Source organism: Quercus robur, chromosome 12 (genome assembly GCF_932294415.1).
Source record: "Quercus robur chromosome 12, dhQueRobu3.1, whole genome shotgun sequence".
Classification (NCBI taxonomy): Eukaryota; Viridiplantae; Streptophyta; class Magnoliopsida; order Fagales; family Fagaceae; genus Quercus; species Quercus robur.
Genome location: NC_065545.1, coordinates 11,375,223 through 11,516,998, shown reverse-complemented (window position 1 = coordinate 11,516,998; position 141,776 = coordinate 11,375,223). Strand labels below are relative to the sequence as shown.

General features: G+C 34.5%; 12 protein-coding genes across 20 annotated transcripts in view; 6 read left to right on the top strand and 6 right to left on the bottom strand.

Annotated features, from left to right (window-relative positions):
* The window catches only part of LOC126709508 (pleiotropic drug resistance protein 1-like), a 14,448-nt gene extending 8,697 nt beyond the window's left edge, over window positions 1-5,751 (bottom strand). Inside the window, exons 1-14 of the mRNA XM_050409770.1 lie at window positions 5,224-5,751; window positions 3,473-3,593; window positions 3,280-3,368; window positions 3,114-3,198; window positions 2,568-2,727; window positions 2,397-2,473; window positions 2,214-2,267; window positions 2,036-2,126; window positions 1,614-1,915; window positions 1,251-1,532; window positions 692-1,008; window positions 448-608; window positions 250-353; window positions 1-144 (exon numbers count right to left, since the gene is read on the bottom strand). The exon at window positions 1-144 is cut by the window's left edge and continues 13 nt beyond it. Coding sequence (XP_050265727.1) covers window positions 1-144; window positions 250-353; window positions 448-608; window positions 692-1,008; window positions 1,251-1,532; window positions 1,614-1,915; window positions 2,036-2,126; window positions 2,214-2,267; window positions 2,397-2,473; window positions 2,568-2,727; window positions 3,114-3,198; window positions 3,280-3,368; window positions 3,473-3,593; window positions 5,224-5,495 — 2,259 coding nt within the window. The 5' untranslated portion in view covers window positions 5,496-5,751. The remainder of the gene's footprint in view (window positions 145-249; window positions 354-447; window positions 609-691; window positions 1,009-1,250; window positions 1,533-1,613; window positions 1,916-2,035; window positions 2,127-2,213; window positions 2,268-2,396; window positions 2,474-2,567; window positions 2,728-3,113; window positions 3,199-3,279; window positions 3,369-3,472; window positions 3,594-5,223) is intronic.
* A 13,780-nt stretch (window positions 5,752-19,531) lies between these two features.
* On the bottom strand, window positions 19,532-28,426 carry LOC126709507 (pleiotropic drug resistance protein 1-like). The gene is made up of 24 exons (XM_050409769.1): window positions 27,774-28,426; window positions 27,433-27,553; window positions 27,252-27,340; window positions 27,083-27,167; window positions 26,830-26,989; window positions 26,663-26,739; window positions 26,485-26,538; window positions 26,299-26,389; window positions 25,900-26,201; window positions 25,508-25,789; window positions 24,990-25,306; window positions 24,737-24,897; window positions 24,536-24,639; window positions 24,263-24,419; window positions 24,093-24,185; window positions 23,829-23,992; window positions 23,108-23,440; window positions 22,292-22,582; window positions 22,116-22,199; window positions 21,898-22,031; window positions 21,486-21,713; window positions 21,194-21,365; window positions 20,266-20,520; window positions 19,532-20,181 (listed from the first exon to the last, which is right to left on the bottom strand). The coding sequence occupies exons 1-24, from the start codon at window positions 28,112-28,114 to the stop codon at window positions 19,924-19,926; spliced, it is 4,353 nt and encodes a 1,450-aa protein (XP_050265726.1). The 5' UTR covers window positions 28,115-28,426; the 3' UTR covers window positions 19,532-19,923.
* Window positions 28,427-49,196: 20,770 nt separating this feature from the next.
* LOC126707970 (uncharacterized) lies at window positions 49,197-55,737 on the top strand. The gene is made up of 3 exons (XM_050407745.1): window positions 49,197-49,507; window positions 54,438-54,560; window positions 55,213-55,737. The coding sequence occupies exons 1-3, from the start codon at window positions 49,354-49,356 to the stop codon at window positions 55,422-55,424; spliced, it is 489 nt and encodes a 162-aa protein (XP_050263702.1). The 5' UTR covers window positions 49,197-49,353; the 3' UTR covers window positions 55,425-55,737.
* On the bottom strand, window positions 51,743-61,435 carry LOC126707969 (uncharacterized). 4 transcript variants are annotated; one of them, XM_050407743.1, is made up of 7 exons: window positions 61,108-61,435; window positions 60,524-60,566; window positions 60,349-60,441; window positions 60,188-60,250; window positions 60,003-60,098; window positions 59,716-59,793; window positions 51,743-52,060 (listed from the first exon to the last, which is right to left on the bottom strand). In XM_050407743.1, exons 1-7 carry the CDS (start codon window positions 61,266-61,268, stop codon window positions 51,995-51,997), a joined length of 600 nt encoding a protein of 199 aa, XP_050263700.1. In that variant the 5' UTR covers window positions 61,269-61,435; the 3' UTR covers window positions 51,743-51,994. The 4 variants fall into 4 exon arrangements, with proteins under 4 accessions (XP_050263700.1, XP_050263698.1, XP_050263699.1 ...); XM_050407741.1 differs by lacking the exon at window positions 51,743-52,060 and adding an exon at window positions 57,483-57,890 and having other exon boundaries at window positions 61,108-61,432; XM_050407742.1 differs by lacking the exon at window positions 51,743-52,060 and adding an exon at window positions 57,483-57,886 and having other exon boundaries at window positions 61,108-61,430.
* Window positions 61,436-62,526: 1,091 nt separating this feature from the next.
* Window positions 62,527-74,122, top strand: LOC126710562 (carbon catabolite repressor protein 4 homolog 6). Of its 2 annotated transcripts, none has more exons than XM_050411087.1 (15): window positions 62,527-62,705; window positions 62,793-63,168; window positions 63,260-63,426; window positions 64,099-64,164; window positions 67,286-67,338; window positions 68,267-68,348; window positions 68,476-68,522; window positions 69,794-69,875; window positions 70,956-71,048; window positions 71,164-71,196; window positions 71,275-71,363; window positions 71,454-72,657; window positions 72,821-72,906; window positions 73,160-73,244; window positions 73,686-74,122. In XM_050411087.1, the coding sequence occupies exons 1-15, from the start codon at window positions 62,610-62,612 to the stop codon at window positions 73,767-73,769; spliced, it is 2,643 nt and encodes an 880-aa protein (XP_050267044.1). In that variant the 5' UTR covers window positions 62,527-62,609; the 3' UTR covers window positions 73,770-74,122. The 2 variants fall into 2 exon arrangements, with proteins under 2 accessions (XP_050267044.1, XP_050267043.1); XM_050411086.1 differs by having other exon boundaries at window positions 69,785-69,875.
* A 1,960-nt stretch (window positions 74,123-76,082) lies between these two features.
* LOC126710022 (probable WRKY transcription factor 43) lies at window positions 76,083-77,094 on the bottom strand. The gene is made up of 2 exons (XM_050410406.1): window positions 76,586-77,094; window positions 76,083-76,458 (listed from the first exon to the last, which is right to left on the bottom strand). The coding sequence occupies exons 1-2, from the start codon at window positions 76,960-76,962 to the stop codon at window positions 76,281-76,283; spliced, it is 555 nt and encodes a 184-aa protein (XP_050266363.1). The 5' UTR covers window positions 76,963-77,094; the 3' UTR covers window positions 76,083-76,280.
* Window positions 77,095-83,020: 5,926 nt separating this feature from the next.
* On the top strand, window positions 83,021-87,562 carry LOC126709721 (endoglucanase-like). Its single transcript, XM_050410051.1, has 8 exons — window positions 83,021-83,285; window positions 83,619-83,831; window positions 85,532-85,732; window positions 85,817-85,894; window positions 85,984-86,136; window positions 86,207-86,315; window positions 86,438-86,604; window positions 87,018-87,562. The coding sequence occupies exons 1-8, from the start codon at window positions 83,049-83,051 to the stop codon at window positions 87,396-87,398; spliced, it is 1,539 nt and encodes a 512-aa protein (XP_050266008.1). The 5' UTR covers window positions 83,021-83,048; the 3' UTR covers window positions 87,399-87,562.
* A 1,978-nt stretch (window positions 87,563-89,540) lies between these two features.
* LOC126709722 (probable WRKY transcription factor 29) lies at window positions 89,541-90,940 on the bottom strand. Of its 2 annotated transcripts, none has more exons than XM_050410052.1 (2): window positions 90,497-90,940; window positions 89,541-90,334 (listed from the first exon to the last, which is right to left on the bottom strand). In XM_050410052.1, the coding sequence occupies exons 1-2, from the start codon at window positions 90,814-90,816 to the stop codon at window positions 89,740-89,742; spliced, it is 915 nt and encodes a 304-aa protein (XP_050266009.1). In that variant the 5' UTR covers window positions 90,817-90,940; the 3' UTR covers window positions 89,541-89,739. The 2 variants fall into 2 exon arrangements, with proteins under 2 accessions (XP_050266009.1, XP_050266010.1); XM_050410053.1 differs by having other exon boundaries at window positions 89,541-90,331; window positions 90,497-90,935.
* Window positions 90,941-100,214: 9,274 nt separating this feature from the next.
* LOC126710203 (meiotic recombination protein SPO11-2) lies at window positions 100,215-105,042 on the top strand. 4 transcript variants are annotated; one of them, XR_007649596.1, is made up of 11 exons: window positions 100,215-100,428; window positions 100,512-100,595; window positions 101,415-101,544; window positions 101,974-102,111; window positions 102,192-102,280; window positions 103,452-103,580; window positions 103,672-103,766; window positions 103,956-104,018; window positions 104,108-104,176; window positions 104,272-104,399; window positions 104,544-104,774. XR_007649596.1 is itself a non-coding variant. In XM_050410584.1 (11 exons), exons 1-11 carry the CDS (start codon window positions 100,348-100,350, stop codon window positions 104,676-104,678), a joined length of 1,134 nt encoding a protein of 377 aa, XP_050266541.1. In that variant the 5' UTR covers window positions 100,216-100,347; the 3' UTR covers window positions 104,679-105,042. The 4 variants fall into 4 exon arrangements, 3 of the variants coding, with proteins under 3 accessions (XP_050266542.1, XP_050266541.1, XP_050266540.1); XM_050410584.1 differs by having other exon boundaries at window positions 100,216-100,428; window positions 103,687-103,766; window positions 104,100-104,176; window positions 104,544-105,042; XM_050410583.1 differs by having other exon boundaries at window positions 100,216-100,428; window positions 104,100-104,176; window positions 104,544-105,042.
* Window positions 105,043-105,515: 473 nt separating this feature from the next.
* On the bottom strand, window positions 105,516-112,954 carry LOC126710204 (G-patch domain-containing protein 1). Its single transcript, XM_050410586.1, has 11 exons — window positions 112,716-112,954; window positions 112,542-112,626; window positions 112,307-112,383; window positions 112,178-112,202; window positions 111,990-112,083; window positions 111,819-111,885; window positions 111,621-111,717; window positions 106,975-107,156; window positions 106,559-106,786; window positions 106,371-106,487; window positions 105,516-105,703 (listed from the first exon to the last, which is right to left on the bottom strand). The coding sequence occupies exons 1-11, from the start codon at window positions 112,791-112,793 to the stop codon at window positions 105,638-105,640; spliced, it is 1,116 nt and encodes a 371-aa protein (XP_050266543.1). The 5' UTR covers window positions 112,794-112,954; the 3' UTR covers window positions 105,516-105,637.
* Window positions 112,955-117,634: 4,680 nt separating this feature from the next.
* Window positions 117,635-122,358, top strand: LOC126710208 (DET1- and DDB1-associated protein 1). Its single transcript, XM_050410589.1, has 5 exons — window positions 117,635-117,711; window positions 117,810-118,008; window positions 121,640-121,700; window positions 121,826-121,890; window positions 122,049-122,358. Exons 2-5 carry the CDS (start codon window positions 117,925-117,927, stop codon window positions 122,130-122,132), a joined length of 294 nt encoding a protein of 97 aa, XP_050266546.1. The 5' UTR covers window positions 117,635-117,711; window positions 117,810-117,924; the 3' UTR covers window positions 122,133-122,358.
* Window positions 122,359-123,101: 743 nt separating this feature from the next.
* On the top strand, window positions 123,102-127,038 carry LOC126710205 (2-C-methyl-D-erythritol 2,4-cyclodiphosphate synthase, chloroplastic). The gene is made up of 3 exons (XM_050410587.1): window positions 123,102-123,530; window positions 125,036-125,166; window positions 126,491-127,038. The coding sequence occupies exons 1-3, from the start codon at window positions 123,179-123,181 to the stop codon at window positions 126,722-126,724; spliced, it is 717 nt and encodes a 238-aa protein (XP_050266544.1). The 5' UTR covers window positions 123,102-123,178; the 3' UTR covers window positions 126,725-127,038.
* The last annotated feature ends 14,738 nt before the right edge of the window (window positions 127,039-141,776 follow it).

Here is a 141,776-nt window from a genome sequence, read left to right as displayed (position 1 = left end):
TAGAGCCAAAGTGAAAAGGAAGTTGAACAGAAAAATATATCCAATCAAAGCTCCTACTCCAATCCAATACCAATCCGCTTGTGGAAAAATCCCACGAGACTTCAAGATCAAAACTCCTAATTGTTCTGAGGAATTAGGAGCCACCTATAATAAAAAAAACATTTCCACATAATTATTGATCAATCTTTTATCCAATTTTTTTCTTAAATTTTTTTTTTCTTTCATAAAAATTTATAAAAGGACGCTTACATGTCTCCAACTCTTTCCTAGAAATTCATTCACAGCTATAGCATTCTGTCCATACATCAGCGGGGAGATCCAATAACCCCACAACCACCATTTCGGCACATTATCTGATGCAAAATGAAAACAAAATTAGAATTTATATCCAATTGGCATCAAGAATAGAAAACTTATTACCAGGATCTGTTTATTTTATTACTTCACCTCGAGATATGATGAATCCTCCTAAAACCTGCACTACAAGGAGAGCGAATGACCCAACTGTGCTAGCAACAATCACATCCCTTCCTAATGCAGCCATTAATCGGAAAAGTCCAGATGCCATCAGGTTAATGCACAGGATTAAAAAGTACTGTTTGAAAAACCTGCCATTAGGAGCTTCGGTCAGAATCTGAAACCAAAATGTAAACTTAAATTTAAATTATGCTGCTTTCATTTTTTTTTCCACCTTCGAATGTCTGGATCAAAGCCTATAACATAATAAGTCATCACCACCCAAATGGCAGATTCTACAAGGTTTATTGGAATCTTGAGGATCCACGTGGGTATAGCGTAAGCCCACGAGGGATAGAAGAAAAGTTCTCTTTGCTTGTAAAAGACAGGAAGTTTCATGATGGCCATATTGAGCTCTGAAATTCCATTAAACATAGCTACAAGGGCCGTAAAAAAGAGAGCACCCAAATAGATACCACCATCTGTCACTGTATCTCGATGCATCTCAGTTCGTAGAAATAAGGTCATCATTATAAAAGCTATGAGAGTGAGCTGAAAATGCAAGAAAATAAAAGGAACAATGAGGAGTAATCACTTAAATGTCGAATGCTTAAATTGTATTTTGTACCATTATGGAGGAAGTTTCTACAAAATTTCAGTTTTTTTATGATAAGATGAGTATGAACTTCAAAAAAAAATTATATTTACAAGTTCATTCAAGTTTTGAGATATACTGAAACTTAATTCCTCCCAATTTTACTCAAAATTGAAAATTTAAATGATTAAATACTCACTTGGCTCATTTTGAAGATGTAGACAAATGAGTTCCTCCTCATAAGCAAGAATTCTCTACTAACACAAGCTCTCAATAACTCTTTCTTGCTAACACCATACTTCTTAGTGGTTAAAACAGCAGGGTGGACTTCGGACTTGTTAAATGGAGTAGCAAGCTTGTCACCAAGTTTGCAACCAATGTCAAATGAGTGAAATGCTTTGGCAAATTCGTCCACATTAACAAACCTGTAAGGCTCATCTTTATTTGCCCAGTACTGCTCTTGGTCTTTCCTTGATGTCACCTATTGCAGCCCCACAAAAAACAAAAAACGTTTTAAAAAATTTCCAATACTTTACAGCACATAAAAAAAAACTAGAAGTACCTCTTGTAAGAAGTCGGCAACTCCCTTCCTCTCGGGACATTTGAAACCCATATATTCAAAAAACTCCAGCACATTTTCACGGGGACCTTGATACACAATTTGGCCATCTGAGAGAAGAATTATATCATCGAATAGTTCATAAGTTTCTGGAGGTGGTTGGAGAAGAGAGATGACTGCAGTTCCATTGAGAATACGGAGGGATTGCTTGAGTGAATTTACAATCTGAAAAGTTGTTGAGCTGTCCAAGCCAGTGGATATCTCATCCATGAACAATGCCCTTGCTGGTCCAACCAGCATCTCCCCTATATCATATTTATATTGACCAGAAATTTCAAAGAATCAACTTAAAGTACATTTCACAATTTACGGGTTTCAATTTGAGTAGGCAACATGAGTGTGCAACGTTTTGTTTTATGTATTACCTGTTGTGAGTCGTTTTTTCTGTCCACCAGAAATACCTCTTAACATTTCATCCCCCACTATAGTATCAGCGCAGACTTCAAGCCCCAAAATCTACAATGTCATAAAAGCAGAAAGTTTAAAACTGTACAGATAATCACATTGTTGTGCATATCTCCTAGATGCATTTTAAGGTGGTACCTTTATTACATAATCGGTAACAATACTGGTCTCCAGTCCTTCAAGTGCTGCTGCCTGAAGAATTTAAGCTATCAAGTTTTTTAGTAATGGCTAATGAAGATTGTTCTGTTCACCCCTTTCCAATAATTACTGCAAATTTATGAACTGTCAACAATTAATTCAAGGACAATCTGTTTGTGTCACCTTCATGTAGATATCAATATCAGGATCTGGCTTAATATTTGCTGCCTTCTCTCTTCTTAACAATTCTGCCAATATCTCTGCAAAATTTTCAAAATTTGAAATTCTAAATTCAAAACCTCAGAACTCCTTGGCCAAACAGAATATCTTAAAATTGTGGGTGTTTAAACTGACCATAACGTTGTCCAACCCCTTGACATCTTGCTGCAAAAGTCAGTGTTTCTCTCACTGTCATTTCTCCTATGTGAAGATCATGTTGACTTATATAGGCTGATGTTCTCTGTGGAACAAACTCTTCCATTCCATGTCCATTGTACGTAACTCTTCCCGAAAACTGAAGTTCATTAATCACCATATCAGATCATAAGATAATTTTTAAAATCCGGTCCTCATTACTACTCTTGGTGTTCCAATTTATACTCCATAAACTACAGTTTCCATTTTAATTTTGGCTACTTTAGGGGTTCAAGTGATAGCTCAGTGGTTATAACATCATTTGGAGTGTCCAATGTGAGTGTGGTTTGAACCACACCTCCCCCCTCCCACTATCTACTTATCAAAAAAAAAATCATTATAAGAAGGAAAAAAAAAAAAAAAAGACTTGTGACAGGTTACGATTGATGGAACATAAAGTAGGACACTCAAAATGAGGCCGACAATTCTTATTCAGATAATTTTACCCAAAATAAAGTAAATTCATCTGACATTTAACTTCCTTACCTTTAAATCTTTACTGAGTTTTCCAGCCAAAGCCAATAGTAATGTGGTCTTTCCAGAGCTTGGGGGGCCTAAAAGCAATGTCATTCTGCGAGAATTGGATGAACAAGATGGAAGATGAGCCGTTTGGAAAGTGTAATCTAATATCATTGACACTATATATAATCACCTTTGAGGCTGGATGATGCCACTAACATCTCGAAGGATTGGTAAAGTTATCTTTCTACTTGGAAGAATGTGCAGATAATTTAAGAATCCCTTAGAGAAAGAGAATGGGAGAGAGATTTCAGAGTGAGTATATAACTATATATAGAGATGAAAGTCAGAGTTAGATGATACAACTATCTACAAACTTCATTTACCTCTAACATGTTGACAAAGAAGTTGAATATTGTAGGTAACGCTCTGCTTCCAATGTAAACTTCTGCCTCCACATTTAGGTGCTCAAACCGAACTTCAACAGTTGGAAGTTCAAGTCCAACTCTGAGTTTAAGTTAAAAAAACAAACAAAGAAACAAAACCAACATGAATACATTATAAAAGGGCTCCCAAAAATGACCAAGGAAAACAAAACAAAATGAAATGTACTTTCCATTCCCAAAATATGGTCCAAGTTGTTCTTTACATCTATTTACTATTTAGAGTTCAAATAATTGTATATGTGGTGGACATGTTGCTAATGTGGAATGTTAAAAAGTTTAGTTGGTTTGATATAAATTTAAGGGCATATAGATGAAAGGAAGAAACTGATACTCTTAAAATTTTGGGGAAAATATTATTTATGTTCCTAAATTTTGCTTGAAGTTCATTTTTTGTCTCTAAATTTTTATTTTTTATTTTGTCATTAAACTATTGAAAATGTTTTTACATTTAACTAATTTAGACAATTGCCTAAGGCCCCAAATAAAAGAAGACCCAATCATTTTTAGATAATAAAATACCATATTTGTATAGCAATCTAAAGTAAAAATATATCTCATAATCATTGACATTTTTATTTGGAAAAGTAGGGTAACTAAAAATTGAAGAAATCCATCTAGCCATTTTTTGCCCTCTTACATTTAAAAAAGTCTTTCATCTTTTAGCAATCACTTATTATCAAATTACTCTTTTTCTCTTTTCATCCTAAATCTATTTTCACCCATGATATTTAGAGTAAATAATTTTTTTTTTTTTAGTTTATTATACATTATGCTTTAATAAAATACTTAGTAGTCATTTTGAGTCTAAAAAATGAAAAGAATGTATTTAAAATAAAAATTATAATATAGAAAGTTAAAGATACATTCTTTAATTGATAGTTAAATATAAGAAAATTCATTTAAATTATCATCTTAAACCTCAAATTGTATCAAATTGACTATGGGTAAACAGCAGGTACAAAATTATTGGTCACACGCATTATACGAAAGATCTTTTCAAAGTTTGGATGAAAAAATAATTGTTTTCAAAAGTTTAGGAATAAAAAAAAATTATTTATTTATTTTAGTTTAAAGATAGAATGTGTAACGTTTTCAACAGTTTAAGGATGAAAAAAAAAAAATTTGAAGTGTAAGAACAAAAAATGAACTTAATGCAAACCTTAGGGATAAAAACAATAATTTTGCCAAAATAAAAATTATGAAAAAATTACAATTTTCAAATATCAAGGATGAAATTAAATTTAGATCAAATTTCTGGAATGAAACAATTATAACCGATTAGCAACCTAGTGTTTCCAAAGGAGACAGGGGAGTTCAAGTCCTCCTTTTTCCAACTATCAAATTATCCAAGAAGCCAAAATCTCTATCATAAAAAGTAGTAATAATAAAAAGCCAAAATATCTTTTACAAGATAAAGACTGAAACTTATTAATATTAATTCTACCCATGTTCTTAAAGCTAAAGCTAAAGAGACAGAGAGCATAAATGCATTAAAAATGATTCAAAGAACACAAATTTAGATGTCAGGAATGAAATCTCCCAAAAACAAGAAGAGGAAAACAATTTCAATCACTGTATTTGAAATTGCTGGAACACCAAAAAACCACAAGAATATATCAATTACGCACCGACATCATATCAGTTTAGAATTCAAAGATGTTAAATTAAAAATGTAGATTGATGGAACTCACCGATCAATGCGGTCCTTGAGCTTTAACAGGAACTTCTCATTATCTTCTTCTGCAATTTTCACCAGCCTATCTAACAAAGCTTTTCTCTCCAATATTCCAAGACTCTTTATGTCAATCTCTCTAGCTTGACCCTCTGCACTAGTGAGCATACCTTTCCTCATACGTGAATATGTAGGCAGTCTCTCTAAAGCAGCCCATTTGAGAGCTTCTTCATCGTCTTCTTCTTCTCTAAAAGACCTCGTGAAAACTTCCATATCGTTGTTCCTCAACATGTTAGGACTGCTTGTGTGAGAACTACTACTACCTCTGTATATGTCACTGCTCTAATTAGTAGCAAGTTTTTGATGACTAATTAAACAAAACGTGCAAAGTATTTTTGGTTTTTTAAATTCAAATGCAATAATGAAACTCAACTTTTATGCATATATATTATGCTGAACATGTGAAACAGCTCAGCATTATCTCACAGATGGTTTGGGATCAATAATTATCATAAAAGAGAAGAGAAGCTTTGGACGACAAGCTACTGTGACACGTCTAAACGGAAGATGTTAACAGAAAGTGAATTAACGGTGATTAATTCTATCACTGCATAAAAAACCACAACTATCATAAGAGGTAGATTGTAATTGACTGTTTATCACTCTTGCATAAACTCGTCATTTTTTTATCTATCATTCACACTTTGCCTTTGCCATTGCCACGTTACACTTATAGAAAGTTATGAAAAATTTTGCATCCTAAACTTTATTTAAAAATATATATAATTCTAAAAAGAAATGATTGATGGGGTTTGGTATACACCTGCTTCACGACTAGAAAAAAGTAATCAATTCCACATAAAAGAAAGCATCAAAAGGTGGGTCTAGTGTCCTATTCCAAAGGAACTGAATAATAATCAGTAACACAGTGTGGTAAAGTTCATGAAAAACCAAAAGAATGATAATCGATACGTTCGCGAATATCATTCACATGATGAAATTTTGAAATAGAAGAAAGAGTAAAAAATGAGGATGCCCTCCCATTAGAGGCATTAAAATGTGTGGTCTTGATTGATAAATGTAGCTATAGCATAGAATCTGATGCGACAGCCGACCAATGTTAATGGGTAATTGAGGATATAGAGCTTGTGGTGCAACTTTACGCAACCAGAAAGTGATATGGACGGACTGTTAGTAAACTGATAGCGTACATACGAGTGATATCTAGGTGAACTTTTTACCAAAAAAAAAAAAAAAAAAAAAATATCTAGGTGAACTTTGTCATGGGGTGGAGGTTAAACTTTTTCCACGTTTGATTCACCTCACCACTTTTGGTTGGTTGGTTGGTTAGTTGGCTGGTTTTTTTTTTTTTTTTTTTTGGTCAAATTGTATATATCAGCATCATCAAAGGCTTGCGTCATATTAAGATCCTCCAGATAGTATATGTTTATTGTTGGGCGGGTGTTAATAAATGACGGGAGGGCAAGGTAGGGATTTCACCCCCTACAAATGTTGGCTAGAATGGAGACTAGCACACGAGAAGAGAGCAATAGAGCATAAGTATAGATTACCAGTTATGAGGTCTTTCCGGCATGCCGTTCACTACCAGCGATCTAGACATGATTCTTAAGATGCTAAACAAGAAATCTGATCAATGAAGGTCAAATTAATTGCATATACAACTATCCACTCACTCAATATATGATGTGATGTGGTATGTCTCCATATCTCTTTAGTGGGAGTTCTATCTACTACCTAAAAGCACTTTTAGACCAGCAAAATAGATAATAACTAGTCACATTTGCAAAAAAGCTAATTGGGTATGCAATGATGGATTTTTTAAAGATTAGCATGTGCAAATTAAGGGTATAAACACCTCCCTCCAATAATGTTCAAGAGGTATGCAATTATGAACACACAAAAATCCACCCAATTTGACATTTTTTTCAAAACACTAACTTGAGCTTTTGAGTGCTCACAACCGCCCCTAATGGGGTGGTCGTGGGCACTCGAAAGAGAGACCTAGGGCAAGCCAGCTGAAACTATAGGCCATTTAGGCCACCGCCTAAGGACCCCTACTTGTAAGAGGCCCTCAAATAGTAATAATATATTATATAATATTACTTTCTCAGCTGATAAAAAAAAAAAAAAAAAAAAAAAAAAAAAAAAAAAAAAAAGCCTGTGAACTGACATGAAGGCTAATCCCAATTCCCATCATTTAAAGAAAAAAAAAAAAAAAAGAGGCCCGTGAATTGACATGAAGGCTAATCCCAATTCCTATCATATGAAGGGAAAAAAAAAATAGTCTGTTTCTCACACAGAAGAAAAGATTGCAAAAGGCAGAAATCTTTAGCTTAAAGGCAGAACCGTAGAAAGAAGAAACAAATAAGAAACGGCAAAAAAAAAAAAAAAAACACTCTCATCCTCTGACTCTTTCCATCTTGATTCTAAAAAAAAAACACTCTTTTTAGTAGACTTACTCATCAATTGGTGTTGGCAATAGAGTGTTCGTAGATCTTCATTTCAAGTTCTTTTTTGTTTTCCCTTCCTTTACCTCTTTCGTCTTCTTCAGCTGCTGGGTGTTTGAGTTTTTTTTTTTTTTTTTTTTTTTGAAGAGGAGCTGCTGGGTTTTTATACTTCTTTTTGGCTGAACTTTAGTTTAGTTGTACTCTTTACTCTTTTTTGTTTGTTCTTTTAAATTTAGATTTCTCTAGAAGGCTATCTGGCTATGGAATGGTTCGAATTGACCCCTTAAAGATTTAAAGTATGGATTCTAGACTTCTCTAGTCTTAAACGTTTTGTTTTTTTTTTTTTTTTTTTTTTTTTTTTTTTTTTTTTTTTAAAGAAATCAGATTTAGTGGGATGGAGCCATGGAGGGATAGTGGGCTCTAGACTGGTCTTAGTCTTAGTGTGAATTAAGTTGAGTCCTACACATTTTGCTAGTGGGTTGGTCTTAGTGGATCCAATCAAGTTGAGTCCTACACATTTTGCTAAAAAAAAAAGGTTTAATGCTACACAAAAAAAAAAAAAAAAAAAAAGAGTATTGATAACAAAATTATAAATTTAGAATAATTTACTTTGTATTAATATTAATTTTTTTTTTTTTTGTGCAGGTTTAAAGTGTAAAGTGATCATATTAAGTAAAGCTGCAATTGTGCATTTGATAAACCAGATTCTATTGTTTTATACATTAAATTTATATTATTCTAGTTATATTGTAATTTTTTTTTTTTATAGATTGTGTTTCATTTATTCATAAATATTTTTCAATTACAAATGTCTACTAGAAAATATCTATCTGGATATGAAAAACTAAAAAAAAAAAAAAAAAAAAAAAAAAAGAAGGACAGAGAAGAACTAATTGAATCTCAAAAAGGAGCTATGGACAAATTTATTACCAGTAAAAAACAAAATCTTGCAGAAAATTTGAGTGAAGGTTTCATAAATGAACAAGAAATTCATCAAAAAGAGTTGGAAGATAATGAAAATATACAACAAAATGATAATAACGAAGGTGGTCATGATAATGTTCAAACATGTAATGTCACCATTCTTGATAATGAAGCTCAAAATAATTTAGAGGAGAGTGAAAATATTAATGATCAACCTAATTATATTCCTACAAATATTTTTGATCCAAGTCAATGGAAAACTATTGATATAAAATTAAGAGATTTGTTAGTAGAAAATGGTCCAATAAGAGTTGATGATCTAAACTTTCCTATAGATAAGAACTCTAGACATTTTTCTACTACACATTATATTCGAAAATTACCAAATGGGGAGAAACATGATAGAAAATGGTTAGTGTATTCGAAAGACCTAGATAAAGTATTTTGTTTTTGTTGCAAGCTATTCAATTCAAAATCTAATACAAATCAACTAGCTAATGGAGGAACTAAGGATTGGAAAAATATTAGTTCTATTCTTAAAAATCACGAAACAACCAGTGAGCATATTACTAATATGAATACTTGGATTGGTTTAGAACTAAGATTATTGAAGAATAAAACAATTGATAAAAATGTCCAAGGACAAATTAAGAAAGAGAAAGATCATTGGAAAAAAGTGTTATTAAGAATAATAGCGGTGGTAAAAAATCTTGGTAAAAATAATTTGGCATTCTGAGGAAAAAACGAAAAGATCTATCAAGAAAATAACAGAAATTTTTTAAGTATAATTGAAATGATTGCAAAATTTGATCCAGTAATGCAAGAACACGTTCAATGTATTCAACATGGTGCAATCCATAATCATTATCTTGGACATTATATACAAAATGAAGTGATACAATTATTAGCAAATGAAATTAAAAGTAAAATTATAAAAAAGATTAAAGAAGCAAAATAATTTTCAATTATACTTTATTGTACCCCTGATGTAAGTCATCAAGAACAAATGACTCTCATACTAAGATGTGTGAATATTTCAATAAGTCCGATAAAAATAGATGAATATTTTGTGGAATTTTTAAAGGTAGATAATACTTCTGAAAAAGGTCTTTTCAATGAAATTATAAATGCAATAAAAAATATTGAACTTGATATTAATGATGTACGTGGACAAGAATATGATAATGAGTTTAATATGAAAGGGAAAAAACAAGGGGTACAAAAAAGAATTTTTGATATAAATCCTAAACCATTTTACACACCATGTGGTTGTCATAATCTCAACCTTGTCCTATGTGATATGGCTAATTCTTGTCCTAAAGCTATATCTTTTTTTGGAGTAGTACAACGTATATACACACTATTTTCTTCTTCCACAAAGCGATGGAAATTTTTACAAGATAATGTGACAGGTTTAACTCCTAAGCCATTCTCACAAACACGTTGGGAAAGTCGAATTGAAAGTGTGAAAGCAATAAAATTTCAAGTTCTAGAAATAAGAGATGCTTTGTTACAATTGGCAAAAACAAGTGAAGTTCCCAAAACAAAAAGTGAAGCTGATTGTTTAGCAACATATGAGATTGAAAATTTTGAGTTTTTGCTAGCTATAAATATTTGATATGACATATTATTTGCTGTTAACTCTGTTAGTAAAAATTTACAATCGAAAAACATGCATATTGATGTTGCTATAGATCAATTAAAAGGTCTCATGTCTTTTTTTAAAAAAATATAGAGAAGATGAATTTACATCTGCTATGAATTCATCTAAAGAAATTGTAACCAAAATGGAAATAGAGCTTATATTTCATGAAAAACGTATAATTCGTAGGAAGAAACAGTTTGATGAGAATGTTAATGATGAGACAACACAATCCGTTGAAGAATATTTTAGAATTAATTATTTTTTATATATAGTAGATCAAGCTATTTCTTCAATTGAAAGTAGGTTTGAACAATTTCAAATATATGAAAATATTTTTGGTTTTTTATTTAATTTTGAAAAACTAAAATCACTAGATAATGACAGTTTGAAAAAAAATTGTCTTAATCTTGAACGTTTTCTCACACATAAAACTTATTCAGATATTGATGTCTTAGATTTATTTTCAGAACTAAAAGTTTTAAAAGAAGTTTTGCAAATAAATGATAACTCTCCAATTAATGTACTAAATTATATAAATAGGCTAGAATATTTTCCAAATGCATGTATTGCTTTCAAGATATTACTAACTATACCTGTTACAGTTGCTTCCGCAGAAAGAAGTTTTTCAAAATTAAAATTAATAAAATCCTATTTAAGATCAACTATGTCACAAGAAAGATTAAGTGGATTAGCCATATTATCAATTGAAAATGAAATGTTAGCGGAACTTGAATGCAAAAATTTAATTAGCAATTTTGCCTCTCAAAAAGCAAGAAAAATAAATTTTAATTGAAAAATATATATGAATTTATAATTAAATATAATAAAAGGCTATTTAAAGCTTTTGCCTAGGGCCCCCAAATTCGTTGAGCCGGCCCTGGAGAGAACCCAACTAGCGTGTAGGAGCTTTCATCAAAAACCCTTCAGCATTTATTCATCTGGTTACAATTAGCGTTGTCTGTTAGGAGCCAAACAAAAAGAAGATAGTATCTAACCATACAACCTTGTCATGTCATATGTCATGGAGCCATTGTAGGAGCTTCACTCACCGGGTATAGGACAATACATTTGGGTAAAAGAGAATCAACACAAGGTCCCAAAAAGAGAGACCCCAACTTAACTTCTAAAGAGTTAGACAACCAAGGTTGTCAAAATCAGGATCTTACGTAGGATTATAGGAGGTAAGTGGGATCGTGGATTGTAGGATCGGATCATAGATTGTAAAATCTTACATATTTTCAAATTTAAAGCAAAAAACATATTAATAATGACTTTGCATGTTGAATAATTACGTTAAGTTATGAATTCATCCATAAAAAAACTAAGATTTGCATCATATGATGTAATTTGCATGTCATACATCACTACGTCTATACTAACGAAACATATATATTTAAGTTTTGACCTAATGTATCTAAAAAGTTCAATAAATATCTAATTAGCAATCAAATACCAAAATATTTATCAACACATATGGAAAATATTTTCCAAGTTTAAAATCCAAAATAAGTTAGAAAATGGAAACTAGCTACTACAATATGAAATCTAAAAGCAAGATGAATATTAAGATAAAATGAACATATAATTATTCTGATTTTAAGGCTCTTATAAGCACCATCCTAAATCATCTATGTAGATGTTGTATATTTGTATACTAGAACTGCAAAAAATATTAAGATACAACTTCACACTCAACTATTCAATATATACCACTCAAAAACAATTATAGAGCATGCTCAAAAAAATCAATCTATCAATATACAAATACAAGCATAACAGATAAAATTATATATGAAAAACATTTTAGTAATATTAGAACACAAATTAGTATTGTGGGGTACAGGAATTTAAATAAGGTAATTGCGCCACATGTCATACCCATAGCCGAGAGGGCCATTATCGTGCTAAGAAAGTCACACTCTCGGACAGTAAGGCCACATCAATGGCACATTACCAGAGGATGTCATACTGTAGAGAAAGAGTTTTAGAGAAGCGGTTAGCCCTGACATGACTGAAGGGATGATGACTGCCACCACATTTAATGCATCCCACCAAACCTCCTGGCTGCATTTATATGGAGAAGACCCATGAACAGTGCTGCCTTGGCTGTCACAACTTACAAGGAGTGGGAAGGTGTCTGATGGGACAAGCACTCAAGTGATGGCCTAGACAATCAACAAATGGAGGGCCAAGATCATCTAAAGGGAGCTATATAATGTAAAAGACCCTCTAGGGAGAGGGGATCGGAAAATTTGTAGAGAAAACACTGTAGCAACAAGAACTGAAATTGTATCCAAGTCTAAAAGAACTATATTCAAGAACCACTCTCCTCGGACTTCGCCGAGGAAGGATTTCTTTGCACAGAGTTTGTCTTTCTTTACTCTCTTATTATCTTTAATTCACTGTACGCGTTGATTGATCCATTGAAGCTTAGTTTTTAAGCCCACTCTCTACAAATTCATTGTGTTAGGCTCTTTGGGCCTGAATCCTTCCACCTTTTGGGCTCAGGAATCAAAACACTGCCCTTACAAGTATATTGATCAAAAAATAATATTATAGCTTAAAAGGCAGCAAAGCCAACATCAAATTCTTCATTTAGAAATGATGAAGCATTCCTTCATTTTGAATACAAGTGAACTAGAAGTTAGAAAACATTTGCTTATGTAACACCCCAAAATCATAAGCAATTAAACTCTATTCAATCTAAATAATCCATAAAAATATTAAATAAAAGCAATCAGCAACCTAAAATCTCATCACAAATGTCAGAGCTCTAATCTACCAAAGATAAAACATCCTCAAAATAATTCTTTAGTACAATGTTTAATACCATAAAAATAATAATAAAATCCTCAGTTCTACAAAATAATTTATAACTTTTGTCTTCCAAAAATCTCTACTCCAATGATCCCTCTAATGTATCTGTAAGGGGAAATAAAATGGGGGATGAGGGGTGAGATAACTCAATAAGTGGCATTCACTAACATTGGGGCGTGGGAACAATTCTTTCAAATAAATAATTCTTACAACAAATTCATAACTTGTAACTCATCAATATTTTATCATCAAATATTTCATATAAAAAATATCTTTATATTGTGAGTCATCATAATATATATATCAATACCATCATATAAACAATTTCCTAGGCTTTTCTCGTGGTTAACGTTTACGCCCCGTTGATAGGGTTGTGCTATTCCCTTTTAAGACTAGGACCTCATTTTCTTAAGGAAGGCTCCTTTGGAACCTAAAGGTGCACTCCCTTGCTAAGGAGCTTCCTTTTTGGATTCTCAATGGTATACTCCTTTGCTAAGGAGCTATCAAATGTGCACCGTCCCCTTTTTTGGGACCATCCCTTACTAAGGACTAGCTGCAGTATAATTGTCTCTTGCTAAGGACTAAATAAAATACTGAATTTTTAATCATGACTTGCCATAGGTTTTCAAAACATATTCAATATGCTCACAAAAATAATTCGTTCATAATTCTCAAAAATATAAAGATATATTCACGCATACAAATTTAAATAAATTCAAGTTGTCCCACAAGTTTTTCACAAAACGAATAGTCAATGTGCACATTAAACATTTATAAAATATCAATTTACATATAGAATATCAACATATTTCTTTGATATAAAATAGTTTAATAATCAACACTGTTTTGAGAAAACCCCCCAAAATTAGTAAACACCACTTATCTCTTATTTTCAAAAATATGAAACCAACCTCCCTTGAATCATAACAAATTAGTAGAATTAGAACCTAGCAACACCAAAGATAGGTCCATCAATACACAATTTCCCACTTAAAATCAGTTTTCACACTTAAATAGTTTAACCTATCATCATTAAGGCCTACAGAGGTGTCTAGTTTCTTTGAAATACATTTCAGCTTTGTTAGTGGGCTTGGCTATTGAATTCGTGGCCATCACTACTTGGGATTGCAGTTATTAAATTGATAAATGGGAGCATTGAAATGCCCTGTTTGATGCCTGAACTTGTCAATCAAGTTTCCAAAATTTTTACTACTATTCTAATTATAGTGTTCACCTATATCTGCCACCATAAATCCCTTGATGCCACAAAACGTAAGATATTGCTAGTCAATTTTCTAAACAATGGCAATGCGTGGATGGCAAATTGGTTAACCTAAATAATATATAATTTCTTATTCCTACGTTATAGGGGCTAACAAGATATTCTAGGCTTGAAAAGCATTGCTGCCTTCTACAATAATTAAGAGCTGAATACACGTCACTAGAAGGATGATAAGAAAATAAATATCAACCATAAAGCAACCTTTTCCCTTTCACATGGTGACAAACTTGAATCGATAAGGTCCAAGCCTATTACTCTATTAGGTACAATTTCAAAGCCTGTGGAGTACCCTTTCCTAACATACAACCATATTGACCATTCCTAATCTAATATAATAACAATTATAGGAACCTTTTTTCTATTAATATAATGATAGTCTAGGTTCATAACAATGGCTAGCTATTGAATATTCAAACTTCTTAAATTTAGAGCATGAGAAAATCATACCTACAGGTTTCAAAATACAACTGCATAGAAGAAAAGAAAACCTTACTAGTGTGTTGCAACTGAAACAAAAGGTATCTTCTTATGTATATACACGTGTAACTTAAGAGGTAAAAGGCTAGAGTTTTTAATTAAAAGCTTATCAAGGCCCATATATTTACTTATGTCACCTTACTTGGGTTTGATATACCTTAGTATTTATCTTATTTTTAATATCTTAGGCCCAAATCAATTAAATTCATTTAATTGTAGGCCTCCTTTTTAATTTACATATAAAAATTAAATTGGTATCAAAATTATGGGGTGTTACAGCTTAGGTTAACATAATTTTTTTTTTTTTTTTAAAGTCATACCATCACAACATGGAAAAATAAAAACCCTTAAAGATTCATCAAAACAAAAAATTTATCCCAAAAAAAATAATAAATAAAAACCAAAAATTTATGTTTTAGTAGGATTGGTAGGATCTCATACGATCTTACAATCCTACCATTTTTACGATCCTAGTGCGATCCTAAACGTTTTAGTGAGGTGAGATCATAAATTCATGCGATCCTACGATCCAGATTGCGATTTTGACAACCATGCAGACAACACACCAGTCACCTAACTCCCATACTAGCTAAATCCCTCACCCCTATCGAAAAAGAAAATCCTAAGGCCTTCCAGGCCATCCACACTATGTTCAAAAAGCCAATCTACATGATCCTACCACAAATCAGATAAATTGTACTATTTTTTGTTAAGTTACACGTGTGAGTAAAGTTCCACATTGAATAATGATGAGAAGAATGAGTAGTTAATATAACATAATTGAACATATACTCATTGGGCTTAGACCTTTTGGATTAAAGTATGTTTCTATATGTTATATTAATTAGTAGGGCGAGTCCTTTTCGCAGTTGGAGTGAAGACGGTATATTACACCAAGTAAACTCATAAAGCTCATACAAATGATCTTGGAAAAGGCCCAACAAAGGAGTATTATTGCCAATGGTGCTAAACAACAATGAGATGCGAGGTTCCCATGGAGAATAAAAGACGTGCAGGGTTAACACGTGGAGGCCCATGGGTTAGGTTAAGATAAATTGACCCCAATTAATTAATTGAATTACCTAAATTGATTTATTAGGTCAAATTATATGCAAATCGTAAAGGCACCAACAAATCACCAAATAACTAATATGCAACGGAAAATAAATTGACACTGTAATTTATTGACAAATGGGAAAAATCTCTCACCAGGAAAAAACCCCACCAAGTGAATTCGCTTTAATATCCAATTGAACTTGATATAATAGTAACCTTCTTTCCTGTGTTGCACAAATCTTCAATCTATGACTAACTCCTTTGCACAAATCTCAGCACGTGACTAACTCCAACAACTTGATTGACTGTTGTTAGTTGCAAAGTTCTTCACTTCATAAACAATAAAGATTAGGAAGCACTTGGTTACAAAATTCTAAGGCGTAGAAAAGAAACTCTAATCAAACAAATCATTATGGGCCGAATTTTAGATCTAGAAATTCTAAAATCGTAGATCTCGATAAATCAAGCTTGTGTCAAGCTTCTCCATTAATCCTCGATAGTAGCATCTGTTGAGCTTGTGCCGAGGCTTAATAAAAAAGCTCGTTTTCACTTGTTTCTTGGATCAATCTTTACGTTTTTAATGAAACCACTTGAAATGTTTGAACAACATACTTCTTGACACATTAAGCCCAACTTGGATCTACCCAATTACAGGTAAGGTGTGTTTTGTCAAAGGATTAGCCAATTACATAGAAAATATGACCCTAACACCATGGATGATGTGCTAGTGAAGGAAAAGGCTCATTATGCAAGGGGCTTGAAGCCCACAGAGAGACAGAGACTCACACGTGAATGGGAGATTGTTGGGTTACACATGTGAGTAAAGTCCCACATTGAATAATGATGAGAAGAATGAGTAGTTAATATAACATAATTGAGCACATACCCATTGGGCTTAGACCTTTTGGGTTAAAGTGTGTCTCTATATGTAATATTAATTATTTAAGGAAACTCCTCAAGGTATTTATCTCTCCAACAATACTATTGGGTCCCAAATAATATTATCAATATCAACAATATTATTAATCCCAAATTGCAATTGCATACAAGAACACAAATATTTACGTGGAAAAATCTTTCTCCTTGAAGGGAAAAACTATGGGACAAACTCCGAATCAATTTCACTATTTTCAAATTAATTACAATATTTATTGTGTATATCTCACGGTTAAAGAAAAATCTCTCTTATTCTTCTTTACTCTCACACACACTCTCTTTATGTCTTCTCAAAGGTGGCAATACCTTGCTCTCTCCTCCTTGGCTATCTCCTCGAATGTGGCAACCATTTACTCTCTCCTCCTTAACTATCTTCTTGAATACGGCAACCATTTACTCTTTCTTCCTTGGCTATCCTCTCGAAAGTGGCAACATTTTACTCTCTCCTCTTTCTTGCGTTCCTCCTAAGCGAAACTCCTTTTTCTTCTCTCTTGGTTTCATACTTTATTTTCCCTCTCCCCATAAGGAGGACCCTTAGGCCAAAGCCATCAAATTCTTTGTAGCATTGTCTATTTATAAAACTCTTTTCCTATTCCCTCTTGGATTAGAAATACATTACCTCTTTAACAAGGAATAGACTTTCTTTCCACACCAAGGAATAGTCTTTCCTTCCACAACAAGGAAACCCAAATTAATTTTTCCTTCTTAAACTAGGAAACCTAATTGATGTTTTAAGTCACAATTGGAATTTGAGGCAATTTCCCAACAATCTCTACCTTAACTCAAATTCCATCAATTGTCCACAACTATCTTCTTTCCTCTTGGATAGCTCCACCTTAATCAAGTAGTCCTATTTTCCTCTTGGAATAGCTCCACCTTAATCAAAGCAATCCCTTCTCTTCCATCTTAATTCACACAAAGAGTCATCCACTAAATCAACCTAGCTCTGATACCACTATTGGGTCCCAAATAGTATTATCAACAATATTATCAATCCCAAATATCAATCGCACACAAGAATACAAATATTTACGTGAAAAACCGTTTCTCCTTGAAGGGAAAATCAACGGGACAAACTCTGAATCAATTTCACTATTCTCAAATCAATCACAATATTTCTTGTGTATATATCACGACTAAATAAAAATCTCTCTTATTTTTTTTTTATTCTCACACATACTCTCTTTGTGTCTTCTTGAAGATGACAATACCTTGCTCTCTCCTCCTTGGCTATTTCCTTGAAGGTGGCAACCCTTTGCTCTCTCGTCCTTAGCTATCTTCTCAAAGGCGGCAACCATTTACTCTCTCCTCCTTGGCTATCTTCTTGAAGACAACAACACTTTACTCTCTCCTCCTTGACTATCTCCTCGAAGGCAACAACCCTTTACTCTCTCCTCCTTAACTATCTTCTCGAAGATGGTAACCCTTTACTCTCTCCTCCTTGGCTATCTTTTCGAATGTGGCAACACTTTGCTCTCTCCTCCTTGGCTATTTTCTCAAAGGCGGCAACACTTTACTCTCTCCTCCTTGACTATCCTCTCAAAGGCAAAAATCCTTTGCTCTCTCCTTCTTGCATTCCTCCTAAACGAAAATCATTTTTCTCTCTCTTGGTTTCATTCTCTATTATTCCTGTCCCTATAGGGAGAACCCTTGGGCCAAAGCCATCAAATGCTATGTAACATTGTCTATTTATAAGACTTTTTTCCTATTCCCTCTTAGACTAGAAATATATTACATCTTTAATAAAGAATAGACTTTCCTTCCACATCAAGGAAACCTAAATTAATTTTTCCTTCTTCAACTAAGAAACCTAATTAACTTTTTAAGTCATAATTGGAATTTGAGGCAATTTCCCAACATTTTTAGTTGCCCAAGATACAAGGGAACCCAACAGCAAGAGAATCGAAGTCGTATTGCTCCTTACCATAAGGAGAAGAGCCACCAAATAAAGCAATGCAGAGCTTTGAAGGGTCACCTCAAACAATTAGTTAAGATGGACATCCCTGGTAGTTCATGGAAGTACCACTAACCCACAGCAATCAACCACATAGAGCATCCAATCAACCCCAAATTGACCAAGCCCTAATAGGCATCATTAACATTATTCACACTCAGACCACCTTTCTCAAAGAACGGGGGGAATTAAGGAGAGTGTGTTACTGATTACTGAGTGCTATTAAGACAAAGTTGGCCAATTGGCAAATTACAAATGACACTAGATGTCAGCTCTATGGGGAAGCACTAAAAACCTTAGGCCACATCTAACTCTTGTTGGAAGTAAAGTCCAAAGAGTCAAGCACATTGGAATGGAGGTGCCTTTGTGATAAAGAATCGCTTAGGCTTGTCCATCACAAAAGGGTGTTTTTCACTTTTTTTTGTGGCATTCGTAGAGTAAGGAGCTACAAACCTCATGACAATTAGAGAGGCCATTTACTACACCTAGAGACAAGAATACAGAGAAGCCATAGTGTTGGTGGAAACAGTGGAACCAATACACTCCAACAAGACATCCTCCCCAGATAATGCAATCCTTTTAGGATACCTATAGGCACTCAAGGCAATGTTCAATAAGACATACTTCAAAGTGGGCGCCTACAACAACATTGAGGGAAATGCAGGACCTAGCAAGAGAAGCTACACAAAAATTTATCTAGCTAACCCAGAAGGGCTAATTTTCTTTTGACTAGTATAAAAAAAAGGTATTTTCTTTTCCTTTAGCAAATTAAACATGTGAAAGATGTATTCTTCTCTTTATTCATTTCTTTTTCACCCTACATCCATACACACATAGGGAGAAATATTTTGTCTTCCCTTTCATTTTCTATTCCCCTGCTCTTTTCCTTTCTCTTTCCTCCTCCAACTACAACCAAACATACTGTAAGTGACACAGGAAAAAGACTACACAAATTTGCATGTACCCCATATTATGTTAGGTTCAAATTCAACAAATATTAAGTTAGGTAGCCCAGAATATTGAGACAATTTTCGGACCTTGTATGGCATTGACCCTAAACAGGATATCAGTACATATCTCATACAGCTCTGAAGTCCGGAATTATAATAAGCAAAAATTGCTATAATGGGATCTTCTTTGTATTTACAATTATAACATTCTCATCTCTTTTGGAAGTTGAATGCCTTAATTGAATAGGCAAAGGTGAATGCAAAGAGAACTGAAATTCCAACAATCACAATTGCAACAATACCCACAAAGTCATTTCTATACCCAAAATAACTCCTCAAAAAATCTTCCACGGTTTCACCTGAATCGAATGTGTCCTTGATGTCTCCAAACTGTGAAGCAATCAAGCCATACAAGGTCCAAGAGACCGGGCAAGCCCAATAGTACCATCTCCACCAGATTGGCATCCTCTGTAACAAAGCAAAGTTGATCCTTGTAAGTTATGGTTTCATTTTGCATACTGAAAAACATGCATAGGGATTATTAAAACTTACTTTCCTGGGAACGATAAATCCTGAGAAAAGGTTCCATATTGCATAGAAGGCTGAGGAAATTATAGCAGCTATGTTGTGGTTTGGAGTAACGGCCACAGTCATCATACCATAGAAAGTGAAGTATAAAAAGGTGAAGTACATGAAGAAGATATACCAAAAGAATTTGCTGACTGTCCAATCAAACCCAATCATGGCGTACACTATAATGCCATATATGACAGTTTGAACGAAAATGTATGGAAGCTCAATGAAAACCTGCAAATTTGGAGAGGAAAAATGTTGATTAAATTAGCTAGACTTGAAAGTATCCATTTACTCCATCTCATTTACTAGCAAGTGAAAATGGGAAGTGCACATAATTCCACGTTCTAAACTTTTATTTTCCAAAAAATCATGAATGGTAGAAACAAACCCTTAAACAATATCCATTATACATTCCAATTGTTGAAGATATTAAGGTCCAATCCTCGTTAAGGTCCAAGTCTATTGTATAAATTTAATATAAGTTTGTTATATCTAATGCTACTTGAAGTGCAAGTGAAGTAATTCTAGTCTTATTTGGAGTACAAGTAAAATAATCATAATCCTACTTGAAATTGTTTGTCTAAAATTTAGCCTAATATATATACCCATCAATGGGTTGTAACACATATCTCAATATTAAGGATGCAGTTATCAATGGCTATCTCATGTCGATGTAAACCTCTAAAACCAAATCATGTTAGTTCCATTTGTTCTCTCTCTCATCTTTATTTTCTTCTTTATATTTTTCCATACCCTTTCTAACGTGGTATCAAAGCTATCTCTTCTAATATCAATCAATTCTAAAATCCCAAATTAAAAACTAATTACCACAAGAAAAGTAAAGATATGATGGGTTCTCCCCAGAAAAACAACTTTATTGAGCTTCATAGACCAGGTACCATACCTGTCCAAAGGCATATGGCAAAGCTGAATACATTCCAGCGGCTCTTTCTCTATAAAAGACTGTTCTCTCAATGGCTACAACTGGCTGCACTGATGAGGCGTTTTGAACGCCGATGAAGAGAACAGCAGCATATATGGAACCCATTGCATTGAAAAGATCTTGTCGGTTTCGCCTGCATTTCCAAGATAAAATATCAAAATTAGGGACTAGGAGATAAAAAATAAAAAAAATTGTAAAATTGTAAAATTTTGAGTTCCATTTTCACATATGCTTTAGTTTTTATCTTGTGTACCTTTTGGAGCCAAGATCCCAGAATATTGTCCCAAACATTAAAGCTATGAAAGTTGTAAATAACAGTCTGACTGCACTGTATGGTGGGTTTCGCCAATATGACAAATGTTGTTTCCATAGGCAAGCCATACATTGGGTGAAGAAAGACTGTGAGTATTGTGTAGGGAAGTACAAGTCTTTTGAGCCTGGTGGAGGTGTACATAATTCGTTGATCAAGGTCTTGTTTCTCCTGGATCAATCACCACGCACTATTAATTGCTATAAAACAGGAGTATGAATTAAACAAAGGAAACTTCTTAGAGACTTCAATAGTTTCCCCTTTGAACTCAAGGGCATTTCAAAGTCTTTAATTCTAATAATTCTCAGTATATCCACAACCACAAGGAAAGTTTCTTTCATCATTGTGATCTTACCTATAAAGTTCTGAGCTCTTGTATATTTCAGTGAAGTTCACCCCAAAAGCTGCTTCTTGTCCTGCTGAAGTAACCTCCAACATCCAAGTTGCAGGATTGTATTTATCCTTAATCTTAGGAACACCATGAATTCCCTTAATTGAAACAACTCACCTATGTCACTAATACAGTGGTAAACGAGGGAAATATTTATACTATCATGAATTAATTAGCCTAACCTCAAAGTAGTCGATCAAATGGGAAGAATGGCGGCCTAATGGACCCACATATATCTCTTCACCCCCCCGTTTCAAGAGAAATAACTTCAATGCAACACAAAAAATTGTCAGTTCTTGTATAAAATTTAGTAATTAACACAAACTAATGATTCTTTAACCATCAAAAAGTATCTCACCTCATCAAAAGCATCAAATATATCAATGCTGGGCTGATGGATGGTGCAGACCACAGTTCGCCCTGTGTCTACAGTGTTCCTCACTGTTCTCATTACTATTGCTGCTGCCCTGGCATCAAGACCAGAGGTTGGTTCATCCATGAATATAATAGATGGGTTGGCAACAAGCTCAACTGCAATCGTTAGCCTTTTGCGCTGCTCAGTTGATAGACCATTCACGCCTGGCAATCCTACAAGTGCTTCTCTTAAGGAGGTCAGCTCCACCAGTTCCATGACTTCCTCAATGAACATCTGCAACCCATCAATCAGATATGTAATCAGTAAACTGATAGTATTCAACGAACTAACACTTAACTAATATTTAATGATACTTTCACTTGTGAGCCCTGACTCACCCTCAATAAAATGGGATCCAACTCAGATTTTTTACTTTTTCATTGGGAATTTGGGAGGTAATAAAAAGTGGAGACGTGGTTTGAACTTTGAACTTTATACTACTGCTTTGATATCATGTTAGAGCACCAATCCAAAAGATTTTCTATGAGGTGGAATGGCATAAGTACATTATAAAAAAAAAAAAAAAAAAAATTTAAAAAGACTTAAATATCATGATAAAGTACACTTATCCAAAAAACTGGAGTATTAAGTTAATCACAAAACCATTATTTTAACAAGCCAGGAGAGAAACACATGAATCTTAATTATTGAAGTGTAATGTTTACCCTTTCAATTTTAATGAGCATTCCAGCTTTTGAGTTTATACTTTTCTCTGCACCATGCTGATGGAAATAAAAGTGAGTTTGACCAAAACTGTACCTTTCTGGTTGCAGAGTCAACCTCAGGTGGTAACCGAAGCCATGCGGAATAAACCAAAGACTCGTAGACTGTAACATGAGGAGAGTGGATATCAGTTTGCTCGCAGTATCCTGATATGCGGGCAAATGTTTCTTGCTTCTTTGGATGCCCAGATATAGTGATGCTTCCTTCAATATATCCACCAGTTTTCCTTCCCGCCAACACATCCAGTAGAGTAGTCTTCCCAGCACCACTCACACCCATTAAAGCTGTAAGGACTCCTGGCCTAAAAGCACCACTCACACCCTTCAAGAGTTCCAGCCGATCCTCAAGAACACCCTGAACTTTCATTTCCTGCAACCATGATAACAAATATTAGGATGCAGATACATTCAACACCAGGAATTAGCTGAAATATTCTAATCAGAGAAGAATAACGAAAAAAAAAAATGCACATCTACATGCAAGAACTAATTGAGACTCAGGAGCTTATGCACACACCAAAAAAAAAAATCACAGATTCATCAACAAACTGTATTATCTTTCTATATAATTTTATGTGTGATAGTTTTTTTTTTTAATTTCAAATAAAAAACAAATTTCTAACATAATAACTTTATTTTTACTTTTTTTCGAAATAAAAAAATATTCTTTAACAAACATGCTGCTTGTTACTCTTCAGCTTTTGTATCCTCCTGAAATCTTAATATAATATTGGCTCTTATATAAAGGTCAAAGATACCTGTGGCATGTCTACAGCATATCTGATATCATCAAATGTAATAGAAAGGGGTTCAAAGGGAAGAACCATCCCCCTGTTGCTTTTGTTGCTAGCATCTTTAATACTGCTCACTCTTGCAGACAATGTCCTGGATGATACACTTCTTCGACTTTCGTTCCCTCTTTCTGCATTGTTATCATTGTGAATATATTATAGCTAGAATCTAATAAGCAGAAACATAAGTGTAAATCTTAGAGCTTGAAGACCCAGCAGATGAACTCTTACCTCTTGATGGTAGCTCAATGGACTCTCCAGTTCTATTAGCATTTTTCTCAGCCAAGGCCTCTTTGGATATTACTGCCTGAGGCTTACCAAATGCTGCAGCAAAATAATCCAATCATCAGATCATTATGTCCAATAATAGAAACTCAAAATTATATGTGTTGAGTACTTACGGTCAAGGTATTCTAGGGCCAAAGTGAAAAAGAAATTGAAAACGAAAATATATCCAATTGAGGCTCCAACTCCAATCCAATACCAATAAGCTTCTGTGAATACCCCGCGAGACTTCAAGACTGAAACTCCTAATGGTTCTGTTGAATAAGGAGGAACCTATGACACAAATATTTGTACATACTTATTAGCTGATTCTGTTTGATATCTTTTTCCCTGATCTCTTATCTTCTAATGTGTTTTTTCTTGGCCAGAATTCAAGAAGTGATACTTACATGTCTCCAACTCTTCCCAAGAAATTCATTGACAGCTATAGCATTCTGTGCATACATCATTGGTGAGACCCAGTAGCCCCACAACCACCATTTCTGCACATTATCTAATGCAAAAGGACATTGTATTTTTCCATCAGTGTCTAAAAAATAACCTAGAGGTAATGAAAATTCTACATAGATTCAATTGCATCATTGATTCACCTCGTGATAAAACAAATCCACCCAGAACCAGAACAGCAAGTAAAGCAAAAGACCCAAATGTGTTTGCAACAATTACATTCCTTCCAAGTGCCGCCATCAATCGGAACAGTCCAGATGCCATCTGGTTAATAAAAAGGAGTAAAAGAAACTGTTTGAAAAACCTGCCATAAAGAACTTTAGTCAAATTCAGGAAACTCAAAATCTAGAATTTAAGTTCAATTTTTAACATTTATAATGTTCCTTTTTCTCTCACCGTCCAATGTTTGGATCAAAGCCGATGACATAATAAGTCATGACTACCCAAATGGCAACCTCCAGGAAGGTTATAGGGATCTTAAGGATCCATGTTGGTAGAGAATACGCCCAAGAAGGATAAAAGAGGAGGTCCCTTTGCTTGAAGAAGACAGGAAGTTTCATGATGGTCATAGCAAGCTCTGAGAACCCATTAAACATTATAATGATGATTATAAAGAACATAGCGCCCATATAAATTCCACCATCTATAACTGTATCCCGGTGCATCTCAGTCCGAAGAAATAATGTCATTGTTATAAAAGCCATCGATATTAGCTGAAATGAAAGCAAAAATGAAACAGTGAGTTAGCAAAAATGAAAAGCTCAATGTTTCAATTAAGTTATGTGCCATCTGCAGATAGTAATCCAAAATTTTCTGCCTGCACTTATGGAACCCAACAGATTTTGAAGATTTGCATTTGCATTTCCATTCCTATTCCTGTTAAAGACAAAGTTAAATACTTAAAATATACTTACTTGGAACATCTTGAAAAAGTAGACAAATGAATTCCTCTTCATAAGCAAAAGTTCTCTAGATACGCAAGCTTTGAAAAGTTCCTTCTTGTTAACTCCATACTTTTTAGTTGTTAAAGCAGCGGGATGGCTGCTGGACTTGTCAAAAGGAGTAGCAAGCTCATCACCTATTTTTCGACCAACATGAAATGACTGAAATGCTTCAGAAAATTCCTTAACTGAAACATAACTATAAGCCTCGTCTGTATGTGCCCAGTACTGCTCTTGATCTTTCCTTGATGTCACCTATCACAAATTCATATTATTATTATTATTTAATTTTTAAGAAAAGGTTCAATCCCTTCTGAAGAATGAATTGAGGTTCAAGAAGGATATTAAGTCAAAATCATAATTACTTCTTGCAAGAAGTCAGCAACTCCCTTCCTCTCTGGACATTTGAAGCCCATATATTCAAAGAACTCCAGCACATTTTCGCGAGGACCCTGATACACAATTTGCCCATCTGAGAGGAGAATTATGTCATCAAACAGGTCATATGTTTCGGGTGCAGGCTGGAGGAGAGAGATAACTGCTGTTCCATTGAGAATGTGGATGGATTGTCTGATTGAATTTACTATCTGGAATGTTGTCGAACTGTCCAGACCAGTTGAGATCTCATCCATGAAAAGTGCTCTTGCTGGTCCAACCAGCATTTCCCCTATATTTTGTTCACCAAACATTTCAAATAATTAACTCAAGTGCATGGGGACAATTTCAGTAGGCAAAGAGAGTGGCAGTGCTGTTCAATGCTTTACCTGTTGTGAGTCGCTTCCTTTGTCCACCAGATATACCTCGTCGCATTTCATCCCCCACCATGGTATCTGCACAGACTTCAAGTCCAAGAATCTGCAAAAATTTAAAAATCAATAACAGATATTATACCCTTATTTGTATTTTTGTTTATGGTGCATCCCTTTCGAATCAGATAGACTCATTGGTACCTTTAGTATATAATCTGTTATGACACTGGTCTCCTGCCCTTCTAGTGATGCAGCCTGCAAAAATGATAATAAAAGTGTACTTTTAGCAGCAATTTTGCACCATTGCAGATATAAAATTCAAACAGAAATTTAACATGAGTTTTTTCCCAAGTTTTCTTTTCTCCAAATGCAGCCTCACCTTCATATAGATATCAAGATCAGGATCTGGCTTGATATTTGCAGTCTTCTCTCTCCTGGATAATTCTGCCAACATCTCTGCAAATTTTACATGCAAAAGTTTAATTTAAACATCAAAAATTTTCAGAATGAGTTTAACATGTCAACTTCATTGTTTTTTTAACTGACCATAACGTGGTCCAACCCCTTGACATCTTGCTGAAAAAGCCAGTGTTTCTCTCACTGTCATTTCTCCTATATGGACATCATGCTGACTTATATAAGCTGATGTTCTCTGTGGTACAAACTCTTCCATTCCATGTCCATTGTATGTGACTCTCCCTGAGGACTGGAATTTAAAAGCTCTTGTATGAATTCATAAGATAGTGAAACAATTTCCCCAACTAAGCAGTGTGAACAGATTGGAATCTAATTTCCTTACTTTCAGCTCTTTACCAAGTTTTCCTGCCAAAGCCAATAGTAGTGTGGTCTTTCCGGAGCTTGGAGGGCCTAAAAGCAATGTCATTCTGCAGATTCCAGCAGATCAAATAATTGAGAATGGATCATTTAAGAGTCTCTGATTATTATTTTAACAAGTTGTGTCTACTAACCTTCTAGGCTTGATGATTCCACTAACATCATGAAGAATTGGCAATGGTTTCTTTCTACTTGGAAGAATGTGAAGATAATTCAGGAACCCCTATAGGAAGATGGTGAGTGAGTGGTTATGCCTCTGAACGTATACAAGGCTAATTAGATTCACAGATAAAATCTAAAAGATGAACTATATACCTCTAACATATTAACAGAAAAGTTGAATATTGTGGGTAATGCCCTGCCACCAACATAAGCTTCTGCTTCAACATCTAAATGCTCGAACCGGACTTCAATTGTTGGCATATCAAGTCCAACACTGGGTTTCATATTTGAAATACAGATAAAAACCAGCACAAACACATTATGACTTTCTTCAAACACACCATATGCAACATATATATATATATATATATATATATATCATTATGGCCCATTTCAGTTTATAAGCTTAAGTTTGAGGTTATATATTTCAAATATAAACACACACACACACATGCTTACAAGCAAAAGATGTGAATCTATTTGGTCAAGTTTACCGTTCAATGCGGTCCTTGAGCTTCAACAAGAATTTCTCATTATCTTCTTCTGCAATTTTCACTAGCCTCTCCAATAAGTTCTTCCTCTCTAGCAGTCCAAGACTCTCTATATCAATCTCTCTAGCTTGACCTTCTGCTTCAGTGAGTATACCTCTCCTTATACGCAAATAAGTTGGCAGTTTCTCAATAGCAGCCCATTTTAAAGCTTCTTCATCATCTTCCTCCAGTGAAGACTTGGAAAAAACTTCCAAGCCAGTGTTCCTCCAGATGTTAGAGCTGCTTAGACGTGCACTACTCACTCTAAATATTTCACCACCACCACCACCACCACCACCCTCCATTTTGCACCACCTAATACAGTTTGTTCAATACAATAAGTAACCAAATTAAACCCAGAGAGTCTTTCTTTTTTGACTTTCATGCAAGAAAACACCAGTGCACGTGCATGGATTTTAGACAAATGGAACTGAAGCAACTGTGTCTCCACTCTTTCTGAAATGGGTCTCTTCTAGTTCAAAGTCCTAACTTCCTTAAGTCCAGTCTCCCTCAGAAAAATGGACAGAAAGATACAACAATGTATGTGTCCTCTTCTTTCCTCTTCAGTTTAGGACTTATGGGAATTTGGTTTGGGCAGTTTGTACATGTTTGATACCCTAAAGAATGGAAGAATATATAATATATAGCTTTAGGGGTACACAAAGTCACAAACCACTAAGGGTCAACTTCTTAATTAGGACGTTTATTATATAAGGGTGGTTGCACGTAATGGCATATGTCACATGGGGGAAACAGCTTGGCCAAAAAAATTAAATTCTCATTCTCATCATCATCTTCATCTTCATCTTCATCTTCATCATCATACCATTATATTCTAGAATTCAGAATTCCTAACCCATGATTTTATAATATTTTACTCAACCTTTCAAATTTTTTAATAACTACTCAACTTTCCCAAATTGGACAAGATTTTTCTCACAATTTTCAAATGTGAAAAATACTAAGTGTATTCAATTTTACTATAACAAATTTATATTGGAATTAATTTGGCATGAGTAATGCTACAGTCACAAACTATTTTATAACATTTTTACAAACTGTTGATATGACAAATTCTTATTAGTTCTAATATGAATCCACCACTAATATCACATTTTTTACTTACCAATAATTATTTGAAAAATACTAAAACCACATCAGCAGTTTGTAAAAATATTGTAAAAGAGTTTATGCTTGTAGCATTACTGATAATAAATATATTTCTGGAGCCGTTGAATCTAATTAATATGTAATTAATTTGTATAATTTAAATTTCTTAATGACCTCATTGGAAAAAATTCTTGGAGCCGCCACGATTGACTCTAGATTGGATTTCCGAACAAAGTTAAAACTTTTAAAAAATAACAAAAATAATTTGATAGTCCGCTTAAGGATATTTGAATTCCCAATTTTTTTGAGAATACCACAAGTATTAATTAAGTTACAAGGCTTTTGGCAACAAAATTAAGACTTTTTTTAATAATCAACAAGGTTAAGGCTCTTGCTCTTAAGATAAACTTCTCTTTTTTTAATTTTTTCAATAAACAGAATTTTTATTTTGAGCTGTCAAAGTACACTAAATTAATCAATAATCAATTACCGACTGAGTGTATATTTTATTCTGAATGATCGGTGACTGTGGAAAACGAGAGATATTGTCGGGAAAAAAAATATGAAAACAAGAAGCAACAGGAGGGTTCTTCCATTTCCTTGATCCCCGGAGGCCATTAATTCATGAAGCTAAATGATATCCTAATTAATGCATGCATGATTATAGAACAAAATGCATCTTCCCGATAAATTTTCCTTTTTTAATTGTCATATTTTTTTATGAGATTGTACTATTTATGCGTTATTTGAACATGCATGTTTGAGATTTGCTATGTCCAGTATCTTATTTTTAATTGAAGCAAGATTTTCCTTTGGTTCTCATGATCAAGATCAAAACAACTATTTTTCTATATATAGATAGATATATATATATATATATATATAAAAGGTGACATGAGATCCTCAATCGAAATCTCTTATCAACATCTCAGGGTTATTCCCATGAAATTTCTTCCTGTAATAACTAGATGTATATATATAGGGTTGGGTCTAAGTTGGTGTAACTTTAATCAATGTTATATTACTCAATATTTTTTAATTTGATGCAAATTTTGACAATTCCACTGTTAAATTATATTATTTTCACATATTCTCCATGCTATTTTAAGATGATCAAAAATTAATAGTTATGTCCTCAATCAATTGTTTAAATTCAAGTTTTTATAGTTCAAAATAATGCATAAAAGATGAGTTTATGAATCGAATGGTAAATAACATCCAATTGGCATGAAAATTGGCATGAATATTAAAAACATATATAAACATATAATTTAACAGTGGGATTTTCAAAATATAAATTCTATAATAAATTATTAGATGGTGTAACATTACTTAGAGTTATATCAGTTGTAATTTTAAGAAATATTGTTACACCACTCAATATTTTTTAATTAGATGCAATATTTGACAAGTCCACTATTATATTATATATCTACATATATTCTCCACGCTTGTAAAATTTCGAGGTAATCAAATATTGTATTATGCATTAAAGATGAGTTTATGGGTCGACTAATAAATAACATCTAATTGACATAAAAATTGGCATGAATGTTAAAAACATATAAAACATGTAATTCAACGGTGGGATTTCCAAATATGAATTCTATAACAAGTTATTGGGTGGTCTAACATTACTTAGAGTTACATTAGGTGTAACTTCTTTCTCAAAAAAAAAAAAAAAAAGGTGTAACTTTAAGCAATATTACACCACTCAATATTTTTTAATTGGATGCGAATTTTGACAAGTCCACTATTGTATTATATATCTACGTATATTTTTCATGCTTACAAAATTTTGAGGTAATCAAATCTTATATTATGCATTAAAGATGAGTTTATTATTCTAATAGTAAATAACATCCAATTGGCATGATAATAGGCATGCATGTTAAGAACATATAGAATATGTAATCCAATAGTGTGATTTTCAAAATATGAATTCAATAACAAGTTATTGGATGGTATAGCATTGCTTAAAGTTGCACAAAGTGTATCTCTCTCTCTCTCTCTCTCTCTCTCTCTCTCTATATATATATATATATATATATATATATATATATAAAAGATCAAAACTAATAGGTGGCACATATAACCTCCCCTTTATAACATCACTCGCTCCATGCCAAAAGGATTTGGACAGAATCTTCAGCAGATGGAAATATGGTATTTTCCAATTATAAAAAAAAAATAATAACAAAATAAAACCCCTTTTTTTTGGTTTGATCTTGTTGTTTGATGTTAGAGCATTCTCATAAAAAATGCTAAATATTTTAGCATTTACCATTTCAAAATCCTACTTTATCAATTTTAACATACCACTTTACAATCCACCAAACATCAAACATTCTATTTTTTTTACAACTTCATTTAAATAATATTATTATCTCTCCTTCCACCACTTTCTTCTCAGACCAAGCAATCCAGTCACAGCCACACCCACGGCTAGCCACTATCAACCACCACCACCATAAACATTCAACACAATCAACCATCAACATTCTACAGCAAACCCAGACCCATGGCCAACCCATTGCCACCTCAATCAGCATCCATCCGAAAATCAACCCTATAGCCCAAAAAAAAAAACAAAAAAACAACAACAACAACGACAAACTAAATTAAACTTGAGAGAGAGAAGCCTCACCATGAGAGGAAGAGAGGGAGGCAGAGGATAGAGCGGCGAACAAAACCCACAAACCCAAAACCCAAGACCCACGACTGCCACTGCCAGCCATCACCACCTAAACCCACATCCTCATACCACCATCAACCAGAAAAACAAAAACAAAAACAACCTAGAGACCCACGCCTCAGCCATAGCAACCAACCTCTTTTTTCCACCCACCCACCTCGTTCTCAACCCCAACCAAAACCCACCACCCCGATCTCAACCCCAACCAAAATCCACCACCCCGATCTTAACCCCAGTCACGTCAATGATCCACGAATGTAGACCCACGAACCCAGACCCATGAACTCAGACCCACAAATCCAGACCCCAGAACCCAGACCCATAAACCCAGACCATGAACTCAAACCCACAAACCCAAACCCACAAAATCGTCGGAGCACATCAGACCACGACCCACGACCATCGCCGGAGCACAATCATCGGTGGAGCACACTCATTGGCAAACCACATCGGTAAAGCACAGAGAGAGAAGAGAGAAGAGAGAAAAAAGAAGTGAGAGTGGAAAGAGAAAGATAGAAGAGAGAGAGTCGTTGAGGTGAATAAAAAATCATTTTTCTTTTACAATTGTAGCTACAATGCATTCTCAAATATGAGATTGCACTGTAGCTGAATCTTAAAAATTTTAAGATTTTGCAGCTTTAATGTAGGGTGTTTTTATCTCAAAAATGCTAAAAAAAAATAGCATTTGAGAGTTTTAATGTGAATGCTCTTAGCATGTTACATATCAATGGGAGTTGTAATTTTGTTCTTATGTTTGGAGTGTGAAGAATTGCTGGTGTCATGAAAATAGAAGATTGTCCCAACTTCAATATTAAATAATAAAAAATAAAATAAAATAAAAACTTTGCATGAGAACTGGTCAGTGGTCCCTCGATGGGATACACCATTTTTGTTTTGAACATAATATATGATGAAGTCATGAAACTGATATGATTTCCACACAAAGAAAATTCCAATCAAAATGCAGTAACAAGACTGACAATGATACAAAGTATGAACTAGCCATGGTCATGGAGGAGTAATGCCTTTAAATCAGGGATGACACATTAAGATTAGATTTAATAACCAATATTGTACTTGTCCGTGGGTTTGTTATTGTTTTTAGTACTTGTTGGAGTTAGTCACGGTTCTTTTTTTTATGAATATGATTTTGACTAAGCTATGTCAAGAACTATCGAATTTTTTACATTCCACTAGCAAAAACCGTGAACTACAAGTCTCAAACCAAAAAGAATGATTTTCCTTCATTGACTTCTTCAGGTGCGTAAGTATACCTCAATTCGTACATCTGAAAGGATAAGTGTTAGATTTCAGATGTTGGTTAAAATGGTTTAAATTTATGTATTTGAGTTAGGTTACAAATCTTGTTAAGAAGCTGAGGACTGAAGATATGAAGTTCAAGGATTATTGCTTAAGCTAAATTTAGATTCACTTGACATTATCTCTATTCTCGCTCGAACAAGATTGTAATAATCTAAAATTCAAGTTTGAATAAAGATTGAGGAAATTATGCTTTTACATTCATTGTTCATGTATACTTTACATAGTATACTAAACAACTGTATACAATATTGTATATGTTCATGCAAATGAACATATACAATATTGTACACTATTTGTGTACACTTTACATGAATAGTGAATATAAACATATCATTGTCCAAATCCATCTTGTGCTTTGATCCTAAACAATATAACAACTGTGTGATTGACATTTTTCTCCAATAGTGGATAATTATTTTTGAGTTCTAAAGTTTTGGGTTGATTCGCCAAGAAGGATTCTAGAGGTTATGAAGCCACTCGGTGGGAAGCCAAACGAAATATTTGCAAAAGTTGCAATAGAGAGTCTAATAAATAATGGTTAAATAATTAAATTCACATTTTTCTAACATTCTTATTAAGTTTTTAGAAAATTGATAATTTATTATGGTGTCAAAATAGTCTCTTTTGTAGGCCAACTGTTTTTTTTTTTTTCCCCTTCTTTCAAATGGATTTGTAGTCCAACGATTAAAATAATTGATTTCCAAGTAATTAGCACAGGATATTACTTATTAAGTGGTCTTTTTAAATTTATAAGGTCCAGATAGGCCTCAATTCTCCGTGGAATGGCATCATGAAAATTGTATTAATTTATTTTTATCTTTGTTTTGAAATTCCAACTATTTAAAATAGAAAAATAAAGAGGTTTAAGGTTTTTAAGGTTAAATCGAGATTTAACCAAGGCCAAATCTTGACAAAATAAAAAATATTATTCAAATATATATAATAAATATAATAGTTTGTAACATAAAAACCTAAGAAATTGACTTACCTTAATAGTTAGCGTGTCAGACATTTGGTTTTTTGTAAACCCAATTAAGCTAGCTAGCCCGGTCGGTTATGAAAACTATTATTTTTATACAACATAAAGAGAGTTGTTTTTGTTTGTTTTCTTATTCTCAATTTTTTTTTGCCAATACCTATTGGGTTGGATATGACTCATATGAGCTTTATAATGGCCTATTAGGGGCAAAATTTACTAAACAGTATATTTTCGGGAAAAAATTAGACGGATGGTATGCGTTCAAACTTAATTAGTAAGTTGGACTCTTTTTGGAAGTAGATTTTAACAAACTCGACTTCCTACAAAAAATCAGTTCTGCAAAAGTGTAGAACACTTGAAAGTCGAGTTTAACAAACTCGACTTCCACTGAAAATCGAGTATGTTGAACTCGACTTCCAGGTGCAGTACAAATCAAATTTATTTACTTGCTGGATGAGGGGTTGAATTTGCCTGGAAGTCGAGTTTACTAAAATTGACTTCCAAAAAGAGTCCAACTTACTAAATAAGTTTGAACACGTGCTATCCAGCTGAAATATTTCGGAAATTGTATTGTTTGGCAAATTTTGCCCCTATTAGGTGATTCTGCTTAATTTTTAGGTCTAGTTAACAACTAGGCTTGAATTCTCCATGCATATAATCATGAAAATAGGATTGTTCCCATCATTTGAGGATTGTTTCCAAATTTTTTAGTTTGGATAGAGGATGTTCCTCTGCAATTATTTCTTGTTTTCCAAGCTGATTTAGCCAACATTTCTTAATAATAGCTTGTGTCTTTTCCTCAAAAAAAAAAAAAAAAAAAATTACAACATATACTTGCAAGTTGCAACAATTATGAAAAATTTTGTGTCTTAATCATACTATTATTTTATTTCAAAAATATATTACCAAATTAATCACAGTAATAGGAATCTAAGCAAGAAAGTAAAGGCAGAAGAAGGTTTATTCCATATTGATGTCAGTCCAACCAGTAAGAGGTCGCTCCTATTGTGATGTTATTCAAAATTTTAAATCTTCCAAAATATTCCTCTGTTTTTTTTCAGTGAACCAAAAATTTCCCTATCATATTGGTTGGTGAAAAAATCCACATTTGTTCATTGTTTGGGGAAAGGGCACATCAAAAACTATACAAAAATTACTAAAAAAAGAAATTTTCAAAAATAGAAAGAAAACAAAAGAGCATAAGCAGCTTTGAAATCCATTGTATGTGGCCTGTGATTGGAAAATTTTCAGGTCATGAACTAAGAATCTTCTACTAAAGAATGGGAATTACACACAATCAACTATGCACACATGTCATAGAATATTGAACTAAAAGATGTCACCGCAAACATTTGAAAAGTGGCTAGACATTCAAAACGTTATAATTAATAAGAATATACATTAGAACAAGCAAATGACTTTGTTTATGTTCCACGAAGAGACATAAATTGTGAGGTTTCATGCACTATCCATATATATATGTCAATAACAAAACCCATAATCAAAACTAATTAATGGTTGCACGGAACGAGTCCAGTCTTATATACTATGTATCGCTTATGTCATGTCGTATTGAACCAATTAAATAAATTTAACAAAAATGGAAAACAGAATTTGCATGCTACACTACTATAATTTTCCATCCTCTAAGATTGCCCATGGTCCTCTCTCAAATAGTCAGCTTCTATCATCCATCAAATAACAACTTGGTGCTAAGGCCTCGTTTGCCTGTTTTACTTTCACAATAAGCAACATTCATTTGCTTTGTTAACGATGAAGTGTTTTTTTTTTTTTTTTTGATAATTTAATAGCTAACAGAGTGGGGATTTAAAACTTTAATATTTTTAGGAAGTGTTACCTAATTGAGCTTCAATGCCTTGTTAAAAAATGATTCTAGTTTGGCTGTTTTCATAGTTTGACAACTACAAAAGATGCTTCATTGATGATAGTGATTTCCTTATGGTATTGCTTAAAATGTTACTAAAACTAACCGAAATTGTCTTGACCTGACATAAGAAAACAAAAGTGTCTTGATCAAGCCGTTTGGTTTTCTTAGACAGACGACGGAGGATGAGTTTTATATCCTCGTTACGAAGGGAGCGCTATAAATTCAGTGGAGCAGTTTTGTTTTATATATATTCACAATCAAGTAAAAAGAAATGTTCTTCTCAAAAAAAAAAAAAAAAAAAGTTAATGGAAATGAATTTGGGCATCTTTTGGGTCAATTATTACTTATCACATGGCATTCTCCTAGTTCATAGCATAAACAATCGTGCTCGGGATGCAATAATTAAGTTTCACAGTTGTTGATTACTTTTATTAGCACTAATCACAATATGGTACTTTAATAGGGTCAGCGCCACCTTTAGTTCAAGGGGTCAAATGAATCCTTGATATGGCCAATTTTTTTTTTTTTAGTGACTTTTGATCCCCTATAATAAAACTTTGAACACTTAACTCTAATTTTTTTTTTTTAAGTTCAACTGATATAAGTTTGAATATGATCTTCTTAACAATTTATTCTTGCAAATAAAATTATAATTAATTTAAGAAATGTTAGGTCCACAACATTTTCACATTACTTTTACAAAAAATCCTAAGTGGTAGGTTGTTACTGGCTTTTACTATTGGGCAAAAAAGTAATTTCAGTAATGGTGTCAAGTTAGAATCGGTAACAATTTACCACTTAAGATTTATTGTAAAAATGTTGTAAACATAATACTTCTCAATTAATTTATACGTTTGACTGAATATGTGAGTGGAGTGGCTGAATTTGAATGTTCTTTTAATTTGTTATTTATTGAGTGGATCTGGGAGAGTGGGTCAATCAGTTAGTAAGTAGCAAATGTTAACACTAAAAGACAATTAAACAATTAGATAGAGGATGTTTCTTTAAATAAATTAGACCAGGGGCGTGAAACATGAGAGTGATTGAGTGAAGACAAAAGCAAATGTTAGCACAATAAAAAATTTCTTAATACAATTACAAAGACCAATAGTTAGCAAAGTGAAGTTAAATTGTTAAATAATATAATTGTAAAACAGTATAAATATAAACTAATAAATAAAAATATTCTAAACAGTAATAATTAAAATTCACCTAACAACAATAATTAATATGTTTATTGTATTTAGAAAAAATAGATGATTTTCAAGATTTAATTTTAACAGCAATAATTAGTATGTTCGCTGTATTAAAAAACAATATGCTTAATGAATTTATAGTTTATCTTTTATTCTCTTGTGGGTACTATAGACAAATTTGTAATAAGGAAACTATGTAGATCGCAAAATTTATCTTCTACCCAAAATAAATCTTCTTACTGACCCCTAGAAAGAAAAAATAAATAAAAAATTTTAGAGCCACCACTACCTTTTAATTCCATAGTTGTGAAGAAGATTGTAAAAATTATTATATCTAAACTTATTATCACATAAATATGTGTTAGCACTTGATTTCACTGGAAAAAAAAAAAAAAAAGTATTTGTACTATGAGTCTATGATTGTAGTAATGCTAATGTCTAGTATATAATAGTTGTAGTCCTTTTGAGGCTTTGTTGGCAATCAGAAATAATTTTATTTTGTGTTTGTTAATTGATTATTGATATAATTTATTCTAATTATTGGGTAGCATAGTCATTACTTGATTTAGTTAATGGACCAACAGAATTATCAAGAAGATTTTTCGTTTCAAACTCTAAAATTATATTTTATAATAATATCTAATTTTAATTATATGAATATTAAATAAGTAAAATTTTAAATATTGATCTCTTTCAATGAAATTTGTCGTATTCAATGATATTTTGTTGTTTTACACAAAACTAATCTTGATTTTGTTAATGCTAATTCATTGAATAATGTAACGACTACGTCATAATTTATGAAGGTTGAGACTAGTAGGTGCTATTGTTAAGTGCAGATGCAATAATAATTTTTATAAATTAGGTTTTATTGCTCTATGCTTGAAACTTCGTTTTATTATAGTCTATATCATATTATCATATTATATATAATAAAAGTTGGGCTTAGACGTCGTGGTTACGCCACGAGACTTCACTAAATTGTAAAAAATTTATTAAATTTTTAGATTTTTAAAGAACTAAAGAGGAATAGTATACTACTAGGATTCTAATTCATTTTTATCATCAAGCAGTTTATCTCTTTTAAAAAAAAATAAAGAAACATGTAAGAATGTAGGTATAAATTAATATTAGATTAATCAAAAAAATATTATATAGTAAGCGTAAAATAAAAACGACTTCATGTAAGATTGTAGGTAAATTAATATTAGATTAATCAGGATTCTAATTCATTTTTATCTCTAATTCATTGTTATTATAAAGTAAGCGTATCTCTAAAATAAATGAAATAAAAACTGCAAATTAATATTAGATTAATTAGGACTCTAATTCATTCATATCTCAAATTCAAAAAATCAGGAATCTAATTCATTTTTATCATAAAGTAAGTGTGTAGGGTCACGTTCCGCGACGAACCGCAGTAGTGTTGGGTTCGCACGTGAATGGGCCCAAACAATATCATTTGTAGAGAGTGGATTCGAAAGGCTAGGCCTTAGTTACCCAGCGGTGGTTTTTGTGGTGCTCATACGTGATTGAGGTGTCTTCACCCTTGGAGTCTTTCTCTTGGAGGTGGACTGGGAGGCCCCTCCTTTTTGGCCAGTCTTCCCAGCCCCCCTTCCATATTACTTATTTTTTCTTTTATACTAGCCTGCGTTCACTTTCCTTCGTCCACGTGTAGGGTCAACCTTTCCAACGCTGATACTTGTCCCGTCAGTCCCGGACCAAAGTCGTTGGGAGTGGTTGATAAAGCTAAAGCATACGACTCTGTTAGGTGCAGAGCTAGGTATGGGGAAGGTAGTAAGGGCAGCCTTTCCTAGATATTTTAGATTTTCTTTCAAGTTTGTCCTTATACCGTTTTTGCCCCTCTTCTTGGTGGAGCTCTGGGCCAGCCGAGGACTGCACTGTCCTCGGCTGCTTCTCCGGGCCAATTTGTGTTTCACGTTATTGAGTTTGGATTGTAACCCTCTTCGGCTTGGGCCTTAGGGCTCCCCATGAATAAATGGGCTCGGCCTATAAATCGTTGGGCCCCACAATAGCCCCTCAAAACCCTACTGTCCGACTTCCTGGTTGGAGAGGGGGGTTTTGATAATACCGAGCCTTTATTATATCTCATTTAATTCTGCCCTTGACTGACGCTGGCGACTCTTCACCTGCCCAGGGAATGTATCGGTCTACAAGATATTACCCTTGATTTGCGCACGATGCGTTTATGCCGTTTGGTTATCTGAAGCGCGCCTTTATTATCTTCCCTTTACGAGACCTCCCAGGTTCAACGGTTTTTGATGACGTGGGGGAATGAAACGGGCGTATTCATGTTTGCAAATTTCCTTGGAGATCTGAACTCATTAAGTACTCTTTTCTTCGTCCCCTATATAAAGAGAAGAAACAAGAATTGTTTCTCCCACAGATGAATTCCTTTAATCTCACCAAAATTTGAAACCCTTAGATTCCTTCCGGAGTTTACTCTTATTCTCCGGTTATACCTTAACCTGAAACACACTCACCGTAGTAATAAGCAATGAAAAAACTATTCCCCTCCCAGAAACACCATGTTCTAACGAAGCTCGAAATGGCTCGATCAGGGCAAGGATGGCGGAGACTCAAGATTTGTCTCGCCTTTCTTTCAGCCAAAATCTGAAGCAGGAACTCGTCACGTCACATTTTTGGCGTGACTGAGCCGAGGACACACATCATCAGTACTACCCGCTCTCTCATGAGCATATCTAATATGGCGCCAGTGTGTTAGGAGTCAGGACTGGGGCAGGGACTAAGTGCCCCTGCTTCTTCCTCTCTTCGTTCACTGGCGCCTCCTTCCGCCTCTCTTTCTTCCTTCTCATCTTTTCCCTCTTCTTCTCCTCCTTCTTTTACTCATGTCCTCCATCTTCTTCATTCATCTCCTCCATCTTCCTCATTCATCTCCTCCATCTTCCTCATTCATCTCCTCCATTTTCTTCTTCCTTCTCCTTCAACTTTTTCTAAAGAAAGTTCTTCTCTCAATATGAGCAATACTGAGGCAGAGATTGGAGAGACTTTGAAGACGAGTTTAAAAGACACCTGACTGTTTACCTATCTGTATTGCGAATATTATTGTTGCTTCGGCAGTTTACCTTTTGTATAGGCTTGTTTAAGCCCCTCTTTGTACGTTGTAATAATTTTTCATATTAATAAAAATTGTTGTTATTTTACTTCGCATGTTCTGTTTCTATGTTTTTACAAGTTTACAAGCGCTGCTCGGCACAATAATATAGCATTTGAATCAATGGCAACTAAGGCCGAAATACTTGCTAATAAAAAGATGTCACCATAACTTTAATAGCATTATTTGTCACAGCAATGCCTATCTGTGAATAACGATACTTACCCAAAACAATGCCGACATTAGAACTGGATGCTCTATGCGGTGTAGGAAGTAATCATCCGAAGACATATTTCCCGCAAGAATGAACAACTCCTGTAGGCTACCAAATAGTGGGGCGTCTCGCCATCATCCTAACACTTTCATCGGCCTCAACATTTTAAAGTATTTGAGCCGAGGGCTTTCCCCATTTGAGTAATGGGCGTCCCAATAGGTTTGAGTCCGAGGACTTCACAACGCCTTGGTTCTGTCCAAAACTTAGTTTTGTCACCCAGGTAGTTGGTTTCCCCATAGGCTTGAGTCCGAAGGCTGTAGTTCAGTTTCTCCCTTTCCTCAGGTATTTCGCGAGGTGCCGAGCAGGAGGTTGTCCTCTGCAACGGCTATTCCTCGGCGTGGGCCATTGTCCCTGGGCCCCCATGCAGAACGGGCCTGGGCCGCGAATTCACTAGGCCCACAACTTAAAGGGTATTTATGTAGTTTTTGGTCACGCAGTACTTTTTGGCGTCCCAATGTTCGAGGTGCACCTTCCCGAGACTCCTTTAATCCCATGGTTGCAGGTGGCGTTGGAGATTGAGCCAGAGCCATCTTGTCTGTAGCGTTCCTTGGGACGCTGCGTGAATTAAATGCCACCACTTTATCTCTTTAAATAAATAGGAGAGAAAGTTGCTTCACCTACGCACCAATTCTTCAGTTTCCTCCCAAATCACAACTCCCATATCTAGTGCTGTCCCCCCTTAGCATAACATGTTTGAGGCGAGGGTTGGGGAGAAGAAACTCTCTCCGCCACAGAGGCGCCATGTCCTCCTGAGACTCAGAATAGTGAGGTACGGGCAAAGGAAGCATAAATTCAAGAGAATACTTCGCTTCGACAGAGGGGAAAGGGTGTTTCTCCCTCTTCTAGTCAAAATCCGAAGCAGGTTCTGTTCATGCCAGAATTTTGGTGTGTCAGAAGAAAGATTCTCCGCCATCATCGTCTCTGCCCTGTCGCAGGCAAATTTTTGGTGAAGGCTTCTCAACTTCCGGCTCCCTGCACCTTTCCTTCAGCAGTGTGAGGCTCAAGTTGGGTTTCTTTTGCTGCCTGAGTTATGGGCATGTAAAAGCATTGAGGAAGAACAAGGTCTTGGAGCAGTAGCCAACCTCTCCTCTGATCCACTTCCTCGGCTTTATCTTATTCTCTTGTATCTTTCTTTCTTTTTGGTTATGTAGTGAGCTTTGACATAAGCTGATTCCAGCTTTTCATTGTACGCTGTACTGTTTCTTTGTTTTAGTAAAAATGGAAATTTATTTACTTGTTTTGAATACTATTCTTTTGGCAACACCACTTTGTGAATGGGTGTGCTCCATGTGTTTGTTTCTCCTCGGCGATATTTAAAGCAAGAACCCTTGAAACACAATCCAACTAATTCTAATTTGCCGATACTACCAGGCATAAAAATAACAATTCATAGTAAGTTGAACTTAGGAAACTAACCGAGATAATAGTTGAACGTTCTGTAATAAGTGCGAGAATACTGTTTGAGAACGACAAATTCTAAATAATTCATCCGAGGGGGTGACCGAGCATTGAATGACTCCGCTTATGCTTTTGGAAACATGTTGCTCCATTCCGTACTAGTCCCTTTGTTGTTGAGGATCCGAGGGCAAACTAGAGAATCCATGTAGTTCAGGAATTAACCCAATTGTTAATGGAGAGTTTTCCTCGGGGAGATTCTAAGGTCCACGTAACGTAGTTTTTACTTTTAAGTAGTTGGTTTCCCCAGAGGCTTGGGTCCGAGGACCATACAAGGACTTGGTTATGTCCAAAACTTGTATTCTCTTTTTAAGTAGTTGGTTTCTCCAGAGGCTTGGGTCCGAGGACCATACAAGGCCTTGGTTCTGTCCAAAACTTGTATTCTTTTTGTAAGTAGTTGGTTTCCCCAGAGGCTTGGGTCCGAGGACCATACAAGGCCTTGGTTCTGTCCAAAACTTGTATTTTTCTTGTAAGTAGTTGGTTTCCCCAGAGACTTGGGTCCGAGGACCATACAAGGCCTTGGTTCTGTCCAAAACTTGTATTCTCTTTGTAAGTAGTTGGTTTCCCCAGAGGCTTGGGTCCGAGGACCATACAAGGCCTTGGTTCTGTCCAAAACTTGTATTTGTCTTGTAAGTAGTTGGTTTCCCCAGAGGCTTGGGTCCGAGAACCATACAAGGCCTTGGTTCTGTCCAAAACTTGTATTCTCCTTGTAAGTAGTTGGTTTTCCCAGAGGCTTGGGTCCGAGGACCATACAAGACCTTGGTTCTGTCCAAAACTTGTATTTTTCTTGTAAGTAGTTGGTTTCCCCAGAGGCTTGGGTCCGAGGACCATACAAGGCCTTGGTTCTGTCCAAAACTTGTATTTTTCTTGTAAGTAGTTGGTTTTCCCAGAGGCTTGGGTCCGAGGACCATACAAGGCCTTGATTCTGTCCAAAACTTGTATTTTTCTTGTAAGTAGTTGGTTTCCCTAGAGGCTTGGGTCCGAGGACCATACAAGGCCTTGGTTCTGTCCAAAACTTGTATTTTTCTTGTAAGTAGTTGGTTTCCCCAGAGGCTTGGGTCCGAGGACCATACAAGGACTTGGTTCTGTCCAAAACTTGTATTCTCTTTTTAAGTAGTTGGTTTCCCCAGAGGCTTGGGTCCGAGGACCATACAAGGCCTTGGTTCTGTCCAAAACTTGTATTCTTTTTGTAAGTAGTTGGTTTCCCCAGAGGCTTGGGTCCGAGGACCATACAAGGCCTTGGTTCTGTCCAAAACTTGTATTTTTCTTGTAAGTAGTTGGTTTCCCCAGAGGCTTGGGTCCGAGGACCATACAAGGCCTTGGTTCTGTCCAAAACTTGTATTCTCTTTGTAAGTAGTTGGTTTCCCCAGAGGCTTGGGTCCGAGGACCATACAAGGCCTTGGTTCTGTCCAAAACTTGTATTTTTCTTGTAAGTAGTTGGTTTCCCCAGAGGCTTGGGTCCGAGAACCATACAAGGCCTTGGTTCTGTCCAAAACTTCTATTCTCTTTGTAAGTAGTTGGTTTCCTCAGAGGCTTGGGTCCGAGGACCATACAAGGCCTTGGTTCTGTCCAAAACTTGTATTTGTCTTGTAAGTAGTTGGTTTCCCTAGAGGCTTGGGTCCGAGGACCATACAAGGCCTTGGTTCTGTCCAAAACTTGTATTCTCTTTGTAAGTAGTTGGTTTCCCCAGAAGCTTGGGTCCGAGGACCATACAAGGCCTTGGTTCTGTCCAAAACTTGTATTCCGTTTCTTAATTTACCTACTTCCTAAAGGTTAGCTCCTCGAATAAGGTGGGGGAAGCTAACTTGATGTTTAAAGCTCCTAGACTTGCTATGCCATTGGCACTACGAGGCGTAGCCCCTAGTGGGAACTTGTGTCGGAACAACAACAACGTGTCGCCGGTCGTAAAGGCATCCTCGTAGACCCTTGTTCGACAGAAGCTCAACTCCACCACCGCTCGAGCTAACGCGCAAGCCCTCCCCACAGACGGCGCCAATTGTAGGGTCACGTTCCGCGATGAACCGCAGTAGTGTTGGGTTCGCACGTGAATGGGCCCAAACAATATCATTTGTAGAGAGTGGATTCGAAAGGCTAGGCCTTAGTTACCCAACGGTGGTTTTTGTGGTGCTCATACGTGATTGAGGTGTCTTCACCCTTGGAGTCTTTCTCCTGGAGGTGGACTGGGAGGCCCCTCCTTTTTGGCCAGTCTTCCCAGCCCCCCTTCCATATTACTTATTTTTTCTTTTATACTAGCCTGCGTTCACTTTCCTTCGTCCACGTGTAGGGTCAACCTTTCCAACGCTGATACTTGTCCCGTCAGTCCCGGACCAAAGTCGTTAGGAGTGGTTGATAAAGCTAAAGCATACGGCTCTGTTAGGTGCAGAGCTAGGTATGGGGAAGGTAGTAAGGGCAGCCTTTCCTAGATATTTTAGATTTTCTTTCAAGTTTGTCCTTATACCGTTTTTGCCCCTCTTCTTGGTGGAGCTCTGGGCCAGCCGAGGACTGCACTGTCCTCGGCTGCTTCTCCGGGCCAATTTGTGTTTCACGTTATTGAGTTTGGATTGTAACCCTCTTCGGCTTGGGCCTTAGGGCTCCTCATGAATAAATGGGCTCGGCCCATAAATCGTTGGGCCCCACAAAGTGTATCTCTAAAAAAAAAAAAAAAAAAAATACTACTTCCTGTAAGGTTTTTTTTTTTTTTTTTTTTTTTTTTGGTATTAACAAAAAAAAAATAAATCTAATAACAATCTAGCTAATAACGTTAACTATTTTTTTGGGATAAAGTATTAAAAAAAAAAAAACTAATATGTAATTAACCTAAACTTCTTAATTAGGTAACTTCAAGGAGTTTAAAGTATTTGATTTTTACTTAGACTCCTTTTCTAGGTAGAGTATGTATATATATACACCGTTAGTTGGTGTAGTTTTTCGTTCTCCAACTTATTGTACAGTTTTTTTTATTTAAGCTTCCATTTTTCTACCTACAATCATGTAAGTATGTATTTTTTACTCTAATTTTTTTTTATTATAATCAATTAAATACGTTTTATGTATTTGTTGCCTTTTGTTTAAGCTAATTTCCTTATATTTTTCTTTTTTTGAGGGGGTAATTTCCTTATGTTTGATCTAATTCATATGTTAATGGTTTGATCCAATTTAATTATTTTGTTGTCCAATAGATATGTAAGTTGTCGTAGTAAATTCCAATCATAGACTATTAAATTTACATACAATTTTGCAATATATATGGTACTTTGTTTTTTTTTTTTAACTCTGTTTAATTTTCTTCTTGATTTTCTTTTTTAAGGTATGTCAAAAAAGATTTCAAGCATCCTAAGAAAGGTTTGTAATCTAGAACAAAGGTTTTATTCCTCAAATAGTTCTATCTTTAAAAAGTGGTCAATTTTATGTTACTTTGTTTAAAGATTTTAATCATTAATATTATTGTTAACAATACTGCAAATCACTTATATTGTAGATTCATTAGATATAAAATTCGTATGCAAATAGTTTGATACATGTAACTACAAATGATACTATAGCACAATTAGTATGTTAGAAGATAATTTTGTATTAAGGTGCTATCATTTTATATTTGATGGTTGTTATACCAATGCAATATATTCCTTTCGTTATAATAATTACTTATTTGGTTATAATAATTATATATATTCTACAAGTTTTAACATAAAACCGTGCAACGCACGGGTCTTCAACTAGTATGTTATAAAACTGGAGTCTCTAACCAATGTTTGACTTTTTTTATTTTACTTCTTAGAGCTTGCGATGTAGGATTTGGACTCACATTTTTCGACATAAGTCATATTATAAATAAATAAATAAAAACTATTTTACCCAAAAAAAACAAAACCGATACTTCCTAGAACTAAATCCCGATAACAAAAAAAAAAAAAAAAAAAAAAACCTCTTCTCTTATCTCAACACTACCGATCACCTTCTGCATTCCCCCAAAAAATAAAACACAGAACCTCTCTCTTCTCATATCTCTCAACCACTAGGTATCTCTCTCTCAAACTCTCTCTCTCAATTGGTGTTTAAGCTGTGAACACAAGTAATGTACTACTAAAGACTAAACTAGATTGCTTTTGTTAGAAGCTGTATTGTTGTACTTTAGCAATTTAAACTTGGATGACTTTCATTTTTGGGTCTGCCTATGTCATAAAAAATAAAGAAATTTGTGGCTGTAATTTCTTTACTTTTTTTGTTTATAACTTTATATAATATATTAATATTAATATTACTGTGTTGTTGATTTACTATTATTGTATCGTTGAGTCAAGAATGATTGAGTTAACATATACGTTTTGAAAGTGAACGTAATCTAATATATAATAGTGTCGTCTATTGTATTAATGTATTTATATTTAGTTTTGAAAATTTCTGCTAAATGGTTTGTTTATCTCACTATGTATAGTAGTTTATACTTGATTGTTCATACTAAACCAATACGGGATTATCTTTGTGTACAAGATGGAAAATGAGATTTTGAGTAATTTTTTAACAGTGTATATTACTAAATAATTTAATAAGTTTAGTATAATGAAAAATATAGGGCACAATTTTGTTGATTTTTTTTCTTTAAGAACTCTATTGTATTTATTCTTTAGCTCAACTGGTATAGTCTCTGATGGTTGAATAAAAAATCTAAAGTTCAATTTCCGCCTACACCAAAAACTGTTTAGTGTCTTGGTTTGATGATAAAGAGCTATCATCGAGAACGAATGCCATAAGTTAAAATTTTCTATAAAAATAATAAATAAATAAAAATAAAAACTCTTTAGCTTGGCCCCCCTGGAAAATATCCTGGCTCCGCCACTAAATGTTACTTATCTTTTGAGGTATAAAATTCCATTGAAGGTTGAAGATTGACCGATCAATATTCATTTTATTTGATAATGTCAAAAAATCACTTACACTATCACACACAAAAAAAAAAAAAAAAAAGTTAATATAATATTCATAAAATCTCACACTCAATAGTTTTCTCGTGCATCACACATATTAGCAACTAATTATTAAAATTTTGCATCTCAAAAGGTAAGAAGAACAAATTTTAAGTGAAAAATATTATGATTAAAATTCAAATAAATATTATTTAATAAATATTTAAGTAAAACTCATTTTAGTTGTCGTGTTAGACCTCAAAATATTGGGTTTTGTAGAGTTTAGTTGTATTTGATCTAGATTAGGATTCGATCTGAAATAAAATTACTACGGTTTTTAATGTGAGATTTTTTTTAGGCTTAGTCCATGGAGAAAATTTTTTGGCCCGTTTTGTAGCCCATTGTGAATCCTATGCACATGATAGAAAAAACTATTATTTTGTAGATTAGAGTTTTGGGTGTTGTTTTTTTTTAGGGGAAAAAAAAAACTGTACTACCGCATCTTGTATGTTTCTTTGTGAATAGTGAAATTCTTGCAACTCCGTGGACATAGGTAAATTTCCAAACCACGTAAATATTATCTTGTATGATTGTTTTTCTTTGGTGCATATTTTTCTCTATTTTTGCATCTCATAGATTTGAAAATTTCGTGTATATTCCTTACACAAATGCATGGAGCCGACCTTGCTTAAACATGTTGCATGTTGTGGATTTTAGATTTCGATTTGGGTGTGTTCCTAGAGTTTTCCATCAACTTTAGCTAAGAGCATAATAAAAATTCTTGGTTCTAGAGATTCTCATTTTGGCTCTATTAAATCATAAATGCAAAATGTATTCTTTAGAAAATACATTTGACGGAATTCAAAAAACTTGCCAAACACAACAGAAGTTTGCAAAATACATACATACATACATACATATATATATTTCTACATATAATTCAATAGTTAAAAGAGAAAATTTGAATCCTAATTTTTCTCATAAAAAATAATAGTTAATGTCACTAAACAACAAGACTCTTCGTTACTAAAACATTTCACTACTAGAAAGCTGTAAAATCAACCTTAATGGATTAGTTTAGTGGTTCTTAAAACCTCATGATATCTACAAGATAGGTTCAAAATTTTTTATTAGCACCTTGGTGTGTGTGGGAGGTAGGAATGGCAATAGGTCAGGTTCGGGTCGGGTTTTTTCATACCTGGACTCGACCCTCGAGTCTGCCCTGGAAACCCGGACCTGGTCCGTTTATTAAACAGATTTTTTTCTCAACCTCAAACCCGCTTCGTCAAGCCCCCGCAGGCCCCATCCCCTCATGCCCAACCAAGCCAAAAATCAGAAACACAAATTTTGATTTATGATTTTTCGGCCCAAAATCACAAACACAGACACAAATCCAAACATGATCACAAACATAAACACAAAAATCACAAACACAAATGTCAGATCTATGATTTTCCCTTTCAAAATCACAAACCAAACACAAATTTTAGATCTATGATTTTCCCTTTCAAAATCACAAACACAAACTCACATGATTGAGAATTTGAGATGAACTAAACCCAGAGAAAAAAAAAATGAAGAACAAGGTGGAGTGAGATCAGCGACAGTGAGGATGAAATGGAGCTGTGCCTGTGCTTGATTGCTTGTGGGCTTGTGGCCGTGTGAGTGAGAGAGCTGAGATGGAGAGGGAGAAGCGGTCGTGTGAGACAGTGAGTGAGAGAGCTAAAACAGCTTGGGACAGCAATGGGAGCGAGGGCGGCGATGAGAGGTAGGGTAGTTGGGCCGACAGTGAGATTGGGAGTGAGTGAGATTGTGAGCTGAAGAGAAGAGAGGTGGAGGTGTGAGTTGAATGCTGAAATGAAATGAGGAATAGGAAATGTTAGGGTTTATAACTATGTATATATATGAGGGTATTTTAGTAACTATATATATAACCGGGTTTCGGGTTTTTTTTTTTATAAAATCCGAACCCGACCCTATTCTTTATCGGGCCAAGTAAAATCCGGCCCATTAGGATCAGGTCGGACCTGGTATCTGCAGGTCGGATTTAAATTGCCATCCCTAGTGGGAGGGGGGACTTTATACTCTACAAGATAAGTTCAAAACCTTTTGTTTGCACTTTAGTGTGTGTGGGAGGAGGGTACTTTATACACCTGATGCAATAGTCAAATATTCAAAGAGATTAGGATATCCACATTTGTAATAAAAAAATTGTAAAACCCCAAAATTGCTTCTTCTTCTTTTAAAAAAAATTATATAAAAAAATGCATTTAGATTGCATTCCTTCATTGGAGCTTTAACGTTATGATTGGGTTTCTAAAAACAGAAAAGAGGGTTGGACTGGGCACAAATAGAGTCAGAAAAATCAGAAGCCCAAGCTGACCCAGCCCATTAGAGTGGCCTGAAAGCAGTAAAAAAAAAGGGGTCACCTCACCAGTCTGCTCTGCTCTGACAAAAACACTTCCCTCTCTTCCCTCTCCTTCCACTGTGGATTAATTCCTTTCTTTCAATCCATCTTTGCCCACCACAACACCACCAAGAGAAAGAAAAGTAAGAGAAAAAAAAAAAAAAAAAAAAAAAAACAATGGGAGGTGGGCGAGAGGTGCCAATATCGCTGGAAGGTTTGAGGGACAAAAACTTGATGCAGCTGAAGAAACTCAACACAGCCCTCTTCCCTGTCCGCTACAACGACAAGTACTACGCCGATGCCCTCGCTTCCGGTGACTTTACCAAGCTCGGTCAGTTCCGTTTATCGTTTTTCACTGCCTCATATCATTATCTTTTATGGGTTTTGCTTCTTTTTACTCTATCTTTGATGGGTTTTTGTTATATTGGTTTATTAGGCTCGTGATAGTTTTTAATCCTCGTAGTCTATCTTTGATGGGTTTTCTTTACTGGGTTTTCCTAGTTTTCTTGTTTTCATGGTGTAGCAGTTGTTAATTGTTTCTTTTTGCTGTGGATTATTACATGTTATTCTGTATTATATTTGATACATTTGGATTTAAAGTGAATGAACCCCCTTTTTTAAAAAAAAAAGTGAATCAACCTTTCTTCTTTCCTTTTTCATAGGGAATCTTTGCAATGTTGCACCAGTTCATAACTTTTTGTAGGATTAATATTTTGACAATCCGACCATTAGATTACATGTTTTTATTGCTCCCAATATGCATGCCAAATTTCATGTTAATCGGATGTTATTTACCAAATTCGTCATATCCTCAAAGAGCTGAGAGAGTTTTATGTGTATATTATAGTAAAGCGTGATTGAAAATCTTTTGTGTGTGCTCTTGCTAATAGGGTCATCTTCTAAAATTGTTATTGCCCATGGTTAAAATTATTGTATTAAAGTGTAGGAAATATACTGTAGTGACCCAAAAAGGGGGGTCTTGCATTCCATGGAATCCCACATCGCCTAGGGAAGCACATGGGAATGTGTTTATAAGGAATGACCTCCCTTCAATGTGTAGAGGCCTTTTCCCCAGCGCAACCTAGGGAAGAATAAAACCATGAGGGGTATGGACCCCAAAGTGGACAATATCTACACAGTTGGGGCGGGGTCGTTACATATACAATGCACTTGCGCGTTTGGAACTTTTGGATGCAGGTTTTTGTTGATTGCTTATGTGCTGAAAGTTGGCGTAAGTATGGTTGTACCTAGAAAAAATGAGGCTTTTAAAAGCTGTTCATAAGCAAATAAGCTAAAAAGCTAAAAGAAAAAAGCTTGTGGAAATCAGACCCTTTGCCGTTGCTATTATCTGCAGATTTTTACTTTTATTTGTTGCGAACCTTGGAGCATTGTGTTTAGATCTTAAATTACAATTAATTCAAATCCAATTTGAGTAGCTTTTTTTTTCACTCTAACGTTTCCTGTTTGTTGAAGAATTAGTATGTTAGTTTTGATTCTAAATGAATCATTTCTTTTCACGTGAAAAACAACATGTTTTCTAAGTCATTAGCTTTTTAAGTTATATGCCGAGGTTGTTTAAATATGTTAGGAATGGGGAAAAGAGGGTGAATGAAGAATTCGAGTATGGCCTAATGCCAACCACTTTTAATTATCAGCTTGAGTCCTTTTTCAACATCCATATCTGTTCAGTGCCATTTCCTCTGTTATATTAGAGGCCATCATGTTTTTCTAGTCAGTGCAGTATATATCTTCGTTTTAGTCTTCCTCTTGGTGTTGTAGCTCCCTCTCCTTAAAATCACATCACTTGTATTTGTTCTTTGCTTGCCACTAGCTCACATTAGATGACTAGATCTCATTTTCTATTTTATTGATAGTACTTCTAGCCCTTTTTTGTTGCATTCATTTTCTGTGCTATGCTTTCTTTGATTGGTGTTGATACTTTTTAACATTCCTCATTTCAGATGTGTTCAAGACCTTACCAATAAAATAAAATAAAAACTTAGCCTGCTTGACAATGACCAGATTTGTACCTTTAAAGAATACCACCCGAAAATATTCAGCACAAGTTCTTTTTGAAAAAAGATTGTGTTACATTGTATGTACCATTATGCCAATTATTTACTTATCAAAAACATTATGCCAATTATTTATTATGTAACAAAGAACTTCAATGATTCTTAAGACAGCCAATTTTTTTCTAAAATTTTGTCAAACAATTCCATAATTCCTGAATTACTAATGAATTTTTTGAATGTCCGTGGACAAATTATTGGATATAAGACCTTTTGTTTTAGCACTACCCAAGACTCAACACACCTTGCTTTTGCATAAGATTGTGTTTTTTAATTTTATTTTATGTATTTCCCTTTGTTTACAGTAATCTAGTTTGTTTCAGAACTTCAGTGATTTTAAGTCCCTTAGTATATGTGTGTGTGTATATATATATTTGATAAGTAAGAAAGATGTATAATCAAAAGGCTACTCTATGCATGAAAAGCATAAAGCAAACCAAAATTTACAAAGAAAAGAAGTCCCTTAATATATTTCTATTTTTTTTTTATAAGTAGTGATGCTTCACTGAAAATAAAAAGAAGATGAAAAAAGAACCCCAAGTACATAGGCACTGTAATTGGGGTACAACAAAATTGCATAAACCTAGAAATTCCTGGAAGAAAAGGAATGGCCACTAAGGGCAGCCAACCAATCAAACTTGGCACATAAAAGAGACATTTTTAACTCCACTGATGAACGCTCAACCCCATTGAAAGTACGATTTTTCTGCCTCCACATAACACAATGAGGCATGGCCCCCCACATATCAGCAACATAATGTCTTCCAAAGCCCCCTTTCCAACAACTCCACCACCCTCCTCGGCATGACCCACTGCACTCCAAAAAGACAAAACACCATAGACCATATGTCATACACAGGCACAATGAAGTAACAAGTGGTCGGTGGTCTACCCACCATGTTTGCACATACAGCACCAATCAACTATGCTTATATTCTGCTTTCGAAGATTCTCCACAGTGAGGATATTTCCCCAAGCTGCTGTCCACGAGAAACAAAATGCTACCTCAGAAGGAATCGTAACCTTCCAAGTTCCAAATGATTTTTTTATTTATGGAAAGTAAGGGAAAAGCCCCTTACTAAGAACCTGATAGTAAGACTTTACCACAAGAATGCTGCTCCTAGCAGGGCTCCTGAACAGACGCTAATATATTTCTAATTTTATCAGACAACCTCATAATTCCTGAATTGTGCTACAAGTAATATTTGAATATCCTTGAAAGAATTCTTGGATGTCAAGACACTTAACATCACTTTTCAGTAATTCAGTCTCGAACTTCCCTGAATTGTTGCTATGCTTGAGTGTACAACATGTCCTAATGTGCCCATCTTTGATTTATGCAATATAAATCCCTCACCTGCTCTCCTTTATATACTTCTTAATTTCCAAAGTACTTGCATTTTATGTTCTATTCTTTCAGGTTATGATGCCTCTTTTGGTAGTTATTATTTCTTCATAAATTCAGTAATTACTTCCTAATTCTACACTTATCAAAACTACATTCAGCAATGTATTGAATGACAATTCAAGCACTGTAAGAGGTGCCTATCTTTATCTACTTCTAAACTGCATAGACAATAGATTTATCTATGATGTGTTTCTGATATTTGGTACTACACAAATTCATCTATTCAAGCTTTATTTTTTGGGGCCCAAGTGTGAAGTCCAATTGAACATCATGTGGAAGGGCAAAGGCCTTTGAAGGCTAGTTATATGTCTTAGGGTTAAAAAAAAATTAATTTGGGTTTTTATTGGACTACAAGTTATGGTCAATTTTAAATTCGAACAAAAAAACTATATTTTTTGTAACCCCTGTGAATTGAGGGTATTTTGATGGTTAGTTCAGTCCAAAATTGTCCAGGAGATTAGAAGTATCTTGGGTTTTATTTTCTTTGAGACCTAGTTAGTTTTTTAATTGGTTATTACCTTATTAGAAGCAATATGTTGCAAATTTGAGTTCGTGAATTTTTTTTTTTTGATAATTAATAAAAATATATTAAAAAGAAGAAGGGTGTCACCTGAGTATATAAGAAGTATACATCAGGGAAAAAAACAATCAAGTGCATAAAGTACAGAAGTCCATGAAACGATGGACTGAAGAAAAAGAACGAATTTGCTTCTCCCAAATAAAATAAAATAAAATGAAAAATTGGGGGGTTAAGGCTAGCTACCAATCAGCCCCAGACTTTGCAAAAGTGAAAGATGTGCACTGGATACAACCTTTTTAGTCAAACTGTTAAGTCCCAATGCTACTAGTACAAGAAAAAGTTCTTATATATATGTATTCTCAATTTACTTGAAGTATAGATGGTATTTATGAATAAAAATATTGAGCATTTTTAGTATTAAGGCATGTCGTTTGTATAGTTCTTTTTCTCTGTTTCTCCTCTGTTTTCTTCTTCTCTTTCTTGTGGTTCTGTTCATGGGTGTTGTTCATCCAGCGCAAGACACCATAACATTCTCTCTTTTCGTTCCACCTTAAAACCCCAAGCCATGCCCTTCCTCTTGCCTATCAAAACTGTAACGCCCCAGGTACTTTCTCTACCAAATAGCCATAAAAGTTTTATATATATATAATCCTCATCAAACTCTAGCCATTTTGAGTTCTTCTACAACTCTTAACTTTGATCTACAAATCCTCCTAAATTCAACTCACCACAAGCACATGTAGACAATTCTTCAATTTGAACTGCATACACGTGGACTCATTGTAGGTTATTACTTTCTTCATTAGCTCATAGTTTATGGGGCAGTTGTGTGTTGAGCACATATTTATGGCAAATGCCTACAGTGTCTATCAAAGAGAATTTTCTATAGATCCTCCATGGGGATGCGCATGTGCACAAGGAAGAGTACAACTCAACTCAATTATGCTTTAGTTCAAACTAATTGGGGTCAGTTACACAGATCCTTAATGATAGGATCCATGTACAAAGAAGGCTATCTAGATGAATTTACATGTTATATGTAAAACACAACATATCCAAAAAAAATGGGCAGAAAAATGGTGTATGCAAAGCAAAATTACAAGAATTTATTCTTTTATGTATAGCTGTGTATCCACAATTTATGACTTCTATAATTTTCTCACCTCCAACATCCACCATTTATTTTGGAGTGTAATAATGTAGTCCACATTGATAAATTTGTTGGTCATCCTAAAGCGGCACTCTTTTGATTTTTCCTCAGCATACTATGGTGATATCTGTGTTGGTTCAATTGCATGCCGGCTTGAGAAGAAGGAAGCTGGAGCTGTCCGTGTTTATATCATGACATTGGGTGTCTTAGCACCATATCGTGGGCTAGGCATTGGTGAGCATGCAACTTATCTTCCTTTTGATGAGCTTTTGTATAGAGTTTGTTTGAGAAGCCAAAATAATCATGCTTGTTGATATGACTTGGTCCAAACATGTAAATGAAAATGATTTTTCATTGACATGGCCATTTAGGTTTTACAACTTGCTAAACAGCACAGTCACTGTTTAATGATCTTAAGTCCTGTGAAATGAAAACTAGTTAAGAACAAACACTTTTTTTTTTTTTGTAATTCTTGAAATTTTTGCTGAATATTGATAAGAATGAATTGGTTTGGATATTTGTTTCTCTTTTGTTTCCTTTGTTATAATTTAATACACAATATAAAAATTGATTAATGTAGATTTACAGTGTTCCCCCATATATTGGTTTCCTGCAGGTAGCATAGCATCCACACAGATTACAGCAATGTATGAGCATTTTTTTACAAATTCAAAAGATTAATATTGTGGTCAACTTTTTGACAAGCACTAGATTTTGCTGCTTGTCAAACAATTGAGTCATTGTTTAATGATCCGAAAACCTGTTAAATGAAGACTAATTTGGGGAGATTAAAAAAGAAATAAGAATAGATCCACATACATTTGGCTGGAATTCTAAAAGTTCTGTTACTGACTGATTTAGTAATTTAATCCTGGGGATTTGGCAGGTACAAGGCTGTTGAACCATGTTCTTGAGCTCTGCTCCAAGCAAAACATTTCTGAGACTTACTTGCATGTGCAGACAAACAACGAAGATGCTATAAATTTTTACAAGAAATTTGGGTTCGAAATCACAGACACCATCAAGAACTACTACACCAACATTACTCCACCAGACTGCTATGTTGTTACAAAGTATATTACTCAATCAAAGAAATAGTGTCTCAAAGCTAGTTCTCAGTGGTGGAGTCATTGGTTGTTGCGGCATATTATTAATTGAATTTTACCTTGCATCAAATATACCCGAATTTAGTGTCTTAACTTTGAGGTTCTTAACATGCTAAGTGCTTCGGTGACTTAGAGCTATTTGATATACTTTGGCTATTTCCTGATGTAGTGAATGATGCTTTGGCAAAACATTTGAAAATTTTGTGTGTCCTGGGACCAGAGGCCAGAGGGGTTTCCTGACTTAAGATAAGTTAGGCAGTATTGAATATTGTGATACGGCATTTGGATTTGATTTCTTTCTAGACTATTGTTTGTACATGGCCCTGATATGTTGCCTATTAGATAAGACATTTTCTCAGCAAAAACTATAATTAAGTCAAGACTGACACAAGATTTTTCATAACTTATGACATTGCCTGATGTGATTGAATTAATATTACTTTCATTTTGGTACGTCACTAACATCGGTTTTGTTACGTTTCAATCACAAATTCACCATAACACATGTCAATAGAATGCTACAACAACCAACAGATTCAATGGAAGGAAATAATAATAATAAAAGAAATTACATTTTACTACCTTAAATTATATTCTCATTTATACTTACCCTCCTGAACTTTCAGAAAGCACAATTATCATCTTAAATTATACCTTGCGTTTCTCTTTGAACCATATCATCAATTAGTTTGTTAACTTGCATGTTACATGTGACTCACATGATCTTTGTATACATGATACCACATGAAAATATTGAATTGTCATTCTTCAATCCTTTAAAACAAAATTATTTAACAAATTTAATCCTTGTGGTGTCACATAATATTTGTTTTAGACATGGACTAAAGTGGACCAAAGTGTAAACGGGGCTATAGTTTAGGTTGGTAAAATATAGTTTCCCTTGAAGTGGACCAAAGTGGACCGAATAGATTGAAGTTGACTGAATGGACCGAGGACTGAAATGAACCAAAAAGAACCTAATAGACCGAAGTGGACTGAATTAGACCAAATGGATCGAACTGGACCGAAGTGGAGAATTGTACCGACTCCAAAGACGGTACAAATAAAAGAGGATTATTATGATGAAGATGATGATGTGGTAGAATTTGCAACTGTTGGAAGTTGTTTCTCTTGCTGCTCAAGTGCTGTGAGTAGGGAAGCACTTTATTTTATCAAAGTCCAACTTTTCCCGTAGTTCAAGAATTTATTTTGCCATGACCAGGACAAAAGGCATTCCTATTAACAACTAAAAAAAATTATTTTGCCACCGTAGATCCGTGTTTGGGAATTAGATACACAGCTAAAGTCCACAATGAGCCAGAGTAACATCATAATGATCACAACTTCTAACCTCAATAAGTTTGCGAAAAAAAAGTTGTTACCCTAGCATTACTGAAATTATAAATGTAAAGGAAGGAACCACCATGACCTCGGGATCAGGTGTCGAACCACAGCATGTCAACATTAACCATGTTAAATTACAAAAACATGCTTTTCACTGAGCTCAAGTGCTTAAAACCATGTATTAAGGACAACTGGACAACATTCTAAGACGTATAACAGATCATGTACCACTTAAAGATAGACATTCATTACATAATACCAGGTATAACACATTTGTTTACCAAATCCTTAGATAAAAAGTTCTTTTTTTTACAAATATAAAAAAAAGAAAAAGTTTTGACTAATTCTTAAAATCAAAGGACGGAAGGTCTTAGATGGAAAAAAAAAAAAAATGGAATTTAAAGTTTGCAATTTCAACGGAAAAAAAAATATTTATAAGTTACAGTAAAGTTAAAAGTGTGATTGGTCTGTACTAAGTATAATTGCCCCAATAAAAAAGAACAAGGAGGTTAGAGGTAGGGGGAGAATAGCTCAAATATACAAGCAGGAACAAAGATATAGGAGAGTACATGCAACATGACAACGGTGCAAATAGATGAGAGTTTACCAAACTCTCTTCCTTCTTACTTACCAAAAGGTGTTACAACCTTCGAGCCTGTGACATTGGTATCGCATCATTCAGGAATGAGAATAATGTGAACGAATGTGATTTTAAAAGTTCTCATTGCAAAGTTGGTGTATTTCTTTTTGAGGCTGGCTTGAGATTACACTTGTAAATTCCATCATTTCATTTTTACTTAGTGAAATGCTTAAATTGTTCTCTACATAATATTATATCTATACGTAAAAATTTTGGTCGTTCCATGTGGGTGGCATTGGTTGTTCAAAGCTCATCATAGACGTGACAATAGTTCAAACTATTCCTTATGTACAAATTCTGAGGTTTAGGTAAACAATTTCTGCTTTGACAACAGGGCAGTATTCATTTGCAGGGGTCCAAAATATGATGGCTGCATTGCATGTTCAGTAAGCCAAACCACCAGCAAAAGCATCTCCGTCGTGAAGTAGACTTTCTGTTAGCCAATAACCATCCCACAAACCACCAACTCTCTGCCTTCAACACGCCATGGATCAGTAAAGGTACGCAGCAGAGAATTTATGTAAAAAAAAAAAAAAAAAAATTTGACATTACATAGTCTATTATCAAGTAAAAACGATTTTAACCATAATTATAACTAGCCTCTTCACACGAGCTATGCGCATGTAAAGACTCTTTTAAATTTTTTTAAAAAACATTTTTAAGTTGTAACTGCAAGCAGCTATATATTAAGTATACAATGTGTGTTCTAATTTTATGGAATTTGAATTTGAACTTTAAATTTCTCAATTTACGCTTATAGTCTTAATTATTATTAAACAATATTCAATAATATAATAGGGTTATTTTTGGAAATATAGAAATGTATACACTAGAGAATTCTATTCTGATTTTATATATAGATATAGATACATAACCCAAAACATTTGTGTAACTCATGTAATAACTTGGGCAGTTGCATTTATATAAATATTGCCTCCCTCATTAGATCCTATCCACATGCACTTTTTTCTTGTTGCAGGGGGATTTGCTTATTTGCTTAAAAACCACAAAAATACAGTTCTACCTACAAAAATTGAGGCTTTAAAAAGCTATAGATTAACAAATAAGCTTCCCTCCCCCCCCCCTCCAAAAAAAACCAAAAAAAAAAAAGCCAAACGAAATGCACATTCAAGTAAACAATCATGGAATTACAAGCGAGTGCAGCACAGACCAAACCAGCAGCAAAACTGCAACCAGACCGCTAAACAGGCAGCAACCAAAGTGCAAAATAAGCCACCTAACAAAACACAGCAGAAGCTGCAATACTACATGACAAACAACCAAAAAATTTAAAAAAACCAAACCAAACCAAACCAAACTGGCTAAAACATAGGAAACAGCAGGCTAATCAACCAGCAAAACCAAAAAGTAAACTACACCTAAATAGAAAAAGAAATGTTCCATCTGCTGTAGAGGGTTCTAATTAGTAAAGACTTCTTCACTTCCATCTATGCCTCACATTACTTATCCAAAAAAAAAAAAATCTATGCCTCACATCATTCCCGATCAACCAAAGGATCCCTTCCCTTGTGATAATTTTCCCTTTATGCACACAAGCATTTCTTTTAACCAAATATAATATACGTCCACCAAGCCAGCTTGCTAAGAGTTGTCTTGAAAGTTGAAACTCTTCCCTTTAAGCTTTTAAAGTGATTCACAGCATCCCAGCAAGACACAAACTGGTCTTCTAGATTCAAAAACATCATATGCTTCCAAATTCTTCAAGAGAAAGAACACTCAAAGAACAAATGATCACAACTCTCCAACTAGCTTCTACGGAAAACATATTAAAAGTCTCCCTCATGGCCCCCATTGAGCTAATTCAGCCTTGGTTTGAGAGTCTATTCCTTATTGCCAGCCAGCTAATAAAAGAATTCCTTGAGATTGAAGCCTTAAACCAAATCAAATTAACAGGTCAGCAATCACCCTGCTGACAACCTGAAACCAGCATAGCCCTAGAGAACAACAGTTAGATCCAAAACCACAGTTCCACTTCTCAGGTTTGGATCTATGACACATAACGTACAAGAACATGCATTGGCTTCATAACAATGCAATGGACTCAGTGCTACACTACCTATTTACCATGACTAGTGATACACTGGGAAAAGCTAAAGGCTCAACTAAATGGGATATGGCTACATAATAATGACTGGAAAAAATTTTCAGAAGACCATATTCTGATGATAGACCACAGAACCTAAAACAGAAACGAAGTAGCGATAAAGTGCCAACTGGATTCCTTGTGTGACACATGGCAAAATATGACTATCATAAACAAAAGGTACAATGAGCAAACCTGAGCCATGGTAATCTGGAATATTTCTTCTTCCCCTGGGCGACTTCCTCGTATCCAAACCCTCTGCTTGAATCGGTTCTGTTTTTCAGCTCATACACCAGTAACAGTTGATTAGTGAGGGGAAAAATTACTGAGAACAGCATAAAGAATTGAAAATTTTATGCCAGATGAATGGTACATGGCTTATATATCAGAAAGTGGCATCACTCAAAGCTCAACCTAATATGCAAACTACAGGTAAATTATATATTCATTTATTTACCATGTAAATAAGAAGCCATTTATACCTCCTTCACAAACAAGCTGCTAAGAATCTTTCTATCCTTATGACCAAGTAAAACTCGATATGTTGAATGGTGAAAAATCCGCCTAAACCGTTCAAACTGCACTGACAGTGAAGCAGCAAACCAAGAAAAGATATCAGCAAATATAGTATTAGTGGCAAAATTACTCAAAATTTATAACTTCTTACCTGTCCCAAATCAAAGAAGGGCCCAAAATAGGTGGACCTTTGAAAAGGATCAAATCCAGCAAACTGTCATGGAAAAAGATAACATTATTAACATTGAACACTAATCTCCAAGCAATATAAACCAGCCAAAGAAAAAAAGAGTTCCAGTATTTGTAAATTACCCTGTACATAACCTCAATTCCATAATCTTGACGGGGCTGGTCATTGTACTTCAATGCATCAAGCTGGTGCTGGACAGCTTCTTCTGCACTAAACTATAGCAAGGGTTAACATAGATTGACTAACTGTAGAGCAACAATGTTGATGCCTTGTACTAATGTGCAAAGTTGGAGTTACATTTAATCTCGGGCCAAATGGTCTCTTCTTGCGAGATTCAAGCCTGCAATATAACAAAGCAAAAAACTAATTAGTACAAATTATATAAACTAGAACAAATTGATTCGGGGTCAGGCTAAGCCTAGAGAGTTTTCCAGAACCACCATTACCATACCAAACACTTTAACCAAGATGGTTGGTGCTAATCTTATTGGTTGAAACATTGATTCAACATGAGCGATTTTAGTCCTTGAAATTTAAAGTGATCGCTTTTAGTCCCTTAGACAACATGGCCAAACTGAATACAGACATGTCAAAACTACGTTAGACATAGTAGAGATTAAAAGCGATCACTTTTTAAGTTTGTTAGGGACTAAAATTTATCAATTTTAAGGTTGTTAGCAACTAAGATTGACCATTTTAACTTCAATGCTACATAGTATTATTAAGTGGGGATTGGCACGAATTCAGTTTCACCTAAGTCCTATCATTGTTTTACGAGGCTTAAGAATTCTAGTAACTGGTAACATAATCTTAAAAAAGTCCAACTTAGAAAGCTAAAAATAAAAAATCAAACAATTCAATACGCAGAATCAAAAGCGTACCAATCGGCAGAGAGAAAATCGGGAACATCAGCGGAGGCTCTGAAGCGATATGTAACAGGTGAGCCTGAGACACCATTGAAGCTCAAGGGTTTGGTTTTCGATAAGAAAGAGAAAGATTTGGGAGACGATAAAGATAAAGATAAAGATGAACACAACGACATCGTTTTTTATTTTTATTTTTTTGTTTTTTTCCACCTCGATTTGTAAGTATACTGTTTCTTTAGTTTTCTTTTTTTTTTGAGAAGGAACTGTTTCTTTATTTGGAGTTCAAATAATGGTGGAAATGGAGAGATAACACTAATGGCGAGGATGAGGTTTGATGGCGCAGGTAACAGACTATGATGTTTAATTTAGATCCAGGCCGTTCGAATGGCGTTGACCAGGGTTGATTGTGATTTTGATTTTGATTTTGATTTTGATTTTAAAAAAAAAAAAAATTTCTAAATTAGTATTGCAAGTTTCCTACCATAGTTTCCTAATTAATTAAATTTGAACACTTTTAGTTAATATATATATCCATTTTAATAAATTTTTTATAAGAAATTGAAAATAATATTTAAAAAGTTAATCATTTTTTTTTCATTTTTTCATAATTTTATTTTAAAAATAGTTTATTAATGTATTTCAACATATTAATAAAACTCATTTAAATTTAATTAGAAAACCTTAAAGTATTTTACTTATAACATTATTGATGACATGAGCAAGTGTACAAAGAGATAAAACGGTTCTAAATTGGTTCATAAAAAAAAAAAAAAGTTCTAAATTGTTACATTTTTTTTTTATTCATAAAAACAATGAAAATATTATTAAACAAAGTCGTGTGTATATTTTGATCTCTCATAATTTGGATGGGACAAAATTTAGTTATAAAATTGGTTGAAATTTAAGACTACAATATTACTCAATATCTTTTTATTGGAGGTGAATTTTGACAAATCTACCATTAGATTGCCTTTTCTTCTTATATCCTCCAATATCAATGCTTGCAAAAATTTTAAAAAATTAAAAAATTAATAATTATATCATCAATAAATTATCTAAATCGTAAGTTTTTGTAGTTTAAAATTATATATAAGATATAAGCTTATAGATCATATAAAAAATAATATCCAATTGATACAAAATTTGACATGTGTGTATTAAGAGCTTCAAAAACATATAATTCAATGGTTAAAATTTTAAAATATGTAGTAATATTAATTTTTATAAAGGAATTTATAATTTTAAATTATAACCAATTTTGTAACTAGACTTTATCCATTTGGATAAAATAAAGATAAAATCAATAAAAATTCTTTAGAAGAACGAGTTCTAATGGCTTTTATCTCTTAATAATTCATATCCCAATAATCAAATTATAAAAAAATAAAAATAAAATAGTAATCGGGAATCTAATTACCCGGTGTGTCGCTCCGTTTGGAGGGAACTTTGTTAAAAAAAAGAAATAGAAAGAGCGTGGGCAACAGGCTCACTCAGGCAGTCACTGGAATCGTCTCTCAATGCGGCGGCGTCCTCTTCAACTCCTCGCCTCAGCCGCTACCGACGTCTCCTCCTCCTCCTCCTCCTCATCCACTACCATGTCTTCTCGCCCTCCCGTACTCTCTCCTCTTCTCACTCTCTCTATCTATTTATAGCCTTCCAGTTTTGCTTCATTTTTCTCAAATTCCCTTTTTTGGTTGCAGTACCGTGGTGGCCGCGGCCAATGGCGGAGAGGCTTCTCCGATCGTCCCTACACCGGTGGAAGAGCCCAAGTCCAAACCCAAACCCAAACCCAAACCCAAGGCCAAGCTCAGTTTGTGAGCGGAGACTCGCATTTCCGGTCAGTCCGCGACGCCAACCTAGGGTTCCGCCACGGAGACTCCGGCGGACGCTTCTCCAACCAAACTGCTTTCCGCCCTCGCCATCGCCCACCACCTCCCAATCCTTACAATAATCAAACCCAACGCTTTCGGCCGTTCGATCCAAACCAGTCGGTTCGTCCGCCTCACCATTTTCGCCCCAAGCCGTTGGATTATCGGAATTGGGAACTCGCCGCGCAGCCTCCGCCTCCTAATTCTGGTAATCGATTTTGTGCCCTTCTTTCATTTCTTTCTTTTTTTTTTTCTCATTCAATTACATACTTTAGCCTTGTAGAATTGTAATTTTGCAGAGCGTTTTATAGTGGTATCATATAATATACTGGCTGATTACCTTGCTAATAGCCACCGGAGCAAGCTTTACTATCACATACCCCGTCATATGTTGGACTGGGAATGGAGAAAGAAAAGTATACTCTTTGAGCTTGGATTATGGTCAGCTGATATTATGTGCTTACAGGTTAATCACTCGGCTACATCTCATACATACACCATCATGTTTGTTTGTTTGTTTGTGTGCGCGCTTCATCTCACATAATCCCCTAACTTTGTTCCTAAGTTGAATATTTTGAATGCCTATCATGAAACTTTTCGACTAATTTGAGGGTTGTAATATAAAGTTTAAGAATATAGGTGAAGTCAGTTGCCCATAACTACGTAGACAGATGAATTGCCTCTGCTTATGATGTACGATAACTGACTGAAAATGTTGCATACTACCTGTTGTTTCTAAGGAGTTTTTTTTTTCTGTGTGTTCGAGTCAAATATTTAAAAAATGGATTCATTTATCTATGAATTGTGCATGAGTTTTTTTTTTTTTTTTTTTTTTTTTTTGTGTGTGTTCAAATTTCTAGTAAGTCGCGTTCATGTATTTAAGGTCATTTCGGTTATGCTCATCAGCTCCCTTCGCTGTTTGTAAGTTGCCATATTAGATTGCTGGACATTTATGTGCTTTGTTGTAACCTTCAATCTATTTACTTGTTATCATTTCTTTCTCAAAGTCAAATTTCGCACTTCTTGCTTTTACTTTAGGGTGTGTTAACACTTTACTCTCTCTCTCTCTCTCTCTCTCTCTATATATATATATATATATAATCTTGAAACTGTTTGTGCTTTTGTAACATCTTTTCAGGAGGTTGATAGATTTCTGGAATTAGAAGAGCAGTTGAAGCTTAGGGGATACAGTGGTATTTGGAAGGTGAGTTTTCTTGCGATTATGTAACAAGGACATCATATTCCTGCTCTCTAGACATGGTTATCAAAAAGGCATGTATTTATATCTGTGTTTTAAACACCAATTTTCATTTTCATTAAGATTACTTATCTTTTTTTTTTCTTTTTTTCTTTTTTTTTTAATTATTATTAAGGTATCTGAATACACTGTTTAACATCTTATTGAGAAGTTATATTATGTTCAAAGTTCAAAAGAATAAATTTTCACACTGAAATGATGGTCTTTAGTTTAGCTAACAGTTGACCATTGCAAGCATTTTGAGTTGCCGTTTTATATGGCCATATACCTCAAAACTATTTGAAGTGGAATACCATCATCAACTCAATAACATTCTAAATAAATACTTGTTGAATTTAATTGCTTGTTAAAAGAAAAGAGGGTTTAAGTTTTTCTCTTCTTTCTTTTTTTATTAGGTATCTATAAATTTTATTTTTTTTGGGTGTGTATTGTTGTTGTTGTGGGTTCTAGTTTGTACAATTGATAAAGTCTCTTATTGTCGAATAAGAAATATAGAGTTCAAACTCTGCCTACATCAAAAACTAATTTGTGTCTTAGCCTGATAATAAGCAATCATCATAGAGCGAACACCAAAAGTTGAAGTTCAATCCTATTTAATAAAAAAATTATTAGGTTGTATTGATCTATATTTTGGATAGACTAGCAAATTTGTGCATGTCCAAAACTTCATCAACAACAAGTTTCTTTCTTTCAAAAGGGAAATTTCCATCTCTTATATGTTGGTAAGTCGTATATTAATTGGGGATTGAATTTGGTTGTGGGCTTATGTACTTGTGGGCCTCTTTACCTAATAGCTTAAGCTTTTGGGTAAGATGCTCTCACATGGTACCAAAGCCTTTTTATTTGTTTTGGATTTGTTTGGAGTCCACCTTCATGCAGGCTTGTTTGCCTGCTTTGGTTTGGTTGGGTTATTGGCCTACTTATTTTGGCTTTGGTTTTGGTTGGACTTGGACATAAGAAGGGATTTTAGCGAATGCAATATAGGTTGGATTTTAGCTTGTGAGTTGTGAGTGAAGCGGTTAAATTGGGGATCCTACCTAGCAGATTCTAATTTTGGATAATCTTATGCTTCGTGGTCGCACTTTGGCGAATCGTTGTTGTATGTGCTGTTATAATGCGGAATCTGTGGATCACCTGTTAGTTTTTTGTCCCGTAGCTCATTCTTTGTGGACGTATATGCTTCAGTTGTTTGGGATCAATTGGGTCATGACAGGTTCAGTTGTGGACTTATTATTTTGTTGGTATCATTGCTTGGGAAACATAGTTCTGATATTTGGAATTTGGTTCTAGGCTGTTTAATGTGGACTATTTGGACTGAACAGAATCGGCGTTCTTTTGAGGATAATGGGAAACTGTGGTTCAGTTATTAGATTTATGCCAACGGACCCTCTTTGATTGGTCTCGGTGTTGGGGTCTCTCGGATTGTTCTATCCTTATGGATTTTCTTTCATCTATTAGAATAGCTTAGTGGCTGCTTGTGTCTTTTTGTTCCTTATTTTTCTTTGTTCACTACCATGAACTCTTTGTATTTTTCTTGCTATTCCTTTATTAATAATATTTTCTTCTTACTTATCAAAAAAATAAAATAAAAGGATTGGACTGTATGATCAAGTTGTAAGATCAGATTTTCTGTTGCATTGTAATATTGCATACGCATTTTGGACCTGTGTTTTCTTTGTGTTTGGGGTTAGTGGGTATTGCCAAAGAGTATTGTAGACCTATCTGCTTCGAGGAATTGATGTGGCAAAAATGCTTCTTTTGTTTGGAATCTAGGCCCCTTATGCTTTTTGGCTGTGGATATTGTGGAGGGAGAAGAATTGTTGGAGATTTGAAGATGTGGAAAACTCGGTGGTTTGATTGAAGACGTATTTAACTGGATCATTGTCTGAATGGTCTTGTGTTTTGGGTCCTAGTGATATCAATTCTATTTTAAATTTCTTTTTTCTCATTTCGGAGGAATTGTGTATTCTTGATGTGGAAAAGGCCTATGACCATGTTAATTAGGATTTTCTATGTTACATGGTACAGCTCTGTGGTTTTGGGAAGAAATAGAGAGACCTCAATTAACAGTCCTGGCATCCCATAAAGAGCATAATCTGTTCACCAGCAGAAGCTCCAACTGTTACCATGAATTGTTGCTGGATTGGAATTTCCCATGTTCCTATGACTCAGAAGCATTCCCACAATGAACCTAGAACTAATTTTTTGCCCAATCTGGATTGATCTGCAACTTTCAAATCATAAGATTGTATGATCCTATGATCTAGATTGAAATTTTGACAACAATGGTTGTGACTTTGCATGTGTAAGAACAGTGGAGATATGGCGGAGCACCTTTTGCTTCATTGTTCTGTGTCTGGAGATCTGTGGTTGCTTGAGTTTGCTTTATTTGGAGTATCTTGGGTTTTATGCCAAAGATGGTAGTATAGATGCTGGCTTGTTGGTGAGAAAGGTTCCATGATCACAGGGGCATTAAATTTTTGGAAGGCAGGCTGCTCCTCTATGTATCTTGTGGACTAATATATATAAGTATCTTGTGGACCATATGGTGAGTTGAACATCCTATTCACATTATTAAACAATCCTTGCTATGTTCCTTGTACTAATGGATAAATGCATTGGGCAACAGCCCTACCATGTCCTTTTTAGATTTCCTAGATACTTTGAATTTCAAATTGTAATTGGTTTGGCTAGTTGGTACACACCCTGTGTAATCCAACTAGTTCTTTATTTTAATAACGTATTTTATATATTTAAAAAAAAAACAACAACAATTATTGTGGGTTTATTTATCTGTTAGATCTCTCAATCTACAAGCTTAAGCTTTTGGGTTTGATGCTTTAACATTATACATGATCATTTTTATTTATGTCTATACTTGTATATACAGAATTTGAGGTTCTGGTTGCAAACTTACGATACTTAATTATAAAATAGAAGTAAGTTCTAATGGGTTGGCTATTCTTTAATAAGAAGTTCTTACGTTATTTATCAAAAGAAGAAAAGAAAAAAAGAAGTAAGTTCTTATGGATAAGACAAGTCTAACAATGTGTTGGTTGAAATATAGATGCGTACTGGCATTTCTGTTGATGGCTGTGCAATCTTTTGGCGAACATCAAGGTAAATTATATCTACAGCTTTTGCAATCCCCTATAAGTATGCATTAATGGGTCAGATTTAATGTGAAATTATGTGCATGGGCATGCACATTCGCACACAAGAGGTCTTATGTACTGTGTACTCATGAATCAATATATGTGTTTGTTCCTGTACTCATCCAGAAAAGACTGTTCCTGTAAGATGCTAGTTTTAAACAAGTAGTTGGTTGTCCAGTTCATTATTGTAGTACTAAAATTGCTTTTGTACACTTTGTTTGGTTTTCCTCCTCTCAACTTTCTTGGCACCATGAGTGTGCCTTGTAGGTTGTAGGTTAGATCATGATAATAGTATGCCTATCTTTCAAATGACCAAACAGATGTTCACATTCTACCCAACCTCCAAATGAGCAGCCGGTACTTAGAATGTCATGTAATGTTTGGTGGTCTTTAAGTGTGCAAAAAAGCAATATTTTTCCTCAATTTGTATTCTTTCTGAAGAAAGAAAAAATGATTGTGCAGTAGTTCATTAACAGCAGAAATCCCTACATTTTGGTGCACTGAAAGACCAGTGGTGGCATTTGTTTAACAAGTGGAAATCATGCAGCATATCAAAATTCCTTAATTTGTTTTAAGTAGTCCTACCTTGCGCTTGCAGTGGTTTCACATTCTGAGGATTCTTCTCCCACTTGATTTCATTGTAGTAACTAATTTTGAATTTATTTTTTGTATTAGTTTGTTTTTTTCTTTTCTTTTCTGTGCTGGTGCATAATCAAGGTTTTAAGTGCTTAAGAAGCAACATTGATTTGTTTTATTTCCTTGGTTGCTAGTGTTGCCTAGAGTTGGATTGTCTTTTTTGTCTCTTTGTTTTAATATTCATGCTATCATGTATTACCTTCAAGCAAATTTGTCTTGTTAATGTATAAAACTTAATATTATAATCTCTATATTAGATTCAAGTTGCTCCATGAAGAATGCATTGAGTTCAACAAGCTTGGACTTCGGGATAATGTTGCTCAGATATGTGTGCTGGAGGTACATCAAATCTTTGTATCTAAGAGAGTTGCATAGAAGCACTAACCCACGATGGTTATCTTGACTTCCCACCCGCTGATTGACATGCATTCTAGCCAATTATTATAAGATTACTATTTTGTTGCAGTTAATGAATCAAAATTGCACTGAAGAGACTGCAACTCTACCAACAAGGTAATTTATAGTTAAGTTGTCAATAAAATGTATATTTATAATAATTTTGATTTTGAGTATCTTCTAGATTAGACATTATTAATCTACTTATGAACTAAAAAAACATTGATTTTATGGATGGTGAAGCTTTTTAATGTTATTTAAGTTTATGTTTTTCTTCCAGTCCTTTTTTATAATAATGATTATAATAATTCTGTGGCTAAAATGAAATTTCAACACCAGTGATTGTACTTGTTCTAGAGAGCATGGGTTAGGGCTGTTTTTCTCTCTTGCCAAATTGTCCACATAACACACAAAGGGGTGGCCTTCCCAATTTTTGAAACTCTATGATGATGAAATCTGCCTTGCCAACGCTCCAGTATCTCAATCAGAGTCTTGGGAAACAGTAACATCCTTTTGTGTTTGTATTGCCAGTGTTATCTTGGGTGTTTCCCAAGACTCTGATTAAGATGCTGGAGTGTTACCCTTGTCTTATTTCTCCTCAAGGCCCTCATATTGTTAAGAAACCAAGTATCCACTAACTTCAACAAGCACACGGTATCCCACTGCACCTGCACCTTACTTTTTCAAAAATTTCCAAGCGACTCGCACCCACACCTGCACCCGAACCCGAATCCGCACCTGTGCTTCCTAAATACATCCTATGATTTTCTGTTTCAATGAATTTTTTATTACGTTTGTGTGTGTGTGTGTGTATAAAAGATTGCAACCTTGAGGCAATCATATGGCAACTCCTGCACAAATTGTTATTATGAGTGCATTTGTGGGTTTTTTGTTTTGGTGTTTGCCTTTTCCTTTATAGCTTAATATATGTAAGGAAATCAAGATATGCTAGATGGCACTGCTTGTTATGTGGATTGGAATACTAACCTCTCAAGCCCCAAGAACAAATAAGAAAAAGGACTCAATTCACTTGAATTACTGGAATGGAAATAGGAATAAGTTAATATTATAAGTAAGGTCTTATGTTAAAATCCCCACAGTTTGAAGTTCATTTGAGAAAAGACAAGTATAAAATATGATGTTGAAGTAACAAAATTGAATCCTCCAATTCTATGTGAACATTTTTTCATTTGTAATTAGATGTTTACAGCATATTTCCCTGAATGATACTGTATGCAATTTTTTTTGATAAGTAATACAGTATGCAATTTAAATGGCTGGTTTTCTGTTCCCTTGTTCTTTGTATTATGTGATTTTAATTTTTGTAGTAGATAAACTTTAAAAAAATAATTATGCTCAAAATATGTATTTAATATCAGTACCTGCAGCTCAATAGGTTCCAGCAAGGTTGTCATATGTAACATTCATGTGCTTTACAATCCTAAAAGGGGAGAAATTAAGATTGGCCAGGTATTTATGGACTCAGGTGCAGCCAATACAGATTTTTCTTTCTTATGCGATGTTCATACTGCTTTGTGCATAAATCTTAATTTGTAACTGCTTGATGTAAACATAGAGCAGTCTGACAAGAATAAAACCCAAATTTCATTTTCAGATGTACCATTTTTTTTTCTTTTGTATTATACCTATAAAAAATGCTTTACTATTATTAGTTTGTCATGTGACATTGAATCACTTTACATATAAATTTTGATGCTGTTTGTTTGGTTGATACTGTTTTGATTCTGCTGCATCACTACCTAATGTTGTTATAGAAAGGTTGTTTCCCAAATGTTGATATTTGGTGACACATTGTTAATTGTGTTCTGGAAACAACTTGTTTATACGTTGTTTATTTATTTTTCCACCCTTCTACTCGTCTAATGCCATTATTTCAGAATGCACAACTACCATCACTACACTGATCCCTGTTCATTCTCTCCCTCCATCTATTCAAAATTTGTCACAATGTTTCATATTACCTGGTTCATACTCTCATATGTGTGTTATTGCAGCTACTCATCAAGAAACTTGCATTTTTATTTTTTTAAGTAACAAGAAACTTGCAGTTCTGTCGAGGAAACTGACATTTTTGCAACTTTATTGATTAGTATTTTTCTTGAATGGTTGTGCTACTATCCTCACAGGTCCTCCATAATAATTTTGACTAATATATTTCTCCGTTGGTATTTTTAACACCCCCCCCCCCCCCCCCCAACAAAAAAAAAAAAAAACCTTGTATCTGTCATTCATCATGGAAATGGTGTAATAACAAAAAAGCAAAATTTTTTGTCATGTCAATAGTTTTCATTCGGGATCAATTGGGCACTGGGAGACTAGAGCACCCTATTGCATACGATCATTGATTGTTGTTATTATTAGGTCTGCTGCCTTAGATGCAACTCACCGCATTGCATGTAAACTTGTTTCATGCCAATTTGTATAAAAAATCAAATAAAGATTTAATTGGTTGTGAAGCCCATCCTAAATTCTTGACTTACTTCAATTCTACCTGTAATTGCCTTCTTGCTATGTGCTTCCTTCATACAGGTCAGGATGCTCCTAAATAGGGCTCATTCTGTTTCAAAGCTTTGGGATGATGCTCCAGTTATTCTTTGTGGGGATTTCAATTGTACCCCAAAGGTTATAGCTTCTCTCACATTTGGACTTCCAAGTTTCAGTTTTAGTGTAGTGTGATGTTTGAATTTACTCTCTTTTATAATGTCTCATTACAATTACATTATTGTTTTGTTATCAGAGTCCATTATACAACTTTATCTCAGAACAGAAGGTAAGCCTTTTCTTTTCTATGTTTGATCATTGATGGTCTATGGATTACATATATAATATATGTTATAGTCTGTTGCAGCTAGATTTGTCTGAAGTGGGTAGAGATAAGGTATCTGGACAAGCTACTGCAGAAATCCCTTCATCAAGGCCGTATAATTCTAATTCCAGGTAGGGTTCATGCACATCAAATATTCATTTGGTGAGCTCAAGTAGGTTTATTGCCTGCCTCTGAATGTTGAAGCTTTCAAAATATTGCAGGAATGGGTCTATTAATAATCCAATTCAAGATCCATCATTGGTAGATGGAAAGGAAATTGACATCAAGTTGAGCGATTCTGTCTCACATATGCAGAAATTGAATAATCCAGACAGCAATATGAAAAGTCTTCCTGCAATGAACAACACTCAGCCTCAATGTGCAAACACTATGCCGGATGTGTCTGATGAATCTTGTAGTGATAGGCAAAGTTTTACAGATGATGGCACACTGCTTAATGAAGTGAAAAAGGAAACTCAGCAGAATTCTGTAGATGGCTTTAGGGAGTTACATGAATCAAATTTTGTTCCAGTTGATGGATGTAAGGGAGACTCAAGTACTTCTTATGGTGAAGGTGGGTTTCCTATTGAGCATGTGCATAATGAGATCAATAAATTTGCTCCTGTAGCTTCCCATCCTGAAGAGGTTTACTCCAATGCAACTCACACTGGATACAGTGAAGGGGAAAATGCCCCCTCTCATTCTAATAATGGATCATTAAGTGGACATGCCGAGTCCAATGACTATGTAGAAAATGAAAGTGTGAACCATGATAATCCCACAATCTCCTTTCTGGGAAATCATCAGTCAACCAGGGCCAAGATTGATTCAGAATGTGTTGATCCTTTTAATTCTGAAATTTCATCATCTGAGCCATCCTGCCAGACCTCCTCCAAAGCTGTTGAAGTCATTCCTCAAGGGGACTCAGGAAGTCTATCAGCCCATCAAATTGTGAATGATGATGATGCTAGCTCTTCAAGCCCATATCAAGCCAATGCTTCAGATCCATCTACTAGTGTCAACTTTTTGGTAGATGAGAAACTGGAGAATTTATCTCTAAATGAGCTTGATAAAGCTGTGGTAGGTGGAAATGTCGGTGAAGATGAAAGTACATTTTTATCTGCATTGCATGAGATTGGAGATGCCTGTCCATCTGAATTTGGTCAATTAAAATCAGATCTTGAGGTGTCAGGTCACTCGAAGGAGCTTGAGTCTGTTCCCTCCAAGTCCCTTTTGAATTCACTAAGCAATGAAGTTGAGGATGATTTATCTCAAGGCTTGGATTCTGAGCCTGTAGCCATGGAGAAATATGGGTATGATCCATCATTGTGGACTCCAATGGAAATAGAAACGGCAACAGGCAGTCCAGACTGCACCCTTTTGGAACACCCTTTAATGCTTAGTAGCACATATGTTGAAGTTAAGGTAGATCACACTTTTACCTTTTCTCTTCCTCTGGGAACTCTGTTTGAAGTGCTTAACTTTGATAGAGAAATATATTGTTTGAAAAATTGCAGCTCTTAGATATTATGTATTCTTGATTATACAATACTGATCTGCAATTGGTTACATTTCTGCATTTTTGCAGGATTGTTCGGGAACCAGAGACTCAAATGGAGAGCCCTTAGTTACCAGTTACAATAGGTGTTTTTTTGGCACAGTTGATTACATATGGCAAGTCTTCTGCTGTCCCTGGTCTTGTCTTCTGTCAAATGCTGCTTATAAATTGGAATTTAGATGACTAATCACACATGATGAACATATTTTCTATTTTTCTGATTTGCTCACACAATAACTGTCTTTTATGTTATGTCTAGCAGTATTATCGGTACATAATGTGAATTTGTGACTAGATTATGTTCTTTTTCTTTTTTTTGGACGAGGTTGAATAGATTGAAACATATAATCACTTTGATTTGATATCCAGGCGCTCTGAAGGTCTCCAAACAGTCAGGGTGCTTGCTCCAATGCAAAAACAGGCTATGCAATGGACTCCAGGATTCCCAACAAAGGTAATTGGCATTTAAATTTGAGTTCACTTTGGAGGTGTGGAAGGCTATGCGAACAATGAAATTCAGCAAAGATCAAGGGAATTAGTCAATTAGATAGTTCAAGTATTAACTATAGTAATAACAAACATTCTAATAATTTGCACCTTAAAGCCTGTATGTTATGATAAAACTGGTGCTATTTTACAGTAAATCAAGTGATTGTGGAAGATGAAGTGGTTCCTCAGACAAAACTGTCCCTTTTTCTTTGGCTGGGGAGATTAAGCTTTTCTTGTTTGTTCGTCCCCTTATCCCATCCCAGCTTAGAATTATATACTTAAAAGAGTATTGCTATAATAAATAACAGATTGGTTAATCCCAGCAAATAGGTGCACTTTGGGATTTAGGTTTACAGTATTGTAGTTAATCTTCTACTTTTAAGGTGTATTTTGTTGTGTTCTTCAGAAATGGGGTAGTGATCATATTGCCTTGGCTGCTGAATTGGCATTCGTGAAAGATTTGAGCAATCATAACACAGAAGTTCTATAGCAGTGGCATTGTCGATAATTGAGGTTTGCATGGAAAAGTTGTGGGAAGTGTGCACCAGCTCCTTCAGTGTTTAATTTTTACCTGTAACAGCAAGCTTAAATTTGTGGAGAAGTCCACAGCTTTACTCCTAGCTATTTAAGGTTGGTTATAGTCATTTGCACCATTCCTTTTGTATATATTTTGTTATTAGTTAACGCTCAAGTTATTTACTTATGAATCAAAAGATTTTGATTTCATGTACCATCGGATTCTGACCAAGAGAAATACATTAATGGGCTCGTGATCATACAAGTTGTTGCTTGAATTATATCCTTCTTGCATATTACTGGAATAAATTCATGCTAATTCATTTACATGGAACTCTTATTTTCCACTTTTTGCTGATGGGGCTGAATATCATTAGACTGTAATCAATGCAATTAGCCAATACTCACTTCTTAGATTTTTTATTTTCCGTTTTTGGTTTATCCCAAAATGCTCCCCCACTTGAATAGTCGTTTATATTTTATCTTCAGTTTATATTTCAGTCCTCCATCCAACACATGAATGAATTTATATGATTCAGTGCAAATTAGTGAAACAAATTTGTTCCAATTTTCTTAAAAGTATACGGAAATTTTTTTCCTCTATCTCTGCTCACATTGCAGAAAACAATCCCCCAGAATTGAATTTTTTTCTTGGATGGTAATCAATGGATACCCACTTTGTCCGTTTAGATTGTTTTCTGTTTTCATGTGGTCTAACACCTTATTTTCCCATGTTTAACTTTCTATCCAACAAGCACTCTGTCCTCTATCAAGCAATATCTTTCTTTAACACTAAAGTCATGAGAATCCATGTGCCAAGATATCTAATTTAGATAATTCAGCCGTTTTACCAGTATTTTTAACGCCAAAAACAAAACCAGTATACCTCAACCTTATGTTTCTTGTTGCCTAAAATAACGGACTATACCAGTTAATTTCAGGAGTTTTGGGTAGTTTCTGATACACCAGCGACAGTAGCATTTCAGACTAAAACCCACTCTTCACTCTCCATCTCCCTCTCTAACCAAATCAGCACCCACCACCTTCCTTTTGTTGTAAGCAGTGCTTCCTTTGTTGTGGGTGTTGCTTTTTTGGACATGTGTGACTCCTCTTTGGTGGTGGGTGTTTTAGCCTAATGGAGATTTGAGGATTTTTATGTTAAATTTTTTGGTAAGACAAAGTTTAGCTTCAAAATTAATTGTAATTCAAGGTTACAACCTTACTCAATAAAATAAATATAACTATAAAATTTGAAAATCTAACCATTGAATGTTCTTTACTCTTATAAAACACATGTCAAATTTTGTGTCCATCGGATATTATTTATTATATAATTATAAGTTTATATTTTATGCATAATTTTAAATTACAAAAAAATTTCAATTTAAACAACTTATTGATGACATAGCTATTAATTTTTAATTTTTTAGAAATTTTGCAAGCATAGAGGATATAACAAAAAGATATAATCTAATAGTGAATTTGCCAAAATTTAATTCTAATAAAAAGATATTAAGTGAGGTTGTAAATTGTAACTAAACTTTGTTTTTTTTTGTTTGAATGGGACTAATTTAATATCTCGCCATTGCAATGGGCCTAATACACTAGATCCAAGGCGAGTTCTAAATATAAAATTCAATTGAAATTGAAGGTTTTAGTTCCTGAACTAGTAAAATCAAATCAATTACTTAAAAGAGTTGGAGGATCAAATGAGTAATGATAAGATCCCCTCAGATAAAGCCGATGCTAAGAGTTGCTCACTGAAACAAACAAGGTGTTGGTGCAAAGAACAGGAGCAAGAAAGCTGATGTATAAGGCCTTTTTTAAATTTTCTGACCCCGCACCATGCCATAGAGCTACAAAGTTCTGACTTTATTTATTTTATTTATTTATTTATTTTATTTTTATTTTTAAGTTTTCTTTTACGCCTCTGCCTTTCTTTACAATTAATGCCATAAACCAGTGATGGAACTTGGAAGTGCAATTTGACTATACAGTGGCGGAGTTAAAATTTGAGTCGAGAGGAGGGGCAAAACTTGTATAAGATATAAGCACTTTATGCACATGATCATGTGAATATATAATATTAGAAACACTAAAACTGATGTGGAAGGCACGTTAGTGAAGGACTTGTGGTTACTTATTAGTTTATTTAAGTAGAGTTATGCTCTGTTTCAAGACTAAAGAAATAAAATAGAGTTTTGTTTGGGTAAATTATCATCAAGTGTGAGTGAGTAGAGCTATTAGCTAGATGAAATTCCTCACAGGATAAGGAAGATAGGCCAAATTGATGTATTACTTTGATCTAAATTACTATTTCTATCAAAAGAAAAAATTAGATTGGAGTTTTTAATAAGTACTAGTAATAAACTAAGGGATTTTTTTTGGGTGGGCCGCGAGGGCAGCCCCACCTGGACCCCGCTGGCTCCGCCCGTGACTACATATACACAAGAATTTTCCCTATGCATGCATAAAGCGACCAGGTCTAGATTCTTGAGAGGAATTGCAGTTGTCTCAGCAGTGGGCTTAAGCTCTCCATTAATTTTTCACTAGGATGGTTATGGATGCCCTCATATGTTGTAACTACGATGCTTGAATCTTTTGAGAGTCGTTGGATCTGTTTCTTCACGTTGCATGTAAGTTGCGTGCAGCGATAGTAGCTCCTATACATATATATATATATATATATATATATATGTTTGTCAAATACAATAAGAATATGATTGGGAAGAAGTGAAAGCTGGACAGAAATTATTCAGCTAAATGGCTCAGTGGTCATGAAATTAGTACCTGGGATGGTTGCTGTTCTTCACAGCCTTCTGCCCGTACTTCCGCCACCTGTATCCATCGTCTAGAATATCGTCGATGCTCCTAGTATGGAAGGCAATCCTTGATGTTTTAACTTTCTTGGTCCTGCTAGCTTTTCCTTTGTCTCTAGTTCTATTTTCACCTCTTCCTCCATTCTCAGCTGTTAGGGACTCGCTTGTTGATGAGGGCTTTTGGTTGCCAAATATGAATGGAGAAGCAGAGAGGAAGCTAACCCAGTCAATGTCTGAAGCTATTTGATCAATAGTTTCTTGTCCGGGTTGATGCAATGAGGTTGATGGGAGTGAGTATGTGAGGGCCTGAATGTCGTTTAGAGTCGGTACTAGTGGGACTTCGTCCATGAAGTCAGCTCAGCTAGGTATGTGAAATGAAATCTAAGAATGTTTTAAGGATTTATATAATATATGTTTGGACCTCAAAGATAATGGAAGGTTGAAAGGGGTTGGCCGGACAGTCCCATGCATTTCAGGGTTAAGAATCTTAGAGATCTATTACTTTTCTAGGAAACCTGGCTTAAGAGAATGATATAGCCAACTATACTTCACCTACTTCTGTTCAACTGTCCGATTGCAAAAAGACCTGCAAGAAATGAGAAATGGATGGAACTCAATTTCTCTCTCTCTCTCTCTCTCTCTCACAAAGTCATACACACGCATGCGTGCAAGATAGTATGTGATTGGCTTCTGAATGGGTTGAAGTACAGGATTTTGGTGTTGTTAAGACTAACCAAATGTTGTTGTGGTAGTTCAGAATCTGGTCCATCAATTGGCTGACCAAGTGACCAACTCATCCATTAAACCTTTTTTGTAAAATTTTTACGTAGGTGATCAGCCTTATGTATGTATTTGATTTTGAATTTTTTTTTTATACTATTTATTTTGTTAATGATGATGTCAAGATTCTCTAGAATGATGGTTTTAATTTTTTTTTTTTTTTTTTTTTTTTTTGAGAACCAATACACCCTATATCTAACTATCTATTTTCTTTTCTCCCTTATATTAAAATACTATTTCTTATTTATTTAATCATTCTCTATTTCCCTTTCTCTTTCTTTCTTAACCAAAAACCCATACCTTCACTTAAAATAAAAACAAACAAAATCTCAAGCCAAAATCACTGCAAAGTAAAAAATCTCATTCTTAAACATTAATACCCTCACCTCAGTACCAATTGAATTTTTTTTTTTTTTTTTAAATTCGAGCATCGTTACAAAGCCAACAATCTCATTCTTAAACACTAATACCTTCACCACCATCAAATTTGGCCGCCTTGATAATTAATGAGAGAATCCATTGCCAAACTCGTTAGACCATTGCTGTCACCTAAACTTGCTAAGGGCTGTGAAATGTCCACCACAGTTACATGACCATGGCTATGCCCAAAAAATATTCATTTTGCTGAGTAACAGTGCTAGCCAAACTTGCTACATGCACTTCGGCTTGGGACGTTAGTTACAAGGTTAGCCCAATGCTACGTTTTTTTAGCCAAATTTTAGCTGGATTAGCCGGGTGACTAATCCAATACTGGCGCTATAAGCTCTAGGGTCTCACAATAGTCACAGCACAAGATCTACAGCTCCACTTTATTTATAAGAAATATCACACATCTCTACTTCTTTACCTAGAAATGTGGGATTGCCACTCTTTATTATGCATTACAACACCCCTTCTTCTTTTTTTGATGAGATATAACACCTCTTTATTACTCTAAAAGTTTTATTTTTTTTTTTTATTTTTTTTTTTTTGTGAATGTTATTATTTTCCAAGTTAATGTGAGTTTTCAAAACACAAAACCTACCAAATTTTTTTTTTTTTTAACTTTACCCTCTCATTTATAAGCTTCTAATTATTTTTAAAAATTTAAACTATTAAGAAATTGTCATAAGATATTTTAAGATCACGTCTTTTAATGAGACAATACAAATTGGAAAATTATTTATTATTTATCCAATATAATAATTATTAAAGTACAAGGGATAGCTTACACACAAAAAAAAGGAAAAAAAGAAAAAGAAAAAGAAAAGGATAAATAAATAAATATAAGATAGAACAAGCAACAATAAATTCTGCACCCAAACTCGTATTAAATTAACTAAGGAAAATAAAGTAATTGAATAATGCATGTAGTTGGAAGTTGGAACACCATTTGTATTATGTCCATTAAGTCTTCTTTTCGTGTGTCCCATGAACTTGTCTAATATTTGGAATTCATTTCTTAGTTCTTGCTAAAGGTGTTCGACCAAAATTTGGACTTAATTTCCGGATCATATATAGCTGGTGGATAATATTGTATTATAGATTTTTTTTTTTTTTTTTCTTATAGATGCGTGTGTAAATTGACATTTGATCTTTGGTTATTGTGTTCTACCGGCTTTGATTGTTTTACCTATAATATTGTCCTCACTCTTTTATATAATGAGTAAAATGTAAATAACTAATTAATGTGAAAGTGTGTGGACATTATGTGAAATATATTATTTCTGAGAGTGGAAAATAATAATTAACTTATTGCAATAAACAAAAGCTTTAAAATAAAAATAAATAAAGAATGAAAGAAGAAAGAAGCATGGTTTGAAAATGAATTTTAGTTTTAGAAGCAAGGTGATAATTTAGGGCATGCTTTATATTGCTTTATATTTATTAGAAGAGTGTGTGGCTATTTTAGCTTGTTAACATGCACATGCACATGCACATGACGGCAGATATTCTCTCTCCCCGCTAGTCTCCATCGATCCAATCTAATAAGTTACCTAATTTGATTTGCAAAGTAGGAATTTATGAAGAGAGAAAGGTAGCAATCATTGTTTCATGAACTGAATTTGTCACCATGGAAAGGAAATGTGAATGTGATCCATGTGAAAAACATTTATTACGATCGAGATCGAGTATTGGTTCCATGTGAAAACTGAAAAGAGCAGTAACTAAAGAAGACCCTAACAAGAATATATTTATACCCATTCCCAAGACCTAAATTTAGGGGATGGGATATAATATCAATGTGGAAGAATGGAATGAATTTACATCTTCTTTTGGAAATGTAGGGATGGGATATGCACGATGGAGAATAATCATGGCATCAGTAAATAGACTCATCAAGAACCGTAAAGCTAGGTCGCTATCAAGAATATATGTGCCCATTCCCAAGACCTTTAGATGATTTAGAGACCTGGATACCATATGGACAAATGGGAATGAATGGCATCTTCGTTTGGAATTGTAGGGGAGGGTGTTTATCATAAAATTACTCAAGACCCACCGTTAGGTTGTACTTACGGCCATGTATTAGATTAGCATGTCAAATCTTGTGGCCATCATTTTATTTTTTATGCACTATTCAAAAGAGAAAAGTTTCCATCTAGTCTATCGCATGAGACACGGAAATGATAAGTGGTCATTTTTGAACATATGTTGTGTCTGTGTATCGAAATATTAGATGCAAACCAAACTTATTCAAATAATCAGACTCAAGTAAAAAGTTCAAAAGGATAAGTGATTTACTCTTTCATCATTTTTCTAATCAAAAAATTATTTTAAAATTAACTTTGACGTGTCCAAATTGACAAACCGTTGAATATATGATGTAAGATCATAACAATATGGAGATTAGGGTGTGCATTTTGAATGTAATTATACTTAAATACTTAATTGTACAAGGTATCGCTAAAAGTTTTGTAACTTAACTAGCACCTCCTAGTGTTTCTAGTAGAAACATCAAAGATTGAAATCCTCTTCCCCTTTATAACTATCAAAATTATTTATTAAAAAGAAAAGCCGCGTACAAGCTATCAAATATAAAATAACCTAAAAATGAGAATGTTGCAAGCTAATAAGTAATGACGTTGAGAAGTGGGTATTATTATCTTATTGTTACGATTATTGCAATCATCTGTGACAACTTATTTGGACTTTCCTACACCTTTATACTCCTCACACAATCTCCACACTGCAGTGCCAACCTCGTTTATGACTTGAAAGTGAGAAACTTGTGACAACTTATTTGGACTTTCCTACACCTTTATACTCCTCACACAATCTCCACACTGCAGTGCCAACCTCATTTATGACTTGAAAGTGAGAAACTTGTATTGTTACTATCCATCCATCTTCGCAGTTACGAGTTCAAATCTTCTATCTCAATCTCTCAATCTCACTATATGTTTTACAAATAAAAACTTGATACATGTCAATTTATTTTATTAATTGCTAATTTTCTGCCTTTGTTATTTCAGTTACATAAATTAAATAAAATGAAACATAAAAAAGACAACAATCAACACAACCCCACCACCAGCACCACCACCATCTTTTGCCGCCACCACTTGTCACCAGCAACAGGTCGCTAGAGAAGTAGAACAAAGAAATCCTTGAGAAAAAAAATCCTTACTAGCAACAATATTTGTCTCTTGTTTCTTCTTTATTCTTTATTTTCTAAGTTGCATACCATCCACTACCGATGGAAAAGACATTGGAGAATAAAATTCATATATTCTAAAAAACAAGTTTCTTCTTCAAATCTATGATGGGTACCCACCACTCCCTTGTCTTCTTCAAATCTCTAGAAAGGTTTTGATGATAATGAGATGATGGGATCCACCAACTATAAAAAATACCAATACCCAGTAATGGCGGCTAGGGGTGTTCGCGGTGCGATGCGGTGCGGTTTTAGGCCATTTTAAACACTGTACTTTGCGGTGCGGTTTAGCTAAAATCATAACTGCACCGCACTTTGTTTTTGTGGTCACATGTGCGGTGCAGTGCGGTGTGGTGTGGTGTGGTGTGGTTTAGAGTTTAGCCAAAACCATAACCGCATCGCAACTCATTTTTGCGATCAGATGTGCGATACTATGTATTAATGTATAAAATGCGGTTTGAAGTCAATATATTTTTCAAATTTTGGGCTTTTCCTACTCTACCCAAAACTATTTTTCCCTTTTTTGGGCCAAGTTTTAAATTATTGAGCTAGTTTTTCTTTATTTTGGGTTGGCTTTTCTAGTCAACACCTACTAGGGTTATTAAACTTTTTTTTTTTTTTTGAAAAACTAAGGTTATTAAACTATTAATAATATATTTAATATTAAAAATAAATAAATATATTAATATATAGAGAGGGTGTGGTGAGGTGCGGTTTCTGCGGTTTTCTTATTATAAAACCGCAAACCACACTACACCATGCGGTGTGATGCGATGCGGGGCGGTGCACTATTACTTGCGATGCGGTACGGTTATGCCATTTTGTGAGCAGTTTTGATGCGGTTTTTGCAATTTGTGCGGTTTATGCGGTTTGGTGAACACCCCTAATGGCAGCAATGGATGGTTGTGTTTGGCGGCGTTGAGACGGTGGTCATGCCAATGGTGCAGATGTGTTGACTATTATGTCTTTTTTACTCTTCATTTAATTTAATTTAGGTAATTGAAATAAAATAAAAAAAATTAGCAATTAATAAAATTAGATTAACATGTGTCAAGTTTTTATTCGTGGAACATCGAGTGAGATAGAGAAAGTGAAACAAAAGATTTGAACTCCGTGCCTCATCAATAATAAATCTTTCAAATTATTAATATAATAAGAAAAGTATAAATTAAACTTTGTTCTATGTTACCACATCAATTCCCCCTCACTTCCGTTTTATTTGAAGATTTTTTGTCTAGAAATGAAATTCTTTTATTCGATCTATTACCAGTACTAAAATATTCCCTTGTTCCATACTTTTTGATATTCTAATTAATTGAGTCCATTAAATTATTTTTATCTTAAAATGAATCGAAATTGATAAGGAGTTGTTCAATTATGCTTGAACATGTATTTGAAAAGAATTTATAAATTGACATGGTAATTAAAGTGATTAGTGCCACTGCTGCAAAAATGGGAAAATACAAATTAATGCATTAAGAAATGTAATTGGTGACACTTCATAATAAAGGGATATTTGATTTTTGATTTTTGGTAATTAGTGACACAATAATTTGTAAGGCCTATGTAGTATTTTTTTTTTTTTTTTTTTTGAGAAGATAGTAAATTTTCTAATATCTCTAGCATCACTAATTTTTTTTAATAATAAATAATTCTAGCATCACTTCTAACAATATAATCAATGTAATTTCTTTTTTTGTGATTGACAATGTGATAGTTTGTAAGATTTATATGGTAAAATTTTGTATCCTAATATCACTCCAAACACTTAAAAGTCATGTAACTTTTATAAAAAAAATGCAAAAGATATTTATGTGGTAATAAACGTGATTGATGGATTTCAAAATATAAAAAATAAATTCTTGATCAAATTACTTTTCTGTGATTGATGATAGGTCAGTTAGTAAAATATACTTAATATCCTTTTTTTCATACCCTATTGTGCGCATTCCTATAGCAACTGGCTCTATAAATACCAAGCTCAATAAGAAACCAAGCAACAAGATCCAGAGTCACAATGAAGCATTGTGGAGTAGTGTTAAGGGTACTGGTATTGTTGGTATGTGTCTCGTCTATACACAATGGGCTGGCCATGGAGGAAGAAGGGCTGTGCAGCTCTTCTGCTTATGACTATGGTGATGCACTTGGCAAAGCCATCTTATTCTTCGAAGGGCAACGCTCAGGAAAATTGCCATCAAGGCAGAAAGTGAAGTGGAGGGGAGACTCCGCACTCTCTGATGGGCACACTGAAAAAGTATGAAGCTCATATACACTTACATGATTAATTAATGTAAAACATGCTATTTCATATTTTAGAACTTGTATTAGAAGGTAATTAACTAGAATATACTATAATTTTAAAGAAATTTAACCAAGAAACTTGGATGGAGTAGTTAGCATGGAAAAAGGAAGAAAGCAAATGCAAACATATCTAAATTTAATGCTTATTATTGCCAAAAAAAAAATTATATGATCATGTATATATGTGTCTATGCATGAGGGTGTTTAATCTTGGTATTCATGTTTAATTATATGGTGCCTGGCTCATGGTGTTTGATACTTTGGTGAGTGTTTTTGAATTTGACAGGTGAATTTAATCGGAGGATACTACGATGCTGGTGACAACGTTAAGTTTGGATGGCCGATGGCATTTAGTGTGAGCTTGTTGAGTTGGGCTGCAATTGAGTATAAGAAAGAGATATCTTCTGCTAACCAACTTCACCACCTCCGCACTGCGATTCGTTGGGGCACTGACCTCATATTGAGAGCTCACTCTTCACCCACCACGCTGTATACACAGGTGCTTTTTCTTAATTTCTTGTATACGCGCAAAGAGTGTGACCTAGCTGCTACTAAAATCACAACCATTTAGTCATATGTTTATCGAGTAATTGTCAGCTTTAAAGTTACAGATTTGTATAATAGAAATCATTCCAAGTCGGTCCACTTTGGTCTAGTTCGGTCTACTTCAGTTTATTCAGTCTATTTCAGTCTATTTTTATACTTTGGTCTACTTCAGTTTATTTTGGTCCAATTCGGTCCACTTTGATTCATTCAGTCCAAGGTGACAAAAAGTAATATTATTATTTTTAATTTAATTATTTGTAGAATTAATTTTTTTAATGTTTTTTTCCACTTAGCTGATATTAATATTTTAGTTTTTGAGTGAATTACACAATTTTAGTGTTTTACCTTGCTTAATATCAACAAATAGAAAGTAGGCACAAAAGTTTAGCAACATCTTTTATATTATTTCAAAAAGTGATGATAATAGGATAATTTGCATATAATTGTAAAGACCATGAAAATAATGGATATGATTGAAAAATTTAAAGGATGATTTGCATATTTGAATGCATGGAGTTCTCAAAATTTTGAAGTTCCTAATTTTATTCAATTACATATCATTTTATTTTCGCGTTTTTCATAAATATAGTCAATGATTCACTAATTGACTTCTTAAAATGAGTAAACAAGTATAAATCATATAGAAATTAGGATATTGCTATAACAATGGTTCTCTTAAGCTTTTAAATAATTCACCATGAGCGCATGAAATTTTTTTTCTATTGACATGTGAAGCTCATCTTGCAATGTATAAGTTGTTCAACATAACATGGTAGAAATTCATTTATAAATAAATTTATTGTTCTCTTCATTCTCTAACAAGAATAATCATATATATTTTCATACAGTCACTCAAAATAGTTAATATGACAAAACAAAGCCACACAAAGCAAATTTTTTATGTTGAAGACTTTGTTGTGTGGTTGGAAGAAACACCAAACTTTTTACTGAACAAAAATTATATATATATATATATATATATATATTTATATAAACTCAAAAAATTGTAACTGTCTCACATATTGCGTGGGCCTGTATCTAGTCCACTTTAAAAGGACATTTCGTGAACTTGGGGAAGTCATTGATTGTGTTCATGGAATGGCATTTAATAGGGGAAATTATTGTTCCACATTCCGTAATCTATACTACTTCACACAATGTTCACGTTTTTCAGATTTATCCTCATTTTTCAAGAGCATCTACACTTTATGTAAAAGAATGGTGCATGTAAGGGATTGAACTTAGACATATTCCCCCAACAGGGGTGGGAGAGCATTTAAATTATACTATCCTGTTATTATTTGACTTATATTCAAGTTTTTAAAGATTGTGTCTGATTTATTGTTACCGAGTTTATTTTTTGAAGAAAAATAAACCAATAAAAATGAACTCTTTCAAACATTTAGGGTGTGTTTAGATACCGCTTATTTTGCTAAAACTGAAAACTTATTGCTGAAAGTATTATAGATAAAAGTAAAAGTTAATTGAAATAGTATAGTGGGACTCATGAATAGTATCAAAAAGTGTAATAGAGCCCTATGAATAATAATAAAAATAAACTGAATAGTAAAATAATTTTAATTTTTAATCCGTTCCAAACGCACACTCAGCTTTTGTGCTCATTTTCTCTCATTGATATTGGTTTCATCATAGGTGGGAGATGGTAATTCAGACCACCAGTGTTGGGAGCGTCCTGAAGACATGGACACCCCTCGAACTCTCTACAAGATCACCTCAGAATCTCCAGGCACTGAGGCAGCAGCTGAGGCTGCTGCTGCTCTTTCTGCAGCTTCAATTGTCTTCAAACGGGTTAATTCCAATTATTCAACAAGGCTACTAAACCAATCACAATCAGTAAATATCATAATTCAACTTCAATTCATGTTGAAATCAGTTCTCTAACACAAGTCCATCGAACTCATTAAATATGTTTTGCAGCTGTTTGAATTTGCAGACAAGTATAGAAAATCTTACAGTGATTCTTGCCCTTTCTATTGCTCATATTCAGGCTATCAGGTAGTAAATAAGTGAATCTGGCTAAAAAAAAGATTGGTCCTTACTTGTTATTCATTTAATAAGCTCATGGTTTCAAACTTGTCAACAAGGATGAACTGCTGTGGGCTGCTGCTTGGCTACACAGGGCAAGTAGAGAAAAGAAGTACTTGAGCTATGTCTTAAGCAACCAAGGGTGGAGTCAGGCTGTCTCTGAGTTCAGTTGGGATAACAAATTTGTTGGAGCACAGACGTTACTAGCAAAGGTATAACTAGTGGTACAAATTTGCAATTTTTTCTTCAAAGAGGAGGGGAAATAATTAAGATTTTGTTCAGGAATTTTATGGTGGGAAGAAAAATTTGACCAAGTTCAAGAGTGATGCAGAGTCATTTATATGTGCAGTGATGCCAAGGAGTAGCTCTGTACAAATTCGAACAACGCCTGGTACACACAATTATTACAATCCAAGAATAATTTTATTACATGAACCAGGGTATTCTATATATAATTGACTACAATGGGGCTGAGAAGTTTTTGAGACAGGCTGATTACTATTTTGTTTGCAGGTGGGCTATTGTATATTAGAGATAGTAGTAATCTACAGTATGTATTAAGCTCTTCCACGGTGCTATTCATCTACACCAAAACCTTAATTTCATCTCATGTTAATGGAGTGCAATGTGGTTCCGTGCATTTCTCTGCCTCTCAAATCAAAAAGTTCGCAAAATCACAGGTTTGCACCACCATTTCTTCTTAAGAATTTAAGAAGAAATACCACCCAAATGATCTATTTGGCAAATCATCTTATTGAATGATATTTATAGTAGGCTAAATCCTAAACTAATTATGGACTAACTCAATGTTACAATACTTACACTACAATTAGGATTAAGATTACTTTACTTACGCTTCAAGTAAGATTAGATACAATGAATCTGGATTAGAGTTATAGAATAGACTTAAATCTTGAATAGTATTGGGCCTTGATATCTTTGACAGAATCAAAGATCAAATGTTTTCTTTTTTTATATATCTGATTTCATCCAATGAACCAATGTATTGCAACAAACTTAAATTTTAAGCCTGAGGGTCAATCATGTTATTGCGTAAATTATGAAGATATCACATTTGTAATATGTGTTTCAGGTGGACTATATACTGGGAAATAACCCCATGAATATGTCATACATGGTGGGCTTTGGCAGCAAATACCCTAAGCAATTACACCATAGAGGTTCATCCATCCCCTCAATCAAAGTTCACCCTGCAGAGGTGGATTGCAACGAGGGCTTCTCAAAGTATTACTCTTCCAGCGAACCAAATCCAAATACTCATGTGGGTGCAATAGTTGGAGGTCCCGATTTAAATGACCACTTCAACGATGTGAGATCCGACTATTCTCACGCTGAACCTGCAACCTACATTAATGCGGCTTTTGTGGGTTCAGTGGCTGCTCTGCTAGCTGAAAGCAAAGAAGAGTGCTTACAATTGCCACAGATTAATAAACCTGCTAATATGGCTAGCTAAGTGTGATATATACTTCTATCAAAAAAAAAAAAAAAAAAGTGTGATATATACTAAAAAAGAGTTCAACCAGAAATATCACTTGAGGGCTCAAATGATCTAGAATCTGATCTTTGTAACTTGCACGAGTTCATGAAATTAATTAAGAAGTACAAAGATTCAAATTATATTGTTGTGCCATTTCTATTAAGGTCTAGCTCACCAACATTGAAACATACTGTTCTAACTTCTAACAATACAAATTTTGCAAACATGTCTTCCAGACAAAGAAATTGCGTCATAAATAATTAGACCTTTTTGAATCATTCTATGCGTGGACAGGACCATGTGAAAAATTCTTCTAGGCTCTAGCCCCCCAAAATTCAATATTGTCCAATAAATTCAAAAAATAAAATGGTCATTTAGCCTATCCTAGTAACTGATGACGAAATAAAAACTAGTTTTACGTTACAAATTCTTAAGTGTTACCTGTATCAATTTGTTTATCATTTTTGTGTGTATTTGACACTAAATTATAAGCTAGTTTTTTACTTTTTAGTTTTTATGTACAATGTTTTAATACTTTCTCTTTTTTTTTTTTTTACTTTAAAAAAAAAAATTCAAAGTACAAGTATATTTTAATATACTTTCAGTAAAAAGTTAAATATACTAAAAAAGAGTTCAACCAGAAATAACACTTGAGGGCTCAAATGATCTAGAATCTGATCTTTGTAACTTGCACGGGTTCATGAAATTAATTAAGAAGTACAAAGATTCAAATTATATTGTTGTACCAACATTGAAACAAACTGTTCTAACTTCTAACAATACAAATTTTTGCAAACACGTCTTCCAGACAAAGAAATTGCGTCATAAATAACTGGACCTTTGTATCATTCTATGCGTGGACAGGACCATGTGAAAAATTCTTCTAGGCTCTAGCCCCCCAAAATTCATTATTGTCCAATAAATTCAAAAAATAAAATGGTCATATAGCCTATTTCTGTAACTAATGACGAAATAAAAAACCAGTTTTACGTAACAAATTCTTAAGTGTTACCTATATCAATTTGTTTATCATTTTTGTGTGTGTTTGGCACTATATTATAAGCTAGTTTTTTGCTTTTTAATTTTTATGTACAACGTTTTAATACCTCATTTTTTCTTTTCTTTTTTTTTTAAATTTCAAAGTACAATTATATTTTAATACACTTTCAGTAAAAAATTAAATAAACTTTGATTTTTTATTTATTTAGAAGAACTGTGTGCTTAACAATTTAGCTATTTTTTTAGGACTTAAATTAAACAACTTAAAACTTTGGGATTTGAATGTTGTTGTGTTATTGTTTGACTAAACCCGCCATCAGTATGGGCCATTTAGGCCATGGACTAAGACCCCCTAACATAGAAAAGCCCCCAAATATGAGAGCAATAAGGTTTTTTTTTTTTAAATTATATATACCTAAAAAATTTAGAGTTATACTAGAATATTACACGTTTTACTACATAAATCCTATAAATTAATACGTCTAGTTAGTTTTATTACCAATCACAAGAAGTAGGAAGAATTCATAGTTTTATTCATCGTAAACTCGAGCTTAGTTGAGGGATTCAAGCAATAATATAATGGTAATAGCATAATTTATAATGCCTCGTGTCTTTGATTTGAAACTCACCTTCAACTATTTACCTTTCTAAAAACAAGACAAACTCTTGAGCTTAGTTGCTATTCCCTGTCCTCAACTGTATGTTCTACGAGTGGAAAGCCCATCCATTCCAAATATTAAAACTGCAATCCCTTGACGTGGAAATAAAAGATCTAACAGGCCCTAAAACCTAATAACAAAAAATAATGATTTAAAAGTATATTTCAATGCTTATACGTAGCTAGCTAGCTAGAGATTGTGCATTAAGTAAGGTCCTAAATGAAGCTTATCCTGTTCAAATAAAAAATAAGTTAATTGGTTGTCCTTTTCAGTTACAGTTAGGGCGGTGGGCGGGCTGTGGATAAATGTCCCACCTCATATAAAAAACTCTCAGAAAATCCAAATTGATTTTCATATAATAATACCACTTATAGAAAAGTAGAGATGATGTGATCCTAATCCTTATTATATTTAATGATCATAGAAAAATGAGGTCTAAAATGTTTTAATAAGTCGGATCTTAGACCAAATTCACCAAATATTTTCACTGATATTAACATACAACATATGTGTCTTGTTGGTCCAATACCAGGAAACCATTTCAGACAACTTGGACGCTAAATTACAAAACAAAAATGGTTGTGGAAAAATTAGAAATTACAGTTTACATTTGTGTTGAGAAATCAAAAATTATGTATTTCCCACATGCCCTCTTCGTGTTAGCAACCATGGCTTGTGGTTGTGGAAATGGAATTATCAATGAACCAAGGTGGACATATTTCCAATAATTGGTCCAAAAAGCAAACATCCATGGCAGGTTCTTCAGTAAGTTCATCAAAATCCTCTAGGCATGGAAATAATTCTTTGTCCAAATCCGGAATAACAATATCATTACCTTCATTGTCTTGCACCGTTGTTTGCTCTAATTCCTCGATCTTAATGCTTGTACTTTGCACAAACTCATTTTCAACGGAGGATGGCATCAAAGGGGTTGTTGGAGAAGTACTACTTTTGCCTTTCTTTCCAGATGTTGGGAACTTGCTCCTGGTGCTACCAGCTAGGGAGTTTCGCCGAGTCGGGTGGCTATGGTTGTGTTCTGAACTGTAATTTATAATGAATACCTCAGGGTCCAAATGGCTCCGTTCAACTTGTTTTCTTGCTGGACACCCTTTTGAGCTACTGCACTTGTAGTAGCTCCTTGGATAAGGCGACCCCTTGATGGGTTTCTGACCATATTTACGCCATGCCCACATATCTGAACAAAGTCCCTCCGCTGTCACATGTTGCACTACCCTTTTGTGCTGATTCTTTCTGCTACATATAAAAAAAGATAGGTTAACAAAATTTCAACTGCATATATGAACACCGACCTATGTGAGAAGCAATTTTACTTTAGTGAGAAACAAATAATTAAGCTAAAAAGCTAAAAGAAAAGCTCAGGGCAGAACTCTATTGACTTTACACCAAATAACTGACCTTCTTTTATATGTAGTTGCTGTTTCTTTTCTACTTGGCTGCTTTTCTGGTTCCTTGGCCTCTTTTGGTACAGAAATGGAACTCACAGGCATGGATTGGGAGGAAAGAGGATGCAACACAGGGTTGTAGAGTTTTTCCAGTTCATCTAAAACTGTTGTGGTTTCACTGATTTCAGGAAAGCTAAAAGGGTCATCTTCTACACCACTCAATGGAGCAAAACAATACTTTGGGTTGGCCAAGGTTGTGGTAGGGGCTTCATTTATGTACCCTCTTACTACTGCTTGCAAACCCCAGTCTTCCATGCACGCAAAATCACTCATCAAGAACTTGTTGTTGTGCAGAAAAAACGAGTTTGATAGAGCAGAGAGAGAGAGAAGAAGAAGAACGGGCTGGCTTTAGCTTGTGAGAGAGTTGCAAACAGATTTCTGAGAATATTGGAAGCAGGGTTTGGTTATATATTGGAGAGAGTTTAAAAGATCTGCCTTGGAGTCTCTTCCTTCCGCTTTAACCAATTTTGACTTTCTCTTCGATTGACTTTATTAAAAGTCAAAGCGTATGACAACTGGAAAGAACATTCACGATAAATCCTAATCGCTTTGGATTGTTTACCTTAATTGTTTATTAGATTATTAGTGAATACATATCTTCTATCCTGCTCCTCTGGGTTCATTTTATGTTTTTACTTACCTTTTTTTTTTTTTTTTTTTTTTTTTTGGATAAATTGCAAATTAAACCATCTAGAGTTTGGGGATGATTAGATTTTACACTCTGAAATTTCAAAATTTTGATTTTACCCCCTATCGTTTGGGGTGTTTAAATTTTACACCCTGATATTTCAAATTTTGGATTTTACCCCTATATTTTAGAAATGTTTAGATTTTACTCCCTAAAATTTAAAGTTACACCCCAAAATTTCAAAATTTGTGAGTGTAAAATCCAAACACTTCCAAACTTTAGTGATAAAATCTAATTTATGAAATATCAGTTTGTAAAATCCAAACACTCCAAATTTCAGGAGGTAAAATCCAAATTTTGAAATTTCAGAATGTAAAATTCAATCACTCCTAAACTTTAAGGGTGTAATTTGCAATTTACCTTAATTTTTTTCATCTTAGTTTGAAAAACAATGTTATAGATTTGATTTTTTTTTTTTTCCCTTATTTTAAACTTTGGATTGAAATATACAGTTTATGTGATATTTCAAAGGGTTTTTTAAGAGTAATGGGCTCAATAAATTTGAAAAGCGTGTTATAAAATTCTAGTTTGTAAATTTTATCCATCATAATTTATAAGGTTTTTAAGGTGTATGTTTCATAAACAAATAGTAGAATAGTTTAACGAGAGACTCGGACATCACTTTTATAATAACTAAAAAAAAAATCATTTTTTCTTTAAAAAAAAAGTAAAACCATTTAATATAAACATTAACTTTTCATTATGTCATGTTATTTTATTAAAGGGAAATGGTATGTTATCTTGTTATGAATGCGTAGTGGTGAGAGCGGCTGTCCGTGTGCTCTCGCGACTACGCTTGGAAGTCATGTATATGTGAGGACCAGTAAATTGGAATTTTGGATCAAATCTCCAAATTCGTACTTCCGCCGCGTGGACCCTTCTAATACGTCCGTTTTTTTGGTCAAAAAAATTTAGGTATCATTTTAATAATTATAAAACCGTATGAGTAACTTTTTGTACAAGACTTATCATACCTAGCTAGTTTACGCAAATAAAAATTCATAGTTTAGATTGTATTAGCAATATAAGATTTATATTATAGACTAAACAAATGTGTACTGTGTATAGGGATGGCAATTTTGTCCTGTTTGACTCGTCCCATCCTGCTTCGGCTCGTGTGGATTTTCTCCATCCTGCAAAGGTGGTAGGGTGGGGATCGGACGAGATTTTAGTCTTGTACCACAAGGTGGGGTGGGGCTTTTTAGACCAAGCCCACCCCGCCCACCTTGCATTGATAATTATGGGTTAAATTGTAATTTTTTCATACCCTAAAACTCTACTATTTAAACAAACATATCATCAGTTTATTTTATTCTATCCAACGTGACTCTCTACCTCTTTTTTCTCTCTAGTAAGGTTGGAAATAAGGTACCAATTCTAACTTCTTCTTCTTTTTTGGTCTTTATTAAAAAAAAATTTATATACTATTGAATAATTGATTTTGTATTATGAGATTTTTTTTTTTTTTTTTTGGTGATATTATCTTGTTAAACACTTAGATAAATTATTTAGTTTTTTCTAAAAATTAGTTTGATTTGATGGGATAAATTTATTTGTAACTTCAAGTTTAGTTTTTAAAAAAATTGTAATAGTTCTAGGAAAGTTAAAAAGAAGTAGGGTATTACGGGGTGGGACAGGGTTTCGCAGGGCCCCAAGAGACAAGGATGGTGTAAGAAAATTTTTCCCATCATGCGAGACTGGACAGAAATGGAATAAGACAAAATCATGCGAGGCGGGGGCGAAGACCTCATCCTTCGGCCCCTGCCCCACCATTGTTATCCCTAATTGTGTACAACATTCTAATTTTTTTTTTCTCTAGAATGTAAGATCTACATTGAAAATACAATGTAAACTAAAAAAATTTCTTATACAAAGAAAACTCAGTCTATATTATACTAGTAATGTAAGATTTATATTGTAAGCTAAACAAATGTGTTTGTATATATTATATCAATTTGATATTTCAACTTTATTTTATATAGCTCATTCAAAAAAAAAACTTTATATTATATTATCATTATTCATAAAAATTAAAAATAAAAACTTAATATTATCATTAATTCATGATACAAATTTAACGTTTTCACTTGCATGAAGTTCTTCCATCTCGAGCATGGCATACTTCTAAAATGTGGCCTGTATTTGAATGGTAGATTTTAAAAATGAATTTGGATTTGTGATTTGTTCACTCTGTGTGTGTTTGTGTTGAAGAGGACAGACCTGCTGCATTTGATCTAAGAGTAGAGACCAGCTGATGATGATAAAACAAACATTCTCAAGAATATATAAAAGATTATTCTGGTTCCATAAAAGAAACTTACAAACGGCCATGCATTATGGGAGTTAATTATAGTAGTGATCATTTGTCCCATATCTTACACTTATTCGGATATACAAGAAGATATATGATTTAGCTAGCTTGGTCCCAAACTCCCTTCAGCACGCACAAAAGAAAAAAAGATTAGCTACAACCCCTTACCGACAAAGTCAAATTTACCTTTCACAAGAAACAAAGACGTGCCCAAAGAGCCCAAAATTAAGAGCCATAGCTTTGTTCACAAATTCACGATCAAAGGGAACATGAATGATGAACCGCCGTTTAAAGACAAGAACTTGCTCAAAGTCAAAGCAGAACAAGTCGGCCACTTCTTGCAACTTGCTATAAGTGTGATATACAATAATTATACATACATATATCTATATATAGTTTATCAAAAAATACATATATCTATATATATATATATATATATATATATATATACTCCTTTGTAAATAGAGACTCAAAGAGGCTCGAGCTCAATTTGCCTAAAATAAAAATAAAATAAAAATAAAAAAGTGTATTGTAACGTGAATTCCAGGGAAGCTCAAGAATGGACTTTTGGTGACCAGCATGACACTACAATTAAAGATTCTGAATGGGAAATCGGATATCTTTCACTTGGCTCATAAATATTACCTATTAAGCATAGAGGGTAGGCCACTAGGAGCTAGTTTGAAAAGACTGTAACTTGAAAGCTGTTGGTTTTTTTTTTTTTTTTTTTGATGAGCTGTCTGTTCTGTTCCACGCGGAATGGTAAGGACTAAAGACTACTACGAATATGACCCTTTTTTTTTTTTTTTTGGCTCTGTTTGTTTTTGTTATTCAAAACTTTGACGCCGAAAACCACTTTTCTGTAATTAGTGTTCTTTTGTAGTATTATATAATTTCAAGGTCTAAGTGGGATCTTACCGATATTAGATCAAATATAGCTCGTGCAAAACGTTGCAGATTATGTCAAGGAAGAATTTCAAAGAATAACGTACCTAACTCTTTTTTTTTTTTTTTTTTTTAAAGATATATTTGAACCTGTGATTAAAAAAAAAAAGATAATTAAAATCCATTACTTTTTTATCATTAATAATACTACTTTTTTTTTACATATAAAAAAAAAATACTTTCCTTTGACATTCGATGATGGCTAGGAAGACCCCATAATACTTCCAAGATAAGATTATCAATGGATGTAGTGCACAGTGCACGGCATGGATGTGCATAAGTTGGTGGGTGAGGAAAGAGGGATATAGGATTATATATTTAATTATATAATATATATATATATATATATATATGAGACCGGAGAAAAGCTGCAGAAGAGCAATGATCAACTTGTATATTCAATGTAAACCTTAATTAATCAAATAGAGTCAAGAAACCCATAACCATACTTATAATATTTTTTTTATGAGAAATTTGTAACCTTATTAAGAAAAAAATAAATTCAATACATTATGAGCAATAACTGATTCAACTAGTGATTAATTTTCCTCTATTTCTTTGGCAAACTTTACCAAAAAATGTGCAGGTTTATTACCTTGACGCTTCACATGAGACACTTGAATGGATCTAAAATCCTAAAGTTTGTATGCAATACCAGTTAGAACATTTGAGACAACCATGGGAGTACATAAACCTAGTATAGTGTCAGCTACTATCTTGGAATCACTTTCAACTACCACATCCCTTATACCAGCATCCCATGCAAATGACACTCCAATTTTCATAGCTTTCACCTCAATCTCCAATGGACACAAAGGTTGATGAAGTTTCTTGCTCATTGCTGCTGCAACCCTTCCTTCATGGTCACGGATGACGGATCACCACCCCAACCCCAAACCCTCGAATATGACTAAAAACTGCACTATCATCTCCAAAGTGTCATCTCCAGCATGTTGGACGAAAATCAAATACCATACCAGGTCCATAAATTCTTGATAATAAATTCACTGTGTCTCAAACACAATACCGGATAAACTCCACACTTATTGTGCTTTCCCACACTCCCAGAACACATGGCCACTAGATTCTTCCCCTAGACCGCAAGCTTCACACTGAGTTTCATCAATGACTTGTCAGTGACGCAAATTCATTTTTGTAGGAAGGATAGTACAACAAACTCTCCAGGCAAAAGACTTAATTTTATTTGGCAGATTCAAGCCCTACAATCTTCTCCAAAAAATTTTGTGTGTACTAGCATTGGAGGATCTTGTCGTACTCTCACCAGAAATTCAGTCACTGCAAGCTTGTAAGCACTTCGAACTATAAATTGTCCCTTTGGAGTATAAGCCCACACTAGCCGTAGATTGAGTGAGGATGGTGCTTGGCTGGGACAAGACTTGTAAATAAGACGAATCATTAAGCCATTTATCAGTCCAAATTCCATTTGATTTCCCATCACCCACCTGCCATTTACACCCTTTTCTGACAATATTATGTGCCGCAATAATGCTTCACCATGCAAAAGATGGTCGAGAGCCCAATTTAGCCCCAAGAAAGTCACTATCCGGAAAATACCTCACCTTTAAAACTCTATAGACTAAAGATAAGGTATTTGTTTGAAGCATCCACCCTTATTTGGCTAAAAGTGCAAGATTAAAAGTTTTAAGATCTCGAAAGCTTAAGCCACCCTTCTCCTTTGGAGTACAAACTTTGTCCCAACTAAGTCATGTCATCTTAGTTTTTTCATTAGTTTGCCCCCGCATAAAATTTTCGGACCATGTTTGTCATCTTATTGCATAAAGTGTTTGGTAGTTTAAAGACACTCATAGTGTATGTTGGTATTGCCTATGCAACCCCCTTAAACTACTTTACCTTAATTCTTAGTAGATAATTCCAATTTAGGTTTAATAGTACATCTCAATAGGGGGCAGTTATACTTGTTTAATTTATCTCTCTCAACTTAGATACCATGAGGCGGACCTTGGAAAGTTTTAGAATAAGGAGAGATTCCCAAATCCTCCAAACTTGTAGAGCACGTAGGGCCTTGAATCCAACTTAATTAAAAGAAAAACGTTGAAAGTAATACTAATTTTACTTCAAATAATTATACATTCATAAATGATATTACATCAACTATATAATAAAAATACTTTTTATTTTGTATTTAAAAGTTGACAATATGATAAATTTGTGTATCCCTCACTTTTAATACAATTAAATTTAAATTCAAATATTACTAAAATAAAATAGAATGAGTTGATCAATCCAAGTGGTTGATCTTCAATCCTATATATTGACAATCTCTTTAATAGCATATCTTATAATCAATCTTTACCAAGAGTATTTGTTATAATATTCTAAACGATGCTAAGGACACAATTTTTTTTTTTTTTTTTTTTTTGCAATTTACTAAATAAGTATGGTAAGTTGTAATTAGAATAATAACATCATTTTAATATAAATTTACTCCTAAAATTGTTTTTAATATTTTACATTAATTATAATAAATCACATCAATAATTATTAAAGGATAGAAAAGTGAAAAACTTTGGTTCAATAGATTTGATTGATAGCTGTCACAAATCTCAAATCATACAAGCAAATGGACTGAAACGGACAAGACATGTGGGCCATATTTTTCTTGACACCGCCACAATAACAAAATCGTGTTTTCCTTTAGCGTTTTCCATGTTCAAGCAAGCACTCATCATTTCATTAACCGGAAAGAGCATTTTCAATTATCGGTTATTAGCTAACACAGATTCACAGCCTTTTATTCAAATATCATCAAAAGGCTTGCGCAGGCGAAATTTGGTCAACAACATTTTTTCAGAAAAATATTAGATAGACAGCACTCGTTTGAAGTTATTTAGTAAGTTGGACTATTTGTCTTGACAAGACATGCAAATGGACTGAAACGGACAAGACATGTGGGCCATATTTGTCTTGACACCGCCACAATAACAAAATCGTGTTTTCCTTTAGCGTTTTCCACGTTCAAGCAAGCACTCATTATTTCATCAACTTGAAAGCGCATTTTCAATTATCGGTTATTAGCTAACACAGATTCACAGCCTTCTATTCAAATATCATCAAAAGGCTTGCGCGGGCAAAATTTGCTCAACAGCATTTTTTCGGAAAAATATTAGATAGACAGCACTCGTTTGAAGTTATTTAGTAAGTTGGACTATTTTTTGAAAATCAAGTTTGTGAAACTTGAGTTTCAACCCAAAATCGAGTTTCTCAAACTCGATTTACACATGACCTTGATTTTTTTTTTTTTTTTTTAAAAAAAAAGGGTGGAACTCGAGTTTAGTAAACTTGAGTTCCATTTAAAAAAAATAATAGAACTCGTGTTTCCTACACTTGATTTCCATTTGGGTTATTTTTTTTTAAAGCATTGAACTCGAGTTTAATAAACTCGAGTTCCACCTTTTTTTTTTTTTTTTTTTAATCAAGGTCAGGCGTAAAACGAGTTTGAGAAACTCAATTTTGGGTTGAAACTCAAGTTTCACAAACTTGATTTTCAAAAAATAGTCCAACTTACTAAATAACTTCAAACGAGTGCTGTCTATCTAATATTTTTCTGAAAAAATGTTGTTGAGCAAATTTCGCCCGCGCAAGCCTTTTGATGATATTTGAATAGAAGGCTGTGAATCTGTGTTAGCTAATAACCGATAATTGAAAATGCGCTTTCAAGTTGATGAAATAATGAGTACTTGCTTGAACGTGGAAAACGCTAAAGGAAAACACGATTTTGTTATTGTGGTGGTGTCAAGACAAATATGGCCCACATGTCTTGTCCGTTTCAGTCCATTTGCATGTCTTGTCAAGACAAATAGTCCAACTTACTAAATAACTTCAAACGAGTGCTGTCTATCTAATATTTTTCTGAAAAAATGCTGTTGAGCAAATTTCGCCTGCGCAAGCCTTTTGATGATATTTGAATAAAAGGCTGTGAATCTGTGTTAGTGTGCGTTTGTTTGCACTTTTAGGAGCTCAAAATGCGCATATTAGAAAAAGCGGTAGAAAAATTGCGTTTGGCTCAGCCCAAAACGCAACTTTTTGATAAAAGCTGCGTTTTGGACTCAGGCAAAAACAACGACCAAAACGCGCATTTTTTATGGACCTCCTGAGGTCCATAAATCAAAACGTGAATGGAGCGTTTTGATATATCCGTTGGGCTCACAGGAGATTACCAAATTACCCTCTATTAAACAACAAATCTAAACTCAAAACAACAACAGCAGCAGATCAAGAACAAAAAAAAAATAAATAAAAAAAATAGAACAACAATACTTTCGGAAACAGCAGATCAAGAACAGAAAAAAAAAAAAAAAAAAATAGAACAACAACTTTTTCGAAAACAGCAGATCAAGAACAAGAAAAAAAAAAAATTAGACCAACAACTCTTTCGGATCAACAGCAGATCAACAACAACAACAAGAAAATTAGAACAACAACAGATCAAGACCCTCTGGCGGATCAAGAAGACTAACGAAAAAAAAGGAGGGGGAGAGATTTACCAACCATCCAATCTTCCCGATCATCCAAGAACAAGAAAAAAAAAATAGAAAAAGAAGAAGGATGAGTTCTGGAGTTGGGTGAGTTTGGTTCCTTCGTTTGTTTGAAGTGCTAAGAGGAAAAAAAAAAAAAAAAGAGCTGGGAATGTTCTGGACTGAAGATGGTAGAGGAAAGAAAGAAAAAGGAAAAGAAAAGAGTGTGGTTACGTGGGTGGATGAGAAAAAAAGAGGGAAAAAAAAAAAAGAAAAAAAAAAGGAAGTAGAGCCACATGTGTGGAGAGAAAAAAAAGAGAGAAAAAAGAAATTATATCACAATATTTTCACAATAAAATTTAAGGTAGGTTATTATTAGCTAATATTTGTGAGAAAAAAATAATTTTTTTGAAAGAGAAAAAAATAATTTTAATAGTATGTTAAAATTAAAATTAGTATCAATTTTTATCACAATATTTTTATAATACTTTCACAATAAATCTTAAGTGATAGGTTATTATTAGTTAATATTGGTAAGAAAAAAATAATTTTTTTAGAAAGAGAAAAATTGATTTAAGTATGATGAAGTAATTGATTTAAGTATGAGACAAACTCACATAAAAAAAAAAAAAAAAAAAAGTATGAAATAAATTCTCTTATATATACATTGTCCTTTTTGGTAATTTATTCCTCAAACTGCCACTTTTATAAGTGCTAGCCAAATACTCAGCTTTTTTATTATGCACTTTTAACAAAACTTCACTTTTTTATTATACACTTTTACAAAAAGTTAAACCAAACTCACCCTTAACTAATAACCAATAATTGAAAATGCGCTTTCTGGTTAATGAAATGATGAGTGTTTGCTTGAACGTGGAAAACGCTAAAGGAAAACAGGATTTTGTTATTGTAGCGGTGTCAAGACAAATATGGCCCACATGTCTTGTCTGTTGTTTCAGTCCATTTGCTTGTATGATTTGAGATTTGTGACAGCTATCAATCAAATCTATTGAACCAAAGTTTTTCACTTTTCTATCCTTTAATAATTATTGATGTGATTTATTATAATTAATGTAAAATATTAAAAGCAATTTTAGGAGTAAATTTATATTAAAATGATGTTATTATTCTAATTACAACTTACCATACTTATTTAGTAAATTGCAAAAAAAAAAAAAATTTGTCCTTAGCAACGTTTAGAATATTATAACAAATTTACTAAATAAGTCCAACTTACTAAATTTTTCCAAGAAATGTACTGTTGAGCAAATTTTGCCAGGCTTGCGCGCCAATCACAAACAGTGCAAAAGTTTCAAAAATCCAATTTCTCAGCGATCAAACACACAGTCTCGCTCTCAACAAAAATGGAAGATCTATGTAATTCCTCGATGAGGTTCTTCTCCGATCAACACCTCTGCTTCGCCGATATCATCCCTCCTTCTGAGGTAACAACATCATCACCATCGACCATCTCTCTCTCTCTCTCTCTCTCTCTCTCTTGGCTCAGAATTGAAATATTTTGGTTCAGGTCCGAGCGAGAATCGAAGTTGCGGTGCTCAATTTCCTCAGGATCTTGACCTCTCCGGCTCCTGCAATCTCCGATCTTCCTCTGGTATTTGTTTTCGCTTTCACGCCAATTATTGCATACAAATTAGTCCGTCTTTGATTTCATTTTGCTCATTAATTACCGTAAGCATTTGTTTGGCTGCTAAGAAAACATGAGAAAATTGTCTTCAAACTTACTCGTTTTCATTTCTTTGTGCGTTTCCTTAGAAATTAAACGGACATTCAGTTCAAAACTAACGCTATGTCGAACAGATCAATAGAAGCTCAACTAATAGCCGAGTAATACGAATTAGTCCGACTTTGATTTCATTTTGCTCACTAATTGGCGTAATCTTTGTTTGGCTATAACGGTGTGTAAATGATTAGTGCATCTTTGGAATCGGTGCGACGAACAGATCTGTAGGAGGTCGAGCACTAGCCGAGTAATAGAAATTCTTCAGCCTTTGATTTATTGTGCTCATTAATTAGCATATTTTTTGTATGGCTGCTGAGAAAAAGAGAGAAGAAAACTGACTTAAAATTTTCTAGTTTTCATTTCTTTGTGCATTTCCTCAGAATTTAAACTGGAATTAAGTTCAAATTAAAGGCATGTAAATTATTTGAGGATCTTGGAATTGGTGCAACGAACAGATCAATAGGAGGTCAAGCAATAGCTGAGTAATACAAATTGTTCAGCCTTTGATTTCATTGTGTTCATCAATTAGCATAATCTTTGTTTGGCTGCTGAGAAAAAAGAGAAAAAAAATTTACTATAAAATTCAAGCTTTCATTTCTTTGTGCGTTTCCTCAGAAATTAAACTGAAATTAAGTTCAAATTACTGGCATGTAAATGATTTGATTATCTTTGAATCAATGCAACGAACAGATCAATAGGAAGTCAAGCAATAGGCGAGTGAGTCAAGGACTGTTAACTGAAGTTTCATGGATTTTTCTCTCTCACTCCTTTTGCACAAGGTCTTTGATGCGAGCCAATGCTGCTAAAGCCTTCATTCGAGGTATTAATTCAATTCAAAATTTTAGGGTAAACTTTTCCTCACCCCTTAACTATGGTATAGTTATAATTCCCCTTCAAAACTAAGCAATGTTTCTCATTACTATTGGTAACAAGCAAATATCTCTGTCGATAAACTTTCAGTCAACTTCAATGAAAAAATCAAAAAAAAAATTCAAAGAGAAATTTGAATTTTCCGTTAGATTTGACAGAATTTCTAACAATAGGGGGGCAAAATGCTTATATCCAGTAATTAAGGGACCACATTGCATAGATTTGTAGTTTAAGGACATTGCAGCTGCTCCATAGTTAAAGGGGGAAAGTGCAATTTGCCCAAAATTTTATTTTCTTGTTAGGGTGTACGTACAATTGTACATTGAAAACAGTTCTATTTTTGTGTGTTCTGCTTTTAAATATTTTTTCTACCTGATAGTGTGGAAGGTGATGGAGATGTGCTTTCAGATTCTGGTGCAAGAAAAGCGGGTCACGCAGAGGGAGCTCTTCTACAAGCTGCTTTGTGATTCTCCAGACTATTTTACTTCTCAGTTGCAGGTTAACAGGACAATCCAAGGTTTATTTTCTGATTCTTCTTCTTTCAGTTACATCTTAATCTAGCTGTTGTTTCTAAGTTATTCAGTCAATGTCTAACAGATGTAGTAGCATTGCTTCGATGTAGCCGATTCAGTCTTGGAATCATGGCATCTAGCAGAGGACTTGTTGCAGGGCGCCTGTTACTGCAGGCATGTTATCTAATTTCTTTTAGTTTAATCAATCGTAATTTGGGCAATGGCACATATTTTTTAAATCGATCCAACAAGCACGTTGATTACTAGTGATATGGGAATTCACTTGCTAGCTTTAAGCCTCTGGCTGGAGCTGCTGGTGTTATTCATGGTATGATTGATACTTGAGAGGAATGTTTGTGTTGAGATGAGCTGGTAAGCAAGTTGAATGAGTTGTTTTTCTTGACTTTGTGTTACAATAGGAGCTTTTCCCCACGTGGGTCTCTGACTTAAGAAAAAGTTAGTTGCTTTTCATGTGATCATGGTGCATGCATCCTTATAGGGTAGCATTGGCTAAAGACTTCTGGTCTTTATTGATTTAAAAAAACAAATATGATCTTTTCTAAAGGGAGACAGTCTTCCCCACACGGTGTGAGAGGAAAAACCATAATGCGTGACACAACGATTTTTGTAATTGTTGACATAATCTGGTTTGATTGGAGAAATATCAATTTAATTATGCCCATAACTACCTCAATTTTATAATGCATCAATTACAACAAGTCACGTCATGTCAACGATTGTGATAAAAGTTGTACTTCTAGACTTATTGGAAGAAAAGAAAAAGGTGAAGTGGTGTGTAGCTGTAATTATAAAGTATCAAATATAAATTTCCTTGACAAAGAATTTTTTTGATTTTTCTGTTAAACCATTGTAATTTTTTTTTTCTTTTTTCTTTTTTTTAGAATACTAAACCATTGTACTTGAATTAAATATTCACTTTGCAAACTTTTTAATTGTAATAACGCTTCGCAACATAAATATTTTAACATATTAATCCTTGCATATACTAACAAGTAAACCATAGTTCATGCATTGCCACTTTTAACAATTACATTGATAGTGTGGACGAGCAGTACTAACCTTTTTGCTTTTTCCAACTCATTTAAAGTATGTTATGTCCACAATGCAACTAAACACTTGCAGATAGGTCATTCACTGTAAATGGTCTAGACTCATGAGTCGTGACACCAGACGAAATGAACTTCAGTTTATAATTTACTTCTGTCTTGGAAAATGAATTTAGGGAAGTTCACAGACCAAATTTTCAAATCTAAAGTTATGTTTCTGCGAAGAAAAGTTTAGTAGATCACATTAGCACCCTTACGTGTCTTTGAAACATGTATAGGAGCCAAACGAAGAGGTTGTGGATTGTTCTGCTTGTGGATCATCTGGGCATGCTATTTCTGGTGATCTGAATTTGTTAGAGAAGTTGATTTTAAAGACAGATGCACGGTACATTATTGTAGTGGAAAAGGTATTTCCTTTGCTCAAGTTCTCAATCTACACCCTTTTTATGACTTCCCGATTTCCATGTAACAATATTTTGGGTACTTGAATATGTTTAGCATGCAATATTCCAGCGGCTAGCAGAGGATCGCATATTCAACCAAATTCCAAGCATTCTAATCACCGCAAAAGGGTACCCAGATATTGCCACAAGGTATAGCTTGAACAACTCACTCCACCAGAGCTTGAGGCTTTAAGCTCCAGCAACTGTTTTTTACTTTCCTGAAATCTTCCAACATTTGCCTTTGTCAAAACTTTCAACACACTGCAGTTTTACTTGTGCTGGATCTATTTTTGCTTCATTGTGGATTGGTCTCAACCTAAACTAAGACATTCAATGCAGGTTTCTTCTTCACCGATTAAGCCGGGCTTTTCCAGACTTGCCTATTTTAGCACTGGTTGACTGGTATGTGCGACCTTTTCTCTTTGCCACTGCATGAGTTGTTTGTTAGCACTCACTTGTAACTCCCAGAAATTAAATATCAAGGAATCCAGCTGGATTGGCTATACTCTGCACCTTCAAGTTTGGAAGTATAGGGATGGGACTGGAGGCATACAGATATGGTAAGTTTCTTGTCACATCATGCTAAATTGCACCTGCTTTCTCCTTCAGTAGAAAGTAACAAGTCAATGCCTAATGCATTTTTGCATGATTAAAGCTTGCAATGTGAAATGGTTGGGACTTCGAGGAAATGATCTACAACTCATACCTGAACAATCTATGGTTCCACTGAAACAGCGGGACTTGCAAATTGCTACAAGCTTGATGTCCTCAGAATTCTTGCAGGTAAACTACCCACCACCACAGAACTTTGGCCCTTTCCATTAGTCCCATGTAAGGTCAAGTAGGTTCATTCAATCTACTAGAAAGTTTTTCATTTAGTGTAAAACAAGATCTGTATTAATTGCAACTGGTGTTTTGGCATGGCAGGAGAACTACAGAGAAGAACTAGCAGTAATGGTTCAGCTTGGTCAGAGAGTAGAAATCGAGGCTCTGTACTTCCACGGATATGGTTATTTGGGAAAGTATATAGCAAAGAAAATTGTACAAGCCAATTACATCTAACAAAATAGTCCCTATAGGTATGGAAAGAAGATTGTTCAAGAAGTGGAGACGAGCAAATTGCTAATAAGATGGAAATATACAAGAGCATAGCTATTATGTACTTGTAATCAGCAATAGGTTGGAAGTACCAACGTAGATGATACGCCAGCCACATTCCGATCAAATTATAGGGAGCCTAACACCACAAGCAAGTCTGACAATTTCAAGTTGCAATGCCTAGGACACTACTGTTTGACAACTAATTCAGATAAGCAGCCGTAATTCCACAAATAATTTGATAATTTCTGTTGTGAATATCATAGCAATCTAAAGGTAATTTAGATGCGAAATAGAGTATTGCAGGGATGACCATCCCCTTTTTTTCTATCTTCATGAATGATGATAGCATTTTAAATGGTCTACGGCCCCCAATCAAAATGATCTCTAAAAACTGTTCTTTAAAACCTCATGCTGTCATGCAGTTCTTCCAACAGTATGTGTAGGTTTTCTATCTAGCACACCCCCAACTAAAGAGATACCAAGCGATTTCCTAAAATGTCCCCTTGCCACAACTAGAGCAATGCTAAAAAGAGGCTTACTAAAATGTCCCATCTACATGCCCATAGACAATTGCTTGAGAATAGCCAGGATATTGTAGAAGACTGCTTAAGATTGATCAGGTTAACCTAGACTTTGTAGGTTCATCTTATTATATCCAGTTTAATGACACAGAAAAGCAGCAGTTTAAATGTTTACAATTCTCACCCAAGCAACGACACTTGATGAAATTACATTCCAGCAAAATAATTGAAGCATATACTATCACAAAATACTTGCATCTAATTACTACAACAGATCTATTAAAGGCTTTGATGTAATTAGATTATAATCTAGTCTCAGCTGCAATATACAGTATCGGTACAAGCTTCTCAGAATCCCAGGAAAAGAATATGGAACCCAAAAATTTGTAACAAAAATCTCTAGCCTCTCTTTGATTTGAGACTCACTCTTTTTCCTTCCACAGAAAACTTCTGACTACCTCCCAGCTGCAGTTAACAGAAAATTTCATGAATTGCAGAATTTAAAAATTATATATATATAAAGACACCAACACCCAAATATGAGTAGCATATTCACAATTGAACAGTATTTACTATTTACTGATGACCTGAAGGACCCACTCTAAATAATAAGTGTGTTTGGATCTTAATTATAAACCAGCTTATTGCTATTTTTTCCATACTATTTTCGGGCCCACATGAGTACTAATTTTATTTAGTTTTTACCTTTTATTTACAATAATTTCAGCAAAAAAACTAGATAAGTTGTTTTCAAACAAACACTAAAGGTCTTGCTAACTTATTTTTATGGCCAATTATATACGAATTGTTAAAGCCCTACTTTTAATAGATAGGGATGCACATTTACACAACTTTTTAAAACAAAATAAATGCCAATAAAAATAAGCTCATCCAAACACTCAGGAGTTTATTAACGTGCCCAGTAGCTCAAAACTACTTGAGGAATTATGGAAATTGACAAGAAAGCAAATCTTGAAGTCCATACTCTCAGCAACGTACTTTTTCTACTTTTAGGTTAACATTTTAATGTTAATAGGGAAATGGATGAGGACCTAAATCCTATTGTCTTCCAAGGACAAAAATTATTTGGGATACAGCAGAAAAAATGTTCCACAGTAGCTAAACAACATACCTTTTGTTTCAAGTAAGCTACAGCATCTCTCTTTGAGGAAAAGTTGGAAAAAATAGAAGATGAATGTTCATCAATAAGAAGTTTCAGCTGTTTTAGCTTTAATGACTCTCCAGGTACCTGAGATAAGCCCTCCATCAGTGACAAAAGAATTTTGAACACTATAAAAATTTGCAGTTTGGAGAACTAACCTGACGAAGAAGCTTTTTGCACAACTTCTTCAACTTCACTTTATGTTCGTCAGCCCTGTCTCCTTCTGATAAGTCATCACGTTTTCGTTTGGCTGAATGACCAAGATCGCTGGTATCTTCATCATCACTATCACTAAATGATGTCTTTTTCCCCTGAAAGCGGCAGCCAGCAACCTTTTTTGGCTGGCTTCTAATACCTAGTCCTTGCTTTCCAGTCGTGGCATTATCCTGAAAAGAAAACAAACTTGCATCACAAGTCTAAACTTAATCTCTTGCACACTTATCCTTCCTTTTACTCAACTAACTATCATTGGATCTTCTAGCACCTTTTTATCAGAGATTAGCTTAGCCTTTATGGGAACAAGGTATATGTCACATGTTTACAAAGAAAGAATTCAAATGAAAAAGAGACGTACTTGAACAAGATGATATAGATTCTCCTGATCATCTTCACAGAATACAGTTCTCTCATTATTTGTTTTAGCATTCTCAGTAGTCTGTGATTTCCTTCTTCTAGATTCCGCCCCAAGAAAACCTCCGGAGACAAAACCATATTTATAGCCCCACCAATCTGGAGGAATATCTTCAACTTTGTCTCCTGTCAGAATGTCATAAGGCTATTTCAAAAAACGATGGACTCATCCCATTTTATCCAGCCAGCAGCTAAAATGAAGTATATGAATAGTAGCAAATTGGGAAGATTATAAGGCTTTACAGTGAGCAGCATACTTAGCACACACATGCAGATAGGTAATTTCGAACAAACACGGTACATCATACAAAAGGTTCTGAAGAGAACCAAAATTCAAATACCACCTACATGTTAGACTTGGAAGACAGTCGGCAATGCATATTGAGAAGGATGCAAGGCAGATACCCTGATACATCCAGAGCTTCAATGGCAGCATCAGGGTTAAGAAATGAAACAAAAGCTACAGTGAGGCAATACCACTCAGTAAAATCAGTCACTCACTTCTTGGCAGTCAGAAGGTACCACTTAGTAAGGCAATACCAGCAATAACTATTCATCACAAGTATTAAACAACCTAAATGGCAAAAGAAGCTTACCATTAGACCAAGATAAACACTAATACTGTTTCTTGCAAAGGAAGGGTTTTCTTTGGATACATGCTACAAAAGGCATGTAAAATAGACAAAAATATATTTAAAAAGCAACTCTCCTCTCTCTGCTTAAAAATTTCAGCCAAATATATATATATATATATATATATATTTTTAAGTGTCGGTTTAGCTCTCCAAATAGCTGGCCCAAGATGAATCCCCACATGTTCCCCATTAGTAAAGTATTTCATTAAAAAGAAAAGGACAAGGCCCAAGTACGAAGGGAGTATATTACGGAACACTCAAACGAGGAAAAAATGTCAACAAAGGTACATGCTATCTAGAAAAGACAACAACCGGGGAAAAAAAAAACAACCACACTCTGGGGAATGATAGGAGGCTGAGCAACCAAACATTCTTTATCTCCAAAAATGCGTGAATTCTCTCTCTCCAAACAAGATGGAATCGAACTTCAGATTGCCAACCTGTCCTTTCCTTTTTAACATGATGAGCAGCCCAACTCAGCAGCAAATCCAACAGCTATCTAGGTAGCATCCAATTCACACTAAGAAGACACCAGAGGAAACCCCACAACTCTCTGGATCACCTTGGGACACTTTGTTTTATCTGTTGGAGAGGATGGGCTTTGGGGATAGATGGAGGAGATGGCTAAAGCCTTGTGTCTCTACCGTTCACTTCTCAGTTCTGGTTAATGGATCTCCTGTTGGTTTCTTTGGTAGCTCTAGAGGTCTCAAACAAGGTGATCCTTTGTCTCCCCTTCTCTTTCTTTTAATCATGGAGGTTTAAAGTCATATCCTGAAGAAAACTAAGGAAGGTGGTTTCATTCAGGGTTTTCAAGCGGGTCCTATTAATTCTACTAGTATCCATGTTTCTCACCTATTATTTGCTGATGATACCATTCTTTTCTGTGATGTCTCTAGAGAGCAGATTCTTTCTATTAGGCTGGTTTTGACTTGTTTTCAAGCTTTTACTGGTTTGAAGGTGAATGTGGGGAAAAGTGAAATTGTCCCTAGGGGAGGTGCGTAACATTCAATCTTTGGCTAATATTCTTCAATGCCGGGGGGGTAGTTTGCCTATGATTTACTTGGGTATGCCATTGGAAACTTTGAATAAAACAGCCTCTATTTGGAATCCGATCCTTGAGAGGATGGAAAAGAAGATTTCAGGTTGGAAACGGCTTTATTTGTCAAAGGGTGGTAGACTCACCTTGTTGAAAAGTACCCTTTCAAGCCTTCCAACTGATTACCTTTCCCTTTTTACTATCCCTAAAGCTGTGGCGACTAGATTGGAACGCATTCAAAGGGACTTCTTGTGGGGTTCATCAGTTGAGTGTTTCAAATATCCTTTGGTGGCTTAGGAAAAGGTTTGCTTACCGCGTGAGTTGGGTGGTTTGGGAATTCGGAATTTGGCGTCTTTTAATCTGGTCCTATTAGGGAAATGGCTTTAGAGGTATGGCCATGAAACCACTCATCTATGGCAAAGGGTCATTGCCATGAAATATGGGGAGGGAAAAGGGGGTTGGTGCACTAGAGCTTGTAGTAGGGCTCATGGTTGTGGGTTATGGCGGAGTATCAGTGAAGGGTGGGAAACTTTTGCAAAGCCTTTCTCTTTTGTGGTGGGGGATGGTTTTCGTATTCTTTTTTGGCATGATAAGTGGACTAGAGATGTTCCTCTTAAAATTCTTTATCCTCAGTTATTTTTGTGTTCAACCAATAAGGAGGCCTGTATTTTTGATGTGTTAAGCCCTCCAGTGGGTGATAATGACAGAGTGTGGAGTTTATGATTTTATAGGGAATTCAATGATTGGGAGTTAGCGGCTTCCTACTCCCTTCTTCATTTCATCCAAACCCGAATTCCTAGCGGTGGAGGGTGTGACAGGCTTTGTTGGTATCTTAATGGAAGTGGGAAGTTTGATACTCAGTCTTTTTATCATAAGATTCAAAATGCAGCTCCTTCCACTTTCCCTTCGAAGGGCATTTGGAAAGTTAAGGTTCCTAAAAAGGTGGCTTTTTTCATGTGGACAGCAGCTCATGGTCAGATTCTAACCTTGGATAACCTTATGCTTCGTGGTCGTTCTTTGGCGAATCATTGTTGTATGTGCTGTTGTAATGAGAAATCTGTGGATCACCTATTACTTTTTTGTCCGATAGCTCATTCTTTGTGGATGTATATGCTTCGGTTGTTTGGGATCAATTGAGTCATGCCAAGTTTAGTTGTGGACTTATTATTTTGTTGGTATCATTGGCTTGGGAAGCATATTTCTAATATTTGGAATTTGGTTCCAATCTATTTAATGTGGACTATTTGGACTGAACGGAATCAGCGGTCTTTTGAGGATGAGAGGAAAACTGTGGTTCAGTTATTAGAGTTTTGCCAACGGACCTTCTTTGATTGGTCTCGATGTTGGGCTTTCTCGGATTGTTCTACCCTTAAGGATTTTCTTTCGTCTATTAGAATAGATTAGGGGCTGCTTCTGTCTTTTTGTTCCTTTTTTTCCTTTGTTCACTACTGTGAACTCTCTGTTTTTCTTGCTATTCTTATATTAATAATATTCTCTTCTTACTTATCAAAAAAAAAAAAAAAATGTAGAAATAAGTGGTCAATTGCCTCCCCTATCAGACACACACATGCTACACTAATTAGGGATAACAATGCCCCGCCTCCTTAAATTCTCTATCGTTAAAAGCCTGCGATTCACTATCACCTATATATATATATATATTTTTTTTTTTTTGATAGGTAAAAATCCTCTAATAATAAATCACCCATATATATATATTTTTTAAGTGTCGGTTAGATCTCCAAATAGCTGGCCCAAGATGAATCCCTACATGTTCCCCATCAGTAAAGTATTTCATTAAAAAGAAAAGGACAAGGCCCAAGTACGAAGGGAGTATATTACGGAACACTCAAACAGAGGAAAAAATGCCAACAAAGATACATGCTATCTAGAAAAGACAACAACCAAAAAATACCAACCACAATCTGAGGAATGAGAGAAGGCTGAGCAACCAAACATTCTTTATCTCAAAAAACGCGCAAATTTTTTCTCTTCGAACAAGATGGAATCGAACTTCAGATTGCCGAGCTGTCCTTTCCTTTTTAACATGAAGAGCAGCCCAACTCAGCAGCAAATCCGAAAGCTATCTAGGTAGCATCCAATTCACACTAAGAAGACACCAGAGGAAACCCCATAGCTCTCTAGCTACCCAAAAATGTAGAAATAAGTGGCCAATTGTCTCCCCTATCAGACACACATGCAACACCAATCACGGATAACAATGCCCCGCCTCCTTAAATTCTCTGTTGTTAAAAGCCTGCGATTCACTATCACCCATATATATATATATATATATATATATTTTTTTTTTTTTAAGTGTCGATTTAGCTCTACAAATAGCTGGCCCAACATGAATCCCCACATGTTCACAAAGCAAAATAATCAGCCACCTTTGCCTCTTTGTCTCTAGCAATTAGGATAAGGTACAGATAACAATCCTTGAAGAGCCATCACCCCACCAATGATCATGCCAACGCTTCAATGCTTCAAATCTTAACTTCTTTCCAATGAAAATTTCTCTTTGGGATATCTCCAACAAAACATTTTTGTCAAAATGTCTGTCAGATTATAGCTTATCAGAAGCATCATAGCCAGTATCCAGCTTAAGGGGCAAGGCTACATGGATAAACTTCTCAAGCAACATGGTGGATGTAGTGAACAATTATTTACACACGCATGTATGAAAGCATGAGAGAGAGAGAGAGAGAGAGAGAGAGAGAGAGAGAGCTAGCAACAAGACTAAAACATTATATAGAACACTTGGCATTTTACTTTAAGAATAGCAAAGAAAGTTTAACCAGAATGTTAAAAGGACAAGCATACATAAGGATATGACCATTTCATAACAAAATTTTAACCGCATTATTCAAAACCAATGGATAGTTAACAGCTCTCTAGCTACTCCACTCCAAATATTACCTTCAACATGGATAAATTCACTTTCGAACAGCTTTGCTGATTCCAATTCACCATCTACATCAGGATTTGTTCCTGGTGACTCCTCAACCTTTTTGGCCTAGGGTCCACATTACCAAAGCACTTAATCAGTAACATAAATTATAAAATACAAAAATATAGAGACATTGGTTTCACAAGAAATGTGTTCTTCCAACTTACGAGAATTCCTTGAACATCACTCGAAGAATAGGCATGGACAAGCTTCCCTCTCTCTCTTTTCTTATATCTGATTTTCAGGGAAGGGAAAAACAAACAAAATATTTAATACAAGCAAAACCATAACAAACATTTCAAGCACCCAACACACAATTTAAACAAAACTGCACCGACCTTCCCTGAGGCCGAGTAGTCTTAACAACCGGAACCTTAACATCATTAGATGCATCAGTCTCAGTACCTACTTCAGCCGAATCGTTCTCAACACCTATCATAAAAAACACACACAAAACCATAGGTTACATTGTATCATAAAGTTAACAATACTAAGTCAATCTAATAATCTTATACAATTCTTATACCTTCATTGTTGGCTTGCACCCCTTGCTATAAGATAAAAACATAACCAAAAAACACATTAGAAACTCGCAGCGAAATTAAAATGTACAACATATAGTAAAGCTTATTCATAGATTTAATGCGAAACATACCACTTTCAATCGTTTGAGTATATTATCAAATTGAGTAGTGTCAAATGCCCACTCATTTGGCTTCTCCAAACCAATACCTATCAAAAATCCCACCAAAAACAATATCCAAATCAAACTCACTAATCCATTATTAAGTAAAGTCAGTAACACTTGGAGATTAAGAATTCAAAACGTTAACAAATCAGACCTAGATTAAATTTAAACACAAAAAGAAAAAGAAGAAGAAGGAACGAACCAGAAGTGTCCTGTTTGTTTTTGACTCGAACGTGTCCTTTGATGCCTTGCTTGTCTTTACCAAGCCCTTCTCCTTCTTCCCAGCCCTATATAAATAAATAAACAGAGAATTAAATCAAAAACCGTTGAATTCAAATTCTCAAGAGAATGAGAGAGAGAGAGAGAGAGGGAGTACCATTTGTTTCATGAGGCGGAAAGCAGCGGATTGTTTGGCGACGCCGACATAGCAGAGAGGGGCTTCGGGAGCGGCCATGTCTTTTAGCGACGTCGTTTTTCGCTGTTCGGCCGACGATCCAGAGAGCCGCCTCTCTCTCTCTCTCTCTCTCTCTCTCTCTCTTTCTCTGTTTCTCTTTGTGGCGGTGGAGGAGGAAAAGAGAAACGTTTGAGAAAGGAAGGAACAACGAGCTCAAAACCTAGAAAGGAAGCTGAACTAAGGTACGGTGCGTTTCTCTCTGAATTTGGTATGAGTTTTATTATTGAGCGGCTCTGATTTCATCTTGTGTATCATAGGTGAGTCCCACAAATCTCACGGTCCCTTAGTATGTATGCGTAGCGTGTTTGCAATTTCAGGATTTCAACTACCGCGGTTATTTAAAAACGGTGTTGTTTTTTTTTTAATATTTTTTTCTTTTAAATAATAAATAACAATAATAATTAATGTTATTAATGATAATTTTTTATTATATCATCAAGAAAAAGTTTTTCCACAGCATGGAGAAATTTTCTCCATCGAAGTCAGGTCTAGGAATCATAGTTTAGACTTTGGAGGGACCAATTTTTAATATTAAAATAAAATAAAAATTAAAAGGGTAAAGGGGGTCAAGTGAACTCCTAACATAACCACTATAATTTTTAAATTCTAACCATGGAGGAATCCATGCAAAAGGGTTAAACATTAAAAGTACTAAATACCTTCGTTCAAGTAGTTCAACCATAATAAACCAATCGAGTTGTTTTGCTTTATTTGAAAAGGGAATACTATATATTTTTTCCATTTGTTTTATTTAAGTATAAGTTAAGAACAGAATATTTTTGAAAACTGTGTATTTCTAATTGCTAGAAGTTTGAACTTCATTCTCTCTTCCTTTGTGTATTTGTGTTAATATATATATATATATATATATATATCATTAAAAAAAATCCCCTCTAAACAAAACAAGAAGAATATATTAAATTGTCAACTTTCTAATGGTAGGAAGATAAGGATGATAATGAGGATTTTTTTTTTTTTTTATACCAGATAATGGTGAGGATTAATCTTGGTAATTAAGAAACTAATTTATGGCCAAAAGGATATTACCCGAATTTAAAATGGCTAATACAACTTGGGTAAAAGATAGTGAACATACCGCAGGACTGGGTACCTTAGTTGGCTGCATTTGCATGATTGCAGGGAAAACTTCAAAATGTACATTTATGATCACTTGTCAAATAAAACCCTACAGATAAAAAAGAGAGTGGCAGCAATTGAATATGAGTGAAAGTCATAACTAAATATTAGATTGGTATTTTTTCACCTCATATTGATCACTCAATATTCCACTTTGAGATTCTTTCACACATGTAAAACGCAAGGGCAATATGCAGTAGCTGATAAATTAACTAAACTAGCAAAGATATTTCTCCAACCTTCAAATTTGGTTAGAAGACATCCCATGTGATGCTGCCAATCTTGTAATGTTTGATAGAAGTTTCTGTTAATTCAATAAAGGAATAGTCCTATTTCTCAACCAAAAAAAAAAATCCATTTCGAGATTTTTTTTTTTTTTTGAGAAATTAAAAAAAATTATTACGAAAAATCAATACATTTTATGCTTTTTAAAAGGTTAAGGAGGAAGTCAGGTGAACTCATACTTAATCTTATCTATAGTAACTTGTCAATTCTATCCATAGAGGATTCCATGTATAGGAGTTAATTACTATGGAGGCTCCTTCAAGTAATTAAGCCATAACAAACTAATGGAATCCATTTAATTATTTGAAAAGGTAATACTATTTTGTTCATATGTTGTATTTGAGTATAAGCAAATAATAATAATAATAATAATATCATTTTGAAGACAATATATTAAATGAAATCATTTTAAATTTTTGGAATTTTTTTAAAAACTAAACCAAAGATAATATGTAAAATTATCAATTTTTCTAATGCTGAAAAGGCAAGGTAACAGTGATGATTAATCTCGAATATACCCTGAGATTGGGAATCTTTTTATTAGGTGCATTTGCATGATTGCATAGAACACAACCTCTTCTCTAAAAATATTGTAATTGTATTTGATTCATGTCATTCGTCACAAGCTTACTGAATTTCTCGAGGATTGGCTCAATACATTGTGGCATCAATGTCATAATAATCTCTTAGAAATATTTCTTTGCTATTCCTTAAATTAGGTCTTCTTGTGTTTGACAAACCATATTTGTCTTGAAGTCCTAAAATCATATTTAACAAAAGATTATTTATAAAACTAAAAACAAAATACACTTTAAAAATGTACCTTTTGAACTTTAAAATAGTATTTATTTTGGTCACTTGGCAAATAGGACCCCACAAAGAAAAAAACGAAAAGCAGAAGGGAAATAATTGGATATGAAAAGCCAATACATATTTTTCCCCAAACATATTGTATGTTACGAAAAATCAATACATTTTCTTTTTAATATTTTGAATCACCTCTTTTATATTAAATTAAAAGGGCAAGGAGATGATAAAGTGAAATAATAACTTTAAAATTCCATTCAGGAGAAATCCATTCATAGAGGTTAAAGAGTAAGAAAACTATAAATGTTTGTTCAAGTAATTCAACCACAATAAACCAACAGAGTCCATTTGTTTACTTTATTTGAGTATAAATTAAGGATAATAATTTATGTAAGGACTCAATTTGTAACGATCCCAAATTGGTATTGAGTTCGAACGTTAAACGCCCAAACAATAAATTTGTAGAGAGTGGGCTAAAAGGCTAGGCCTTGGTGAACAGACAGTCGTTAGTCATGGTGTTCATGATGATCGCATAGAGGTGAACTGAGCTTATCCAAGAAGACTTTCTCCTCGGCATGGCCTGGGTGGCTCCGATCCTTGGACCTCGTCCGATGAGCTTAATATTCTTATTATTCCTTTTATGCTAGGTTACAATGGTCCTAGAGACGATACATAATGCTCTTCACCTCATTTTCCCGTGAATGAATTCTTACATTATATAGCCCTTCTCAGTTGATCCTGACCTTTCATTTGTTGATTAGGCGGGTAACTACTCGAGTGCTTGTCCCATCGGCCGCCTTCCCCCACCTTCTGTTAGTTGCAATAACCGAAGCCACACTGTTCAGGGGTCCTTTCCCCATTAATGCGGCCAGGACGTTTGTTGGCGCATTCAATGCGAAGGTGATAGCTTTTCCTTGAACCGCTCCTACACTGTACCCCTGTGCGCGTCCTACTGTACTCGCCATTTCTTCTTGGAGCGCTCTAGGGGCTACCTTTGATGGCGTGCCATTCTTTCCTTCTAAGTTTTGGGATGCCGATGACAGGATCGTCCTCGGCTACATCTCTAGGCCATTTGGATTTTCGTTGCATGTCCTCGGCAACGTCTCTCCTCGGCGCGGGCCTTGGGTCCTAATGTATAGTGGGTCGGGATCATAAATTCTCTGGCCCCACAATTTAGAAAACTAACCTTTTTTTTTTTTTTTTTTTTTTTTTCTACCATTCTATTCTAACTAAAGTTATACTCTTTGTTATTTTCTTAACTGGCACATCCTTTTTTACTACTCATATTAAAACAACCTTTTTTGTTTTAATAATAGAGACAATATATTACTCATGATAGTATAAGGCTGGGTTTGGATAGCGGCAGACCACGCGTCTGTGTTTTTTTGGCTGGGTCCTGTGCACTGTTCATGGGACCTGCAAGTACTGAAAAACGTAAATCTAACTTTAAAACTAGGTCCCACGGCATTATTCACAAATTTAAAAATTATTTTGTTATAGTGTTTTTAGTTTTCAGTAATAAGCGATATCCAAACAGACCCTAATTTTAGAAAACATATTTTCCCCTAAACTAAACAAAAGAGTATATATAAAATTATTGATTTTCTAATAATGGAAGATATGAACCTTAAAGAGTTGGTTTAGTGGTTCTTAAGGCCTTATGATATTCTAATGTGGTGTTTGATACGGGGTAATGTTTTAGGATTCCCAGTAATGTTTAAAAATTTCCATATTTTGTTGCAAATCACGCCAGGAAATCAAATGCCAGAGGAATCTGGATTCCCCCTTTAAACTCCTCTCAGTAGGAATGTGGATTCATTTTAAAACAAGTGGGTATCCAAATTCCCAAGTTTAAAGGAAATTGTATTTTTTATAAATTGACAATTTTAACCCCTTTTCCTTATCATTTAAGCAATTAACATAAAATATAAAACAAATCATCAATATATTTTCCCTTATATTTATTATTTCCCGCCAAAATAACGTAAACAATATGGACAACTCTGTTAATATATTTTTTAACAAAGTTCTATTTAGGTTTCATGTGTGGAAAAAAAAAAATGAAGGAGACCCTCCATTATTGCCAGGTATTCACTTTTACTGTTATGCGTGTGTTGCTCAACAAATTATTAATAGTTTATATTTTGTTTTTTATTATTTATTTAGAGAAAAATTTCTTTTTAAAGGACTTGGTAGTTCACATTCAAGTCTAAGGATAGAATGAGAAAAATAAATAATTTATTTAAGATTCCTATAAATAAATCAAACATTATCATCTCACATTCGTAGGAATTATAAGAGATTCTCAATAAAACCAAATATAAAAATAGCTACATTTCTAGACATCCAGATTGCAAGAAATCACATTCTTAGGAATTTGGATACCAGGAGTAATGTGGATTCCCTTGTACCAAACACCACATAAGAGATTTTTATGTATAATAATCTAATGTGTATTTGGAACCGAGAACTATATACACCTAAGGGAATAATTAAATGCTCAAAGAGGTCTAAGTACCCCGTTCCTCACCAAAAGGGGGGTGGGGGGAAGATATGGATAATACTATGGATTAGTTTTGGTAATTTAGAATTGGGGGAGTACATTCTCACAAAAAAAAAAAAAAAAAAAAAAAAAAGGAGAGAGAGAATTGGTGGAGTAGTGGAAGATAAAGAATGGGCCCAAAATAAGGTTTGTTTTGTTTTTTTCTTGTTTTGTTTTTTTTTTTGGTTTTTTTTTTTTTTTTTCCTGTGGGTAGAAACCCAAAACAAATTGTTGTATATATATAGGATCATCAATTTGCCATTCTCAAATCTCAACACTCGAGTCTGGTTTTAGAATCGCCGCATTGTGCTCTCTTTCTCTCTCCCCCTAGATTTTTGTGCCGAAAGAAACCAGCATTTTATGGGTTCTCTCTTTGGTGACTGGCCATCATTTGACCCTCACAACTTCAGCCAACTCCGACCCTCCGATCCTTCTAGTCCTTCTGTAAGTATTTCTTTTATACTTCTAAACCAAACCCAGTTTGATATTAAGTTTCATAGTCTTGGAAAGCTTTCAACTTTGTATGATTTTTGTAGCTTTTTGATATACCCACTTGTGTTTTTTTTTTTTTTGGGTACTGAACTTAATGGAAATTTGTAAAGGTTTGTAGTGCTTAGGGTGACAGGTTAGAAACACGTTGATTTGTGTTGGCAAATTGTAGTCTCTGAAATTGTTCAATTTTGATCTTTCTGAAGATTTTTTGCTTCATGGAAATCTGAATGGTACTTTAACTTGGTTGGGTACTCTTTATTAACATAATGGGGTATTTGGTATGAGACACTGATGCTGTTTGCAGCACTGAACCTAAGATAAAACTTTTCATAGTAACAGATACTGGGATTTATTTTGATTGATCTGAAAATTGAGAATTTCTTGAATGGTTAGTTTAATATTAGAAAGAATTTTTTTTTTCTTCTTAAATTTGCTGAGTTTTGTTGGGAATGATCATTCAACCATTAACTTGGGCTTGACGTGGATAAAATTGAGGGAGGAATGCAAGTGAATCTCTGAGTTGAAATGCATTTAGAATATTTTTATGCTTTCTACCAAGCAAACCTCTGTTGCTCATAAAACATTAGCTTGATGTGTGTTAGGTTCTTAGTGGCTTCTCAATATCTAGAATATAAGCCATAATCACAAACTTTTCGTATCCAAACTTTGCTTTCATTGTTGTGTGGAAGTCAATGTGATGTTTTAGTTCTCAGTTCTTTTATTCCCATGTGCCATACCTGAAACAAAGTAAAGTCACATTTTTTCCTGGTCATGGGGTGGCTTGATGTTTCTTATACGGGCATTATCCTTTCATGCATTCATAATGAAACCAATATAGTAAAAGTTTTCGATCCATGTCATGAATGAGATAATTTAATTCGCTTTACTTGTTATGGTCTTAAATCTTGTTGAGAAGGTGGATATTCGGATTGATTCTAGAGAGGTGTCAAAAGAAGATCTTTCTTTGGATATTTAATTCTTGACTGATATCAATGGTAGATATATAAGCTGAGCCTTCTATGAGTTAATTTGCCCTTCCAGTGATGTAATTAACTATGATAATATTGTCCGTGGCAATGGAGATTTCTTATAATTAAATTCCAAGTAATCTGATAGTTTAAGAGACTATCTTCAGAACCCTAATGGGAAAGATTCAACGAAGAGACTGATTAGAGAGAAATTCTACATTGTATTCTTCTCTTTCTTGTCTTCTTATGCGGTTGTTTGCATTTACACGCCAACTAAACCTTTTATATGTGGTTTTTAAGGTTTCTACCAGGTAATGATTATGCTGGCAGAACTGCATGAATATTGCTGTCAAAGCATTAGTGATTCCAGATGAATAACTTTTATAATATTTAAATTGTAAGCATACACATTACTGTAGGTTAATAGATACACACTAATATAATTCCATTCTTCCCATTGGTAATACATATATGCCTGGCATATCTTGAATCCACAAATCACACTCCCCCTTGTTCTTACAAGTGGAAAAGGTGCCATTTTATCTGTACCTCATTGGCAATTCATTTAATAGGTATTATTCTCTAGTACTTTGATAAATGATGGTATTTTGTTTTGGTTACGCTCTTCAGCACAACCTTTTTGCCCCCATATACTTGACATAATTGTCATGTGAATTGTGAGCATCTTATTTGCAGGAATTTGAGATATATGCATATTTATCCTTTTAACACTACAAAATTTTTACTTGAAAATCTCCATGTTTTGTTATGAAGTTGCTTTGTATTTCCTTAGTTTGTAATAATAATAATAATATCTCCATCTAGGTCTATACTAGATTCTCTTGGGTAACATATATTTCCATATTCAGGGATTATACATTGAATATCTAAAATTGAACAGAGCAAAACAATACAAATTCCTTATACATACATAGGTAAAAAAGGCATTGCCATATATAATTATGCTGTAATTTAGAATTTAGCAATATGGCAGAAGTATGCGTTGTCATTTAAATGTTTGGTAGTTGTGACTACTGTATTTTCATATGCGTTACTACTCAATTGCTAGGTTTCCAATTTGAGGTAGAAAATCTGGTGTTTAAAATTTAAATAGGAACTCGCTTATGTCACCCCTCAGAATTTGGGGTTTTTTTTAACAAAGCTCTGCCAAATATATGTTGCCTGGTTTTGACATGGTTATTATTTGGCAAGCCCCTTAGAGACATATGGTGTTACAACTTTTGGTTCGAAACCATTACTTATATCTGGTAAAAGTGAACCAGCCTTTGTTTAGTGGATGACTGTTGACTGTTGACTGTTGACAAAAGGCGTATCAGACTGGAAGTACTTGTGAATATTGGGAGATTGAAAGAAATAAGATATGTGCTTTGTGGTAATCCTGAGGAGAGTTTGGAACACTTGCTTTTTAGTTGTAATTCACCAGGAACATATCTAGTCATTTGTTGAGGTGGTCTATAAAAGGAGAACTAAATTGGAGAATTGAGCAAATGAGGGACAAGTCTGCCACAGCTAATATCAGAAAACTTTCTCTTAGCATGGATTTGGCTTGCGTCCAGTGCACAGGAGCACTGGACACAACACAGACACAACACATGTCCTAATATGGCCATGTTTTGGTCCTGTATCCCATCCAGTGCACAGAAGCACTAGATGGAAACATTACTCTTCATACTGAAGATTGAATGGGAGATTAGAGGCAACAATGCTGGTTTTTCTAGAGTTGATAGCCTTAGAAATGGAACATTTTCTAGTAAATAGAATTTTTGCAACTTTTTGCATTTTTTTCATTGTATTCTCATTTGTTTAGCAATAAAATTACTCTTTCATATAAAAAAAAAAATGTAAACTACCTATATGGTTGGTTTCTCTTAGCGAAGAAAGTGAGATTTGGCTCAAACTGATTGAGTTTACTTATATGATGCTTGACCATATCCCTTAAAAAAATAGCGACAAGTAGCCACCTAAAAGATATAATGACATAACCTGAGGACAAATTAAATTTTAACTAGTTCAGAATTTAATGGGACCAGCACTGGGTAATGAAGTTCACAGTTACATTAGTTAACTTTCCAAATGCTTAAGAATATGTTTTCTATCCATTTAAGTAATGTTTAGTGATTTTCGTAGTTGAACTCAATGGTATCTAAACAATTTCTCAATGTTTATAACAAAAATTATCATATGGTTTGCAATCTTGTGGGTATAGCATTATTAATAACCAGACTGTTTTCCAGTTGAGGTCTTTGCAATTTGTATTTTTGTTTAGTATGGAAAATTGTACCATAGAGCTGTAGAGTGCAGGCTGTGATACTATTGGATACAGTTCTTCTAAACCAAGCTAGATTCAAGTAAATAAGTTGCTGGTATAATAATATTTATATGATTATATCTTCTGGTGTGTCTTCTCTTTAGCATTTGTGCAGATGTATGTTCAGGAAAATTGGATTGACTTCTTTGATGTATATTCTTATTTTGCTTGTAATCTTGAGAGTGAAAAATTTGTCACTTCCCATTCTTTGTTATGTTTATGACATGTAAAATAAAAGCGCTGCATCTCTCTTTTCATTTATAATAACATTTCTCCCTTTATATAGAGAATGACTCCTGCAACCTATCATCCTACTCACAGCCGCACCCTTCCACCGCCTGATCAAGGTAGTGAAGATTACTTGTTTCTTGTAATTAACGATTTACTTTCGTTACGACAAGTTCTCTCTGGTTTTTAGCTAATTCTTTGTATTAATTATTGTGGAACTGACCTGTTTAAACTCTTTTTGCAGTGATAACTACTGACGCCAAAAACATTCTCTTAAGGCATATCTATCAGCGTGCTGAAGAGAAGGATGTAATGTGTGCTTTATGATGCAAATTTAATTAAACACGCAACATGCACATTTGTGTGGCCACATAATGCACCCACACACACACTGACAAGTATATATACAAAGGACAGTTTTTGAGATTCTGAAATACTTCTAACTTTAATGGCGCCTCTTGTTGCAGTTGAGACCGAAGAGAGCTGCGCCAGAACATCTTGTACCTGAGCATGGATGCAAGCAACCTAGGGCATCTTCCAGTTCCTGCTGAGCCCTTATCTTGTTATATGGAACCCCAATAGTTAATTCATGTAAATGTTTTTGTCATGCCAAATATGCGTGAGTTTCTTGTGGGTTGAAAAGGGGTTTTATCTATAAGCAGCTTAGCCAGAAGTGTAGATTTTGTGTGTATAATTCATAAATACTATAGAGTTGGGTTATCCCTATAACAGTTTACATGGATGATGAAATGAAAGTAATAGATATTATTTGCTTCCCTTTACCGTGTAATTGGCTCTCTTTTATTTTATTCCTTCATTTTTATGGGTTTGACTTATTTCCAGTATTTTTTCAACTGAAATCTCTTTTTGTTTTAATGATTATTTTAATGAGAAACTGTCACATTACCAATTAACTAAATAAAATATGGAGATTAAAATCTATTATCACTTGCTATTGTATATTTAAAATAATAGGAGATATCCACTTAAAAAAGTACTGGAGGTAAGTCAATTTTTTTTTCTTTGTATTTTAGAAATTAATATATTTATGAGTGTAAGTTGTAACTTTTTAGTGCATATTTTATTTGTTGCAGCTAATTTCATTAAAATTTAAACAGAGAAACAATTTAATGATGAAATTGATTTGATTTAAAAAAATCAAGATACTACACTGGCCCAATTTAATAGTTAATGAATTAGATTCTAAAAACAAAAAAGTTGATGGATTAAATTGAATTTAACCCAATAATTGAAGGATCAAATTAGTTACAGTTAACAAAATTGCTTTACAATTGAAAAGTTAAAATTTTCACTTTTAATCTCACTCCTTGGATTAATTTTTATTTCTCTAAAACTATAAAACTTTTAAAAAATGTTCGCATTTTTTTAACTTTTTCCTCCCACGTTAAAAATGCATGAATCATGATACACGAGTAAAACGACAAGAGTCCTTGGGGAATATGCGATGAAATAGTTGAACTCTCAGTTGAAGACAAATCTTGTTTTTAAACAAAACTAAAAAAAGTCACTGTTTAACACAAACCACACACACACCTCGTAGCACTACTCTCTCTCTCTCTCTGTGTCTCCAAATTCAATGGCCACGGCAGCAGCAGCACCTCCACTCTATGCCTCTTCTTCTTCTTCTTCTTCTTCATTCTCCACCACCAAGTCCAGCTCTCCCAATAAACCACTCTTTAATAATATCTTCTTTCTCCGACCACCGCTACCATCCACTAAATTAACAACAACGCCTAGGCTTTCCGTGTCGGCCGCCGCAACCACCGCCGTGGAACTAGGCCAGGCCCCACAATCCTCCACTCCCGCCAAAACCTTGCCGTTTCGGGTCGGGCACGGGTTCGATCTGCACCGGTTGGAGCCCGGGTACCCACTCATCATTGGTGGGATTGACATACCCCACGATAGAGGCTGCGAGGCTCACTCCGATGGTAATTTCGTAATTTCCCCTACTCTCGCTTGGGTAATTTGTTGTTGATGCTGTGAAGCATGAAGTCTAGCTAAACCAAAAAAAAGAAAAAAAAAAAAAAGATTCACAAATTTCAGTGTCATGTCGTGATTGGAGTGATGCTATAGTTTAATTTTGCTAGATAAGGTAAATTCTAATTCAACAAGTTTAGAGAGACACGAATTCACAAAATTTTTTCACAACTTGTTGAGTGTCTTGCTACTATAGGATCATGTGAAAGTGGCGGGTCTATGTGAAATACTGGAAGTAATAATATTAGTGGTTGCAAAAAATGTTGTGAACTTTTGTACGAGGGATTTGGATAGTGAATGTTTTCCGAATGTGTCAGTTAAGTTAAAAGGCTATTGGCGTTGATTTGTGTGTGTGTGTTTTTTATTTTTATTTTTATTTATAATTTTATCAATGTGGTTCTTTTGTGCTATTTGATAATGATGATGCCATTAAATAAATTGATGACATGGCTTGTCTTATTGTTTGCCTTTGCCATATCATCAAATTTTTGTTACCTCCAAGAACTATATTACTTAACATTAAAATTATTGAGGATGAAATTTCAAATTAGAAGCTTTTGATATGTAGGGACTAATTTGTGTTAGGTTCTGGGTTTATGTTTTGAAAATTCTTGTGCCAAAACGTGTTATAGTGTGGATTGTATACATTTCAAGATTTTTTAGGTTAATTACTGCTTTGAAGACTGTAAGTTTTTGAATTGAGACTCCTGATATTTCTTAAATATCTGTCAACCTAAACCTTAACCTACGTGTAAATACCCCTCCATGCACGTTATTCAGTTAGGGAGGTAGTTGTCCCATGTTCCTCAAGAGGGCTAAATATCAATGAGAAAACCATGTCAAAAACCTCTCCAAGATTATTTCAGTCAAACTATATAGAAATTCCAAAACCTCTACCATTGAATTTATTGGTGTAAGCCGCTGAGGCGGGAGGCAAACGAGTCGTCTGCTATGGTTATAATTTGTGTTTAGTCTATAAAGGCTCTGTAAGTATAGACTGATTGTAACAATTGTTTCTTTTATAACGGAAATTTGGCAGGGTTGGTCACTCTCAGTGGTTTATTTTGTAATAAGTTTTTTCAAAAGTTTTTCATTTTGTCACCAAAATCCATTTGTTCTTTTTATTCCTTTGAATTGTGGTGATTATTACTGCGGTTGTGTTATTTGTTAAACTGTTAATTTTGCATATAAGCAGCAATTAATACATTAATGAGGGTTGTTGGGGTCAATCTAGATTTTTTCAAATTGGAACCTACCCCATATTTTAGGAACCAATTGACATTACTTAGCTTGGTCAGGGTCAATTTGGAATTTTTCAAATTGGAACCTACTCAACATTTTTGGGATCAAAGAAAATGGTTTAGTTTATATTTTTTTCCCTCTTGGAATTGAAGTGTGTTGTTGAAGGTGGTGGTTTTCTTTTCATTTATTTATTTTAATGTTGTTGTTATTACAGGAGATGTGTTACTACATTGTGTGGTTGATGCAATTTTGGGTGCTTTGGGCCTTCCTGATATAGGGCAGATATTTCCAGATAATGATCCTAAGTGGAAAGGAGCGCCATCTTCAGTTTTCATCAAAGAAGCTGTGAGTTTTTTTTGGGTGCTTTTGCTTTCTAGATATCATGAATAATATCTCTTTGGATGATAGATATTCAAGCCTCTCTTTGTGGGACACTTTTAGGAACTTCACGACATTGAATGGTTTGAAAAGCAAGCATTAGTGTTTGTTATTGTTGGGAAATCAGCATGTGAACTAGACTTGCAAATTTGGGTTAGGTTGCATTTAGTTGGGTTGTTAATTTGGCCTGTCTTCGTTAAACATGATGGAAATGTTTTCTATATGAACCTTAAGCGTTTTGTTCCAGTGTATTGAGCCACAGTGCAGTGTAGCTCATTGTTTTACATTTTCGTAGTCTTGAAAACGCTTCTTTTCCAACCCTGCATAAGCTCACGTGGTCAAGTATATTTTTTTCTCACCACTTAAACGAATGCTAATTCAATATCTACAGATACACGCCCTCATTGATGGGTTATGTAGAATTAGAATGTAGGAAGATTTAAATACCCTATCAAAGTGAAAAAAAAACACCAGGCTATCATGCTACTGAACCTTGTTTCATAAATTTGAGGATATTGCAGAGGCAATTCATAAATTGTTAACCTTATTCTTGATATAATTATCAGCTTATCTTGGGATAAAAAGGAGATGGACGTAGGGTAGGATAAGATCACAGAGTTGTCTTTTTATGCTCTCTGGTCACAGGGAATAAAGATGGCACCATTTCAAGAAATGAATAGTGCTAACATGTGCTGATAAAGATTATGGCCCTAACATACCATGTGTGTTTGGATTAGATTTTTTCTGGAGCTTATTTGCCTATGTAGATCTTTTTAAATCCTCACTTTTTTTTGATAAGTCAATTCAAATGCACACTGGTGGATGACATTTTATTTACCAGTCCGCTGGCATTTGTGTTTGTGGTTAAAGTCTTACCTCTCCCCTTTGGGAGGGTGAGGTCTTGAGGTTCAACAAGGGGGAGGAAGGAATTGGGAACAGGAAGGGGTACCCTTAGTTTTGAGGGGAAAAAAAAAGAAAGCATATAACTTAAAGAAAGCATATAAGCATATAGCATTACGTGACTGAATTAAAGAAATGCTTTTGAGTAACTGATGTTATAAAATTGATATTAATGTGGTTGAATAATCCATCATGTGAATTTTTTTTAAATTATTAATGTTCTGGATCATGCTTCAAGCTGAGCACGAGTCTGCTATTGTGTTTTCCAAAGTAATAAGAGTTATCTGTTTCATCTTCTTTGTTGGGAACATGTGTGGGTGTAAAAGAACTCTTCTAACTAGAAGATGAATTTTCTTATCCAGCTTATCCTCCTTGATATGAATCATTTCAGGTGAGACTCATGCATGAGGCTGGTTATGAACTTGGAAACTTAGATGCCACTTTGATTCTTCAAAGACCAAAAGTGAGCCCTCACAAGGAGGCTATCAAGGCGAACTTGTCTGCGCTGCTTGGAGCTGACCCTGCTGTTGTAAATCTAAAAGCAAAAACTCATGAGAAGGTTGATAGCCTTGGGGAGAATCGGAGTATTGCTGCTCACACTGTGGTTCTTCTTATGAGGAAATAGAAAAGGGGCAGGAATTGTGTCTAAATGTAAGAATTGTGTGCTGTTAGCATAGTTGTACACTGGTTACACAGATCCAATTACGTACTTGACAAAACCGTTGGTTTGGGATAGAATACCATGGGGTTGTTGTACACTTAAAAAAACAATCTCTTTTCTTATCCAAAAAAAAAAAAAAAAACCATCTCTTTTACCCTTTCTTCCTAAGGTATAATATATGTAATAGTTGAACAAGTGTATTTTTTCAGATATGTATGAGCTCTTTGCTAAAATTAGTCAGGACTCAGGAAAGTCTATTCAAAGCATCGTTTTACTGATGGGCATAAGCACATACGTATATTTTAGTTGTCTTAAAATTCCTTGGGCTTTTGCAGGTATTCTACATTGGCCATGGATAACATTTTGAACAATTATGTTAAGTTATGACTAAGCACAGTTTCTTTATTTCAACAGAACTATTTATATCAGTTTGCCTAATTTGAATTCAAACTTGAATCTAGAGTCAATATTAAGGATTAAAATATCGACATTTCGCTTCTCCATTCTTCCTTTTACTTGGCCGACCAACTTCCATGTTTTCAATATTGCAGTCCATATGTATGTCAGGATTCCAGGTTGGAATTTGGAAAATTTTGATTGTGCCCAGATCTACAACCACTAATTTAAATGTGTGAATTATTAGCTACACGTGTTTATTTTTAGTCATCACAAAATAGTTGTTCAACCCGTTTTCATAAAACTTGCATTGAAAATTGGAATATACAAAAGAGAATTCCAGTAGGTGAAATGGTCAGAGCCCCTCACTCTAAAAAATGTAGGTAGTAAAAATGATGAGAAAATTTAAAATCTTACAATAGTTACCATTAATTCTTTCATAAACTCCCAAACATACAAATAAAAAGCTTTAGGTTATTTTCTCCAAAAAAAAAAAAAAAAAAAAAAAAAAAAAAAAGAAGCTTTAGGTTACATTCTTTTATATAAATCTAACTTGAAATACTCAGCAATTTCTCTTTCAATATAAACAATCAAATTATCTATAAAAGTTTCAAAAAATAGAATTTAAAAGTGTATAGTTTTCTGAATTGTTTACATTTTTTTATGTATCAATATTTTCTGAATTCCCCATTCCTAAATTTTATTAGTTAAACTACAATAAAGATTAATAATAAAAAATCTTAATTATTGATAATGTTAGTTAGATTTAAAAAATCAAGGGAAAACATTTTTGGTTGTTTGACTTGCCTTGAAAATTATGAACATTAATTTATTTTATAATTCTAAATAACCATATGAACAAAACTTTCATTCATGAACACATATCCGAAACAAGAAAATATTTTCTATTTTGGGGTCATTTAGGATTAGGACCTCAAAAGGGAAAACAAACCCCAAATTTGAAATCTTTGTAAAAAATTAATTAGTAGAATACTAACGCGAGCATGAAGTATCATTTAGAGAAAAGTAAATGATTAGTCAGTGCTGGTTAAAGATCATTCATTGGAGAGAGATAGGGCAAAGAGAGAGGAGTATTGTTGGGAGAGTTTTTTTTTTTTTTTTTTGAGGAATTTGTTTTGTGATAGTTTACTGAGTATGCAATATTCCGGAAAATGTTTTTAGTGATGAATGGAAAACAAGTTTAATGGGGGAGAAAACTCTTTTTTTTTTTTTGCTCTATTAGGCTTGTTTTCCATTAACCACTGAAAATGTTTTCCGTTAACTTTTGTTTTCCATCATATCAAACACATTAAAACACCTCGAGATGCCACGTAAACTATCAGATTTTTGGTAGTGACATCCAAAATGTAAGATATATGTAAGATAGATTTAAAATAAAATATTTCAGTGAACTCAAGTTAGACCCGATCGGTTTCTCCAAAAAAAAAAGAAAAAAAAAAGAAAGAAGAAGTTAGACCCAATCAGTTCAAAGCGGAAGTCAATTGTTTTACCTCTATTTAATGGAAATAAGCTATTAGTCCAGTACGGATTAGAGCTTCAACTATCCACGTTGAAGAGTACACGTATGACTTTTGACAAGTGTAAGAATGGAACTTAACCAGACAAAGCTGGTCCAAAAGGAAACCTCGAGGACTTGAATGGTTTTGCCTTTGCTGACCAGGAATATCTGAGTCTGCGACTCATTTTAGCCACCCACATGCTTGACAAAAAAAAAAAAAAAAAAAAAAGAAAGCGAAAAGCTTAGTCCCTACATTTTCAGGCGATTCTCATTTTAGTCCTTACATTTTATTTTTACCGCTTTTAGTCCCTATCCTGAAATACGCTTCCATTTTAGTCCCTGCCGTTACATCAGAAACGGATATTGCAGACGTGGCAAACGGCAAAGTTAAATAATAATAAACTAATGTCCACATGGCCTAAATTAATAATAAGAAATGTTTTTTAATGCCACGTCAGCATCTAAATTAAAAAAAAATTAATTTATTAATTTTAACTAAAAAAAAAATTAAAAACAAAATTAAAAACTAAAAATCTTATGAATTGAGATCTAAGTGTGCCTTGAACAAGAACAACAAGAACCCAAACCCAGATCCAAGAACACAAACCCAGAAATTATTTAAAAAAAAAAAAAACTAATCAAAGCCAGAAATTTCAATCTCAAAGCCAACCCACAACCACCAAAATAAAACCCACAACAACCCAGGCCAAGAAAATCAACCCACAGCCACAAACCCACTAATCACTATTTCCAAACCCAGCTATAGTACACCAAAATCTCATCACCCAAAAAGTAATTCTTTTAGACAAAAAAAAGAAAAAAGAAAAAGAAAAAGAAAAAAGTGGAACAACAATGAAAACGACAACAACAACAATAATAATATCTGCACTAAGACACTGTAAAATCAGATCGAAAATTATGACAAGCAAATACGAATTAAGAATTACTTCGACATACAACATTTTTTTTTTTCCCGAGCTAAGATTTTTGGAAAGTGATCTTTCAGCAGAAACGATGCCGATTTCACATGTTTGGGAAATGTGAAGAAATTTTACGAAGAAAAATAGTATTTAAAATTTAAAAAAAGAAAAAGGAAAAACCTTGGACTTGAAGTTGGAGGGGTTCAACTGAAGGATTGGAGAAGAGGGTCCGTACAGTGCTTTAAGGAAGGGATGTTGAGATTGGCGTTGGGCAGGCGAGATCGGCGAGGTGGGTAGGCGAGATCGGCAAGGTGGGCACTTGACTCCATAGCCTCCGACCCCATACCTCGCCGATCTCGCCTACCCACCTTGCCAATCTCGCCTGCCCAACGCCGATCTCTCTTTTACCTTTCATTTTTTTCTTTCTTCCTCCACTCCTCACCGATCTCGTCTGAGTTTTTACTTTCTTTTGCCGATCTCGCCTGAGTTTTTCTTTTGTGGCTGTGGGTTGATTTTCTTGGCCTAGGTTGTTGTGGGTTTTATTTTGGTGGTAGTGAATTGGCTTTGAGATTGGAATTTCTGGCTTGGATTAGTTTTTATTTATTTATTTATTTATTTATTAATTTCTGGGTTTTTGTTTTTGGATCTGGGTTTGTGTTCTTGTTGTTCTTGTTCAAGGCACACTTAGATCTCAATTCATAAGATTTTTAGTTTTTAATTCTGTTTTTAATTTTTTTTATTTAGTTAAAATTAATAAATTAATTTTTTAAATTTAGATGTTGACGTGGCATTAAAAAACATTTTTTTATTATTAATTTAGGCCTCGTGGACATTAGTTTATTATTATTTAACTTTGCCGTTTGCTACGTCTGCAATATCCGTTTCTGATGTAACGGCAGAGACTAAAATGGAAGCGTTTTTAAGGATAGAGACTAAAAGCAGTAAAAATAAAATGTAGGGACTAAAATGAGAATCGCTTGAAAATGTAGGGACTAAAATGTGCTTTTCGCCAAAAAAAAAATAATGTGATAAGGAACTTAAGACCTGGCTCCAAAATTGTAACATTGGCTTAAGGATATTTGAATTAGAATGAGAGAGATAATCGTTAGATTTAATTATAAAAATCTAAAACCTACCTCAATTCAATACGAGTAGCAATCTTTTATAATTTGAAAAATGTTTCTCTCTAAACATGTTTCTAAAATTGTAATCTTGGCTTAACGATATTTGACTCAGAATGAGAAAGATAATTTTTAGATTTACTTATAAAAATCTAAAACCTACCTCAATTCAACACTGTAAGGACACAATTTGTAACGACCATGTTGGGTTCGCATGTTAGGGACCCAAACAATATAATTTGTAGAGCGTGGGCTTGAAAAGGTTAGGCCTTGGTCACCAAACAGCGGTTAGTCGTGGTTTATATGGAAATTTATACGAGGGTGAACCTGGCGTGTCTAGCAAAACATTCTTCTTCTGTTGCCGCCTGAGTGGTCCTGGTCCTTAGACCTTGTCCGAGGAGTTTAGTGTTCTTCTCATTCTCCTTTTTTGGGACTTTTTGGTCTGGGAGACCAGTCCCTTTCTCCATCGATTCTCTTTCCCTTTTATACTAGTATTTACCCTCCTTCCAATGTTCACGTGTAAGTTCCACTTTCTAGAGTGGAGACTTGTCCTATCAGCCCATACCTAGAGTGGTTGGAGGTGGTTGTAAAAGCTGAATAGCATAGTAAAGAGCATGGACCTGTCAGACACAGAGTTCTTTATTACAGTATTGGCAGCTTTTTCACTTGTCCTGCCCCTGCATTGAGCTCGTCCTTTTCTTTAGGCGTTTTGTGGGGTGCCAAGTATAAGATCGTCCTCGGCCATATCCTTAGGCCTTTTTTGGACTTTCATTATGCGTCCTCGACAATTGTTCTCCTCGGTTTAGGCCTTGGGCCCTAATGTAAAGTGGGCCAGGGTCGCAAATTTTCTGGCCCCACAATAACCCCTCAAAATCCTGCTGCTCGACCTCTTGGTTGGGGAGGAGGGTTTTGGTGATGTCGAGCCTACATCATGGCTTGCCCAGCTTTACCCTTCATTAATATCGGTGTCTCTTCATTTGCCTGGGAGCTACGCCAGATTATGAGACATTCCTTTTAGGTTTACTCACACTGCGTCTTCGTAGTTTCATTGCTCGAGGTGCGTCTTTAATATGTCCCCTTTATGAGGCTACCCAAATCCTATGGCTGCAGACAATGTTGGGAGTTGAGTAAAAACTGTCTTGTCTGTAGCACTTCTTGGAAATCTGCATAGATTAAATGCCGCCAACTTGCCCTCTATATAAGAAGCAGGGTAGGAGGTTACTCCCTTTACGTACAAGCCCTTCAGCCCTTTCAAATTCCTAATCCTTCAGTCGTGCTTAAGGTTTTCATTGCCAATGCAATTAAACCTTAGAGAGTGATATGTTTGAGGCACGAATGGGGGTGAAGGAACCACACCAGCTCCAGAAGCACTGGATCCTTCCGAGACTCAAGATGGCGCGGTCAGGGCAGGGGAGACAGAGACTCGAGACAGCTCTCCGCTTTCACAAGGTGGGAGCGATGCCTTCACCTCTTTCAGTCAAAATCCGAAGCAGGTGCTGGTCACGTCAGATTTTTGGTACGACAGCAGTGGGATTTCTCGTCGTCAGCACCATCCGCTCTATCTCGAGCGTTGCTAATATGGCACCTTCGTGTTAGGAGTCAGAGCTGATGCGGGGATTAAGTATCCCTGCTTCCTCCTCTCTTCCTTTACTGGTGCCTCTTTCTACCTCCGCTTCTTCTTCTTTCCCATCACTGGGGCCACCCTGGTGTTTCTACTTCTTCTTCTGCTTCTTCTTCTCTTCCATCAGCGGGGCCATCCCTTCATGTATAATCTCTACTAAAGCAGAGTTTTTGAAGGATTTATCTCTTCCTTGTATCTTTTTCTTTTTGCTTCTGTAGTTAGCTTTTGGTATAGGCTTAATTAAGCCCTTCATTGTACGCTGTACTATTTCTTTATCTTAATAAAAGATTATTTTGTTTTATTCTACATACTCTTTTTTTTTTTTTTTTTTTTTTTTTTGCAGTAATTACTTTGTGAATGGATGTATTTCATGTGTATTCTTTGAACGATACTTAGGGCAGAAACCCTTGTGACAAAAAGCTATTATTTTGAACTTATTGAGACTATCAAGCATAATAATACTAACCTACAATAGGTTAAACATACGAGACTAACCGAGATAACAGCTGAATACTCTGTATTGCGCGTGAGGCAGTCATCCGAGAATGAGTAACCCAAAATAAACCATTCGAGAGGGTTGCCGAGTACTAGGGAGCTTTGGCCGCATTCTTGATAACACATGGCCTTAATCCTTTTTGGCATCTGGTCCGAGGACCAAGGCATGGCTATACCGGACCTGAACACTCGTTTGCATTAATTCCCTTAGAATTGAGGATCCGAGGATAGACCGGGACTTCCATTCGGTCTAGGACTTAACCCAATTTTTAATGGGTAATCTCTCCATCGGTTAGAGTCCGAGGACCATACAATGCCTTAGTTTTGTCCAAAACTTATAGTTTTTCTTTTAAGTAGTTGGTTTCTCTATAGGCTTGAGTCCGAGGACCATACAATGCCTTGGTTTTGTCCAAAACTTATAGTTTTTCTTTTAAGTAGTAGGTTTCCCTATAGGCTTGAGTTTGAGGACCATACAATGCCTTGGTTCTGTCCAACACTTATAGTTTTTCTTTTAAGTAGTTAGTTTCCCCATAGGCTTGAGTCCGAGGACCATACAATGCCTTGGTTCTGTCCAAAACTTATTATTTTTTCTTTTAAGTAGTTGGTTTCCCCATAGGCTTGAGTCCGAGGACCATACAATGCCTTGGTTCTGTCCAAAACTTATTATTTTTCATTTAAGTAGTTGGTTTCCCCATAGGCTTGAGTCCGAAGACCATACAATGCCTTAGTTCTGTCCAAAACTTATTATTTTTTCTTTTAAGTAGTAGGTTTCCCCATAGGCTTGAGTCCGAGGACCATACAATGCCTTTATTCTGTCCAAAACTTATAGTTTTTCTTTTAAGTAGTTGGTTTCCCCATAGGCTTGAGTCTAAGGACTATACAATGCCTTGGTTCTGTCCAAAACTTATAGTTTTTCTTTTAAGTAGTTGGTTTCCCCATAGACTTGAGTTCGAGGACCATACAATGCCTTGGTTCTGTCCAAAACTTATAGTTTTTCTTTTAAGTAGTAGGTTTCCCTATAGGCTTGAGTTCGAGGACCATACAATGCCTTGGTTCTGTCCAACACTTATAGTTTTTCTTTTAAGTAGTTGGTTTCCCCATAGGCTTGAGTCCGAAGACCATACAATGCCTTGGTTCTGTCCAAAACTTATTATTTTTCATTTAAGCAGTTGGTTTCCCCATAGGCTTGAGTCCGAGGACCATACAATGCCTTGATTCTGTCCAAAACTTATTATTTTTCATTTAAGCAGTTGGTTTCCCTATAGGCTTGAGTCTGAGGACCATACAATACCTTAGTTCTGTCCAAAACTTATTATTTTTCTTTTAAGTAGTTGGTTTCCCCATAGGCTTGAGTCCGAGGACCATACAATGCCTTGGTTCTGTCTAAAACTTATTATTTTTCATTTAAGCAGTTGGTTTCCCCATAGGCTTGAGTCCGAGGACCATACAATGTCTTGGTTCTGTCCAAAACTTATTATTTTTTCTTTTAAGTAGTAGGTTTCCCTATAGGTTTGAGTCCGAGGACCATACAATGCCTTGGTTCTATCCAAAACTTATAGTTTTTCTTTTAAGTAGTTGGTTTCCCCATAGGCTTGAGTCCGAGGATCATATAATGCCTTGGTTCTGTCCAAAACTTATTATTTTTCTTTTAAGCAGTTGGTTTCCCCATAGGCTTGAGTCCGAGTACCATACAATGCATTGGTTCTGTCCAAAACTTATTATTTTTCATTTAAGAAGTTGGTTTCCCCATAGGCTTGAGTCCGAGGACCATACAATGCCTTGGTTCTGTCCAAAAATTATTATTTTTCATTTAAGCAGTTGGTTTCCCCATAGGCTTGAGTTTGAGGACCATACAATGCATTGGTTCTGTCCAAAACTTAGAAACCCCTAGAATTGTCCTTTTCATTAGTGCTTCGATGCATAGCCCCTAGTAGAACTTTATACTAGGGCAAGAACACCAGGCCGCTGGAAGTAATGGAGGGGCTTTCGCAGGCCTTGGGTTGACAGGAGCTCGACCCACCGTCTGTGCCATCGCACAAGCCTTCCCACAGACGGCGCCAATTGTAAGGACACAATTTGTAACGACCATGTTGGGTTCGCACGTTAAGGGCCCAAATAATATAATTTGTAGAACGTGGGCTTGAAAAGGCTAGGCCTTGGTCACCAGACAGCGGTTAGTCATGGTTTATATGGAAATTTATACGAGGGTGAACCCGACGTGTCTAGCAAAACATTCTTCTTCTGTTGCGGCTTGAGTGGTCCTGGTCCTTAGACCTTGTCCGAGGAGCTTAGTGTTCTTCTCATTCTCCTTTTTTGGGACTTTTTGATCTGGGAGACCAGTCCCTTTCTCCATCGGTTCTCTTTCTCTTTTATACTAGTATTTATCCTCCTTCCAATGTCCACGTGTAAGTTTCACTTTCTGGGATGGAGACTTGTCCTATCAGCCCATACCTAGAGTGGTTAGGGGGGGGTTGAAAAAGCTGAATAGCATGGTGAAGAGCATGGACCTGTCAGACGCAGAGTTCTTTATTACAGTATTGGCAGCTTTTTCACTTGTCCTGCCCCTGCACTGAGCTCGTCCTTTCCTTTAAGCGTTCTGTGGGGTGCCGAGCATAAGATCGTCCTCGGCCATATCCTTAGGCCTTTTTTGGACTTTCATTATGCGTCCTCGGCAATTGTTCTCCTCGGCTTAGGCCTTGGGCCCTAATGTAAAGTGGGCCAGAGTTGCAAATTCTCTGGCCCCACAAACACCATATACCAATCCTTTATAATTTGGAAAATCTTTCTCTTTCATCAAGTTTCCAAAATTGTAACCTTGGCTTAACGGATATTTCAATCAGAATGAGAGAGATAATCTTTAGATTTAATTACAAAAATCTAAAATCTACCTCAATTCAACACCAGACACCAATCTTTTATAATTTGGAAAATGTTTCTCTAAATAAGTTTCCAAAATTGTAACATTGGGTTAACGATATTTGAATCAGAATGAGAGAGATAATCTTTAGATTTAATTATAAAAATCTAAAACCTACCTCAATTTAACACCAAACACTAGTTCTTTATAATTTGGAAAATGTATCTCTCTAAACAAGTTGTCAAAATTGTAACATTGGCTTAATGATATTTGAATCAAAATAAGAGAGATAATCTTTAGATTCAATTATAAAAATCTAAAACCTACCTCAACTCAACACCGACACCATTCCGTTATAGTTTGGAAAATGTTTCTCTCTAAACAAGTTTCCATAATTGTAACCATGGCTTAATGATATTTGAGTCAGAATGAGAAAGATAATCTTTAGATTTAATTATAAAAATCTAAAACCTACCTCAATTCAACACCAGACACCAGTTCATCATAATTTGGAAAATGTTTCTCTCTAAACAAGTGTCTAAAATCGTAACCTTGGCTTAATGACATTTGAATTAGAATGAGAGAGATAATATTTAGATTTAATTATAAAAATCTAAAACCAACCTTAACTCAGACACCATTCCTTTATAATTTGGAAAATGTTTCTCTCTAAACAAGTTTCCCAAATTGTAACATTGGCTTAAAATTTTTGAATCAGAATGAGAGAGATAATCTTTAGATTTAATCATAAAAATCTAAAACCTACCTCAACTTAACACCAGACACTAGGGCTCTATAATTTGGAAAAAGTTTATCTCTAAACTAATTTTATAGAGAAATCCTTTAAACTCTTTATTTTTTTTTTATTGGGTGTAAATTTTGAAAATCTAACTATTAGATTGCATATTGCATGCTTACAAAATTTCAAGAAGATAAAATATCAATAACTATGTTATCAATGACACGTTTAAATTTTAAATTTTTGTAATAAAAATTATGCGTAAAGAATAAGTTTATCGATTGAATAGTAAAATAACATCCAATTTGAACGAAATTTGATTTGAATGAAATTTGACATGCATGTTAAGAACATAAAAAATATGCAATCAGATTTTCAAAATTTACATTTAATAAAATGATATAGAAAAAATTTAAAAGGTTCCTTTCTATTCTAGTTTGGAAATATGGACCGAACCCATGTGCAAGAAGATCCGCCATCTTTCATTTGCAAGGATCAATGTCACCGAAAGCCATATAAAATATCCACATATTATGTGACGGTGTACCTAAACCAGCTAAACTATATGGCCAAAATGAGTTCATATTTCAGGGAATTATTCTTTTTCTAATTAGGGACAAAGAGAAAGTGGGTTGGAGGCTGCTCGGAGCTGCCTCAGCGATAAATGCATAAAGATAAAAGGTTTTGTATTCAGTGCCTGTTTTCTTGCCCATTTATGACCAAACTAATTAATTAATTTCTGGTGTAACTCTTAATTGGATGAATTATATTATAATTATAAAATATGGGGCACAAAACGGTGGTTGAATGTTCTGGATGGACAAAGACTGCAAGTAAATTGAGGGCCGCTTATTATTTTTTTAAGCCAAAAAGAGAAAAAAGAAAAGCAAAAAGCATTTGTGTGTGTTTGTGTTTATTAATATTATGGTGTCCATTGATTTATTGAATAGGACTACAACCATAACTGTCTAGGCCACCACAAATCTTTCACGGCTATCCAATGCACCTTGCTTCTTGATTATTTTCCTTTGTGTTTTTTTTTTTTTTGGTACAAGAAGTTATTGATTTCCATTTTGAGTCCAAAATGGATTATGGATTACATGTCCCTATCCAGAATGTTGTGAATTTTGTGGTTAAGAGTTGTTTAAGAATTGTTGTAAATGTACGAGCTTCAAAACCCATTATACCCTCGACAGTCACCCTCCCAATTATACGAAAAATGGCCAAACTTCAATCTAAACCACATATTTCTTTGTATATAAAAGTAGGAACTCAAAAAAATGGCAAAAATGTTTTTCTCCTGATGTTTTTCTTTGGGTTAAAAGGTCCTGCAATTCTAATGAGTGCTTTTGTTTCAATAAAGGTAATCTACTAGTAGTTCATTGAATCTGATTGTAAGGTACATTGTCACTCTCTTTTGAATGAAATTGAAGCATATAAAATAAATTTATTAAAGAAAATGTAGGAACTCAATTTATGAGTTTTTCTCATGTGTCATGCTCCTTAAAAAGAGAATTAGAATGTTTATGCTTTGCCTTTGACCTAAAACAATGTTTCAACATCAATTTATAAAGTTTTCATGTGATATTTTGATAAGATGAGTAGATGACATTGACAACGTGACACTGACAACAAAGTCTTAGGATATTGGTTTGATTTTTTTTTTTTTAAATTTTATTTTATTATATATAATAGAATTTCAAATTTATAGTGTTTGCTCTAAAATTATTGCCCTTTATCATCATACAAAGACTCCCAATTAATTTTCGTTATAATTAGGGTTCAGAACTCAAAACTTTTATTCAATGACAGGATACTTTATCAATTGGGGTTAACTGCATATGATATTGATATCACCACACCATAGTTTATAGCATTATCAATTTATCATAGAGTAATGATACAACCACAAACTATTTTACAACATTTTTACAAAATGTTGATGTGGCCAATCTCTTATTGGTTTTTATCTAGACCCAGCATTAATATTACTTTTTCATTTACCAATAATCACTCACCACATCAACTATTTTAAAAAAAATTTGTAAAATAGTTTATATCTCTAACATTATTCTTTATCATAATATCTTCTTCTCAAAAAAATTTATCATAATATCTATTAGTTATCCTTTTAATGGGGATGCACATTAATTGTGAACTTAATGCCCAACACTATTCACTCCATGTTCATGAGATATTCCAAAAATCCTCCTATGAATTAATAGAATGTTAGATAAAACTTAGGACCTTCAGATTTATGGCACGTTCTTCAAGTCCATTTGAATTTACCATCCAAATTCAGGTGTCCCCGAGAGGACTAATGAACAGTTGATAATGATATTGACTTAACTAATATGTTGAGGATTAGCCATCCACATTTTTTTGGACTACAACTTTATTATTATTGAAAATATCCGTAATTGTCCCTTCAATTTCTAGGATGAATTCAAGGTAATTAAGATTATCAACTGATAAAATCTCTGATGGTTGTATTAGAGATTTGAGGTTCAATTCCCTCCTACACAAAAAACTGATTAGTGTTTTGGTCTGTTGATAAAAGAGTCATCATCAGGAGTGGACGCCATAGGTTAAAACACTCTCAAAAACAAAAAAAAATGCTTGAATTATATCTCTTTTATAATATACTAGCCTCTAAGTACACGCTCACGCGCATGCTCAGAGGCTCTTTTATTTTTTGAGTAAATTTTAATAATTTTTTGATCTCTTACACAGAATTTATTAAAAATTTAATTAAACATATAACTTTGGGCTTACTAAACTTAGGAAGACACTTCCCAAATCCAACTCCCACAATACATTCTAACGTATATTTAGATCCAGACAACATGAAATAATTACCTTTAGAGATGATGTTGCTCTGTTAGGAATGTAGACTCCATAATAAACTTTAGCAGCCGTATTGTCAACATGAAGGGACTTCAAAATGGTGGCATATCATTTGTAGCATAGACTTCACATCCCTTACCCGTTGATTGCAAACTTTTATCCTGAAAACATAAAACAATGTTCATTACAGAGGCTACATACAAAAATAGTTGTTGCTATGGAGGATAGGGTTGGAGGGAGAACATTATTATGGTTAATGATAATGGGTTGAAGCTTGAAGTTGTGTTTGTGAGAAATTGTAGCTGGATTTTTTTTTTTTAAAGCAATAGTTCATCATATCCAATTGTTAACCTTTTTTTTTTTTTTTTGGGTGGGTGCTGGCAATATCAGTGGTTAGGTAAGGAATAAGAAAGAATTTTGAACAATTAAATTTTTTTGTTAACTTGTGATTGTAGAAGATTGGTAGTTTTATCTGAAATTTTAGCATATTTTACATGAGTTTTTAAAGGTGAAGTTATCTAAAACTTGTACTATTTTTAAAATTTGAATTTGAAAAAAAAAAAAAAAAAAGAGTGGCTGGGGTATTTTTTTTTTTTTTTCTATAAAACGTAGGATAGTTTTTTTTTTTTTTTTCAAAATAGGAACGTGGTAGATATTTTTTTGATTTTTTTTTCTTACTGAACGTAAGTTTTTTTTTAGAATAAAATATTAAAAATGCGTGTTAGAATTAGTGGGTTAGAGCACCCGCAGCAGATGTGCTAAATGTGCCAAATGCCAAATTTTTGGCACATTTAGCACACCAAACACAAAAACGGAGCTTTATCAGATGTTCCAAATGGTAAAAATTATACCACATATAAACAGTACCGTTGCAAATTTGCAACGGTACGGACGAAAATGGTATAAGTTTTATTAATTTTTTATTCTCTTTTCTCTCTCCTCTCTCTTCACTTTATTTTTTTCTCTTCTCTCTTTCTCTTTCTCTCCGCCTCTCCATCTCTGTCTGTGTCTCCTCTTTCTCTTTCTTTCTGACTCTCCCTCTCTTTCTTTGATTGTTGATCTTTCTTTGTGGGCCGAGTTGATTTCGTGGGTAGTGGTGGATCGTCCTTGTTCGTGATTTCATGGGTCTAGGTTGATTCATGGTTCGGTTCTTCGACAAGTGTGAGTCTGGGTTGATTTCGTGGGTTTGGGTGATGGTGGTTCGGCAAGTGTGATATGATTTTGGTGGGTTTTGTAGTTTGATTTCAGTGGGGTGATTTGATTTTGTGATTTGGTGGGTTCGTGGGTCTCTGACTGGCATGGGTCATTGGCTAGGAGATCTGTTGGTCATTGGCATGGGCATCATGGTGGTTGTTTGCTAGATTTCGTGTGTTTGGGTTGTGTGAAATGTGATTTGTGGCTTGGCCGCCACTCAACGCCGCCGATCTCACCAAAGACCACCACTCGTCACCGCCATTCATCTATCTTCTCTATTCCGCTTCGGGTTGTTTTTTTTTTTTTCCTTTTTTCTTTTTTCCGTTCACTTTTTTTGGCTGTGGTTTGATGGGTGGGTTCTGGTGAATCGGTGGTAGTGGGTGGGTCGACTGGTGGGCAAATCGATGGTGGGTTATGACGGTGGGCGAATCGGTGGTAGTGGGTGGGTCGACTGGTGGGCGAATCGGTGGTGGGTTATGACGGTGGGCGAATCGGTGGTAGTGGGTGGGTCGACTGGTGGGCGAATTGGTGGTGGTGCCGATCTCTGTTCTGATCTGTTTTTGTCTTTGTTTTTCTGCTTTGGTGGTGGATTCGGCGGCGGTTGATTTTGGTGGTTGTGGTTTTTTTTTTTTTTTTCCTGGTGATTGTGGCCGCAACAATTTTTCTGGTTGTTGTTGTAGTTGTTGTTGCAGTGGTGGTTGATGATGATGATGATTTCTGATCTGTTTTTGTCTTTGTTTTTCTGTTTTGGTGGTGGATTTGGCGGCGGTTGTGGGTTGATTTTGGTGGTTGTGTTTTTTTTTTTTTTTTTTTTTTCCTGGTGATTGTGGCGGCAACAATTTTTCTGGTTGTTGTTGATGTCGTTGTTGCGGTGGTAGTTGATGATGAGGATGAGGGGAGGAATTTAATATATTATTTTAATGTAGTGTAAATATTATTTTAATGTATAAAATTGAAGTATAAAACATCTGATAAATGAGATGTTGTAAAATGATGTGGTAAAATAATAAAGTAGGTATTTGATGTTTTAAAATGACATTTTTTTTACAACGTTTGCTGTGGATGCTATTAGTGGAAGTGTTTCTATTTTATAGGCAATATTTTTTCAAATTTATCTAAAATTTAGGTTTTTTTTTTTTAAATTGGTAATTTTGTATATTTAACCCCATTATTTAAACTTTACAAACTAGTAAATTTGAGAGTATTTTAAGTATCAAAATTAAAGAATCCAAATAAAAAAAAAAAACTCTTAAATAATAATATAGATGACATTGTACGCGGTAATTTGATTCCCTTCGATTCTTATG

Excerpts from the sequence above, each read along its gene's own strand:
- LOC126707969 (XM_050407741.1), bottom strand. The coding sequence starts at position 61,268 with ATGTCGTTGTGTTCATCTTTATCTTTATCTTTATCGTCTCCCAAATCT. Across the intron at positions 60,442-60,523 it reads CATTTGGCCCGAGATTAAAT|TTTAGTGCAGAAGAAGCTGT; the intron begins GTAACTCCAACT and ends CCCTTGCTATAG. Across the intron at positions 59,794-60,002 it reads GCAGCTTGTTTGTGAAGGAG|AACCGATTCAAGCAGAGGGT; the intron begins GTATAAATGGCT and ends GCTGAAAAACAG.
- LOC126709721 (XM_050410051.1), top strand. The coding sequence starts at position 83,049 with ATGAAGCATTGTGGAGTAGTGTTAAGGGTACTGGTATTGTTGGTATGT. Across the intron at positions 83,832-85,531 it reads CCACCACGCTGTATACACAG|GTGGGAGATGGTAATTCAGA; the intron begins GTGCTTTTTCTT and ends GTTTCATCATAG. Across the intron at positions 86,137-86,206 it reads CACAGACGTTACTAGCAAAG|GAATTTTATGGTGGGAAGAA; the intron begins GTATAACTAGTG and ends GATTTTGTTCAG.
- LOC126709507 (XM_050409769.1), bottom strand. The coding sequence starts at position 28,114 with ATGGAGGGTGGTGGTGGTGGTGGTGGTGGTGAAATATTTAGAGTGAGT. Across the intron at positions 26,390-26,484 it reads TAACAGATTATATACTAAAG|ATTCTTGGACTTGAAGTCTG; the intron begins GTACCAATGAGT and ends AAATTTTTGCAG. Across the intron at positions 21,366-21,485 it reads TGGGATCTTGGCTCCAAAAG|GCGAAACCGACAAGATCTTT; the intron begins GTACACAAGATA and ends TTGGAAATGCAG.
- LOC126710203 (XM_050410583.1), top strand. The coding sequence starts at position 100,348 with ATGGAAGATCTATGTAATTCCTCGATGAGGTTCTTCTCCGATCAACAC. Across the intron at positions 100,429-100,511 it reads ATATCATCCCTCCTTCTGAG|GTCCGAGCGAGAATCGAAGT; the intron begins GTAACAACATCA and ends ATTTTGGTTCAG. Across the intron at positions 102,281-103,451 it reads CAGGGCGCCTGTTACTGCAG|GAGCCAAACGAAGAGGTTGT; the intron begins GCATGTTATCTA and ends AAACATGTATAG.
- LOC126710208 (XM_050410589.1), top strand. The coding sequence starts at position 117,925 with ATGGGTTCTCTCTTTGGTGACTGGCCATCATTTGACCCTCACAACTTC. Across the intron at positions 118,009-121,639 it reads CCGATCCTTCTAGTCCTTCT|AGAATGACTCCTGCAACCTA; the intron begins GTAAGTATTTCT and ends CCCTTTATATAG. Across the intron at positions 121,701-121,825 it reads CCTTCCACCGCCTGATCAAG|TGATAACTACTGACGCCAAA; the intron begins GTAGTGAAGATT and ends CTCTTTTTGCAG.
- LOC126710022 (XM_050410406.1), bottom strand. The coding sequence starts at position 76,962 with ATGGACGAAGTCCCACTAGTACCGACTCTAAACGACATTCAGGCCCTC. Across the intron at positions 76,459-76,585 it reads AAGAACAGCAACCATCCCAG|GAGCTACTATCGCTGCACGC; the intron begins GTACTAATTTCA and ends ATATATGTATAG.
- LOC126710562 (XM_050411086.1), top strand. The coding sequence starts at position 62,610 with ATGCGGCGGCGTCCTCTTCAACTCCTCGCCTCAGCCGCTACCGACGTC. Across the intron at positions 63,427-64,098 it reads CTGATATTATGTGCTTACAG|GAGGTTGATAGATTTCTGGA; the intron begins GTTAATCACTCG and ends ACATCTTTTCAG. Across the intron at positions 68,349-68,475 it reads CTCAGATATGTGTGCTGGAG|TTAATGAATCAAAATTGCAC; the intron begins GTACATCAAATC and ends ATTTTGTTGCAG.
- LOC126710204 (XM_050410586.1), bottom strand. The coding sequence starts at position 112,793 with ATGGCCGCTCCCGAAGCCCCTCTCTGCTATGTCGGCGTCGCCAAACAA. Across the intron at positions 106,488-106,558 it reads GCAAAAAGCTTCTTCGTCAG|GTACCTGGAGAGTCATTAAA; the intron begins GTTAGTTCTCCA and ends GGCTTATCTCAG. Across the intron at positions 105,704-106,370 it reads TAGCTTACTTGAAACAAAAG|CTGGGAGGTAGTCAGAAGTT; the intron begins GTATGTTGTTTA and ends TGTTAACTGCAG.
- LOC126709722 (XM_050410052.1), bottom strand. The coding sequence starts at position 90,816 with ATGAGTGATTTTGCGTGCATGGAAGACTGGGGTTTGCAAGCAGTAGTA. Across the intron at positions 90,335-90,496 it reads GCAACTACATATAAAAGAAG|CAGAAAGAATCAGCACAAAA; the intron begins GTCAGTTATTTG and ends TTTTATATGTAG.
- LOC126710205 (XM_050410587.1), top strand. The coding sequence starts at position 123,179 with ATGGCCACGGCAGCAGCAGCACCTCCACTCTATGCCTCTTCTTCTTCT. Across the intron at positions 123,531-125,035 it reads CTGCGAGGCTCACTCCGATG|GAGATGTGTTACTACATTGT; the intron begins GTAATTTCGTAA and ends TTGTTATTACAG. Across the intron at positions 125,167-126,490 it reads CAGTTTTCATCAAAGAAGCT|GTGAGACTCATGCATGAGGC; the intron begins GTGAGTTTTTTT and ends GAATCATTTCAG.
- LOC126707970 (XM_050407745.1), top strand. The coding sequence starts at position 49,354 with ATGGGAGGTGGGCGAGAGGTGCCAATATCGCTGGAAGGTTTGAGGGAC. Across the intron at positions 49,508-54,437 it reads CGGTGACTTTACCAAGCTCG|CATACTATGGTGATATCTGT; the intron begins GTCAGTTCCGTT and ends ATTTTTCCTCAG. Across the intron at positions 54,561-55,212 it reads ATATCGTGGGCTAGGCATTG|GTACAAGGCTGTTGAACCAT; the intron begins GTGAGCATGCAA and ends GGGATTTGGCAG.